General features: G+C 38.7%; 5 protein-coding genes across 16 annotated transcripts in view; all 5 read right to left on the reverse strand.

Moving 5' to 3' along the window:
* ATP1B3 (ATPase Na+/K+ transporting subunit beta 3) overlaps positions 1–7,185 on the reverse strand; it is a 23,079-nt gene extending 15,894 nt beyond the window's left edge. Inside the window, exon 1 of one of the 2 annotated variants that reach the window (XM_041414295.1) lies at positions 6,884–7,185. In XM_041414295.1, the coding sequence (XP_041270229.1) occupies positions 6,884–6,992 (109 nt within the window). In that variant the 5' untranslated portion in view covers positions 6,993–7,185. The remainder of the gene's footprint in view (positions 1–6,883) is intronic. The other variant, XM_041414296.1, reaches the window with a different exon arrangement.
* A 16,878-nt stretch (positions 7,186–24,063) lies between these two features.
* GRK7 (G protein-coupled receptor kinase 7) lies at positions 24,064–47,446 on the reverse strand. Its single transcript, XM_041414328.1, has 4 exons — positions 44,176–47,446; positions 42,990–43,427; positions 30,805–31,076; positions 24,064–26,608 (listed from the first exon to the last, which is right to left on the reverse strand). Exons 1-4 carry the CDS (start codon positions 44,776–44,778, stop codon positions 26,266–26,268), a joined length of 1,656 nt encoding a protein of 551 aa, XP_041270262.1. The 5' UTR covers positions 44,779–47,446; the 3' UTR covers positions 24,064–26,265.
* A 147-nt stretch (positions 47,447–47,593) lies between these two features.
* Positions 47,594–54,077, reverse strand: RNF7 (ring finger protein 7). Of its 2 annotated transcripts, none has more exons than XM_041414329.1 (3): positions 53,854–54,067; positions 50,771–50,818; positions 47,594–49,355 (listed from the first exon to the last, which is right to left on the reverse strand). In XM_041414329.1, exons 1-3 carry the CDS (start codon positions 54,029–54,031, stop codon positions 49,237–49,239), a joined length of 345 nt encoding a protein of 114 aa, XP_041270263.1. In that variant the 5' UTR covers positions 54,032–54,067; the 3' UTR covers positions 47,594–49,236. The 2 variants fall into 2 exon arrangements, with proteins under 2 accessions (XP_041270263.1, XP_041270264.1); XM_041414330.1 differs by having other exon boundaries at positions 49,299–49,355; positions 53,861–54,077.
* Positions 54,078–60,295: 6,218 nt separating this feature from the next.
* On the reverse strand, positions 60,296–105,789 carry RASA2 (RAS p21 protein activator 2). Of its 5 annotated transcripts, none has more exons than XM_041414432.1 (24): positions 105,693–105,789; positions 99,457–99,562; positions 94,094–94,197; positions 92,985–93,079; positions 88,384–88,460; positions 81,712–81,795; positions 79,838–79,910; positions 78,527–78,603; positions 77,051–77,149; positions 74,883–75,039; positions 73,563–73,711; positions 72,208–72,322; positions 71,689–71,763; positions 70,791–70,914; positions 69,295–69,401; positions 67,994–68,080; positions 67,823–67,900; positions 67,288–67,361; positions 66,510–66,616; positions 66,145–66,227; positions 65,105–65,313; positions 64,294–64,397; positions 63,525–63,714; positions 60,296–62,672 (listed from the first exon to the last, which is right to left on the reverse strand). In XM_041414432.1, exons 1-24 carry the CDS (start codon positions 105,751–105,753, stop codon positions 62,642–62,644), a joined length of 2,466 nt encoding a protein of 821 aa, XP_041270366.1. In that variant the 5' UTR covers positions 105,754–105,789; the 3' UTR covers positions 60,296–62,641. The 5 variants fall into 5 exon arrangements, 4 of the variants coding, with proteins under 4 accessions (XP_041270366.1, XP_041270367.1, XP_041270369.1 ...); XM_041414433.1 differs by having other exon boundaries at positions 105,727–105,751; XM_041414435.1 differs by lacking the exon at positions 105,693–105,789 and adding an exon at positions 105,089–105,210.
* Positions 105,790–108,955: 3,166 nt separating this feature from the next.
* On the reverse strand, positions 108,956–134,622 carry ZBTB38 (zinc finger and BTB domain containing 38). 6 transcript variants are annotated; one of them, XM_041414292.1, is made up of 5 exons: positions 134,588–134,622; positions 133,689–133,754; positions 132,794–132,955; positions 128,534–128,643; positions 108,956–114,777 (listed from the first exon to the last, which is right to left on the reverse strand). In XM_041414292.1, the coding sequence occupies exon 5, from the start codon at positions 114,775–114,777 to the stop codon at positions 111,199–111,201; it is 3,579 nt and encodes a 1,192-aa protein (XP_041270226.1). In that variant the 5' UTR covers positions 128,534–128,643; positions 132,794–132,955; positions 133,689–133,754; positions 134,588–134,622; the 3' UTR covers positions 108,956–111,198. The 6 variants fall into 6 exon arrangements, with proteins under 6 accessions (XP_041270226.1, XP_041270225.1, XP_041270224.1 ...); XM_041414291.1 differs by having other exon boundaries at positions 132,794–133,022; positions 134,588–134,602; XM_041414290.1 differs by lacking the exon at positions 134,588–134,622 and having other exon boundaries at positions 132,794–133,022; positions 133,689–134,223.
* Positions 134,623–144,179: the final 9,557 nt, after the last annotated feature.

A 144,179-nucleotide genomic window follows, 5' to 3' on the forward strand; every position in this document is an offset into this window, starting at 1 on the left:
TGAAAATGCTTTCTGCCATATGTTTTTGAAAACAAACCAAACCTTCTCTCCAGATTTATCCAGCCTAACACACACACCTGCTTTACCAATCTACCCTGGGGATCCAGCAACCCCACCAAATTCACCAAATACAGATATTACCAGCTTCAACTGGTTTCATTAACTGAGCACTCAATACCAACGAAAAAATATGTGGGACCTAAATAAATGTTTTTAGACTGAGACTTAAGGACACATGCAGAGACTTTGTCAAAAAGAATGGAAGCTATTAAAAGTACTGAGGGGACTGGATGCTTGGACTGAGAGCCATCTTCAAAACCATTCTAATTCAAAAACATAACCAAATGTTGAAACAAATTCAATTTTTATTGGACATTCTAGCTATAAGGGCACTATCAGAAACCAGAGATGTAGCTCGGGTATGAAGAAATGCACTTCAAAAGCATTATGCAACATCCTACCACTTGATGGAATCAAGTGCAGAACCTTCTACCCTTTCACAGAAAAGGCAAGAGCAAAAGTAAACACAACTGTACTCCAGTGCTATGTCCTGTCCACTGGAAGACGACAGAAGGAAGCCTAAGCCCTGGCTCCTGTCCCAGAAACTGCTTGCATTTTGCACTGAAATAGTCTCTAGTGTAGTATGGTACCCAGAAACCCATGACTGCTAAAATCCAAGTACCCGTTTTACTTCTCCCAAAAGAATTCTGTGTACATCTATTAAAATAATGACATGGTTTCCAAATTCTTTACTCTAAGTAAAGTTCTCAACAGCAAACAGCTGAATGTCAGTGGATTCTCCATTTGGTTTTCGTTTTCAATCTCACACATCGATGAAGTTACCTACCAATCTGCAATAAACTGAAAATGATCAGCTATTTAAAATACAGCAATTAGAAGTAGTAAAGTATGCAAACACAAAAACAAGATTACTCTATAATGAACAAGACAGCTGGACATCTATTGTGAATGATCGCTAACGTTATTTAGAAGCTATTTAACTGCTACAATGAGAGCATAAAAACAAATAGTAGACATTCTAGTCAACAAAAGCCATCTAGTTAACAAAAGCCATTAAAAGTTGCATCGGTATTTGGTACAGCAGCAATGTGTTTTACCCACAAGCTTGTAATTGCTTTAACTGGATTTAAAGCAGAACAACAACCTTCTGATTAATATCCACTGTGTTCTGGGTATTATAAAACCAACCAAACAAAAAAGCTCCCTTACAAAACCTCTGGTCAGCTCTCATTTTGATCCATACAAGTTAATCAACTACTGGATACTTTCATCGCTCTGTAGAAAGTACACTTTCCATCAAGTGACCACCACATTCATCAAACAGTCCCAATGGAACAGAAGAATTTGACATGTAAGACAAGACAAGCAGCTGCAGTGGCAAGTAGAGTAAAAGCAAGAAAATCAGGGAAGTTATTTCAGAATACGCTCGCATTCAATTTCTAAAACATGCCAAACTTCACTGGAAAAAGAATAAAACTGATGAGCATAACATGGGCAATCAGAGCACCATGGAGCGCAGTTCTAAGCGGAGATGGCCCTAAGAAGAGTCCTGCTTAGGGCCAGCACTGCCACATCCCCGCATTCCTGGCCCCGGGGCTGACCTGAGGGCAGGCGCCACAGGCGCCCCACCCACCGGCACAGCCCCTCACTCCAGCGGGGCTGGCAGCGCTGGGACCCCTTCCCCACCAAGGGCAGCTGCAGGGCAGAGCTGGGGACCCCTCACAGCCTGCAGGGAGCAGCCGAACAGGGCTAACAGTGGTCCCCACTCCGTGTGGAGACTGCAGTGACAACAGCACCTTGCCCAGACCGGCTCCTCCCAGCAGCACCCAAACACCGGGGATGTGCAGCACAACACGGCTGGAAAGGCTGCTTCTCTTCACGGCCCTGAAGTTCCACTAGCCTCCCCCAGCCCAACAAAGTTTAATATTTATTTTAACACAGCTTGTAAATGCACTGCAGAACACTGACCACTAAACGGACCCATTTACATGACTCTGCCACATTAAAAAGAGGGAAAAAACAAACAACAAAAATCCCCTCTGCAACTTCCAACAGCTCCAAACTGAGTAAGCTGCTCTTTGTGAGCCTATTAGTACTAATTATCCTTAGCTAATCACAGTGAGCAAGCCATAACCTGTCAAGAAATTCTGCCAAAATAACTTCACATAACACTGGATTTCTTGTCAGGAAACAAGATGTACCCAAGTAACAGTGAAAAGCTATCTTCCATATTTCCTCCAAACAAAGTACGGCTTCCACATCTAACACGCAACCCAATTCAATTGTTGTAGAACATCTTGCACACCAAAACGATAACACAAGAAAAACTCAAAACCAAAATTCTGCATTACAATTTACCTAGTTGTTTTGGTTTGCTTTTCTTTTTGCAGGGCATCACAGTATGAAAACCACTACTTCATATCCTAACCACATCGACAAGCAAGATGGAAGATTTCGATTTCGATTTCTGAACAAACAAGTCAATACTGTCATTAGCTGGAATTCATTTGCATGAATCAAAACACCTCCCCACTGTGAAAATTAGAATTTCTAACTGGTGAAGATAACGCCAGTTAGAAATTCTAACTTCACCAGTTCGCATACTGGCCATCATTTCCATGGAATACAAGCTTTCCAAACTTTCATGGCAAAAGCAATGAAAAGCATGTTACTCTGGCATAAACCATACTGACAAATCCACCTGTACATAATGCTTCGTTAGATATATACAGGTATCAATATCAATATATATCAATATAGATATATACAGGTATCAATTAATTAGATATATACAGGTATCAATATAATCCCACAAACAGGGTAACAACTATTCAACATTACCTGCAACAACAAAAATTAAATTCTGTTTTTATGGTTTGTTGGATTCCACGCTGCACTGATCCTATCACCTGCATGACTGTCCTTCAGAATATTTAACAAGTGGGATTTAAACATGCAAGTGACATTCCTACTAACTGCTACCAGTACCAGGAACATCAAGGAGTTTTACTCCACCTGCAGATGATTTCCTTACTTTAACCTAACTATACACGTGAAATAATCACTAAACATGTTTCAATCTTATTTCTTGGACACTCAAGAATTACTGTTTTTCGGATTTGGGTGACAGCAGAGGGAGAAAGAAAAAGACTAGGAAGAAATACAACCTCAGTCCCACGTTATATTTTATGTCACCATAAGCCAGGGCTCCACACAGAACATGGCTACAGCTCAGAAGACAATAAAACCTGTTAAGTGCAACACTTGCAAGAATCACAAAAGCCAGGGTCTAATGCCATGATTAAGCACTTAGAATACCCCACCACCACCACAAAATACACTTACTGTACTACTAGAGCATACTGATCTCTGTTACAAGACAAAGCAAGATGCCTTTTTTCAGAGTGCTCTGAGCCAAGGAAAATAAAATACTGCAATGGCAGTGATGCCAGAATGTTTAATATTACACTACTCATGAAGAAAGCTAAGTGACAGTAAATCCCTGCTCAAAACACCAATAAAGAAGACAGACTAACCATGTCAGAAAAGCAGTTAAAAGTCTGACAACACATTTTTTGTCTTCACTGAATTCCAACCAGGACTCTTGGATCTTTTGTCATGGTGACCAACAAGAGCGTATTTCCACTGACATGGTGGAAGGCTTTCCCAGAAATAAGGTGTCGGGTTTTGTTGGTGGGGTCTTTGTTTGTAATTACAAACACATATCTGTGCACCAAAGAATACAACTAAGCATGCAAAAGAAAATTCAGTAGGTCTGAATTTCTATGTACTTCAAGGCAATGGCACCTCTCCCTGACACAACTAGCTTTACAGAAAGACTTGAATATACTTGACATGATATCTAGCGTGACCAGAGATGAAGTATTGCTACAGTCTATATTGCCCTTCTTTTTTGGCACAAATTATTTTTTTTAATTAAACTTATGCAAATAGAATTAACTATAAGACAATGCACACATCTGAGTATGCAGTGAGCATCTCATTACAAGATGCTTATGATGATCTCACTGCATCCTTGCTAACTCCAGGCAGACACAGCACCTTGCCATTACAGGCAGAAAGTGATGCTGATCTTCCTTCTTCTTGCAGGAAGGCCCCACCCAGCAGCCTGCTGAATCCTCCTTTCTCTGCTCTACCTGATTAAATCCTGGGTGCAGACCCACCCTCGTTCCCATCACCTCTTCAAGGACTATCAGCATCCCTCACACCTCACTGCTGAGAACAGCACAGCCTCAAATCAGCAGTTTTCCCCCAGTACTTTCTGTCTCTTTTAATACAACAAATGATTATGCCAAGTAATTAAAAATAGAAGAGTTTGGGGGGGAGTGTGTGTAGGTTTGGATATCAACTTGTGAAAGATTCAAACTGAAGTACCCCTCAAGTCTGAAAAAAATAAGGCGAAAATCTCCAATTTTTTTTCCACAGGAGGAGACATATTATACAGTTTTCACCAAGCTGTAAAAAGCAACTCTTTACCAAACTCTAAAACGCAACCTCTGTTACATGACAAATGAGTACAGAAGCACTTGTGTTTGATCTTTTCACAAATCCTGAACTGGAAACGGCAGATAGAGGAGTACTCCAATGCCACAGCATTGGCATTCACAGAGAATCACTGCCTTGCAGTTACCATTTACATAAGCCCCCCAGACTATGTCAGACTAGGGCAAAACATGCACATACTGTGAATAATTACTTAACGGCTTCTCTACTGCTCCCGTCTCATTTCTGTGAGGAAGCTGTCTTGAGACAAGAGAAATACGCACAGAAGAACCAGAGCCAGCTGAATTCTCATCGTGCTGTCCCTGGAGACAGGACAACCCAGCAGACTGGCAACCAGAGCTCCCCTCCCCTACGTCCTCGCCTTTCAGCCCAGAGACCAGCAACAGAAAAGGAACTGTAGTCGGTGAGAGAGCTCTAAACTCACATCTCGACTGCAAGAGCAGGAGACCTAACCCTGCATATTCTCCTGTGCCAACAGAGCTACCCACTTAGTGTCCTGCCATTAAAAAGTAAAACCAAACAGAAGCCACACACCTTGCCCCAAAATAGTCAGATTATAATTAAATAAGCACAGTATATTAATCATGGAATGCCAAAACAAACAAAACACTGAAAATATGGTGTTACTAAACATTCACTTCCTAAGGTCCAGGCTGAGGAAATGGTATACAGTAGTAAACACATGCCAATCACCTAAACTACTAAATAAAGTAGTTATTGTAACTATTATTAGTTATAATTTTACTTCTTAATGAAGCAAAATTATTCCAACTATCTATAGATACTTTCTTAAGTAACTGTGGAAATTCAGTTACCGACTAAGTCATCTCAACTTCAGATGTTATCTATTGGCTTTGGGCTAACATGGACTAGTAACATCCTAAGCGACTTATCCTACTAGATAGGTTTAAACAGAAAAGATGGTTTCATCTTCCTCTTAAAAAAAAAAAACCAAACACAAAAACTTGCAAGCTATTTCTAACATATCTACAGTCTGTGCTGCTCAGACTCATGACACAGCCAGACTTCTGCAATCCACACACCCAGCCCACGCACTTGAGGAAACCTGCCTGTACAGAAAGATCACTAGACAACAGCATAGTGGAAATTTCCTATCCTTTGCTATTCAACTGGCAGAGTAGCTGCAAGCTCTTATTTCCATCTGAATGGAGGGGAACTCCTGTCAGCTCGGGCCCTCTCCTGACAGACAGGAGACACTGGCACGGCAGAGAAAGCACACCCCATGCACCGTCCGCCTAAAGCTCCTCCTCGCTATTTCAACATCAGCATTCATTGAGATCGTGTCAAGGCCAAGGATGTATTGGCCTGTTCCTTAACACCACGCTGAGAGTCTTGTTGGTTTTGTAAGCACAACTATTAAGTATCCCAACTACATCCAAGTTTTGGGAGGAGACGCAGCATTTTCTGAAGTCAGTAAACATGTCCCATGAGGACTGAAGAAACATCCTAATATTAAGCATTTGTACAACTGCTTAATATGAGAAAACACACTCGGAAAATCAAAATATTTTTATTGGAAGCAACCAGATTACGATAACATGCTTTCCAGCTCAGAAGAAAGCAATAGGATGACTACCTGAAAATAGGAAAATAAACACTGCCTTCACAGCTTTATCTCGGAGAGCCTTCACTTAAAGCTTCCTTTAAGAAAATAAAAGGCCCAGAAGCCCTACGCTGGAACAAATTTAGCACGATGACGCACAACCACACACAACGATCACTTTCTGGAACTGGGGCTCATGAACTTTTGGGGAGGGGGATCGGGGATTGTCCTCGCTTCCCCGAACTGCAGCTCCAAGCACACAGGCAATTCGCGCTCATTCATTCTGGATTCCGTGCGCCGCTGGAGGCGGGGGGGCACCGGGCACGGCTGGAGCGGGGGAGCTGCCCGGCACGCGCAGGCTGCGGGCGATGCCGCGGGCGGGGCCGCCCCGCACCTCGCGGCGGAAACCCGTCACGGCCGCACCGCGGCGGCCCCCGGGCTGTCACGGATGGAGCTATTTTTAGACCAGCGGTTGTAACGGGCACGGGGGCGCGTGCGCCGCCGCCACCGCGCGGGCCGCCTCACCTGGTGCGCGCCGCCCCGCATCCCCGCGGGGACCCTGCCGCATCCCGTCCCCTCATCCGGCGGGGGGCCCTCCAGCCCGTCCCCGCATTCCCGCGGGGGGCCCTCCGCATCTCGTCCCCGCATCCCCGCGGGGGGCGCTCCCGCATCCCGCCCCCGCACCCCCCACCTCCCGCGCTCGGCCCCGCTCCCCGCCGCCCCTGGGCTTCGCCGGCGCCTCACCCCGCCCTTGTTCCCCGCGGCAGCCCTTACCCCAGCTCTTCGCCGTGCGCCCCAGGAACTCGCCGCTGTTGGGGTTGTAGATGAACTGCCGCCACTCGGCCATGCTCTGGCGGAAGGGCTTCTTCGTTTCCTTAGACATGGCGAGGCGAGGAGCGGCTGCGTCGCGCAGTCCAGCGGCAGACCCTCCCCGGCAAAGAAAGCCACAGCCAGCGCCCGCTCCCAACCGCTAAGTAACTGCGGCCGCGGCGCCCGGCGGGAGAGCGGGCGGGGGCCGGGCACGCCGGGACCTTCCCCAATCCCGCCCTCCTTCCCTCTTCGCGCCCGCCTCCCGGGCCGGCTCCGGGCGCCCGTGACCCCGCCATGTGCCCCGCCGGTGCGGCGCCGGGGATGCTGCGCTGCGGGGCGGGTCCTGATGCACAACCATCTTAGAGAAGTGCCAGGGGACGGAAAGGCTCGCAAGTGTAAGCCGCATCTCGGCGCTCCCCGTGATCCTGCAGCGCCCTGAAACACGGGGTGACGGAACACGGATGTGTCAAGGTGCTACAGGAGGGCTGTTGGAAGGGTGACTCCTGGAACAAAATGGCTCAAAAGCCGCCTTGAAGGTCCGTGTAACACAGCGCGCAGCCCCCTTTCCCATCCCCCGGCTGGCAGCACTGCAGCAGCCTCCATTTACTCTCTGGCACGGATCAAGAGCTGGAATTCTCTTTCCCCAGCAGGAGCGGAGCAGCGGCAGCCCCGCGCACCCCCAGCCCTGGGGTCAGCTCCAGTGTGCTCCCCCCGCAGAGGTCTCAGCCAGTGGCAATAATGGCATTAACTGGGGATTTGGCAAAACTCACGTGTGACAGAGAGCTACATCAGAGCAGTTCTTAAAAATAGTAAGAGACAAAACCCGAGTGAAAAAGATACACCAGACTACATCTTAAAAATGTAAGAGACAGTTTAAGAGATGTCTTATGAGGAATTACATATTTATCAGCATGGTTAGTTTAAATCATTACAATGATTGCAATATTGCCAGAAAGCAGTAAATATAAAGTGTAAAATAGAATAAACCTATTTGCCTCTTGGACATCTGATTCCAGTAGTCTCTACTGTTACAGTACATCAACTAAATCATTCTATTTGCTGTAGAACAACAATAGAAAATAATGTATCACTAATTACTCCATGTCACACTGCTCAGCTAACAGTTTCCTTTCAGGCAGAAATAAGCCGTTTCCATTTTTATTATTCTTCCAAATGTCACCAAGCAAAAGACTGACTGTCATTCCATTTTAACATCTGCTTAGCCGAATTATTTTTCCCATTTTATTCAAATAGGTATCCTACACTATTAGGGAATAACATGTCAGCAAAATGTACCTGTATCAATCTTTTTGGACTGGGCACCATATGGATTCAATAACATTAAAGTTCACTAAATGCAAAGAACTGTGGAAATTAATATAGATTAAAAAAATCAGATTGTCTCTAAGGAACGAACAAGCCCTAGATTATGCAATGACATATCAACAGCTAAATATATTAATATTTTTTAAATTAAATTGTAAACTAAAGCATTAGAAGAGCTAGTATCATCCGACATCACCAAAACTCTTCGGTCTGCACAGCCTAAAATATTGGAATCTTTTTGTACTCTGCTCCAGTGAGTTTCAGAGGCTCAGTTTTACTCTACTAACTGTTATCCATTTTTAAAACCATCCATCTCCTGCAGCCCAGCCTGACTTGGATGAGACAGTGGATCCTCCCCCCCACTGAAAATCAAACTGTTTCGGAGATGGAGGAGGGTCAGTATTCTGACTCATGGACATATAAACCCATGAGATACACACTGATGCCAGCTAAAATAATGGAAGGGTCCCTCCAGCATCCAGTGAACACAAAGTGCTGAATGAGGACAGCCTGATCTGCCACATGGCTCCCGTGAGAGTCCAGGTCCGGACAGCAGCCCCAGAGTGGGGGCCGGGTGGGCAGGCACAGGGACCAGCACAGCCCTGGCAGTGCTACATCACAGCAACTGGAAAAGAGCTAATGCAATCTAATGGGCATAAAAACTTGTCTTCTAGAAAGTAGACATCTGTATACATCGGTGAAGAAATGGTACAAAACCACCTGCAGCCACTTCTGATATTTACAATAGCAGGGAAATATTAGTGATAGTTCAAAGAGTACTGAAAAATTATCCAGGGAGCAGAAAACAGGCTAACATAGAATATGAAGTGTCCACATTTCAGCTTATTTAGCTTCTGAAAGAAAAAAAAAACAAAACCTGACAAAAGACTGGATCACTTTGAAAAAGTACTTAAATATAGAAAAGAGATCTCGATAATATGACCTTTTCAACCTGGCTGACAAAGGCAATGCTATCCATTTCCTGGAAACTGAAGCAAGACAAACCTAATGTTGACATTTCTCAACTGTGAGAGCAATTAAACATTTAAATAGTTTATATCAGCAGAGATAGTGGGTATACATTTGCTTGGGTTTTAAACATGAGATTAGATATAGTTTTTAAAGATAGGTTTTAACTCAGGTTTGGAAGAAATCCAGTTGTGTGTGTCAGGTGGTTACTGAAACACTTGAGCTGGTTCCACAGAGAGAAATGAGGGACTGGTACTGGAGGTTCTGAATATGGGTGTCTGAACATTGTCAGGTGTAGGCTCATCTCACAGACCATTCAGCACTCAGAGTGCTCCTCAGTTTACAATTTCTCATTTCTCTGGAGAGGCAGCTTTATCTGATCTTTGTAATGGTGTTATCAGTAATACTTATTTCCCAGAGCACAACAGGAAGAAGACCACCTTGAAAATAAGGGATGATGATGATGATGATGACAAAACTGTAAATCACATAACGCGAAAAAATCCAAACTTTAAAAAATATTGCCTAAACATACCTGCTAAGTTCTTCCTAAAAATTGTCACGTAGAACTCTGGGGAAAAAATAAAGTATGATAGGAGGCAAGATTGTAATTGTTAACAATACAGAAACTCTGCAGAGGGCAGTTCTTCAGCACAAGAGGTTTTTTTTTTAATGTGTGTTGCCAAAGGGAATTTCACTTTGGCCCATTGGAGAATTCCTGAAAAGTAGAAAGCTATCCCCTTGTTTTCTAGTTTGGGTCTAGGGTGGACCACAGCCTGACACAACTTTGGCACGACCTGGATAGCTCCCTGGGGCTGCTGGAACTTCCAGAGGGGCCTGCCCAGTCTCGTTTCAAAGCAGCTTTTGAATTGCAGGAGACGTACGCATCAGGCTCAAATCTGCTTCTTTACCTTCAGCTAAGTTTAAACTGGAATTAGAAGATACACAATAAACTCAGGAAGGAACGACTTCAAAAATATTGGGACCGAAAAATATTTTCTACTTCACTGTACAAAATACCAAGACACACGTTTTCATGAGAAAAATACGTACAAAAGACTTCCCACTAAAAATGAAAAAGAAAATGTCTGTCATTGTGAGAGTAGAAAGACTACAGAAACAGTTCTTGTGTTTGGGAGTTTGCCAATGAATCAGAAAGGGCTGGTAAAAATGCATTCATTGTGCAGAGCCCCCTCACTCTGGAAAAAACTCCTTTATTCACAGAGACAGGATTCTGCTCTCTATATAGCATGATAACTCCTGTGAAGTCAATGGGAGTTGACTTGCATTACGCAGAGATTTTTGCCCAGATATTCAGCATTTGTTTACAGTAGGAACAAGAGACTCTAACTATTGTTGAAAACTATTTCACTGCTTATTTTTAATACAAAGGGTTCAAAGCGAGGAAAACTCAATTTGTAGGAATTTCATAACTATCAGGGGTTTTATCCATTTCATGTCAGAGTTCAGTTTCAGATTTTTTTTTCATGGACAAGTAAAAGAGCTTCTTAACGAAAGCTGGTTTGAGAAGAGTTTATAAAAATGAAGTATCTGTCTTAATTGCTGAAGCATTTTCTATCCTCTTGAGCTAATACTTTGTAAACAGCAACTGAGTGAGGGGCCACTGGCAAAGTTTGTCTACAAGACATCAGTGAAGTACAGGTCTGACACAGAAAAAAGGGAGCTGGGCAATGCAGCTGGCATTAATTCATGGATATGTCTGGGACTGGAGCAGAAAGGGCAGGGACAAATGGGAAGGAAGAGGGGCTAAAGGGGGAAAATTAAGCACAAGAGAGGCAGGGTGAGGAGTTTGGAGCCGGAAATTCAGTTTAATGATGAAACTCACATTAATTATCAAGTGCTGCTGAAAGAGGTGGTCCCTCCTCTCCCTATTCCACTGTCCCTTCCAACCCTGGCTGTGATTTTTAGCATTGGTGGTCATTTTACCCCATAATGACCTGATTCAGAGAGCTGAACTGAAAGAAAAGGAACTATACAAGTTTAGTTCCCTGACTCAGCTCACAAGGGAGACCAGGACAGACAGTAGGAGGAACGGGACGGACTACCCCTTTCAGTAGCAGCCCACAATTAGATTGGCAGAACCACATCCTGAGTTCAGCAGGGGACTCAGGCAGCAAGCCAAGGAGAAAGCCAGCACTGGCTAAGTCAGGAGACTGAGGCTGAAATGAAGAGTCTATGAAGACAAAACACTGTTGAAAAATTGATGTTGGAGGGAATGAAAGGCCTGGAGAAGTGAGGTCAGGTTTGGAAGGAGGAAGAGGATAGAAAGAAATTGCAGGAGTTTGTCCTTGCTGCAGCATTATGTTCTGCCCTTGAAAATACATTAGAAAATACTAAATTTCACTAGTCCTTTACCACCAAATTTTCTGATGCAAGTTATGAGCCAATGTGTACATGTCATTGCCTCCTGTTGTCATAGATAATGACAACTCCTTACTCTTATCAGTAACCAATGCATGCAGCAGGGAAGCCTTTTGCAGTCATCTAATCTTACTGATAAAAGCAGTGGTATCATACCAACATGACAGTACTGACATGTCTCTAGGTCATTAAAAAAAAACAAGAAAAAAAAGATTAAACAACAACAAAACAAAATAAGACAAAGGAACTTGGAACACCTGTAAGGCTACAAAATAGGGTTGACTCATACATGGCTAAAGACAAGCAAGAAATACTCATTTTTCCTCTAAAAGGGATACCTACAAATTAAAAAATCTTTGGCAGACAAAATTTGATTTAAACTTTTCAGATTTTAATCTGGTATGTCTGTTAAGATATCTGTCACATGAAAATGTTCATCTTTTTCATTCAGTTTTCCTTCTGTATCTGCATTTCCCTACTGATGTAAATTTAGTCTATACAATGCAGCAGTTTGTACAGATGACTCTGAAATACAATAGTTGCCCCTCTAATTTACTTAAATGGTACCGAGAAACTGTCCCACGATGGGAACTAGTATTTTCAGTTTTCCCAGTCCAGCTTTCTTACCCCAGTTGAGTCACTGAATCCCTTAGTGATCTTGAACAAATAGTTTGATTTAATTGCACCCGAATCAAGCCAGCGGGACAAGTAAAGTAAAAGGCAGCTTTGCCCTGCAAACCAAACCCTGTGCCTGAAGTGAGCCTTCCCCAGTAACCAGACACGAGTGAAAGTAACACATTTCCCCTTGGGACTATCGTGAGGGAGCCAAGCATTCCAAATGTGTTTCAAAACTGAGAAGATGGGTTCAAATTTGGTCTTGAAAGATATTCTTGCTAATCCAGTAATTAACATGATGGTTTTGCACAGAATAAAGAATCTTAAATATTTAGAAGCATATGATTATAGTGTTTTTAAAAGAGTCACTATTACTTAAAACATATTCATTTTCTTGTTCACTTCAAACAGACTAGATCTCAACTGTTACGTTTTTTAAACTCTGGTGGCTTATTTAATGAATGCTTGTGACTCATAAGGCCTATTATTAGTCATTCTGAGCATACATTAGCAAAAAAAAATTATAGCAAGCCAGCTTTTATGTACTGTTTAGCAGAATGTTCACAGTATTATACAGACCATTGCAATGCAGTTCCCCTTTCACTACTAAAATGTATTGTAATCTACTTGCTTTGGATATGTTCCATTTTACTTCCTAATCCAAATAGTGTGTGTTACAGATATACACCTTAGTGATGGTGGCATCAAACTGAAGTTATAAAAATATTGAACCAGCTGCTACACAGGAACAGCTCCTGACTGATATTTTTATCTGGGGTTATTTACTAAGCCTTTGTGAGTATGTCTGCCCCTCAGTGAGAGCTAGATTTGTTAAAAAGCCAACCACCTCTCTCATTAACCACAAATGATACTGCAGATGCTTAGCATTTTTTCCATGAAGTCCTACATCCATCTGTTCCTGATAAATTCACTTGTAGGGAGTATCCCTATAGTAAGTACAATTGTGGAACACCCACACAAAGTCACAAGGCTTACAAACTGAGATAATATCCCCTTTTCATGCTAGGAAGTTAATCTGTTTATTTATATGATTTTTTGAAAAGGAAAGTGAAAAAAAGAGAACTTTGAAAATGAAAAATAAAAGTCAGCATTTTCTTTCTAGTCTGAATTCCACCATTAGTCTATTTTTGGTCTGACATTTTTACAGCATTTTTGGTAAGACTGTACTATCCTTACAGGAAATTATTAAATCATCTTAGAATTATAAACTCTCAGCAATTGATTTTTGTTGATTTTTAAACTATCTGTGGTTGTGAAAAGGCAGTAGATACACCGTAGTCTATAGCATAATTTTATTAGAAAGTATTATAGGAATAATATAAAAGAATCAGAGTTACATAGCATCTGTGTGCCCATTTCTTTTAGGTTCTGCAGGCTCCTGCAAATTTCATTCCCAGTACATGCTAGCAGATTTTCCCAACAGGGCCACCAATAAAGGCTGTTAACTATTTTTAGATGTATTTTCCAAATTCTCTCACATTTGAACAAGCACATTCAACTGGCTTCCCTTTCCATTGCTTCCTAATCATAATACAATCTAAAAATGTTTCTTCTACCTCCAGTTGCGAGATGCAATCCTTTGAAAGGAAGGAAATTATTCTTAAACAGAACATTTAACTTATCTCTATCTACTCTAAGGGCAACAGTGGTTACTACAAGAGGATGGGAAAATAGAAATTTTTTAAAACATGGTAGCTTGGGCAAGTTTTTTTTCAGATTCATACTGCAGACAAAACCAACAAAAATCCACGCTTGAGTGCTCACATAATCACCAAAGCTGCTGTACCTCTCCCATGCTGGGAGAGATACTTGCCATACATGAATGGAAGTGTTTGGGCAGGAGGAGCAGGATCTAGTTCACTGAAAAATTAAAAGAAAACCCTGTCAAAATGTGGTCTGTTATAATCTCAGAGCTTATGAGGAAATAAAATCTTAAACTACAAACAAACCCTGAGTATTAAAAAAGACAGAAATGTTCTACATCCTTCTTATTGCAGTTCTCTGCTGCTGTAATTGTAATGGGCACTTTGTTCTAATACCATCAACCTTCATTTTTTATTTATTTGCTAAATTGTTTGCTAACATGAGAAAAAGAAGATAATTTATAATAAAAGCCCATCTGTATAGATTTGTGCAAATATAATTGCACATTCTAATGCTCAGACAAGGACATATTGATTACACCTGAGATCTATTTGTTAACAAATCTGGGACTATAGAAATGTATTTTTTAAAAGTAATTCTACAACAGATAAAATAAAGTACTTACAGCCATCCTAAGGAGCAAACCTGGTTGTGATTTCTGGCAGAAATCATGGTGCAGCTTCCAGGTGTGGAAAATAATTTATGAAACAGATGAAGGAACTGTATTTCATAAGAGCTATGAAGAGCAGAGCTGTGTTCTCAGCATTCAAACACAAACGAAGCACAGCTGGCCACTGCACTGAAGACACCTGTAGTGCTAAGGCTGCTGCACAGCTGCTGGCCTTGCACTTCATGTCAAGGGGGACTACTCAAATTTGGCACACAGAAAAGGTCATTAGCAATCTTATTAATGGTTATTAACCAATACTTGAGAGGCATTACCTCCATGTATAACAGAAAAATTCAGATTTAATCATATTGAAAACATTGAAGTGGCTGCAGAGAAAATAGTTATTTGTCTAGATCACAGGCAATGAATTCGTACTCAAAGCCATTATGTATTGCCCCAAACAATGTTCAAATAAATACTACACCAGGAAATACTAAACATCTACTTTAAATTTGACCATGAAATGCAATGATAGCTGTTTCCCTCTCCTTGGTAATTGTCAAGTGGTTGGGATGATCTCAGTAAGAGCAGATTTTTTGTTAGATCCTAAATCATTGTCAGGACCCACAGTGGAGTCCAGGTAGGGCAGCTGTAATACGTGTCTTGTCGGTATGTCTTCTGTCTTTTAAAATATTCTTAGAAGGAGACCCAATTTCAAAATTTGGTTTTAAATTAGGTCTCTTTATTTAATCATTAAGGATTCATACCACCAAGATAGAAACCCAGTTCATCTTATCTATGTATACATACCCTTAAGTAAACTGGGAGACGTGAGCCATAACTGGAAACTGTATTTAGATGGGAGGAGGAATTGTTTATACAGCATAAGGAATTGTCAGCAATTCTTGCTAAATAATGTTCATGAACACAGACCTAAGAAATTCTGGATTGGGGGAAGCCAGTGAGGATTCAGGTTTTGCCATTTGTGCCATTTCCATAGCAGAAAGACACAATCCCTCATTTTCAATCCTCAGCCATTGACTTTGAAAAAGCTTGGAACTCTAAGCAAAAATCATAATTTAATTTTAATTTCCTGTATTGCATTAAATTACAAAGGTGTAAGTATTTTACTTTTATCATTGTTGTCTTTCCATTTTAATTACATTTGGAACAGACTTCTTAACCTGGGATTGATGCACAGGTGAAAAATGACAAGTTAATGATGGGACAAAGACTGTGTTTCTTTTACTAACTTTTGCTTTGCTTCTGGCTTATGCAGAGATTCTGTGTGCATTTACAGAGATTTCCAGGGCAGGTTCTGAGCTTTTATCCTGTGAGATAGATACTCTGTTGTTTCCTAGATGTAAGATTTTTATTTCTTTTGGGTCAAATAATGCATAATAAATCACTTTGTAGAGAATGCTCTGATTAAGATTCCTATTAAATAAAAAATCCCTTCTTCCACAGTACCTGTCTAAGTTTGTGTTCAGCTTGAGTCAAGTAGTGCAGGGTTCAGTACACTACCTGTTTTGCTTTTCAACAACTAATTACAGAATGAATCCTTTTGGCACCTTGAAATCTGAACTTGAATCATGAGTTCTTTTATTAGAACTCATGTTTGTTGCTCAAGTCAGAAAAGAAGGGCAATGTTTTTTCATAAGGGTGTGTCCTACCATATAGTTAAAAATATGGGGTTTTTTTCCTCTAAGACTTTTCCCTGTTCTAAAAAGAGTTAATATAAAGCATAAAGTAAATAAAAATGCTGCTGTCTGAACTTGAAGCAGCAGAATAGCCCAAAAAATCCTTAGGGTGTCATTAGATAAGCATTTGTGACCACAGAGACTCTTATAAAAAACAAGTATTTTTAATTGAGTTCTTCTGGGCACATATACTGTGCTCTCAAGCTGTTTCCTTGGCTCTCCTTGTGTCTCCCTCCCCATTGCTTTGCTTCTCCAGTGAAATAAAAGCCCTTTACATTGACAAAACCATTTGTGTTGTCACTAGAAACAGAAAACTATACAAATGACCGTGCAGTAATCTGTAATTGTTGCTCAATTGAGAAATTGGTAGGTAAACCATCCCTCTAGAGATGGCTACACAAAAGTTCATTGCAATTGGTTTAGTATGTACAATTACTTTAGATGCCCTGCTCTGTGCCTGCTGGTTGTAGGCTTCAGGAGAGTTTGCACTTACTGTTAGAAAATAAATACACTTCTTCTAAACAGTCCAAGTATTTTCATCTAGGTGACCCAGAGCTGTGTGTCGAAGTCTGAAACATTTCTTCCTTCTCCTATTTATCAGTTCTGCTGGTAGAAGCATTAATTGCAGTCTGCCAGCTATATAAAGGAGAAAACAAATTCATATAGAGGGTTGTTCACTTCATTTACTATAAATTAGAAAGTATTTCCAAGGGGAAAAGAAAGATTCAGGCAGCATTTGCTCTCTTGCTATTGTAAAAAAAAAAAAAAAAAATTTTTTTTTTTTAAAAAAAAAATTCCTTTTTTTTTTTTTTTTTTTCTTTTTTTTTTTCTTTTTTTTTTTTTTTTTTTAAAAAAAAAAAAAAAAAAAGGCATTGTTCATTTAAAATAATAGCTTTTACAGAATGAGTCTATTTTTCTCCTTACCGGAAGATTGCAGGAACAGAACACAATTAATGCATTTACTGCCACTCCTGATTAAAGTGAAGATTTAAGCTCCTGCATATCCTGTCTTCAACTGATTTCAAATGTCTATTTTTCAGATAATACCAATATGATGGTCATTTCAGAACAATACTTTATAGTCTGGAACACTGACCATTCCATGGATCTCAGAATAACAAACTGTCCCTGTGTCCATCCAGACAGAAACTGGAATATGTTTGTTAATATAGCTCGCAATTAATTACAACTTTCTCCCCTCAAAATTAGTAATTTTCATTACTGTTTTAATTTACAGTTCTCCAATTAAAAACTTTTCGTCTGTTTTACTCTCAACTAAACAGATGCCTGTAGATGATTAAGTCCTCAATTAATTAGCCCTGCAGAAATATGACTGGGACAACACGCTGAAGGGTGTGCAAGATTTGTACTCTATTACTACACAAAAGATAATTTCATCACACATATCTGGTCTTAGCATAATAAAACTAAAAACCTTGTAATGGAAAGCCTTTGACCTCAGACTTTACCAAACATCTTCATCATCTTGTTCTTCTCACTGAAAAAGGAATAGTGAAATATCTAAGAACTTGTGCTGCATATCTGCTTAGAGAGTGCTCTGAAATCACAAGTACAAGCACTGAGGATATGGCGTAACTACAATAACTAACTCAACAGTTTTAAGGGAGATTAAGTTTCAGAATTGATGCTTTCACTTCAAAGGAGTTCAGTTTCTTAAATTCAGTACATCTCAACTTTTTTTTAAATACAGACGATATGGAATCCTGAAAACCAATAGCAAAAGCAATAAAGTAATTCCTGTGCAATAAGAGATCAACATCCACAAAGCCAGTAACTTTGATGCACTTATAGAAAAAAGTAAAATTTGCTTACAAATCATCTGAGGTGACTCATTGCTTAGAATTGTGTTTTCAGGTACATATCAAAATTGGAAAGTGAATCTGTCCCTACATAAACTAGGGCAGATTCTTAGTGTTGCCATTCTGCAGAGCCAGTTTCTTTCACAGCCGTTAGCTCTGCAGATGAAAAGGAGCTGTTTAAGGTGAGGAAACTGTTGGCAGCAAAATAAACTAGGTTGGCAAAAGATCAGGAGGTTTCAATCTCTTGGCAAGAAATCAAAGTTTCCTTCCTTTCTTTGTTTAAAACACTTGATCTGCCATTCTCTGAACAAAGCATATGGAAAATTCTGAAGAGATTGTCCATTTCTTTATTCCTTTCCCTGCCTGGAACTGAAGTAACCTAAGGGCCTTTAGAAAGACCAAATATAAGAATACACTCAATTTTGGTTCTCATGGGTAGTAGATTCTGGATTAGAGTTATGAATTCATGAATTAGAGGACTTTTCATCCAGGATCTCTTACCACATTTTCATTCACATCAAAAAGAATGTAACATCTTGATGTAGTATTGACACAGAAAGATTGGGAGAGGAGCAAAAATGTGAACTGCAGAAATGAGAAAAATCACCTGGGGTGGTGGAATTTAGGAATTCCACCAGGATTCCAGGAATTCCACCAGGCTTTAGGAAAGCCAGTATTTGAACATTTATCCATTTCTTGATTTAACAGAGTAGAACTCTCATTATAGGATGTCTTAAACTAAAATGCAAGCATGAAAAATCTTAGGTGTAAGAAAATTCTTATATCAGACAATATATCATTATCAGCTTATTTTAAGCAGCCTACAATGTATCCTTACAATTTAGTAAGAGCACATTTTCTGATTTCTTCCTCTGTACTTGATAAAAAGATGCACTTGAGCATTACAACTACAGAACACAGCTTCCCACATTTCTTCAAAAAGTACTGAGAATGTTGCTGCTTTCACTATTTATTAAATAAAACCAGATCTGAGTATCAATAGATGCATAACTGTAGAATAATTACACCTTTTCACAACTTTTCAGAGAGTTCATCCTCTTTAATGCAACACCTTAAACTTGAAATTTTTAGCTGTCCTAATCAAATATGCAGAATTAAGTCTTTGCCTTCACTCTATGCAGCAAGATATTTAAATTGGTCTCTTCAAACCTTACTTAATGTTAGAATGAATATTTCTATGTGGATGCTGGTTAAAATAGCCTGCAACAGTGATACAGTTATTGTTTACAGGCATGGACAATAGCTGTACCAAGGATGTGTATCTCCTTTTTGCTTAAGAAAATAGTCCTTAAACTACAGCCTAATTTTCAATATATATTAATTTCCTATTTCTCATCTTTTTGGACACCAGATAATTACTGATGTATCATTATCTTCTCGAGATAATGTTTTTACCAACTTTGTCACAGTTTTGGGGTCAAAAATGGTCTCTCTCATCTGTTTGTAAAATTGCATTAATGTATCATGTCCTAGTAGGGACTAGGACAGAAGTTAGCCTGGAGGAAGGGATGAAACCTTATAAAGAACAGAAAGAAAAAAATTCTCTATTCTTCAGAAAAAAACTTTGCCTAATGATTGTTCTCAAACCAGATTAATAGTTCTTGCATAATTAGGATAGAATACAACAGATTTACAAGCCAGATGCCATATTTGAGATTACTATTCTGTCAACTCGTCCTGTACAAGTTCACCAGCCAGTTTCCTCCTCTTGTTCATGACATCCTGTTGTCATGAACAAGACATTGTTCATGGTGTTCCTTGTTAAGGTATTATGTTTTGGAAACAGAAGCAGAATTCATTTGCCTTGTTTGTACATCAGGCCTCTTTCAAGTTGCTGCAGAGTAAAAGGCTAAATTGGTAATTGGTGCTAGCAATTCTTCTTTATGATCCTGGTCTTATTATTACTAGTAATTATAATAATTATCCATACTTCTTACTATGAATTTAATTCCTTCCTACAAGGAAATGCAAAACCAGGAATGCTTTATAGCCTTCAAACAGGAATGCTTTATAGCCTTCCTGTTTGGTCCTGTGCAGACATTCTCTCATTGGTTCCACTGTAATCATCCATTTTTATCAAAAAAATCATTCTACTGTCAATCTAGAGAAGCCATTCCTAACAGTGAGACTGAACTGACTCCATGCATTATGGAACCTGACTTCCTTCTGCCCACTTTCATACTCCCAAAGGCACTCTTGCCTTCCATGCTGGTGATGCCAGCAGCAGGCTCAAGCCCTCATACCACTACAGTGCTGTGCTCTGCTCTGTGTCCTCTGAGAAGTCCCAAGAGATGGGAACCGTTTCCCTCTTTGTAGTTCCATCGATGTATTTACACAGACTGAGCACTAAGCACTGCAGAGCAGCACTGGAGTTAAAAGAAAGCTTCCAACGCTGTCCAAAAGGTGTGCAGTGGGAACAGAATGTATTGCTGTAGGAATGTTTGCAGGGAGGAGTGATTAACAAATCTGCTCTTACTTGCAGTAGCCCTTTTACCCCAGCGACACAAAAGTCACGAGACATGTCTAGCACATCCCATGTCATGCTTGCTTGAAGTCTTGCAAAGCAAACATAACTGAACACTCCTGTACAATAGCTGTTTTTTTAAACAGTTACTTCACTATTGTTAACTGAACTACAAGTTATGACAAGTGATATATCCATAGTCATCCCTCTGGCATTCTTTATAAAAACATGAATCACGGAAACATTCATCATGAGGAACTCCCATCATAAGGACATGTACACAGTGTGTCGTTCAGCCTGGCTGTATCTTTCCACTCTGTAAAATGTAACTGTCAGAACAACTTCAATGAATTGTACAGGCCAACATGTAAGTTTGGTAAAGTGCAAATGATAAAACACATGTCAGAATTCATTAGTTATGTTTAACTTCAAGTAATGCTTGTGTACAGAAGAAAAATGAAAATTTTCTTTCTTTGTAAGTCATTCTACCAAAGACTGTAATAGCACCATATCGGTGTACATTAACCAGAAAACAAAACACTTGGAAGAACTGGCCAACTAACAAAGCTCAGACATTGGAAAGCATGGATAAGAAGCATAAACAGGATAAAAGAACTACTAGTTCTTTGGGCTTGAGCTTGGTCAACAGGAAAGGGAGGAATTAACTACTGCAGCTGCCCCAAAATTGTCAAAAGGAATAGACTTAATATATCCAGAAGCCCTTTCAAAAATACTCACGGGGGTTTTTTTCCCATGTTTTTCCCCACAAAAGCCTTTCACCACTTTGGGTCAATGCTAAATGGTGCTGACAGCTGTTGTTTGTGGTACCTTTAGCCTGTCCCAGATACAGAAGTAAGTTTCCCTGAAAACTGAAATGGCTTCATTCAGAGTTGTGCCAGTTTTCTGGATGTGACAGGAGAGGATACACAATGGGGTAAATATAAGGACCATCTTTTATGTCATATGTCTGTAGGTGCTACCTACAGACATCACCAGGCATGTTTTCCCATGGAAAAGGTTCCTTGCATTCTAAGAAATACAGTGACACCTTCTGTGTTCTTCTCTTCTGCTTTTCCAGGCAAGAGATGCCAAAAAGATTTCCACTCCCTAAGAAAGAGTGATAACTGGTAAAAATTTTATACTAGCTCTGCTCAGGTTCACACAGTTATGTAAGTGAGACTCAAGAGAAATACCAAGCAATGATTTTCTAAGAAACATTATTCTTTTGGTCTATTTTTAAAAAATGAATACTAGATTGAGTCTTACTTGCTCTAATGAGGCAGTGCTGAATCATAAAATGTCCTGTGCTGAACTGAGCTGGTTTGCAGTTTCTGTCCATGCACTCCTCACTGTGCCCATGCAGCTCCCCAAGGCTGCTGTGACACAAAGTTCCAAAGGCACTCCCTGAGCTGCCCTGACCACAGGGGACCTTTACCCAAACACTGCACATCAGGTCTCATACTGCAAAGCACCAGTACCTTCTTCCACCTGTAGATTTCAAAATGGATTTGTTTAACACTTGGGGAAAATGTACGCTTTGCTTTTAGCAGAAGTCCCAGAACTGGAAGGATTTTCAGTGCTTCTGCAATGCTATGAGCCATAGTTGCTAAGATCTTAATTAAAATCCTATTATGGACAAAAAACCACTGTATATTAAAAAAATACTTCTTTTACAATTCATTACAGCATAAAGAGATTAAATGTTTTTGTGTTAAAAAACTAATGATAAAAAGATAAAATTATTGTCATAACATTAAATAAGCAATTTATACTTTTTAAGGTAAATAACATCAGCATACTTACTTATCCTCATCATGGATGTAGATATTCAGATCAGAAAAATGTTACAGATATATCATTAAAAGCTGTAATTGACAATATTTTAAACACAGTATTATAAGCCTTTTGTTTCTTAAAAAACGCTGATATTAAAAGAATATAAAACCATGCATCACTTTACAACTGTAAATTTCAGGCATCTGCTCTAAGTACAGATCTCATCTTACTTCTGTATTGGCATTAGTTTATAGTTGAAGAAATAACTATCTCGAGTATTATATTTGTTATGATGCTCTTAGCTTAATGTAAAGCTGCCTTCCCTAATAAAGATGCCACTTTGAAGATGTGCCAGGAATTTGCACACAGGTTCCTATTACTAAATCTATTTCATACTGGAATATAAAAGTGAACTACTTGCTGCAACACAAGGTATTTATTGACTAAATGAGCCTTTGCAATGAAACAGCTGAAGGTACTTACTCAGTGCCATTGAGAAATCATCTCTGTGAACAATGATTTCATTAGGTTAATATCAGTAACAAGCATCATTTTGTCTCTGTGCTCAGTGAAATGAGGGGAGTAATGGTAAGGCAAATAGAGGTAGTACCAAAGAAAATCTGCACTTGAGATACAAGGGTAATGTCTTTCTCTTATACCTTTCAGAGCCAGCAGGAGTGTTGTTGAACTTTAAATGATGTACTTATTAGAACATATCAAGCCACTACAAATCTCACATTTTAGCTTGCTACAGCCAGAATTACCAAACAGTTCCAGCAGCTGGGCTGAGTAAAACACAGCAGCAAAGACAGCACTGTTTGTACAATGCCTGCAGAGCGGCCAGGGCACCCTGTAACCTGTCACAAATGGAATTTAATGCAATGGAGTTCACAATTTAGTTTTTTAGATTATATTAGCACTCAAATGCATCTTATCTGCTGGAAAATGAGGCAGCCAAGTGAGACACCACAACATTGGCAAAGCAGGAAGAAGGGAGACAGCTAGAAGAAAAAAATTGCAGTTTCAAATTACACAATTTCCTTTTGCCACAACAACTCAAGTAATCCACAACCACATGGCTATTTTCCTCCCCCAGTCATCCCTCATTTTCTATCATAAACATCCAGTGACCTGGTCACTACTTTTGACTTGGGCCCCACTCTTGCAACACTTGCATATCCATTTAAGTTTACTCACATGAGTAGCATCTTTGGTTGCAGTAGGACAATTCATTGAACATGTAAATCTTTTGGGATTGTTGGCTTTTTGTTAAGGTAAGCAGGTTGTTAAAAGAATTGTGCTCCTGAAAGTTTAACAAGGAACTTCACAGTGGCAGGAAGAAGAAAAAAACAAAGTATTTCAAAGATTCTTTAAAAAAATGTGAAAATAATGTTTAGAAGACTCACTGAAAGTGCCAACAGGAATACAGAATTAATCTTTGTCCTGCCTCCTCTCCATGGTGCAAATAGAAGTTGTCCATGTTGTGAAAAGTGAATTTAGAAAATTAAAATGAATATTTCAAGCTAACACATTCTTCTCTGTCATACGCTGTGCCAAACTGTGCATTATCAGACTCCTGATGTGTTACTCTGAATGATTCATGAAACACTTAGCATTATGGATCTCACTGATGCACATCCTACTGGGATTAGTGACACCACAACATTTCTAAAACTAAATAACTCAATGTTATGCACACATGGTGTCCCGAATTCACAGATCTCAGTATTGCAACACATTTTGAAAAATGCAGCCTTGCAGCACCCAATATCACTGGGGATATGTGATTCTAACAAGACATTAAATGCTGGTTCTGTCTACACATAACCTCTTTCCAAATGGCAACTTCAAACTCAGTTATGCACTGGAAAACCTACGGCCATTTCAGAGTACTGTTTATGGTTCTGGAGGATCCGTGAAACAGCATTTCTATGGATTTGAGGTATATCAGTTCAGGACAAAGGTTTGATGCCACTAGCACTAACATGTCTCTCCTAGCTGTAATCAGGTGATGCTTGCGGTTTTTTTGTCACTTTGTGTTTAGTGGGTTTTTTAAAATGCATACAATAACAAAGTTTTCTGTCTTGGCTTCTTAAATACACTAGTCTAGTATAGTTACTACCACTGTAAGAGCTTTCTACACGTGGAGCAATGAGAAATAAAATCAGTGGATGTCAGTAGTGGACGCACTCTTGTAAATCCATGCCAGGACGACATCACTCTTCTCTCAACTTCCTCTGCTTTTCACCATCTTTCAGGATCATCCTTCTCAATTAAAAGACCAAATCAGAATTCAGCTCATATTGTTTTAAATTATTTGCCAGAAAGTCTCCATTCAAAAGGCAGACAATTTTATGCTCATAATTCATGAACAGAATTACCCACTAATCCTAAGTAAAACTGTTCTTGATTTTTCACTTCAGTATTAAATACATAAAGCACCGGAAAAGCAAATTTAAAAGGAAAAAAAGAGCAATTATTTTTCTACTCAGAACAACACAAAGTATTACCAATGCATTACTTAGCTGTGACTAAAACACTTACAGTATTTAAAACTTAAAAGTTTGGGATGTGCTATTAGGTTACAAATAAATACCAATGCTCTGTGCTCCACATGACAGACCTGAGTACAGCATACACAGGTTTTCCTCCTCTAAAACAGACATGTGAGTTAATACCAGTGTCTAGCCAAAAGAAGTCCTTGAGTTCAGTGGGAAGTTTGCTGTATGAAAAACAGAAAATGGGGCATTTGGAGGCTTCAGGACTCCAAGGAATGAAGCAGCTTCCACTTCCACTTTAGTCAATGGAAATTATGGCTGGATAGAAGACAGTGACCAGCATGTGCAGGGTCAGTTTTAAGAGTTGTGCAAAGAACAACTGCCTATTTTCTTATCACAGAAAATCAGCAGGAGGCATCTTATGAGTAGCACTTCACCAGCAGCACTTCACCAGTAGCAAATATTCATAGCAAATATTCCCAAGTAATTCAATTTAGGTTGTCATAAAATTGAAAAATAAAAACACTTCAAAATTTGCATGAGAATCAATAAACATTAGAAGATAGTTTCAACTTGCATACATAACCTTTTCACCGTTACAGCACTTAACAGTATAATGCATTTTGCAACTTGAATTAAAATCTACATTACACTGAAATAAAAGTCTTGTAAAAAGTCAATTACAAATTGCTTTGGTCTATCTGTAGCCTAATTTATCACCAAAATACAGAAAAATTATCAGGAAATCTGATAAAAGTTTAAAATGGCCAAAAAGAATGGGCATTTACTTGTAAATATATTTTCTTTGTATATAGTATTATCACTTATAAGAATACACTTAATAATAATAATAAATAAATGCTTTATTCCATTAAATTGGTGCAATCTTATCTTCACTCCATTAAAATCACTTTTGCAAACAGTTTGATCCTGTTGTTCTTATTTCCAAGTGTTATGTAGAGCTTTCTTTATATCTTATGACGATTTTAACATATTACAATAAACCACCAAAAAACTAACAGAATTTAACAGACAGACTGGCTAGCCAGTAAGATTCCAAGTTTGACAGGGTATATGAGCTCCACTGTCCGAGATTACTTGAAAATTAAAAAATCCTTCCTGAAAACTGTGGAGTAAAGAGGAAATGTTAGTAGGAATAACAAGAAAAAAGAAAGAAAACCAATGAAAACAGTCATTTTCAAAAGCTTTTGCCTCTTCACTCTATCATAGCTTTTTGTATTTCAGAATTTCTATTCTAAGCTTCTTGGAGAAATATGGTTCTTCATTTGATTCATCTCCAATAACACAAAAATATCTCCTTTCTTAGAGCAAAGGAAAACAATACAGTCTATTCAGCCGGTGGTCCTACACAGCCTGTCCATGTCACATTACACTGGCTGGCTCTTCTCAAACAGGTGTACTGAGTTTGTGAAACACAGTCAGAATATGGAAAGTTCTGAGGTGGTTTCTACTCTTTTTGATAATATATTTACAATATAATTACAACAACAAACAAACTCCTGACTTAGCTTCCCCTCCATTTGCATAGCCTCCAGAAACGACTCTGTTGGGATCGTTGAGTTCGTCAAACAGTCCCGTTTCAATGATTTCTTCCTGCCAGGGTATAGGGACAGCACCTGTCGCAAACTTTTTGAAGAACTTCTTGTCTTTGTCATCAAACTCAATTCCTCGTATTTCAGAGAAGTCAGCAATGTCTGCAACATCTTTGGCATAGACAACTGATGGATCTGGCACAAATGGAGGGTCAATAAGGTTTGCCTCTAACCTGTGGAAATTTATCGTTTTGAAGAAGCTGTGTTTTCTTGGGTCATCGTCTTCATTCCTGCAATAAAACAAAAGTTTGTTCATCACTGTGTTTTGCTCTCAGAGAGATACAGGGGTGTCTGTGTTTTCTACACGACAGTACTTTAAATATATTTATGTCATGCAACACAATTCCTTTTTTCCTAACCAAGGAATGCTGCATTGTACAACAGAGGCCAAGCAGCTGAAAACATTCTGGTCCCATTACTGCACCTCTCAGGGTAAATCAGCCCAGGCAAGGTGCCAGGTAGGAGCTGCAGTGCTGCATTTGGGATACCCCACCCAAAGCTACACTTCCACCAGAACTGAACCTACAGCAGGGTGGGGAGGGGGAGTGTTGGATCTGCTGTCCCACAACAGAAGTTCAATGACTGGCTCTGTATCTATAGGATAAGAGTATCTGTACTAGGGGGTAAGAATATGTGTTAAACTCTACAATGGGGTATACTGGGTTAACTCATCTATAGACTGACTCTGAGCAGCAACAGTCTGAATAGGAAGCTGGTGACAAATGACAATTCTCATTTTATCTTAATTCAAAGCATCTACACATTTATATCCTAAAACTCAGTTATGTCACTCAAATAAATGCGTCTACTTATAGTGACAGTTCATTCAAAGTAACTACTCTTATCAATTAACAAAGATTTTTTTTAGGCAAGAGATTCACAGATAATGACATTAACAAAAGTATGTGTGCCACTGACACAAACATAATCCTTTATTAATATAGTTAAAACCCAATAATAAAAACAAGAAAATGACAAAATCATTGTAAATGCTTAAGTTAAATAAATCTTACAAAAAACAACTGCAGACCTCAGGGGAAACAGTCAGCTGTAAAAGAACTAGTGAATTGTTTCACTGTAGACCTGTAGAGAGACTTGTAGGATATTTTCTGGTGATAAAAATCACCTGAGCCTCAAATGTGTGCGTGTTGAAGCATGACCAAAGACCACAGCTTTTGAACTGTGCCTCTAGTGTCAAGACATGCAAAGTCTGAATTTGGAATTCTAGAGAAAGGAGGAGCAGAGAGGAGCCCTGAATTTTCCACACCTTTGCATTCTTTTTTAAACATATTTATGGGTGCACTGCTCTTGAAAACAGTAATATAGGAAAATCAAATTTGTCTGCATTTTGGCCTCAGAAAATGGTAGTTCCTAAAACACATTGCTTTTTTCTTTTCCAACCTCCTTACAAAATCAAACTTAGTAAAGTGCAAGCCCTCGTATTCTAGACAATGTTCTATGAATAAAATGTAATGCAAACCTTTGGGAAGTGTTTTTATCTTTACAAACGTGCAGAAGCACCATACAGAAGCAGTAGATTTGTGCGATTATGGAAAAATCTTTATTTTTAAAAATCTTAATTTCCATGCATGCAGAACAGCTCATCCACCTTGGCACTACTGCCTGTTCCTCATGCTGGCCTGCTGTGCTTCTTGCCTGCCTTGGTGCTCCCTTGGCACAGCAGAGATGAAACCACCAGCTGCTCTTTTCAGCCCCTTGCTAGAAAATTGTCACTTTGCACCTCTGCTGCCCAGTTCCTCTGAGCAAGCCACCACCAGCCACTACCCACTGTACACCAGCATGAATAACCAGGATGCCACAACCTGAAGAATGGTAGATGCTGCCATCCAGGCATGCTGGGCAATGAAAAATATTATGTTTTCAACCCCAAAGCAGCATATGAACAAAATTATGAATGTACAGATTAAGGATCTTGACTTCTGCATATCCATAGGCTTGCAAAATAATCTCCTACCTTACCTAGCCAGTGATAACCAAGTACTTGAGAAGCCTGAAATAATTTATTTACATTCACTGTTAGCCTGAAATGCATTTCAGCTGCTGTTCAAATTAACTGATGTCCTGGGACACTGGTAAGCCTGAAATGCAAATTAACTGATGTCCTGGGACACTGGTAAGCCAGGAATGCTGACTGGGCAGAGGCACTCACAAAAATCTCCCTTTATTTTGCTTTTCCCTTCTGTAACATAAACCAAAAAGCACTAGAAGCTGGTGGAGGCTGCAAAATGGATTGCTGCAGTGTTCCTCATCCTGAAACCATAAAAAGTTAAAAAATGTAAAGCTACATGAATGCCATCTACTGGAACTGACACATCTTCCAGCTAGCTGGAGATGAACTTGAGCTCATCCTCTGTGAACTGCATTTTTACATAACTTTAATAGGAAGAGCATATGAACTCACATGAAGTTGGTCAATTTTGTATTCCTCCATTTAAAAAATTTAACATCACTTTACAGGTTCAGGATTTGAGATATTAATCTCAATAAGCTTGAGTGGAGAGTGAGCTACATCTTTCCTGAGTTAGCTAGTGAAATCACATCTTCAGTAGAAGAGTGGAGTGTTTTAAAAGGTCAGGTGTACAAAATAAAGCTGTCTTTGAGCAGCTTTAACTTATGCAACAGGCACTGCTGTGGATAACCCAAGCTCTTGTTGTCCTTAGGAGAATTACAGTGCTAATCTTTACATAACACATGGCTGTCCTCAATAGTATCACCCTGTTTAAGAGGTACATGCATGCTTTTATTCTGTATCATGCTCAGGGTATACATCCTATTTATTGTTCACCTTCTCCAAGTAGAGTACATCAGAGGGAGGATATCTTAAACAGCAGAAAATTAAAAATACTATGTGCAGTAATCTTTCTGTGTGCATTTCTCATTTTGCTGAGAAGTTATGGAACAAAAAGGAGACAAAGATTGTAAATTATTCCCCTGGAAAAGGCAATGTGGTTACAGTTAGTGAACCATCTGTTGCTGGTTTTGTTTCAGACTTGCTGAATGAACTCAACCAAATCACTCACAATTTCTAAATTTCATTTTCCCTAGTCTGAAATTTGCTTCACAAAGTGCTGTAAGTCCAAATGTCTGCAAAGTATGCTGACTTTAAGTTAGAGTGCTCTGAATGTTTTGTGTTAAATTTACTTTTAAAGTAAGCTTTTAAAACATACCAAAATAACGTAATTTTGTGTTAAACATACTCCATGTGCAGCTGAAAATAACTTCTTTCTGCTGCCTTGCACAGTTGCTGGGAAAATTCATCAGGCACAAGAGTAGCTGTCTTCATTTAGCAACAGAATATTAAGAGTATGTGTATTAATGATCTATTACCTTTCATTAGATTTAATTCTTTTAGACAAATGCTTGCCTAACATTTTGAAAAACTGTTCCATGTTGTTATGAAATATAAATTAGGAAGACTATCTCTGCATTTTCAATGAGATCTTTTGTCTATTCCACCTTTAGACTGGAAAAGCACCTGATACATTTCTATTCACAGATTACTCACATCACGGTGTATTCTAAAGATAGGTATTATTGGTTTCCTATTAATTTTTTACATTTTTTATTATATTTGTCTATATTGCAAATGTAGATCTGCAATCTGTCTAATTAGAAATGCACTAAATTATTTATACACACACATGCACACATCAGAGGAATCAGAGCTATTACAAGTTAAACATTACAAGGTTTAGCTTTGCAATTCTCTTCTTACTGACCAGTTCCTTGAAACTGCTAAGTCATGGACATATCTACCAGTCTTCACCAACCCAAAGCCACCTCTTAAGTGCCCAGAAATGTTTTGTTTTATAGGAATTTGTGCCAAATATTCTTTTTCTCCCTGGGATGAGTCAGGATGACCAGAACTTCTACAGCATTTTTTAAAAGCACTTGAGCAAAGCAGAGGGGTTAAGGTCTCTTCAGTAAGAAGCCAATGATGCAGCCTTGCAAATTAGACATCTGCAGGGAAGAGAATCCACACTGCAGATCTGGATTTCTGCCCACACCATTCCAGTAAGCACTACAGCCTAATATTACGCATTCAGTCTGCACTAGCAGGGATGCAGGTATCCACCTGAATATCCTTTATCTTTAGGAAAGAATGTGTAAGAAAAATCCTTTTCACCCTTTCTCCCAAAACTATATGGAGTCTAACACAGAAAATAACAAGAAGGCAACTCCTATGAGTTGTGGATAGCTGTGAGGATAGATGATCAAACTACTGCAACAATATTCCTTATTTCCATATTATCTTCAGTGCTTTCCACCTCTTTCTTCCCAGAAGTTAAACGGAAAAATCATTACTCTGCAGAAAGTGAAGTTCTAGCCCACTTTGTGCAATGAGTAAAATAACTATATTGTTTGCAGCTTTCATTTCTCTTGCACTGAGATTGAGAAGGCATACCTGCTTCCTAAACGGTCCTCTTTTTTCTTAGCCAAAAACAGCTTGCAAATATCTTTCGCTTCCTCTGTAAAGCTGGCATGTTCAAATTTCACCTCATCTTCCAGAGTTCTTCTTCTAACCTCATCCTTATTGACCTTTTCTTTGAAATCCTTGAACGGTGTTCGCCCAGCAACCATTTCATAAATAGTACAGCCCATAGCAAACCAGTCCACGGGATAGCTGTAGTCCTCTTCCTTCAGGATTTCCGGAGCCATGTAACCATTTGTCCCAGCCTATTGCAAACACACAGACAGATTTACTTTACAATGTCAGTAGTGAAATGCATACAGTTAAACAGACTAGGCTATAATTCTTCCAAAATATTAGTAATTCTACTGATATATTTTGTATCCAGAAACCCTGACCTTTTTTTTTAAATCTAGAATTGGTGAGGTATAACTTTTTTAGGACATGTACCATATATTTTTTAAACATCTTGGCACATAAGAAAACTCTCTTAAATACGCTTTTCAAAGTTGAAATGTCATGCAATTTCTGCCTAAAAGTGGTTTAGTTTTAAATTCATGGCTAGCTTGCTTTCTTCCTCCATTTTATTCTTTTTTTTTTCTTTTCGTTGAAGATATTCTTGGTTTTGTTCTGTAAACACAAGTAGCAATCAATTTGGAAAGATTTTAAAAAATACAAACACCAGGCAAAATAGTCACTGATTCCCACTCAGTGCAATGGTTACATAATTGGTTTAACACAGCGCTCTGCTGCCAGTGAGAAAATTCTCATCAAGCCAGCAGCTGAGCTGCAATGAGGAAGTCCTCAGCTTCCTCCCTCTTGGTTTCTGGATAAATGTTCTACCACCAAGGGCCAAGGAAAACTCTTAAAAACCACTGTAAGAAAGTAAACCTATGAAAATTATAATTCATAAATTACACACATTTGGGTGAACAAGTTTATACTTTCCAACTAAAAAAAGATGCCTGACCAAAGACTATTCACAGCACGAATGGCCCCTTCTTTGAGAGAAGAAATGGCCACTCTTTGAGAGGAACATCTGCCTGCTTTCTTCCAGCCCAGCCCTGCCCCTTTCCCTTGGGAAAAGCAGTGACTGAAATAGCTCTGCTGCCTCTGTCCCCAGGAGCTGATTCACCTGGAGGGAAGTGGAGGGATCAGCTCTCTCCATGCTCTCTGCTGCACTGTTACATGACTGAGGATGTGGGATTTCAATCGCAACAGCATTTCCACAGCTGAACCCATGTTTACTGCTGTGTCTCATGCTCTATATTATCTATTAACCAGATTAAACTAACAGTCATAACCATATCAGAAATTGCTTGAACCTCTCACATATTTTTAAAATACTGGGACTGATGTATTACCCGTATAACAATTTAAAATAAAAAACTGTGTCTGTGCAAAATCCCACTAAAGCTTACTCAAGATGGTCATTATTACTGCTACCAGAATACAATCAGTAACAGAGATTCACTCCAAAACAGTTAGAAAAAGTTAAAGCTAAGCTCATTTGGACAAAATGTACTTATAAAAAGTGCAGCTCAACAGATGAATTTTATTTTATGGGGTTGGATAACCCCTCTGATTTTTGCAAATTTAGGCACAGTACTTCCAAGTCAGGTCTCCCCATAAACTTCAGCTTGTGTCACTACACATTATGACACACAGTGTCTCTACTGTAAACAATGCGTGCAAGAGGGAACATTTCAGCATCAATTAAAGCATAAGCTTAACAGACAGAAAATTAAACAGAAAATTAAATCCACTTTGTTTTCTCTCTTTTTAGTTTTTTTGGGGTTTTTTTGTTTGGTTTCTTTTTTTTTTTTTTTTTTTTTTTTTTTTTTTTTTTTTTTTTTTTTTTTTGGGTTTTTTTTTTTTTTTTTTTTTTTTTTTTTTTTTTTTTTTTTTTTTTTTTTTTGTTTGTTTGCTTTTAAGGATATAGAGCAAAATCCTCCATGTGCTTGAAAAACAGAAATGGGATGAGAAGAACAAAAACATCAGTCAGGTTGAAAGTAAAAAGAAAGGCAACTGTTCACTTTTAACCTTTCTCACTAAAGCCACAGAAGTACAGAGGAGCAGCACAGGCACTGCAGCTGCTGACATCATCCACAGGCAATTTGTACTGCTTACAATGGAGTTTCTCTAACTAAATATATGGAGAGATACCCTGACAGTATTACATTTTTAGGTATGATTACTGCCCTGTTCAGGGAAGGGGACAAATGCTCAAACACAGACCACAGACCCCAGATCCATCTGGCCTCTAAAAACCTGGAAGAGAGAGGAGAGGTTTAAAGTAGTAGAGAAATTTTGATACAAAGAGCTCACTGTGGATTAATAAACACAGCTCTAAATAGGTTTCTGGAACTTTTTTTTCTTTGCTTTTTTTTTTTTTTTCTCCTTCTGGGAAGCAATAAACATTCTTATTTTTACTGAGATGAAGATGGGGCACTAATGTCTTCAAGAACTATTGAGTCACATTATCATCAAAATGTGCCCTGACAGCACAATATGGTCTTTCTGATAAGAGATTACTTTGCTGCAACTTAGCATCATCATACAGAAAGAACGTGGATACATCTGACATGGAAAAGTCAGCAATCTACTGTCACAGATGCATCTCAAGGCAGCTCCTTTCAGACTGTTTCTTTCCTTCCACTTGCATTTTCTCTTCCACAGCTGTTTTTTCAAAAGAAGCAACTGCCAAGTAACTTCAGTCTCTTCCATGGGCATTTTCAACATAGCCTCCAGCAGGACACACCATCTGGAAGAACACCATGCTTTGACATGGTGCTTGTGTTTCTCAAGAACAGAGAAAGCAAGGCCATCACCACAGACCAAAAAGACAGCACAACCACAACTTAATAGAAAACAGAATCGACCAACAACAGCCTCCCTTCAGGCTAAAGTGACAGGCTGTGGATGAGCTTAAATGTAAACAAGAACTAAACTTCCACACTCTAAATTAGTAGCTCTGAAATCTTGAGCTGTTACTGGGCTGATCCAGCTCCATCTGAGGAAGTCTAGAAACATATCATTTCTCTGATATGCCAAACCATTTCAATTCAGAATTTAATGAGAGCTGGTTTTCTCATAGAATTGCATCCAAACTTGAATCTGAAAACAAATCTCTCCCAACTCGGAAGCTTTCCTGGTATTCACAATGAAGCAACAGGCTAAGAAGCAGGAAATCTAAACCTGATCTCATAAGATTTGAGATTTTTAAAACCCACTAAAATGTGACAATTTTACAGCAGAAGCAAACACATTTCACAAGTGAATGGGGATTTTTAAGGGGAAGAAAAGCAATAAGGAGGGAGAAATACATAAATCTCTACTTTTATCAAAACAGGATTTTGAAGAAAGGAAGAAAAGAGCTTAAATTTTAGTCTTTTCCACCTATTTCTCTATATGTGTAGTTTTGGCAAAATTATTTGGGAAGAAAAATGTTAAAGCCTTTAGCATTTGCCTTATTAGAGAACACAAAAAAGGAATTATTCAGCACCTGGAAGAACACAGATCCTTCAAATGAAGATTTAATTCTATCTTTGGAGAGCAGGCAGCATTAGAGGGAAGGTAATACCTAACATCCCTACACCAATCATTATGGAGAACAAGATGTAAAAATCATATCATCTTTCCAGGAACAGAGATCCTAGGGCAACAGGAAAGGCAGCCTCAGTAACCTCAAGAGAGGGTTATCTAAGGAGGTAAAACAGAAGTTAGGTGAAGGGAGTTATTAAACTGCACAACTCTTACTAGTAGTGAAATCTGAGCAGCACAAAATAATGTATTAGGTGGTAAACTTATCCACTGATTCCCAAAGCAAACGTGAATGAAAGTAAATTACTCTTGGCAGGTGTGGAGTAAATAAGTTTACAGTAAACTATATTCTAGTGCAAAAATGAAAAAAAAAAAAGGACAGAAGGCAAAGAAATTAAAAGCTACCATGAAAGAGAACTGCATTGTTTTTTGAAGGGGTCTATTTCCCACCGGCTGGTATTGAATATTTAATTCAGTTAGAATTATCTGACCATGCCTCAGAATGGATATCTCCAAGTATGGGATACTGATATGTCTGTCATACAAAAAAAATCAGTAAGTTTATATGATTTTGCAGATGTTTTCATTCAGTACAATTTAAATTCAGAAGCTGTATATTAACAGAAATCCACTTTTTCTTACTAGATCTTACTTTACATGGATAAATTTCACTCTTTTAATGGAAACAGAGAAACTTAAAAAACCCATACCCAAAATTACTTCTTTTGTTGTCAACTCTACGCTATTAGGATGTTCACTGGGTTTTGACTGAGACCAAGCACATTATTCTCTTCTTTCCTGTATAATTCCTGGTAACACAAGGAACCATTTGAACATATGTGTTAACTAATCAAGTGATCTTACAGAGACACAAACACATGATATTACACCTTCACTGACCTGGAAAGACCTAATAAAAATATCACAAAGAAGACAAAGACTTATATTATATCCCAACTTTTTACTAGAGACAGAAATCTTATGCCATTGTAGAGGCACAGAACTTTTTAAAGCATAGTCAATACAACACTAGCTATTTTTTGCTTGCTCTCCCTCTAATACTGTCTTTTGTGATAAGCAGGACGGTTTACCTGCATATGCTGCTTGAATTATAAAAATAGTCTAGATTTCAGTCAATTAAATTTTAATTTATCTGCTTTTGAAAAGGGTTCACAGATCTACTTTCCATTTATTTCACTGCCTTGAGAACAACCCAAAAGACAATTTTTCAGTAATCCTCTAAAATGTAATGAGCAAATGCTGCCCTTGGCTACATTAGCAAAGAAGTTCCGTTGAGTGGAATTATTGCTTTGAGTGTGATTTGACAGGGCATAGTAGAAATGACTCATCTGAAATATACAAATGTTTCTTTTGTGAAATGCAATCCTGCATAAATTTTTCAAAGGTCACATAATTATAATCTTTCAGTAATTCAAGAGGTGATCCTGAGAAGCACTAAGTGCACTCAGGTCCCAGCGCAGTCAAGGGGCACTTGGCACAGCAGAGCTCGGAGCAGAAGCAGGCCCGCAGTGCAACAGCTCTCACACGGCTCTGACTGCTGTCCTGACGGGGACAGCCCCTTCCACACCGCCCCTGTGCCAGCTTCCAGCAGGTGCAGCCAGGGAACAGAGCTTTCAGCAGCACAGAAACAGGCAAATGGGGAGAAATGGGATCTAGATCTTGCTACCTTTTCCCACAGATCTCTGCAAAACAAACTCAATTGATATAACAAACCAAACAGTAAAGCAAATCAGAATGTCTATCTTTTGTTTGCCATGGCACAAGAACTGTTGAACAGAGGAAAAAAAACAAGCTGAGTTTAGCTCTATCAGCTGTTTCCTGGGGCTCGGTCCTTCCTTCCTCCAAGGGGTGCCACTGCCTGCTTTGTTCTCTTGTCCAGCTGTTCCTCCACTCCTTCAGCAATGGCCTTAATAGACCCTGCAGGAATGCAGGAACAGACCACAGAAATCTCTTCCCTGCACACAAGCTAACAGGCCCTGGATGTGGAGAAAAACACTGATCTGTCTCTGCCACTCACTTCACCATGCTAATCCTTCTCCCAAGTCACTGTGAGGAGGAACAGAGCGTAATTTAAATGAGTTACATAGAATTGCAGTTCATCCAGTTTCTCACCACATGTCCATACAAAAACAAGAAACTAGCTGACCCAATTAATAGGCAGCTTTTTTTTTTTTTTTTTTAAGAAGATAAAATTAAATCTAAATAGGGCAAAATAAACTTGGGAAAGTCACACAGAAGAAAGATTCTTATGCATATTGTTAATGCTTAGCAGAAGGAAGGACCCTCTGATGGGGTGGCCCATCATGAACTGTTTGGCTACTGATTCAGGAGAACACAAGGAGGACTCTTCAGAGTAGCAGGAGAAGATAATGAGAAAGACAATATTGGAGCTTAGGAGCTCCAACACCAAGTTTGGTCTTGAATCTTACATGAGCATATGAATCCCACATGCTTATGTAAGATTCAAGATCAAACTTTTTTTCATTTTCACATAAGAAGATAGTTTTCCTAGGGAAAGTTGTGTGCATTAAAAAAGCCCCCACACGCAAAAGCACAAAAGGGACAAAACAGATTTTTTGCTATATTAGAAAAAAAGAAAAATTGGTCCTGGGTTCAAAGTCACTAACTGGAATAATAAAAAAATACAGCATTGGTTTTTAATCTTTTAAGTTTGGGCATCAGTAATCACTGAAATGAAGGAAGCTGCACAAGAAAAGAGAAAGCCACTGAGTGCAGTAGGGACTGCTCCCTGTGTGCTCCTCCTTGGGAAGAGAAATAGACACAAGTACGACATGGTTTCAGTTTAATTAATGTATGGAAGTCAAAGGGATAAAGGGCTTGGAGAAAGGACAATCCAGTAACTGGGCACCAGTTTTAACTATGGATTCTAGAGCAGCTCCCCACTTTCTTCTTGCATGATCACACATAAAACTTTGCCTCAGATCCCGACTGGAGAGAGAACCTGCTAACACTCCTACCTCAGTGACGTGTCATCAGAAGACATGAGAAGGCATTCACAGACAGGGAAGCAATCAGACATTATAGGATGGAGCATTTAGGAAAAACAAAACACTTGTTCAATCCCCACTTTGTTACAACCTCCTGTCAGGGAGGTGTAAAAAACGCTGAGGTCCCCCTGAGCCTCCTCTCTCCAGTTCCCTCAGCTGCTCCTCACCAGATTTGTGCTGCAGACAAATCTTCCAGACAAATCCAGACAAATCTCCCCAGCTCCATTGCCTCTCTGGACACACTCCAGCACCTCAATGTCTTTCTGGTAGTGAGAAACCCAAAACTGAATACAGGATTCAAGGTGCAGCCTCACCAGTGCTGAGCACAGGGCAATGGTCACTGCCTACAGGCCAGGATGCCACTGACCTTCTTGCCCACCTGGGCCTACACTGGCTCATGTTTAGCCAGCTGTTGACAACAACCCTCTCTTCCCACTGGGCAGCTTTCCAGACACTCTTCCCCAAGCCTGTAGTCTGCAGGGAGTTGTTGTGACCCAGGTGCAGGACCTGCTGCTTTGCCTCACTGAACCTTGTAGAACTGCCATCAGTCCATCAATCCAGATCCCTGTGCAGAGCCTTCCTGCCCCTCCAGGAGATCCACATTCCCACCCAACTTGGTGCTGTCTGCAAACTCACTGAGAGTGCACTTGCTCCCCTTGTCCAGATCATCAGCGAAGACATAAAACAGGGCTGGCCCCAGTACTGAGCTCTGGGAGCCCCACCAGTGACCAGGTGCCAGCTGGATGTAATTCCATTCCCCACCACTCTCTGGGCCCGGCCATCCAGCCCATTTTCACCCAGAAAAGAGAGCACCTGTGCAAGCCATGAGCAGCCACGCTCCCGAGGAGATGCTGTAGCTAACAGTGACACAGGTTTTACTGCAGTCCAGACAGACACATCCACAGCCACCTCCTCATCCACAAAGCAGTCACCCTGTCATGGAGGAGATGAGGCTGGTCAAGCAGGAACCTGCCTTTCCTAAACCCACGCTGGCTGGGCATGATCCCCTGGTTGTCCTGTATGTGCTGCATGACCACGCAGGATGATCTACTCTATGATCTTCTCAGGTACCAAGGTCAAGCTGACAGGCTGGGAGTTTCCTGGACCCTCCTTTCCAGCCCTTTGTGGGGATGGGCATCACATTTGCTAACATCCAGCCAGCTGGGACCTCCTTGGTTTTCCAGGACTGCTGGAAAAGTCATGATGGGAAGGGACTTGGTGAGCACTTCTGCCTGCTCCCTCAGGACCCTTGCATGGACCCCAACTGACCCCACAGACTTTTCTGGGTAAGGCTGCATTCTGTAAAGTACATTTCAGAGATTAAAAAAATTCAACACCTGGCATGACAACGCACCCCATAAAAACTTTGATTATCAATATTTTTAAGAGCACAGTTCTGCTAGTAAAAACATCATCAATTTTACACGTCATACTTCAAAATTTATAAGAAAAACAGCCACAAGTTCCTCTAATTCTGAGCAAATGAAGAGCTGTCATTTGTCAAAGACCAAAGGAAGAAGAAATTTTTACAGAATCTTATCCAATAAGAATGCCATGTGTTAATGAACAAAGGTCAACTGTAGAATAGCTTGCTGAGTTATTTTTTATTTCACAAGTCTAAACCCTCCTCCTGCTTTTCAGCTGCCTGGAAATTAAACTGCTAGTTTCAGGAACATCTAAATAGATTCCCTTGTGTTTTCCTAAGAAACAGAATCTTATAATAAACAAACATACAGGAGGGCAAAAGGACATTTTGAGTAAGATTTTAACCAAAACATGTTTTTCCTATAAAAATATTATGATGTCCTTCAAATATATAAAACATAGCACAGGAAAACTGTGAAGAAGCCCGAAACCTCTGAAGATATGAATGCACTTTTATAAATACTACAAAAATATGTTTATGTTATTTTTCACAGTTATTATGTCAATATTTAAGCTCTCTGGCTCACACATGCATCTGCACAAAAGTTCTTCTTCACAATTTACGTGCAACAGTTGCTTTTCACAAAAGCCATACCCAGTAAGGGCAGAAAATTCTTCCCTAAATAAACAGCAAATACACACTAACTTCTGGAAAAATGGAATTGGGATGGAAGCTCCTCATTTCATATGCAAAAACCCCTAGTGCTAGAATCAACCTAGTACATAATAGACAAAACAGTTTGCCTGTGTAAAAGCCATCTTTGCAGGCTCTCAGTTTCTCCTTGTTGTCTATTTCAATTATGTAAGACACAGAAAATAACTATTTAAAAAGCCATAATTTTAAGAAACAAACTAGTTCCTGCAGGGTCTGATGAACACATCAGATCAGATGCAACAGGCACATTTATAGGAAGTCATAATGACATTTAAAGTCCTGAATAGTTTTATTACCACTGGAGTTGGTTTCTGTTTCCAGAGATGTCAGACTGCCTGACTAAATGTGCACAGACACATTTCTTGGTAGATTGCACAGGCGCATGTAGCTATCAGGAGAAGATCCCAAATAATCCATTTATGTTTAATGAAAGGAAATTACATTGTAAGCAGCTTTCAACTGTTTTCTACTTTTATTTTCAAGATTGTTATTATTCAAACTTGTGTATTTTAATTTTTTTTTCTTTCTAGGGCCAGCTGGCACTTCACAAAGGCACACTTAGTGAAATTAAAAGTTTTCTAAATTTTGTAATTATTACTGTATCAATTACTTACAACTACAGTATAAGTTCAAAGTACATTTACACAGAAAGCTGGATGTTTCTCCTTGCTGCTTCAGCAATTGAAAAGAGAGGGAGAAAACTAAGGCTAGGTATCCAACTCTTTCAAGGTCTTTGTAAGGAGCACTGTTTCTGAAAGCAAGGTATCTTTATTTTTAATAGTTACAAGCAATTGGTATGGAGCAGACAAGTGCTTTCACAAGGACTGTATGTAACAGCAGTACTTAAAGGATACCAAGGCTACTTCTTCAATTACATAAGTATTGAATCATCAGTTGCACAGTGCTTTTTCTGAAGCATAAACACACTATTTTTTATTAAGACAACGTTGAAGTTATGCATCTAAAATTCAAAAACCCTTTCTACCCGCAAAGAACACTTTTTTGGCTGATGAACAGTACATAAACATTTTAATTTTGTAGAAACCCTCAATGAAAACTTGGAAAATGTCTAAAACAGGAACTCATTAACAAGCTTATTACTTGTGCCATGTGATAACCTAATCACCTAATAAGATTTACAAAAGGGATTTATGGATCCTCCAGCTGATGTATGGGTGATGTGCATTTATTCATACATGAGGGGACAGGAACTTCTTTCTGCTTTGAAAGCAGAATAAATTTAATCTTTAATGGCTTATACAGCTATCAGTGCAGAAAACTTTCAGAATCCATCAAAACAGTGCATTTTTTCCAATCTTTAATGAAATTAATGCACAGATAAATCCATATATTATATACTACAGATAAGTAGCAATATCCCTTAATTAGCAACTGAAAATTGTAAGCCTTAAATTGTCAGTTCAAACCATCATCCAAAATGTGGAAACAGCTTTATGATATTATGCACTTAGATATCAGTACAATACAGATTTGGCCTGGAAGGAATACATATTCTGCTTCAGCTTATAAAAATGTGTCCACAAAAGGGTGCAACTGATTAAATTTCATTTGATAAACCTGTCTTGGAGCCATACATTTCTTTGGGTGAAAAAAGAAAATATGGTATGTACAGGTTTGGTGAAGTGATAACAATTTGACAGTCATACTAAAAAAGCATGTTATGATGTAAATTTTCAGATAATTTTAAGTCAGAATGTAACTGCAATTAGTAGACAAAAATTTAACAGCACCATTTTGTTTTTATTACAGGAGTACATGGTGAAGGTTCTTTGGTCTTCCTGTGTATGACATCAGTATAAATAATAATAATATTCAGCTCTCATATAACATTTTTTAGAAGCTTTCAAATATGACTATTTTACAAAAAATGAAAAAAAAAAAAAGGGGAATTATTAATTTAACTCGTTTATAGTTGTGATACACCCAAAAAAAATCTTTTTCTTCCCTCTCCTATTTTAATGTAATGCATGAATAAAACTGCCTTTAACTGAAATTTCTTACAACACATTACAATCATGTAGGACATTATTCATTTCAGTTTTTGCTCTAATAAAAGCAACCATATAATGGTGACTAGAACTTCTAAAAACAACAAAGGAAAAGGCACTAACAATTTGATGGCTTCATAGAAGGTGAGGAGGAACAACCATTTTGTCCACCTTGTCCAATATTGCCAACAGAAGTGGTTACACATGGCTAAATACACTCTATAACTTTGAGGGTTTTTCCTTCTGCCAAACCCCACATATCTACAAGGATGAAAAATTGTTCTTTGACAAAACTACTTGTTCTGATCATAGTAACTGCATGCCTCTTTAAGTTGCAAAGCCCAATAAGGTTTATACCTTTGGGTTCACTGATGCAAATGCCATCTTTACAAACAAAACAACATTCTCATTTCCCATAAGCTCTGCTGAAAGACCTGCCTTAGCTTCCACAGAAGCTGTATGTTTGTATCTAAAACACCATGCAGTTTAATTTGAAAATTATTTACTATCTATACATACAGCAATTTCTACATTTTCTTTCAGCGAGAACTAAATCCACTCATAATACAAACTTCTTCAATTGCCAAGGAAAGAAAAGAGCCTTCAAAATTACTGAACTTAATCACATCAAAAGATGTGTACTCAAACATGATGTAGAAGGCCATTAGTGGGTCCTCTCTTCTACTGAATTTCCAATGTGAACTTCAGGAGTTTAACACAGACCAATTTATAATGTTGCTTCCATTGCTTCATTTTCCTTGTGTATTTCAAACACATTGTCTCAGTATGCACATTTTTAAGCTCCAGATACTTTGAGAGAAATATGTCTTTTTCACAGCTAAGCTACCTGATACATATTTCTTGTGTAAATCTCCTGACATTATTACATATCCAGGTTAGTTTGGGATGACCAGTGGCACAGCTGAAGTGCTGCACAATCTAATTCACACAAAATCCAGTTGGTCACCCATCATTTTCTTCCTACACATGTAGACAGGCATGGACATTTACAAACCGCCAAATCTGCTAACTGCATCAGGAATTAATTTGTGGCAGGAAGGAGGGTAGGAAATAATTTATTATGCAGCACTATGCAATACAGTCAGTAGCATCACTTAAGAGTAAGGTGTAAAAAACTATATTCTCCTAGGAGCAAAAGTGGAATAGAGGGGAGCCATATCTTTGACTGCTGCTCATTAAACAATTGGTTAAATCCCTGACTACGCAGTATTCCATAAGGCACAAAGCATCTGCCTCTCTGAAGTCATTGGTTCAAGAACTTAAGAGAAAATGGTCAAGTAGATTCTACTGTTTCTGCGCAAAAGAAGTTATTTTACCACATGCAGCAGCTAAAGAGTTAATAAACCAAATCTTCTTACGACCTGTCTCAGAATGAAATGGCTACTTTAGGTCTTTAGCATAGAATCAGTTCCGGGGAATTAAGTCTTGGACTCAAAAGGCATTAGAAATAGAACGGCTTCACTTCGCACTGCCCACGTTCAAAGAATCTGTACTCACCCTCTGGGTGATGCTTTTTCCCTCTTTGACTTGCACTGCCAATCCAAGGTCAGACAGTCTGCAATTCCCATTATCATCCAGGAGGACATTCTCTGGTTTCATATCCCGGTACACAATTTTGATGGAATGGAGATGCAGAATCCCACAGGTGATCTGAGCTGAGTAAAAGATGATCCTTTTCATTTCCAAACCCCTTTCTCCCACATTGTAGATGTGATACTTCAGATCCCCTCCATTCATGAGGCTCATAACAAGACACAAATGGGTTTTGGTCTCATAGGCGTAAGCTAGCGTGACTATGAAAGGGCTGTTGACCTTCTCCAGGATCTCTTTCTCCAGCAGTGCCATCTTCTCTCCACTTTTCTTTTTCAACCTTTTCTTATCCAGTTTCTTGCAGGCATACATCTTGCCAGTATTTTTGACCTGGATGGCACAAACCTAGAGAAGAGGCACATGGAAAGGTAATGAAGGAATTTTACACAGAGAGTGGAATATGAAGGGTAGTAACAGGCAGGAACTGGGGAATCACTGATGCCTATTAGTAGCTGCTGATGCTAACTTCTATGAAGAGTACATTAGCACAGAAAACAAGAAAAAACAAGCACACAATCAGTTCTGTTCTGGACCAGTAGTTTATCGTGGCCCTGATGCAAAGTTGTTGAGGACACCACTAGTAGGCATGTATTAGCATATAAAAAGAACAAGGACAAGAACAAAAATCAGTAACCATGAGAGTAAGCAGCATATACAGATTGCATCTGTACAGTTAAACTCTCTTGACTCTCAAAAAACCTCCATACTGTAGTTTGGGAACAGATCCTGATGTGTGTTTTTCCCTAAAATGCAGCTAGGAATTATCTGGGAGTATGTGAGATAGCACAGGGTAAGATGATGTCAAGGAGCAGACTTAGTTAACTACATGAACATTCATGCAAGTTTTTGTAAAGACGCCTGCTTTTTTAACTAGCATAGATACAGAACACAAAAATGTTAAAGTAGCTTTTTACTAACAAGAGTCTCTATCACAATATAAATAACCCAGCCTGATTTCTGGAAAATGGGCAGTCTGAAGGGGCACATTCTACAAATCTTCATACAGTGGCTTAATCCACTGCTCTTTGCAAACCCACCTGGTAGTCTTGAAAGGGGAGAGAAGACTCACATCCTTAAAAGTACAAGCTCTTACCTCTCCAAAGCCACCTTTGCCCAGCACTCGGAACTCAGAGAAGTACTTATCAGTTACCGGTTGCTTCTCAAACACTTTCCATTGGATGAATTTGTCATAGAAGGGGCTGTTCTGGAAGTCCTGGAAGGGCTTGTCTTTAAAGAAGACTTTGGTTTCCTCCTTGGCTAGCTGCATGATGTTCTCATAGTCTTTTGCAGTAGCTGCTTTGCATTTGCTGACCAAGTCAGAGCTCATGAAAGACAGGTAGTTTTTGGCGCCTTCCTTAAGAAAATTGGTGACAATATTCTCCAGGCTACTGCTCTTGAGATTGTCCTCTGCCAACTCCCAGTTCGACACCTCATCCAGGAAGTCCCTAGCTACCAAATATTCTGGCACTGTCTCTAAGAAGTCTCTGAAGAATTTCTTGCCAATGGGCTGCTGTTCACAGATGCTGTCATAATCACCAGCAACGGACTCTCTATGCTCTTTGCAGTCCTCAATCTTGGGCAGCGAGAGGCTCTTACGCCTCTTTTGCATTTCCTTGGTGTCTCCTTCTCCACTCTTCCTTGCCTGGAGGTAGGCAGTGTTGGCAATCAAGTTGTCGAGCCCCCCCATGTCACACATCTTGGCAAGCCCTTGGGGTGGCAGAGCCTGGTTCAGACAAAATGAGTAACTGGCCCAGGAGCTGTGCTGTAGCTGCACTGCACTTCTCCCTGTTGTGGTGTGTGAGGGTTTTTGAAAAACACCAGGGAAACTAACTGCTTTTGCATTAAATACCTCTCAAGGATTTTCACTAAGTACCTTTAGGTATAGGCACCATTTGTGGAAAGTGACTGGTAAGAGGTTTCTCTGTAAGAAGCTTTGAGTTTGCTATGTATAGCTGAGGGATGACACCCTAGGCAAACCTTCCCACTGGCAGTACCAAACGCACGTGGTTCAGCTGGTGTTTTTCAGAATGGGCCCTGATAACCTTTAAATGTGCCAAGATTCCCTCTGCATGCACTGTCCCTGGCTGCTGGGAACATGCAGAGATTCATGGCTGCAATACATGCAGTCTCTCCAACTCAGGGGCACTTTGGCCACAGTCAGCAGGACAGGCCTGGATCTCCCCCGGTTGACATGGAACACAGCAGACTAACAACTGGTTTTATGAAAAGCTGTTATCACAAATCTGCCATGTCTAAAAGACCTTGACACAGATGAACCACAAAATTCAGTGCTTTGAGCATTCACACCTCCGAAGCTCAAGTTATATTCAACACCAGTGACTGAGCCCCACAGACAGTTCATGCAAACCCTGCTGCCTCGCGTGGCTCTGTCTGAGCAGATTACATGCAGAGGCTAAGAACTGCCACTGGTCTAAAAATAATGATCCTTATATATGAAACAACACAGCTCTGACTTCATCTCCTACCCACAGAAAAAAGAAAACCACTTCAAATGAACAGCCAAATCTTGCCAAGACACTTCCATATGTTGTTTTGGCCTCAGTTTATTTTCCCTGCTGAGCTTTATGACAGAAAGTGGTTGGATAAGAAGGTGGCAACAGCATATAGCTGAGGTGACATCAACAAAGGGACAAAGCTGATTATAATCAAGTGAAGGCAAATTCCACCTGCACTTGCTGGCTGCATACCAGGAGGCATTTTTTTCCCTTCAAAAGAATAAAAATTATGTGTGGCACTCACTAGGCTAAGCCCCCTTCTGCTGTAGAGTCAGGTGGTTTGGCTGTTAAAACTTTCCTTAAATATAAGGAAGGTATTATGAGAACAAGAAAAGAAGTAACACTGGGGTCAAGCTGTACTCTTGAGGTCAAGGTCAAGTTTCTTTTTTCTTTTTTTACAATCTTAGAGCAAGCTGAAGAGCTGAATCACAAAAACTAAACATCAAAAGTAGTAACAGGCACCTTTCAGACTCCCTATAATAAGTGGTAAGCCCTTCTTGGCTGCTTTTTGCCACTCTACAACCACGCAGTGTTTTGTTTTTACATGCTTAATCCTGTCTGCACTGAATCCATTTGACATAAAATTCATACTTGCACTCTACAAAATTCCCTTGGAGGTGTGTTTTTCTAGGAGTGATGGAGAGGGCCATCCACTGCAAACTGCTGTGTGTGCACGAGCACGGGGGAATTGTAAGGCAGACACTTGAAAGCCTGGCCAGTTCTGCCAGGTGAGAGCAAGCCCAGGGTGGGAGGTTATGTAAAGGGCTCAACAGAGCAGCCAACAGCGTGGGCAACACTGCAAAGAGCCAGCGGAGAAATGGGGAATTCTGCTGGGGGCTGTCCTGAAAATGGGGCCTACAGCAACACATTCCTATAATACCCTGGGTAGAGAAAGGCATGAAAGGAGGTAACAAAGCTTTAATTGAAGCTTTTTTTTTAAATAAGGCTTTTCATTTCCTAAAATTCAGTAGGGTCTTTTTTTATGTTTGGCCAGAATATCCACCACAGCTCAAAGAGCAGCAGGACAAATGGCTGGTAGCTGGGGCCCTAAGGCTGAACTCAAGCTTATTCCAGCTATTGGTATATTCATGCCTAAGCAAATCAAGAAAATTCCTAATGTTTATGGCACCTGCATAAGACAGACACATTTACAGCTCCAAAGATCATTCTATTCAATTAATTAGAATCTTTCTGTTTCTATGGAACATAAATTTTCTCTGAAATAACATAACTTCATTAAAAGCAAAATCAAATATGATCATTCAACATATGCTCATTACTCCAGTCACTTTTGAGATTTGCTGGCTGACTTATCCAAATCTGCTCAGTGTTTATTAAACACTGGAGAAAAGCAGATCAGCATTAATCTATCACTTGATAATGGCTATTTAAGGTAGTGTTACCTGCTCATGAAACAGTACATTTGGGTGAGAAGCAAAAATTATTTATTTTTCATGTACAGGAGGTGAAAAATAACAGAACTGAAAAGGGGGATGTACTGGCATGTACTAACAACCATGCTAATCAGGCATATCAGGGTGTGATTTGGAGAAGTTCTCTGGTGTAGACTCACAGAAAGACTGGGACTTACGCTAATCACTAAATCACACAGAAAATATGCAGGACTTAAAATTCATTACCTTATGTTCTAGATGAACCCAATTACTGGTCAACAAGATACTTATAATATGCAAATAGAGACACAAAAATATCAGCTGCTTTGATTTCAACATTAACTTTCCTAATACCTCATTTGTGTCAACACCCCTTTGAGCTGACACTTCGGAAAAACTCTTCCACAACTGTAATTCTCACCTACTTTTGCCACGCACGTGACATGAGCTAAAAGCAGGGTTTGGTACTTTCCATATTCACCTGCAAACCAAAGAAAAATTAAAAAAGTGCTCTGATGGGACTAGATGGCATTACCAGAGGTCACAGGATGGAGCCTCTGTCCAAATGTGACAGAGAAAACAGGTGATAGGTAAGATACAGTTTGACTGTGACAGCTAAAATTTATTTTCATGTCCACTCAGATTTCTTTTTTTTCCCAAGAATTTTGGGAATACTTTTACACAAACAGAAATACTCCACAACAATGTAAATGCTAGAGGCACTTTGTTACTACTGTTAACATATTTTACATTTGTTCTGAGTTTTAAGACAGACATGATCTGGCATAATAACAACTGATGTGATACACTGTAACAGTGACTCAGAATTTTTTTTATCTCAGTGTGTAATTAAACAAAAGCTACATTTAAAAAAAACAAAACATCTTAAAACCAAGATTACAATATTAAACAAAAGCACAGTAAACTCTGCAATATGCTTGATGACACAAAGATTGGAAATACTTTATACAGTGAAGATAAACCTCTTTAAATGCACTCAGAATTAGACAGAAATACATCTACTGAGAAACACATAAAACATTAAAGATGATAATTTTGAAGTAAACAATGTATAATATATTGCTCCAATTTCACCCATATTAATTGACCATTTTATTAAGCCTGAATTCGTTACAGATTGAAAGCAATAATTCTACCTCTCTGTTACATATATATTTAAAAATCCCACAGAATATGTTCAGGTTCATAATCATCTGGATATTTAGGGAAAAGACAAAGTTAGAGGCAAGCACTTAAACAGCTGTAAGAAAAAGATCAAAGAAGATTATATATTCAGGATTTCCACAAAAAATGCTTCCAAAACACTATGACCAATAAAAATACAGAAATTTCTATTAACTGAATTTTCATGAAATCACAATTTACCATTTTCCCCTAGATTTAATTAGTGTCTCCTTTTCTTGGGTTATTTAAATTATCACTTTTGTTTGCTTCCTATATTAATCAGCTAACCAGCATGACTGTCTACACCTCTAGTTAACTGATTATCAAATACATGTCTTTCTACAAAAAATCTTTGGATTAAAAATACATGTCTCCATGATCACTGACAGAAATACAAATAAAAAAATAATTAACATAGTTAAATTTTAATGTTATGGTTGTAGAAACCATATATAGAATATAACAGAGCAACAGATTTAGAGACACAAGAAAACAAAAGTCATGAAGAAAACCTAAATTAGAAATGTTTAATACAGTGTGATGGAAAAAGCACATAGCAAATATTTTACACACTGTTAATTTTAGATTAAAACTCAGAATAGTTTCTTAAAAAACACACTTGACTGTGTTTTTTGCATACAATAGTACTTAGGAAACATTTTCTTTATCCTGGCAGTAAACTATGCAGTGTATCAGACCAGGTAAGGTGACCCTTTCAATTGAATTCATTTATCAATGGAAAAAGATTAAATGCTCTGGGTTTAGGGTATAATCTGCACCACTAAGTTTCTATGCTCTGATCCAAACAACACTCTGATCATAGCAGATACATTTGCTGAAGTAGCATCTTCTGTTTGAGTTGTGGAACCCCTGCAGTGAGCCTGACCATGGACTGACTGCACCTTGAGCAGCCAGAGGCCTGCACCAAACCCACTCTGGTCTTGGAGCAGGTAAACCAAGTGAGTCATGTCCTGATGGACACGTTCTGTTCTGCATGAGCATAGGGCATAACACACACACCATTCCAATAAGTGCAACAGAAAGAAATCCTTCCAGTTTTTATTTGCCTATTCTCTGGACTACCCAGTCCTGCTGGCAGAGGGGACAGCGATTATTCTGTTTCACCCACAAGGACATGCAGCAATTGTGGAAGGAATGATTGCACTCTCCCCAAACCACTGAAAGAGAAGAAAGAACATGTTCCAGTCACACTCAGCTGTTCAATCAACTCCTACAGCAAGGTTCAAACTATCACTCTCAAATATTTATAACCACTGCAAACTTCAGACAAAACAGGTCATGACTGATTTATCCACTGAGATTGAATTATTATGATCGTCCTGATGATAGTGAGTTCCACCATCAAGCTTTTTACTTCCTTCCAAATACTAAAAAAAGAAATGCATATATTCTTATTTTCTTGTATAAAGTGATTGTATAAACACATTTAGGGATGTGTTCAGCCCAGGAAATAAGTGCAACTATTAAACTTTTTCCCTTTATCTTTCCCAGTACCAAAATAAAGCCAATGCAGTACTGATTCACTATCACTCCAGAGGCACTGTTTGAACTGAAATGTATGATAGCAAGGAGGCACACCTGACACAGTACATAGTCTCAAAATGGGACTTTACAACAGGAGTTATTTGCAGGCTAGTTGTTCTAACACTACAAAAATTGTTATCTGTTATCCATTTACTCCTGAATAGTATTTCAAAACTTTGCTTTTTTTCCTTATTAGCTCACATTCTCCTCACAAGACCACAAGGGTACCAGTCAAAGGAGTGCTGTAAATTATACTTTTTCCTGTCTATCTTAAATACTTAGCAAGCCAATTAAGGTATCTTGAACAGGAAAACCCTCTTCCCATTAAAGCAATCATCAAAAACCCCAGCGGTTTTTTTGAGACAATACGCTTCAAAACACAAAGCTCAACAGCATGCAAAGGTTTACCACTGCTTTAAAAGTTGTCATAAAGGCTTAAAGCAAATTCTTTGAGTTAATTTTCACTATTTCCAATTTCAACACTCAGAATTAAGACCTTCTTTTCCATACACTGGCACTGAAAGAATGATTATGTTTAAACTGGAAGTGATTCCACCTTTGAAAATGAAAAGTGAACAACCAACCCATTGCCTCCATTATCTCTGAATTAAGAGTGGGAAAAATACCACTTTCTAACTCAGACACACATTTATTTCAGAACAGAGGATTTTTTACTTGTACTACCATTGTGCTTTCTGGCATGCACCTCTGAAGAAAAAAACAGCTTTTTCCTACCCACTTCAAAAAGGTACATTATGACCTCAAATATGTTCACAATGAAAGCGACCTAAACCTCTTAGTTGTGTACGTGTTGACAGGAAATTGGAAGCTGTTTTGTTTTACAGCACAGCTGACATGAAAACTGATTTTTTTTATTGCTCAAAAATAAAGCATAAAGTATTACTAATGTAGAAAGATGATACTACGTAGAACAAAACGCCAGTTTACTTCTGAGCATTAATAAAATCAGTATTCCCTTCAAACTTTAAAATGCACCATACTGAGAGAAGCTTCAATTGAAAAACAAGCGAATGAAGTCACTACATACCAACACAATCTTCTTGTTTGTTTTCAGCTTGACATCTAAGACAGGCATCTAAAAGTAAACAAGAACAAACTCAATTTGATTCTCAGGATTCCATCTTAAGAATAGGTTTGTCAGAGGAAAATATAAACTCTAATACAAATTTACAGAGGTAAAAATCTCAAGTTTTGATCTAGTTCAGCCCTTTAACATTAAATAGCCCCCTTAAACTCTAAAACTGTGCAAATTACAATGAAACATATATCAGAAAGAGATCAGAAGGACTCTGAACTCTCCAGCATGTTTTGTTTATTTTCCATTGCTTTGGTATTTTCATAACTTTTGCTGAAAAAAAGCCTTCTCCATTTTGTAGATATAAAAGCCCGCAGATTTGTGCCAAGGCACTCAGGCATATTAAGACCAGAGCAAGCACAAAGCCAAACCCTAATTACAGGACTTTGTTTTTCAGATGTCAGCATTTCCTTTTAAGGAAGTCATTCACAATTTTGATTTTTTAGGCTGTGCATCTTTCACCACAACTCCCACCACCTATTCCTTTTCATAGTGGCTTCCCTTAACAAGTACTTGCATCTTATTTTCATAGGAGTCACACACATACAAATATAGTGGTACATTTGATAATAAATGTTAATAAATACAGAATATATAATTACAAATATTTATCATCTTCATGCACTCCAGTCTGCGGCTTTAGGATTGGATGGCAGCTCCAGGACTCAATAAGATACAAGAGTGACAACTTCCAGGCTTCCCACTGTGCCACACAATACAGTGGAAAACACCTTTGCTTCTCCTTTACCCCAACATGGGGGCTGCCACAGACACTCATGCACATCTTGCACAACAGAAAGTGTTCAACTGTTATGTGAGCAAACACATCTTCATCTCCTCCAAAGAAAATGAACTAGTTTAAACAAGTGTCCTGCAGGTCGAATCTGGCTTACATGTCACTGGTTGGACCAAATTCTCCCAGAAGACAAAACTATAATGTGCTACAGGAATTTAGATTTGACTACTTCTGCAGTCTCTGCCAGATAGGGCCAGTATTTCTGTTTTAGATTGATCTTCCCAGACATTTCTGCTTTTCTCAGGTAATAGAGAACAAAGAGGAGAGAACTCTAAAACAGCTGCCCTTTCTTCACTGAGATAAAAGCAAAACTTTCCTGTTGTCTGTCCCTGTAATTTATATTTCAACATCAGTTAAGGGCCAAGGGGCTGGGAAGATTCAGCCGAAGTGCTTCTACTTGTATCATGGTGTGTGGGAGCCCACTGATCTGGGGTCGCAGCAGAAAGTCACAATAAATCAGCCCCCCTAACGAGCCCTAGAGCTGCAGTTTCAGACAGAAGCAGCACAGAGAGCCAAGGACAGAAACCACTGCCACCACACCAAAGTAACCTGTCTCCACTCCTGCATCCTAACCCCAAGGGGGTCAGACTGAAAGGCTAAGGACAGCAAAGCCAGTCCAGCTGCATCCTGCGCTTCCCAGCTAACACCTGCATTTCTGTCTCCTTCCCTTGTGCATCTAAGACCACACTGGTTGAAGGAGTTAAACCAGCAGAAAATGGAGCCAGCTAACACCTCCTTCCCTGCAGAAGTCAAACTAACCTTCAACAAGTGCCAGTCTGAGTCAGGCACTGCCTCCCACCTAAGGTTACTGCAGACGCAGTGGCTCTACAGGAGCCAGACCCGCTCCGGCAGGGTCAACGCCAAATTGCTAAACTGAAGTCAGTAACGATCAAGTTTCACATTCTAACAATGTGGTTTGTTCCCAACAAACGGTTACTAGATTTTTTCAGATTTTTTTTTTCCTAGTTTCAGATTAAAAGTATTCCCTTGTTCTAGCTATGAAAAAATGTGACTTTCTTTTTAAGTTTTATAATAGCTCTGGGTAAGATTTTGTTAATTTAAGACTTTTTTTTTAGAGTCATGTAACAGCCTAGCTTATAACGGGGATAAATACATTTTCAAAATTATCGTTTATATGGCAAATGAAGCCAATTTCATATTTCCAGAAAGGTCTCTGTTCACCATAAAAAAGCAAATAATCTTCAAAACATGCTTATGTAAAAGAAAGATCAATTTCCCATCACTTCAGCCTGTGCTTCACCTTTCTTCCTCTTGTACACCCTTTTGCAAAAACATTTATGAGGCGTGACAGAATTGTATGTTTCCTCATTTCTGTTAAACCAAATCCTAACTCCATTTTCAGTATCATGGCCCTACAAAAGCGAGGTGCTGTGGAGGGGATCTTGGGTCCCTTGTCCTGCCGAAGCGTTGCACACCCAACTGAGAGGACAGCTACACCTAGGATGACTCAGCCCAATGGTAAAAATTGGGTATGAACACACAGTAAAGGAAGAACTTAAACAGGTTTAGAAGAACCAAGATAAATACCACATTTAACTAAGATGTCAGAAAGAGTAATATGAGTCAACAATGAAGGAGCTTTCAAACAGCCTCTGGATTTCAAAACCAAGTAAATTAATCCCTTACTCAATAGATTTCTCACTATGTTTGCGTGTGTTTAACTGCACCAGTAATCACGCGTGTAAAGTAGTGTAAGACACCCTGGTTTAACAGATTTGAAAAATGAATTTTTGTGTACATCCGTAACTGCTCCGTAAAAAAAAACCCGAACAAAAACCCCTTAACAAAACCCACCCCATAAACAGCAACCCCACGCATGCAGCACTCGGATGAGCTCGGTAAATTAGTGTTTGCGGGATCTGCCCGCAGACGAGCCCCAGCCCTCACGACGAAGGCGGCACTACAAGGGACGGGGACCCGAGTGGCGCGGCGGGGCCCAGGCCCGCGGGAGGCGCGGCCGGGCAGGGGGCACTCGATGCCCGATGGGGCCGCGTGTGGCCCCTGGAGCGACGGCCCGGCCCCCGCGGGGCCCTCCTCCTTCTCCTCCTCCTCCTCCGGGAAGGCGCGGAGGAGGAAGCGGAGGCGGGAGGGATCAGCCCCCCCGTCTGCCGGAAACCGCGTCTCTGCCCTGCGCCCGCCGTGCCCAGGGCGGCGGGCACGGCCCCAGGCCCGGCCCAGGCCCCCCGCCCCGCGGCCATAGCGCCCGGCCGCCGCTTACCCATGACCTGCACCCGGCAAATGGCGCAGGTGTCGCACTCCACGTCCCAGCTCCACATGGCCACCGCATTCCACTTCTTCAGCGAGAACATCTTGTCGGGGGCGCCCGCCTTGGAGCCCGCGGAGCCCGGCAGCGAGTGGGGGGCACCGGGCTCGTCCCCGTCCTCCACATCGGCCATGGCGGAGGGGCGGGGACGCGGCGGCCGCGCGGGCGGCAGCGCCACCCTCCGGCGGCGGCGCGGGGAGGGCCCGCGGGGCGAGGAGCCCCTGCCGGGACACCGGGACACCCGCCGCGCTCAGAGCCTTCAAGCGCCTCTCAGGCTTCAGCAGGACACCCTGCAGGTGCCAAGTTGGCATCGCTCGTGAAGGGTGTTCTCGTCCGCAGCGTGCACGTGAATCTATCACAACTTCACCAGTGGTCTGGGCTGCCTTGAGTACGGGGGGACAACCCAATCTTCCAACTCAACACATTTCCTAAGACTGCTAACAGAATAAGCGAAACACTTCGGCAGTGGTGTGCATCTTGGCCATCTTGGTAATAAAGTGAAAAATAAAATGATATTAAAGATGCTATGCACATTACTCAACTATCAATTCAGACGCACCCTGAACACTATTAAAGAGCATGTGAATAAGGTCTTTGAGCTTGGCTGATTCACACTTCTCTCAATCCACACTGTTCAATTCCCTTTGCCAGCTCCACCCCTTTAACTCCTCATTCTTTTCTGTCCATTTTAAAAACCATCATGGCACTTCTGAAGTTTAATTACTGGGACTAGTTGTAATCCAGAAATCTTAAAATATTTTAAAAAAAATTAAGTACATTTAATTTCTGCTACGTAAAATGTCAACTACCTCTAAATAGAGATTTAAAAAAAAAAAAAAGAAGCCAATCCTGTTGGAGTTTTGGGGTTTTTAGATTGATACAATTTGCCTTGTGTCCCTAACTGATGCAATTCTTTAGTTCTAAGAGCAAACTATGACAGAGATTATAATAGTGTTTGAGTGCTGTCAAACCATCACACATGTGCTGTACGCGATGCAAAGTCAAATATAAACCTGAGATTAGTGAAAGTAGAGCAAATATGACACAGGCACCTTTGACTATCCATATTGCCTTAGAGAAATAGTGATAGCTTCCCACCAAAAAATTATTTTCTTGCTATTTTATCAGCTAAAGAGCTGTGTAAGAAAAATTCCAAGCCATTTTGAGAAGTAGTTCTGGCAGTCTGTAATTAATCTCTCCCCTGCAGCCACACCTGACATTAAGGAGGTGACACATGGGAGAGTGGCACACACCACAACAGCTCTTTCAGAGGGTTTTCCCTAGGTACACTGTCACTGATTTTAATTGTAAATAAAAGCCACATTTTTTCAGACTGGGCATTTGCTCATCTCATTCACTGAAAACATTCCAAACTGAGTATCTGAAAATGAGAACTCAAACCAAGTTCCTTTCAGCCCATCAAGGGATTGTTCAGCTAGAATTAAAGCCAATTGTGTGCTACAGAATGGGGAAAAAAAATAACGTTTGTAATATTAAGGAATTACAAAATATTGCTTTATATTACATAATCTATAATCAATTAAATTTCTGTCATAATTTCAAAGTAATGTTGCAGTGTAATTCATCAATTCTGATTGTCTCCATGTAAAAAATAGTCATTCAAAGCTCCAAGTGTTTGACACCCAACTTTGTACCTGCCCTAAGTGTTCTGTTCATAATCTTACTCCAATTTCAAATGGCCAGTTCTGGCCCCTCAGTTTGGGAAGGACCTTGAGACATTGGAGAACGTCCAGAGGAGGCAAAGAGGCTGGAGAGGGGCTGGGAACACAAATCCTGTGAGGAACAACTGAGGGAGCTGGGGGTGTTTAGCCTGGAGAAAAGGAGACTCGGGTGACCTTATCACTCTACAGCTCCCTGAAAGGTGGCTGTGCTCAGCTGGGGGTTGTTCTCTGTCTCCAGGCAGCAACTGACAGAATGAGAAGACACCAGTCTCAAGCTGCACCAAGGGAAATAGATGTTGGATATTAGGAAAAAGTTTTTACAGAAAGGGGGAAAAAGTTCTAGAATTGTCTGCCCAGGGAGGTGGTGGAGTCACCATCCCTGGATGTGTTTAAAAAATGACTGGATGTGGCACTGGGTGCCATGGTTTAGTTGAGGTGTTAGGGCATGGGTGGGACTCGAGGACCTTGAGGGTCTCTTCCAACCTAGTGATTCTGTGAAAATTATTTTTATTAAAAACAAAGCCTTGACAAAAATGTCAGTTTTATGATAATGCAAAGAACAGTTATGTAAGTATGTGTTTATCTTGGCTAACTGGTGCATGTACTGGACTGCATTATCCCACTTAACTGTTTGTTCTGTCAATAGATTAACATATATCAAAACACTTGGGGACCATCTCAATTTATCTGCTAAAGAAAACAATTTAAGCACACTGTCTCTGTCAAAACTATTTCTTAAACTCTGGTTATCTGTGTCTCTCTGTGCCTCTTTCCCAATAGGAATATGCTACATGGGTCTATTAAAGGCCAGTAGGGCTGAGACTTGGCTACAGTGGGGCTGCCAGAGAAGACGGCACAGGGAACAGCGCTGCATGAGCACACCACCACCTGTGACAAACCACCTGCAGCAGTCCTAAGGGTTTACTGAAGCTGCCAGGTGCAATTGCCAGAATGGAAAACAGACTCCAATGCTGATAGGTACTGTGAAACTGAAGCACGTAGAAGGCATGCAGAAATATAAAGGAAATCACAACAGGAATTAGGGAAACAATGTATTAGTGGAATAAACTGCTTCCATTTTGCACTGGGAGGATCTCACAGGATGGGAAGAAAACACACAAATATATTGCTGCACAGCATAGCAAAGGGATCCCAATACTCCTAAGAATCTATGTGATTGGGCATGAATTTCAGAAAAGTCCAGGAATGAGCTCAAACACTGAGAAGTAGCAATAATTCCAATTCTTAAATGCATTGTGCTTTACTCTTCAAGTGAAACAAAAGAACATTAATGACTCATAATACACAGAAGGGAAATCCTTACAGAAGTTATTAAAAAATAAAAAAACCTTAATGACTTCTGCAAAGGAACCTCTCTGCTTTAATAGAAAACCCTGTGTCACAAGAGACTAAAGAGATCCTGATCTTACTGAGCTGCTTTAATCAAATCTAAACCCTTGGAACTTCTCCGTTCTTCACAAAACACCCTGGGTCATCCATCTCTCCTTCTGCAGCAGAGATTAAAAACCAGAGACACAAAGACCTCTGACTGCTTTATGAAATTCTATACTGTGTTTTTGCTCACTAACTGTTTTACTCTGGAGTAAAACTCAGCTATTACTATTACTTCTGAACAGTGCTGATTTTCAGGTTAGATGTCTATCTCGTATCCATTCTTTAATTTAGAAAACCTGTGAAGATAAAATTTTGCCTATTTTAACTGTAGTTAGCTGTTTGAGAATGGAGCTGCATTCTGACCTGAAAACTGGAAACCAAATTATGTTGTTCTGTTGTTGTTCAGGGGCACAGCCCCCACCTATTTTAAAATATGGACACTTCAGGTAAATTTGTGAGGTAGCACAGTCTGTCTTGTTATTTTTAACATCTCTCTGATATTTGGATCCTGCCCAGTATCAGGATATATTAATAACAATAAAATAACAAACCCTTATAAGTGTCACACCGTGACAGAATGGAAGAACTCAACTGGAATATAAATGAACGACTCAGGAGGAAGCTAGATGAATTATTTTAGTTGTCACAGAAATCAGTGTTTGTTTTGTGTTTCAAAAAGTTCTATCTTTCCTCTTGGACTTTTCAAATTTGCATTGCTGTACAAAGCATAGCGCCTTCTGTTACCCAGTATGGAGGGAAGAGACTGAATTGTAGGTACTTCCCCTTCTTTCATTAAGTACTTTAAAGGTCTGTGGATGAAAGATGCAGCTAATTTTCAGGTCTGTACTACTGCATTACTACAGATCACTTGATTCTTAAAGGGGAGTCTCCCTCTTACTCATTTTGTCTCTGCTCCCTGCCTTTCCCAGGCTTGTTTGCGCGTCCCGGCGCGCAGAGCGCGAGGGCCGAGCTAAGCCCAGAGCTCCAGCTGAGCTCCCAGCAGCTGTGCGGTCAGTGACCTCCGGAGCACTGCCCGGCTGCTGCCCTTGGAGCCTCTGCCCACCTCGCACACATCAGCCGCCCTCCCTCCCTGCTGCCGGACACGCTGCAGCGTGCCCCCACACAGCACGGGCCATCCTGGATCTTCGGAGAAATCAGAGGCAGCGGGTAAGAGATTTTTACCTGTAAGCCTTCAGTTCAAGTCACACAGTAGGTTTACTTTGGCTGTTCTATGATCCATCCTCTCGGCTTTTTTTGCCTGTGTACGAGGAATGACCAAAAATAAAAGATGAAAGTGGGGAACAAATTCACAACCCCTTAAAGCAAACTAATTGTTTGGTCCAATTGTTTGGATTTAAAGTTTCTAAAATCTGTATAATGATTTACATGCTCTTTTTTGGTGAAATTGTTAACTAGACTTCATACAACTGCCATGGCGTTTGCAATAGTAATTATGCTAAAATAATGATGGGCTCAAACACTTAAAAAGCTTGATCATACAAGATTTTCTATGGAACATTGTATTAAGCAAGATGGCTGAATTTTGTTATTTACCATAAACATTTATTAATATAAAGAATATTTTTAAAGCATTTCAGCAAGGTCATGTATTTGCTTTTATTTAAAAAAAATTCACCCTAAATATTCTTACCAAGAATACCTAATTAAAATTCTTAATTTCTGTACCTAATTAAATGCTTAAAAAGCACAGCCCTTCCTGAACACTGTTGCCACTGGATCTTTTTAAAATCTTATTCTCATTGTAAAGCAACCAATTATCAACATTTTTGTCCCTGATTTAGGTACATAAAGTGCCTAAGTAATTTAGCTGAATTATAGGCTATATTCCCAATTCTTACAACTCAGCTCTTCAACTCTGAAATTAATTTTCTTTTTATCATTGTTTATTATGATGAATCCCAGGAATATACAAAATATTTCAACAGCAGTCTCATCACAGCTGGACACAGTATCACTGATACACTCTCCTTACTGCTATTAAAGAATTTCTGGTTTATTTAGTATGCATAAATCACATCAACCTTAGTTAAATATGCTTCTGTAAGTATTTCTAAGAACCTCAAGTAAACTGCATGCATTTCTCCATTTTACTAGAAGTTGCTTGTTACTGGGATCTTACTGGCCTGATTTAAATTTCTTGTGTATGCTCCTTTAAACACAACACAGGATCTGTCCTTATCAAGTGAGTAAACATTGCAAACTTTGTCATACAGATGACCAGGAATTAAGACAATGCATTGTAAAACATTTAGCATACATTTATTAATAGAATAATTTATATTATTAAAGACCTCCAGCTCAACTGTTAACCCAACACTGCCAAGTGTATCACTAAACCATGTCCCTGAGTGGCACACGTACAGATCTGAAATGGGAATGCCCTTTTGGTGCCACAGGTTAGAGAAAACTCAGGTTAGTGGAATGGTTACAGAAGGCAGCATATTAGCAGAAAAAAGAAGGATCAATCTGCTGTAATCATTACAGAACACATGCAATTCTCTTTTTTTTAATGTTCACAGAAAAAAATTTCCTCCTGTATTTCCAACTTCATACTTATTTTCCTCTGCTTTCTAATCTCTGCAAATGAATGTAGTGACCATTCATACTGGGCCTTAATACATCCTACCTCAGATTAATCAAAATGAATTTCAAAATTGCTGGAAGGTTTGCACTGTAACTCCTGACAAAAGCTTCCATGCCAGCAACAAAGGACAACAGGTCAGTTCTCTGCACAAGGAAACAAAACACCTCAGGGCATTAAAAAGTACATGTACAAAACTTCCTTATAAAAAATGTTCAGAAGAGTGGGTGGCAAAAAATTGCCCAGATTACATAAAAAAAACAGATTGAGAAAAGTAAACATCATTTTTTCCATATGCAATGTATTTTAAAGAGTTCTGACAAATTCCACAGCCTGTACTGGCACACAGCACAGGTAATGGAATACAAATCAGTACAATAAGAAAAAAGAGATTCACCTAACCCTAACAACACAGTACCAGCTATCTTTCAACTCAGCAGACTAATCATTACAAACTTCTTAAACACTGTCAAATTCCCAAGGCTTCTCTGCCTGCTCTTACACTAAATGATGAACCAGCATTTATCTCCCCATCCACCAATTTGGAATGCAACAATGCTGCAGATGCCACATCCCCCAGGTCAGTTTTGGTGGGTTCTGCCCCCACCATCAATCAGGTTTCTCTCTTTATACCCAAGTCCTGTATGTAACCTCCATTCACTCAGTTAAATGCTAACATTTTAAACAGCCAGGCCTCACAGGAAACACACAGCTTATCTCAGGTTTGTTGTCATTTATTTCTGAGTTATTCTCAAGCAACGTTACAAAACATTTTAATGTCTTGATAAGAAAATAAAATTTAAATAAAAATACATTCAACAATACATCATCATAAGAACATGAAAACTTTTACAATCCTAACAGAACTAATTACTGAATAACATCACTTTTCTAGACTAATCAAAATGAATGCAACTTTTATTATTAATCATCCTACTTGTACCTAATTAAATTCTAGAACATCTACTGTAGTTTAAAACATTATAAAATGAGAAATCAAATCTTAATGGTCACAAATATTCAATGGCCTTCTGGTTTTTTTTCTCAATATTCCAGTACCAAAGCAAAAAAAAAAAAGTGCATATTATAAAACCCCAACATTGTAAGAGTATACTACTCAATTTTTCATAAATTTTACTTTGAAAACAACAGAAAATGGCTCCAAGGAAGAGGGTTTGCCAGAGAGTTAATTCATATACAACAAAAACCTAATTCTGACACTCAACCACATTCAACTTTGTTTAATGGCAGTTTTTGATTAATGGCAATTAATCTTTACCTTGGCAAAACACATTTATTTGCATTGCTGTATTCTCCCTCAGTTTTAATTGTTGGCAAATAAAAGTCCTGTTGAACACATCAAATGTGTAAAAAAGGAAAAGGCAAAACCAGCTGAGGTGATTAAATGATTGTGATGTTGCAGATCCTAGCACTGAACCCCAGATATTCTAAAATATCTTGGTATTAAACTGAAGTAATTTTAACAAGTTACATTCATTCCAAAGAAATTTCAATCCTGTCTTGCCACATTGCTTCCATTATAGAAAGCCTTCTTACAACAGTATAATAAACGTGTGGTAATTTCAACACCATATTGTTTCAAGCATTGTGGATTTCTAGTAAGTTACATTCCTAATTAATTTGGCCAAATCGTGATGGAAAAAACAAAACAAAACCAAAACTAAAAAAACACCCCACAAAACAACAAAAGGCCCCACAGAAAATGCTTTAAAAATAAAAGTACCACATACAACTCTTATTAAAAATAATATTCCAAGGAGTACCATTGTATTTAATACTGATGAAGCAAAGTTGCCACAGTAATACCTTTGCTTCTTCCTGGTTATATACATATACTGTTTTTTCAGCAGAAAACTAACTTCTCAGACAAAGTGAGCAAAAATTAATCTTACTGAAGTCAGGAATGCCAGTTTAAAATTGTGTTAAGTGGCAAATACGAATCCATGTAACTAAAGATACAAAAATATTCACTGAAGCATTGCTTAAAGACAAAACAGTGTTGATCATTCAACTGATCATAACAAGCAGATACTACAAAGTATCTAAAAATAATCTGGGATAGTCCAGATATCTAAAGTGCTTTGAGTGATTATAATAGAGATTATTTATTAGATTTGTAGTCAAAAGTTGAGCTGGACGTAGTTATTACTTTTTATAAAAAGAAGTTAAATCATACATGGGATGACGTTAATTGATCAGTACTTAACCACAATCTGTTCACACTTAAATTTTTCTATCTGTAGGCAAACCTATTTTAACAAGAATGTTACTACCCTGCATTTCTTTTTAGATTAAGTAAAAACATGTACCTTAAAAAAAGCTAAAGAAAATAGATAGTGGTCTAATGTCACTCCATATATTACTCACTCCAAATGTAAACAAGAGGTACAACGTAAGTTCCCTGATTTCTTCTTTAGTACTTAATAACACAACTAACACTGGTATTTGCTGTCCAGATTATGTGCAGCATACTGCATGGTTCTGTAGAACTTCAACTGTAGATAAATCAAGTCCTGACAACACCTAACACAAGGAAAAAATAAGTCAAATGTATCGAGTGTGAAGCTTCAGATCTTTTCCACATCACAAGACCTTGGGATTTCTATTTAGAGATCCGATTCAGCAGGGCAGGCACTCATGGTAGACTCATGCAAGTGTGCAGTGTATGTACTGAGATGTAATCCAACCAACAAATGCAGTGTGGATTTTCTTCCGTGAAAAAGCTTATTTGTTTAGAAAGTTCTTTCCAATAAGACAACAATGGCAAAACAACGTTTAGATTTATTCACATCTGTCATTTCAAGAACCTGAAACTTCAAGTTCTTCAGCAAAATGAGAATAAACCTTAAAGACCGGATTTCCAAGAAGGTATTTTTCTCTTAAATATTAAATAGATTGTCAACACAACTAGCATTTATGTTCATTCTTAAATATTTTGCAAAAATGCATATAATGAATAAAAAAATGAAAACAACCAAAAAACCAAAACACTCTAGAACATTTCCAGTTTCTTTTTTCATCCAAGTGGGCCAGTTTGTTTTGGTTAGGAAACCTTTCCAACAATCGGATTTTCTCTGCAAAAAACCAAAGTATTACATGTAAATACTTTTAGAGATTAACACTTGCTTTCTAGTTCTCCTCATGCAATTTTAATTTATCAAGCAAAAAACCCCATTTCTACCATTAATTGTGAAATTTAGTGATTTGCAAAAACTTCATTTATTTCACATGGGACTTGTAAATCACAGTCAATTTTTCTGAACAACTTGGATCAAACACTAACCTGAGCAAACCAAATCAGGGTTTGAGCTTTTCTTTTTTTCCTGGTAAATCAATCATTATCGATGCAAAGAAGAAAACTAAAAATTTGCTAGTGGTGTTCCAGAGGCATTAGCCAGGATTGAAGATAATTAAAGAATGTGCTCTGGAACAACAATGTACTCCAAAGAACAGGTTTTTTATCTTCACAAGAAATAGTATTTATCATTGAGTATGGCAAGTGAAATACAAACAGTAAATATGCTACCTGAAAGATATGCTTCTGCAGTAAAACTTTGACAGTTTCATATAACTTGATACTTCAATTATTTAACCAAAGTTTTGAAAAAAAATATTAGAAGGCAGGCATGCTGTTATGGATAAATTTTGTGTGCACTTCAAATGCTAAGTTGCAAGGAAACAAAAGAGTCACTGCACTCACTCACAGGAATCTCAACAGGAACAGATGAATCCACACCAGAAGAACTTGGATCTTCAACAACTGGTAAAAAGCTGCACTACTACAAATAATGTACCTTATTCTCTCCATGTCTGTGTTGTCTAACTCTACTTTCATTATCTCTACCCCAACAAGTCTGGCCTCACCCCCTGATTAGTTTTCTCCAAAATACACATTTATCAATGTCAAAGTTACTTAAGGTACTTACTCACTACCATATTTGGCACTAGATGATCTCTTCTTCTGGTATTTTTCATGTGATTCATTCAGCTTTTCTACTATGTCTATTATCTGCTGAAGTGTATGAAAAGTGGCTACAGAATCTTCTATGGTGAAATTAGAATAATCATCTGGTTCTTTCCGAGGACCTTGATAGACTGCTATACTTCCACAAGCCTCTGCAAAAAACCACAATCATCCCATTGAGAATTTCAACAATTAAAAAACAAATCTAACTCCCATGCAAATGGTAACTCGAACATTCTGAAATGTAAAGTTACTCTGGCTTACACATAAAATGGATTAAGATAAAAGCAGGAGGCAGTATTAATTAAATGTATTTACAATTCTATAGCTTATTTTCTGCTAGCTGTGTTCAGCACCTTGAGCATCCAGGTCTCTCCTCTTCACATTAAGAGAAGTTCAGTGCTTTCTTACAGCAAAACCATGTCTAATATAATTCATCACATGGTAAGGAAAGGAACAACAAAGGCAGAAAAGCACCACCCACAGCTGCAGTTTAAACTATTAAAAATATTACACATATGGAAATTAGAACAATGCCTGATATCTATTGTAAAGAAATGCCAGGAGAACATCAGACACCAGGGCATTTAGAAGATAAAAATTCAATCTCTTTCTCTGCTTTCTATTATTTTCAGGTGAATCGTTAAATTCAGTTAATTGTTCAAATTATATTCTTGGCCTAGAGAATTAGAACTGGGTATCAGTGTAATTTTTAATTATCTTTTCAGTACCTTCCAACTTCTGTAGTTTAGACCTGTTGACAGTGAAAAGTGAGTAAATTCTTTCTGTCTCTCTGTCACCATCAATCTCAATTTGAGTATCAGCAGGAACATCTCTAAAAGGTGAACAAAGACAGGTAATCAATATCAGTAATTCTTGAAAGCAAGTAAAACCAGATTCTTTTTCATTATACATAGCCTTTTAGTATATTTATCACTCATAGAGAGTTTCACAAAACTTAGTATGCAGTTTATATAACCTACCCAGTTAAGGATAAATTTATTTTTATACGAATCACAGCATTTCTTTGTTTTCAGAAATCAGCACCTTCTAAAAAGACATTAAAGCATTTTAGGATGTTATTAATTTTTCTGACATATCTACAAAACCCAAATGATTTGTCAGAATCTACATCCAAGATTATTTAGCTGACTTTCTTAGGGTACTCCTTTAAAACATGTAAAGTTCAAATCAAAAAGTGGTTGTATAAAACAAGACAAACTCATTAAGGAGAGAAGACTTCCAGGCTGAACTTTCTGCAGCAAGCATTTTAATAATTTCACACAGATGATCTAGATGTGTCATTCTGCACTCAACCTGGCATCTGAATTAAACCTATTATTCCGCATGAAGAGACCTAAGAAACAGGACATTTGTGCTTTTCATGCTGAGCAGGTTACCTCCACAGGGTGGCACACAAAGTAACAGAGAAATCCAGCACTTTGTGCCTGACCACTGTGGCTGAATTGGCAGGGAGAGCCTTGCTCCCCCGTGCAAGCCGCAGTGGCTCCCGCAGTCGCGGCCGTGCCCGCGGGCGCTTACGCGGTGCAGCGAGCGCAGCCCTCGGTGCTCTCGGCCGTGGCCTTGCAGCACAGCCAGCTCCCGTTCAGGAAGGCACAGGGGTGGTAAAAGCTCAGCCTCTTCTGGTTGCACCTCGTTACGCGGCACAGAGCCTCTATCCACTCACTGGCTTCTACACAGTTATTTGCTTGGATGTAGAGTGGCTTTTCTCCATGAAGTACTTGAAACATCTGCAGAAGAAACATATTACTCTGCTGAGTACAAAAATCCAGTTACTGAGCAACTTCAAATATGTAAAAATAGATTTCAGTGCTCAGGCAACTCCACAAACTCTAAGACAGAAAGTGAGACTTTTTACCTCTTTCGACTATAGAGAGGAGAAAAGCCCCACCAGAACAGCTCCCTGTGTTCTCATCTAAGAAAGAACCCTTATAAATCAGAACAGGATGCAGCTTCTTTCCTCTTCATCCACATATCTTTAAGTGTGACCCCAGATTTCACAAAGCACGACCTTCATCCTTCAGCAACAGAAGATTCCCAGAAGTGTCTCCTTTAGCCATCACTGGCCTTAGTGACAGCTGTTCTGTTATCACTGCCTCAGGTGTTTGGACTGATGGAAGAACAGAAATAACTGATGTGTTCCAGGGCCAGAATGAGGCCGTGAGCACAGACAGCTGTTTCAGATGATGAAGGGATTGTAGGAAGTTCTCACCAAAAGGAACAAATACAAGTTTGACAACAATAGATTTCTAGTAGTACATAATATACTTTCAAGTGCTTTGCAATAATGTTGTAGTTTTAACCTTCATTCCAGAAATTTGGCATAGGGAGCAAAATCAAAATCAGTCAGAAAACTTGGTGCAGGTAGCCACATTTCCAGGTTAATCTCCATGTTCAGAAAACTTGGAGATACTGCATACAGCTTGTTATTCCTGATCCATGAAAGACTTTTTGCTAAAGTGTTTAGTAATGGGGTTTCATTACCTCTGTAAGCTAATTACAATTTTTTTTTTATTTAAAGAACATATCAAGAATTACATATAAACTATCTTTTGACCCACATTTTTCTTGTTGAAGGAGCTCTCATCAAGTTTCTCCACTGCAAGGATGTTTTTGATTGGAATAGTGAAAATTGGTTCTTTATCTGTAAAAAATTGTAAACAGAGGAGTGAAGCAATCTTTAAGAACTGTTTTATAATCTCAGGGCACTGACAGTGCAGTTCATGCTCTAAAACTATGCATTTTTATTATTGGAAAAATAGGCATGAATCTGACAGAAGCCTCTATTAATCAAGGCAAAAGTAACTAAGATAAATGACAGGTATTTTAGGAAAACAAATTATGCAATTTTAAAAACACAAAAAAAGCTACAACAACTTAGACAATATTGAAAAATAAAAATAATTGTAAAATAAATATTATTTACCTTGCTGTTTGTGGTATGTGAATTCTCTACTTGTTAGACAGAACCATCGCTTCTTGAAATTCTTTTTACCGATCCGTGTCCTTCCCTGAGCTCTTTTGTACATTTCTCTGTAAAGACAGAATCAAATGAAATCCAACCATTAGTCTTCAAAACCATTTATTGACATAAGACATTATTGTTCATCATGTAAAAATCTACTTCATTGTACATTAAAAAGAACCTACTACTTGTTCACAACAGATCCTCAATATTACCTCCCAATATGGTGATTATCGATCATCATCAAGCAAAAGGCAGTTCATTTTTTAGGAAGAGTGACCTTCACTTCCATCTACATAACAGCATTCTGTCACTAAATGTTAAATATTTCAATAACAGGGTAGTTTTCTATCTACCTTTAAAGGCAGAACATTTAGCTGGCCAGGCTTATACAGGAGGTAGAATAATTCTAAGTTAATAATGTTGTTTGAAAATACACTTTCACAATCCTCAAAAACCATCACAGAGCACACACTGAACTGTGACAGTAATGCATACAGTCTTCAATAGGTTTTCAGCTGCTTTTAATTACTTTTTAAAGTATTCAGAAGATGAGTTATGAAAATTTGCAGCTGTTCTTTTAAACTAATTCTACTTACTAAGAATTGTCTAAATTACAAATACAGTAACTTCTACAGCATATCAGACATTTTAGTAAGCATTAATCTGAAACTGGCATTAATGAAAAGCGACTGAAGTCAATTCTGTGACAGACAATATAAATTCAAGATTTATTCACCCTTCTTTCAGATGTACTGGCTCGCTCACACCACTGGGCTCCTTACTCTCCGTAGAGGAAACATCATCCAGAAACTTAAGGAAAAAAACCACAGGGAGTATAAATATACAATATTCAGAAACACAAAACCCCCAAAAGCTATTTTTGAAAATAAAAATGTACAGTTTCTCCTTGAACAGAACAGTTATTTTATGCAAGTGATGAAAACATATGGCAGGGCCTTGGAACACTGTAACAAGGGACGCCCAGAGGTCACACAAGCTTTCTTTAATGAGTTCCTAAGCAGCAGAGCCAATAAAAAGCTCTTTCAAAGAATGTATGCTTCACTTTTTAAACTAAATTAGCTTAGTTCACTATGTGTAACTCTTGTGCATGGTTTTGCTATGTTGTTTTTTGTTTGGGGTTGTTTTTATGTCTGAAACATACCACAACTTTTCCTTTTCTCTCTAGTAGATAACTGAACACCAACACAACCTTTTAATAATGAAGATTGATCAGCTACACCAACAATAAAAAATATACAGTTGAAAGGTACCTTTTTAACAGATTCAGTAAATTTTTCTTCTTGAAATGTTTTGAAAAACTCACACATAAATGTCTCCTTGAAACTTGACTGAAAGGAAAAGTATATTGACATAAATAAACTTTCATATGAACTTTCAATAAACAGAATGTTTGAAATGAGAAAGAATTTTAATAGTCTTACAAGTTTGCTCTTGGTCAAACTTCCCCAGCTCCCCAAAGTCTGGATGGCTTTTGATATAAGAGTTAATGTTCTAGAAGTCTGTGCATCCTAAAACAATAAAACAAAATTCAAAAGTCATATGTTTTCACAGTTCTGGGTAGAACTGATTAAAAAATTTACATGTCAAGAAAGATATTATTTAAACATAATGTAGTAAATCTGGTACATCTTTGTTCCTTTTCTTTGCCCCAAAAGAACAAAAAATGCATATGAAATGTTATTTAGTTTATTAGCTCATGCATGGTGTTTAATATTCTAGTCACTACCATTAGAATTTAATATTAGTACTGGGGAAATATTTTTACCTATAAAACATTGGAAACTCTCAAATTCTGTAATCATTACTAAACATCTAACAAACCTCTGAATAATAAACATAATGAACTACTGCAGGACAAACGGCCTAAGTTTTCATAATAAAAAGTGAAATTTAAAACTTTGTCTTTAATGCTTTTACTTGATTTGTTTGCTACCTCACCGATTCCATGTTAATGCAGAATCATAAACAGAGCCTCCCGAAGTGGCCTTGCTGTTCCCTTTTAGATGTTTAACCCTCAAGTGTTAAGACCCTGTAATTTTTTTTTTTTTTTTACTCAAAAAACTGGATAATGTCAAAGCAATGAATTTGAGTAAATGTACCTTTTTCTTTTGAAGGCACAACACACCTAAGTAAATAAAATAAGGTAATAATGATAACCTCTGGAGAAGCAGATCTCATACATTTTCTGTATTTAATGTGAAAAATAATACAGTTTTTAAAATCTTGGTATTTATGTCTTTGAAATTGTTTTATACTGTGTATCTACTTCGCAAACAAAACCAGAAAATTGTCAACCCATTGCAACTAGTGGAGTCCAGGACAAATACACCAACCAATTACTGGATGATGCTACATCCTCTGCTTAAGACCCACATGGCAATAAATGTCTGGATGTTTCATTTCCTTGGTGCAAAGAACCAAGGCAGTTTAGGCCTATACATTAAAGGACCCTCAGTCATGTTGTTATTTCACCCCAGAAGCACAATCCCAAAAAAAGCACAGTGTCTTTAATATTGAAAGCTCTTCCACATCATTTGAGAACACCCCATAAAGACAGAAATATCTAATGCTTAAAGAATTGCAAATATTGTATTTCCTTTGGGAACTGAACCTAGAGACATTTAGTAATCTGATTTCCCAGTTACTGATAGGACCTTATGCCTTCCCAAACCAACAGCTCTGACAGTACGAATAAAACAGAACAAAGCTTCACAAGACTTACTGGATGGTGAGGTCGTAAATGAAAAGTATGAGGTGAGACTACGGCTACAGCAAAGAAACGGAGAAACACAAAGCTGCTCACTGCAGAATACTGTACATGAGGGTCATCTGCAGAGAAAAACCATGAAATGTAACATGCACTGAACTTAACAGGAAATCATGAAGACAGTTAACATAAAAGTCCTTAAGAAGGTAACATCAGAGGAGACATTCATATTTTAAAATAGAAAAATCAATGAAGCGCATGAAATGAGAAAGGTGGTCATGGTAAGAAATGTTCTCCTTATAGTGGAGTGTTTACTGCTAATTTATCTGAAAAGAAGTTCTATTCCCATACAACTGGCTCATCAGCTCCACTGGGAGAAATAATGAGATGATTGCAAGCATTTACATACACAGTTGATTAGGTCTGGCTGGATGCTGCACCCAGAGACAAAACACTGCAGCAACTACCTCTGAACTCTGGGGCTATTGCATTTATTCACCTGGAAAGCTACTCACTGATAATTCAAATACATTAATGCTGCATGCCAAAGACAGTCATCACATAGGAGCAAATACAATGGTAATTCTGAGTTGCATCATAAACCCATGCTGTTGTATAGTTTTGATGATGTAAATGAGAATTTTCTCATTAAATATTTTGCAAAAAAAAGTAAATATACTTTTATACTGGGAAATATAGTGAGGTCACATTCTTACTCTAATGACCACTTCAATCTGATCTGGTAAGTCACCTTTTCTGAAAGGACTGTCTAAACTAGAACAATTTATGACTCAGTTTCAGTGACAAACATGAATCAGTGAAATGTTCCACATTATGAGGAGCATACTCTTCACCTGTAGCTTATTACAGGACATTTCAGATTTTAATTGACTGAAGTGTGAGTACTTCAGACACACTACATTACTCCTATATTAAATGCATTCTGAAAGAATAAAGCTATTCTAATACTGGTCATATTTACAAACCCAATAAATAATTTTGATTATCCACCCCCCTCCAAACTACCTATAACTAGTTTAGCTATAGCAGTACTAAAGCTAACTACACAGAAGTTATGAATGTGTTGGCCATTGTTAACAGAGTGACGGTTCATGTAAAGATGCAAATGCTAAATTGATTTTCAAGTTCACATCTTGCTCCTTTAGAAGCAACAAACAGAACAGCTCTTAAAAATTTTAAGTATTTTTCAAATAAATCACTTCCTGTACTGCTTTTGCTTTTCTTCTATTATCTTGTACTCCTCTGATGACTTCTCATTTGCTGCTGTCTTGCAGTTTCTGACTTGCTATATTTTTGTATCAGAAAACAAAAAATGTCTTTTGACTGAGCACAAAGTTTCACTATAACTTACAGCCTCACAGAAAAAGAAATGCCTGTCAAAGTTCAGGGCACAGCTTTGGACAAGACAAGAATTTTAACAATCCCTATAAGGTAACTGCAGAAGTTTTCAGTCCGAACACCACTTCCAGAAGTTCTTAGAGAACACTTACTTGGAAATCTTTTGGCAGCCAGATGCCTCAAAGAATAAAAAACATCACACATTAGTGTAGGACAACTTATACTCGACCGCACTATTTCACGGAACACTTTGTCCACATAGTATCGGAGATTTTCCTGCAATTATGAAAAAAGATATTTTTAAAGACATGAACACTCATATTTCTTCTTTTCAGACATGAACATTCATATTTCTCCTTTTCTTTTCCCTGGGCACAAACATAACACTGTCTGATTATTCAATACTGAACCTTTTCAGACATGAACATCCATATTTCTCCTTTTCCCTGGGCACAAACATAACACTGTCTGATTATTCAATACTGAATTCTAGTACAGCGCATATTTTAAAAGCCTCATAATGTTTATATGGCATTACTACTATTAAAAGGTAGTTTAATGATATTTACCTAAAGTATATAAGCAGTTTCTAGCAATATAAACTACCTATCAATACCTGGTTTTGTCATTTGACAACAAGGAAGGAACATTTCCCATGTATATCAAGTGAACGTTAATTTTATTGCAGCAACTGTTGCCTTAAACAACAGCATAGTCTGGTAAGAGGGAAGCAGCCAGCAAAACTTCAATGAAAAATGCTAGAGCAGTTCACATTAGGTACATCAATCTAGATGCTAAGTATAGAACAGGAATCAAAACACCCAAAAAACTGATAAGAATGACTGCCATCTTTAGCTCCTCCTCTCTGTCCCATTTTCCACTGGACTTTTCCATTGCTGTCTTCATAAAGAGGAGTAAGAAAATACAGCTTTTTCTTTGTTTACTCTGAAAACAGAGTTATACTGCTACTATGAGTTACTCATTTCCCATTACAAAGAGCTGCTTTTAAAAATGCTTCTTTCAGATTTTGAGACCAGTTGGGAAACTCACCATATTAATTTCCACATTATCCCCTTCTCTTAATTTGATGGGATCTATTTCACAGGGTTTAGGAGACTCACATATCTGCAAGAAACAAACAAAACTATAGGACAATTTTTCAGACAAAGTATTGAAATGCACCCATTAAAAAACAGATCCTTATATTTACAAATAAAATTCTAAATAAATCCTAACCATCTTTAACAACATGCAATGATCATCCTCACTTTTGTTTGTGCCTTTCCAAATGGATTGATTACATAAAGCATCACATGGGCAAATTCTGCAATGTGCTGGAGGCTGCAACAACTTTCATTGACAGTTTATTTCGAAGCATCTGGAACATAAATAACAAAACACAGCTCCTCCCACTAAACTTAAGCAATTGCTGCTCAATTAATTTTTCCTCTAGGATTCCCCTACCTGAGTGATTCCTACCACAGAGCTGAAACAATAATGTCTATCCAACAGAGAAGAACACCACAGGGGGCTGAGCTTCCCCGAAGAAGTTTCAGCAGGATAGCATACCTCATCAATAACAGGTTTCAAAGTAACCTTTAGGTAGTGCTTCCCCACTATTTTCATCATTTCATCAACACACCGAGTTGCTAATGAGTTGCCTCTGAAGATTGTGTTTGCTTCTCTGCAAGAAAAGAAATTATTTTATTTGAACAGGGAAACAGCAAGTTCAGTTACAAAATTCAATTTATACTCTATCTTGCTATTAAATATTGAAAAAAATATTTGTAATACATTTTAATCAGGAATTCCAATGGCACTCAGTAACAAAAAGAGTATAAACAAGAATATTATTACAGCAATTACCAAACCCAGGAACATAAATCAAACCATAAGAAAAAGCCTAAGACATTTTATACAATTAAAGTTATAGTGCAGTGTGGAACTTGAGAAAGAACAACTGGAGAAAATTCCAAAATAATGAAAATTGTACCTCAGCAATATACAATTCCTCCTGCAGCAGTCATGGTGAAAAAATCTGGAGCTATAGCACACTGCTACACTACACCAATAAACCCAGACACTTAAACCAAAAGATAATTTAATCCAAGGTTATATTTTTATTCATTATAGCTGTTGAAGAAAACTGACAGCCAGCTGTGCAAAGTGTATCTTTCTAATCTGAGAGATTTAGTTTAAGCTGCCTTTGTTACAGTTCAATTACAATGGAATGTGTGCACTAAAATGCAGTTTAGAAAATTATTCTCTATGAGTCACCTCTTTCTACACAGTTAAGCTGACTCACATTGTTTAAATCAAGACTAAGTGCTTTGAAATGAACTGTCCTGTGGTGACAAAATCCCTCCCACACCTCCACTGGACATGACCTGGCAGTGCAGTGGTTGCTACTCACATCTGCCTTATTTCTCTCCTAACCACAGAGCTGCAAATTCACAGACCATATGCTGCTACTTGGAAAAACTCCTGTGCTTCCTACCTGAAAGGCATGCAGGCCACATTCTTAATTACATGGCATCTTTGCAGAAAAAGAGTAGCCTTCATTTAAGGCACATGTTGAAGGAAACAGGGTAAGATTTTCAGCAATTTAAAGATGTTCCATCTAAGTTTATAAGTTTCAATACAATAAACAGTAATATTTGAAGAGTGGCCAAATAAAGACATTTAAAATAAAAACTATGCACTCTAAGACAAAGTTTTACCAATCTGCCCCGCACCCTTGACTCTGACTAGCAGCTTCAAAATTATTTTAATGAATGTTTTTTAAAATTAGCATTAAAAGATGAACATACTTAGTCAGTTTTACGTGAGAGAAAGAAACCAAAGGGCTTACTTATCAGTGTTGTATCGTGAAGCTCTAAGATTAATTTTAGAAAGCATGACATCAATAAACATGAAATACATACTGGGTGTCCCTCAGATCTAGTTCTGCCACTGCTGCAACAAAGGGAACCAGCTTCTGGTGGTGCAGCAGCAGCCGTACCAGAGGCAGCACAGCATCGTACTTGTCTCGACACACTTCACTCAGAATGTAGGCAGCAGATGCAGAAATAGGCTGTGAGAAAGCAGAATACAAAATCTGAGTAAAGGAGTTAAATATTCTTTGTGTATTTGAAAAAGTACAGATCAAATCTAATGACATAGTTTGTTAACAGAAAGTTTCAATATTTGCTGTGTAACATGGCAATTAAAAGCTTTCATTCCAGAGATACTTGTTTGAAAATTAATATTATCTACTCTATAAATACATTTAAGAATGCAATTCAGTAGCTACTCATCCTACTCATTCTCCCTAAAGGTTACACTATGGCTTTGTCACAAACCCAAGTTAGAGACAAAAAGCAGTTGTTTTACTACAATGTCATGTATCTTTATAGGACTTTTAAAACCACAATCAGGGGACAATAAAATAAAGTTCTCACCCACCCTTCTAAAGTGTTTGCTGCCACTGTATGGTTGGGAATTTCAACACAAAAACTAAATTATTTCAGTAGAAAAGACCACTGCTGACTGCTGCTACCTATATAGTCAGTCAGCTATTCCTAAATTCCAGTGAAGCAGTATTTGAATATGGGCCAGCAAAAACTTTAGCCACATCTGCTTCCTCTATCTTTCTTCTCCTCTGTCAGTACTTCACTAACACTGAATTGATGAAAAGCTGTAAAAGACCTAAGAATATAAAGTCTGGCTACTATGATTAGATTCCTGTCCCAGTCTTATGCAAACATTCTACCACACTTCCCTCTTTGTCACCATGTCCTGGAGAGAAATCCAGTCATGCTGATTAACATCCTGGGGAAGGCAGAAGCAATTCAGAAGCAGAATTTGAAATAAATTCTGAAGTAAATCCTTTTTGTAAATTATCTGCCCTTCAGTGCCCATAATGAATCAATTTTCCTGGAAAACCTCTAAATCCAAGAAGCCAATAGAGGCCAATGGAAAAATACAATGTTGAAAAGAGCAACCAGTAAGAAAAAAGTATTTTATCTCCTCCAGGCACATAGCACAGATTATTTTCCTGTCTCCACTAGTTCTTCTAAAATAAGAAGAAAATCCTGGTACTTTGGAGTAGAAGTAAGAGCTGTAGAAGCTGTTCATCTGGGTGTGACAGAAGTAATTTATACAAAGAAACAAAACCAATTATCTAGATATAAGTAATTCATATTGTCTCTCAACTGCATAATCCATTTTAATTTTCACTTCAATGAAATTTTCAACAAAAGCACCTGAACATCTGAAGATTTTAGCAGCAAGTTCCTTAGAGAAGTGTAGTACTCAGATGGAAGTACACAGTCTTCAGTGTAACAGATATTTAATCTAAGTGACCCCAAATCATCAGTTTTAGAAGACTTGTTCCCATTTTCTCTTGGCTGAAGTAAGTACCTGTAAGCAACAGGGTATTATAAAATATTAGATACCTATTTAATTCATTTTACTAATTCTATAATAAGAGCAAAGTATCACATTTAACTACTTCAGTATACATGCACCGTATCTGAAAACTGTCAAAAAAATTCACAAAAACCCCCCCTTGAGGTAAAAAAGTAAAAACATGAGCAGCATTTAATTAATCTTTAACATATAATGGAACTTGTATTTATTTCTCACATCTTTGTAAACAGTAAAACAGGGTATACTTTTTGTAGGTTTACAGGGAATAGGAGGAATAGTTTGAGATTACACTGGGCCATCTCATTTTACACCTAGGTTATATTTAGGGTGTTGGACACTGCAGGTGAAACAGGTAATGTGAAGAGTTTAAATGGTCTTGTCTGAGACCAGAAAAAGCACATAATATTAACAGGCTCCACTCTTGAGAAACATGATATAGGGAAAAGGCAGATTTTTTTTCTACTCTGAATACAAAATACATTGAACAATTCACTGGCTGCAGTTTCACTGCATTCCAAAAATGTTAACAGCTTTTAAGTGGTGTCCCAGTAGTTTTAACACCCACCCCAACAAATTGAAACCCCATCTCCAAATATTCTTTTACAGTCATGTATATTTGGACTTCTACAACCAGATCAGACTTTTTTTTCATAATCAGATGCAGTGCCCATGAAGGTATGCTAACATAAAATAAAACTAATTTACCAGGGAAACCTCTCCTTAACAGCATGACTCTTAAGCTTATTTTCCAAATATTCAGCAGTATAGATAATTTCTCTGCTGTACTTCAGCTGCATTCGAAACCATATCACACAAATTAGCAATAGTATAAAAGATTTATTTTTAATCACAGAACTGTTTTTGATAAGCAGATCATACTTGGATATGAGGATGTTCAATGCAAGGTGTGAATACAATGTATATTAGCAGACACACTCCAGAGAACTAGACATGAGTTGGTCAATTCAAAAAGCTACACAAACACAGCTCACTGGCAATGAGCCCATGCTGATACAATCTTTCTCAGCAGGTTGTTAACAGAGGCCTGTTTTTATGCTAATAGGGTCACACAGCTGTTGGTGAGACACTGGCAGAACAAGCCCTTGACACCGTGCAAAAACACCAGAAACACAAACACCTACAGGATCACATTCAAGCACCAAGAGTCTGAGTTCGACATCCAAGACACTTGGAGCCTGAGGTGGGTGCATGGAGCAGAGCCATCCTGGCCAAGACCTGTGTCACATTTAGCTCCTATTTACACATGTCCTTCCCATGTGCTTTCTGTGTGGATATGAAAGCGCTTCCTCCATGCTTTTTCCTGTACTGAAAAGTTGACTAAAAGCAGAACATTTCACACATTTGGAGGTACTCAAACCCCTCACACTCATCCCTTCCTGCTGCTAAGCATTTGGGACAGCAAAGGAGCTAGAGAAGGGCTCCTGCTTCCAACAACATCAGAAAGGAGGGTGCTGAGATGTCCCACACAGGAGTGTCTCTTTCCTGAACCCTCTAGCTCTGTGCCTGCTCCCCTGATATGATGTTGGGTTTGTTCTAGAAGATACTCCTGGAGTCTCCCCAAGAAAGGAAAAAAAACCATACTTAATGATCAAATAAACTCTCTATCAGTGATTCTGGAAGTCTGACGTAGGAATTTAATAAGTGATGCATTCTGAGAAGCTGCAGGTTTGCTGGGTAGGCTGAAGAGCACACAGAGATCACTGAAACCCAGCAACCTGACCAAAAGACAGTCACAGTCCATCTTCCCTTCAAACACACCAACTATTCTGTGACTACGTGCAGACATGGGGAAGAGCAGAGCTAAATGTACCTGCTGACAAGGTTAATTTATTGAGCAGGGAAACTCTAGCAATATGTTTCACCTAGATTAGAACAGGAAGACACAGTTTAATGAATAGGTAGAATAAAACATATCCTTTGCAAAAAAAAAAAAAAAAAAGTGCAAGACAAGCAAATTCACTTCCGAATCACCATTTCTCACCATGCTTGAAAGGAATCATTTCTTAACACCTTCACAGGAACTTTAATTTCTCCTAGAAAGATGTCTTGTACCAGATTCCCATTATTCCATAGGTCAACCCTGAAAACAAGAACACTGCTTAATTTTCTTTTCTCTCAGAGAGAAATAGGCAAGTTTACAATAACTGCCTTACAGCACTAATCCACATGCATGCAGGCAGCAAATGTTAGAAATCTCACTCCATTCTAAATAAATCAAGAAGACTCAAACAAGTGGCTTATTAATCCATGAAGAACAGATAAAGAAACAAACAGTGAAAAGTTAAGACTTGCAGACCTTGCATCAGTAAATAAAAGTGATACTGGCACAATGTACGGGTTCTGCGCAGTCTCCACCCACAAAACTGTGCACATTTCTTCTCAGGTAATTCAAGTGAACTTTTTAACCAATACATTTAAATATCTACCTAACTGCTAGAACCTGGGACACTGCAATGCCACACCAACACATGCGCTTGCTTCTCCAAGCAGCAGCTCGAACGCTTACAACCTCCAACGGAATCGGGCTCCACACATGCACCCTGCGTTTGCTCTACGACTTCTTACCTCTCTGACATTTCTGACAGACAGCAGTTGTTAAGAACAGAAAAAAAAAAAAAAAAAAAAAAAAAAGACAACTAGATTTGTTGGGGCATGACTATTTTTCTAAATATATTTTCATCTACAATTAAATGTATAGTTCTAATTAATGAAGCTAGTAGTTAAAAACACACATACAAAGTTAGTTCTATAATGGCGATTGGGATTAACTGCTAAATTTTTCTTTCGATGCCTGTTAGGAAACATATGCTGGCCTTGAAGACTTTCTGTCATTCAGCAAATTTGGTGCATGTATGTGCAGGAGCACAATAAAGAAAAGAAACTGAGTACAGGGCTCTCTGCAGTTCTAACTACATTGCATAAATACAGAAAGACCTGCTCTGAGGGTAAAGCAGCAGAAGAGGGGAACACACTTTGAGTATTTTGTTTGCAAGGAAAAGATGAAAGACAACTGCTCCTCTAAAAAGCGAAGTGAAATTTTAAGAATCTCATAAAAGAGGGTTTCTCCTTTTTTTTTTTTAATTAAACCAGCCAACTATATTTAAAAATATAGACTAGGATCAAGTATGCTTGTATCTTTCAGTACAAATTTTATTACCAATATTCTGCCCAAATAAATACAATTTGATAGAAGGGACTCATACCTCTTTACTCACAGGCCCAGGAAATTTGTTTAGGCTGCTAGATACACTTAACCACTATTTACTTCAAAACAAAAAAACTCATCTTCAGTAAGAAATACAAGTAAAAAAAAGAAATTTTCTATGTCATCTTTTCTACAAGTCAAATGAGTAATTCTATGGAGCTACACTAAGATAAAACAGGTATTTATTGTCTTGATGATAAAATATTATGATTAATGATTCTATGAAATCACTTTCTAATCCACATAACTTACCTGACTTCTAGTTTCTCAATATCTTCTTCTTCCACCTGAAACTGGGACTTTTTGGTGTAACTGCTGGACCTGGTTACCTGCAAGTAAATTCCTCCTATTACACTTTTTTTTTGTATTATGGATATCAAAAATCAAAGAAAATCCTCCCTGCCTCTAGCATAGGTAAATAGCTACTGTTCCTTACACAAAGGAAAAAGGTCAGTTGACCAAACAAAGTGCCTTTTTCCAGAAAGCAGGAGAAAAATGGGTCAAGAAGGGTTCATGGTGGAACCTACTGAAGGCTGATAAATGAGGGAATTACAGTATAGATCTATTAGAAAAAACAAGTAGTATGACATGAAACTGGCAAATTTTCTTTTGTTTTAGCATGAGCCTTATGAAAGCATTGAAGTCAGTTCTGAAATGTTTAAATAAACTACAAATAGGAAGCCCACTCTTCTTGCCCTAGTTACAACACAATTGTAACCTCTCATCTACACTTTCCTCATTTCTTGACTGACTGAATTCTCAATTTAACTCCAATAAATCATAAGTCAAAAAGTCACCAGAGTGGCTTGGATCACACTTTATCCTAATATCTAACTTCTTAAGAAATCACACTCAGTATTCTTGAGCAAGTCAACTGAGACACACACATGCACTGGAACTGTGCATAGGTATGAAACTATTTCCCACTCAAGCCCCACAGCAGCATTTACAAAAACAGTAAATTACAATGCATTTGAGGCACATGCAATAGCTGTACTCCTTCCAACTCTCAGTACTGCACACTTTAAATGCAAATCTGATTTTTATTACTGACACAAATCGGATGAAAATTTAAACTCATAGTTTCTTTGTCAGATAACACATGTAGAATTGAAATCAACTCCTAAATAACAAAGTTAACTTTTTAAAATAAAATAAACTTTTTTTGGGTATAAGCACTATATTACTTTATTAAATAAATAAGCTGTTTGAGTTTTTTAGGTCATGTTTGAAAATATTTAAATAGAAGTCCATGGGATAGGTTAAAGTTACCTCAGAGCTCCAGATGGCAACAGATGATATATAAAATGATTCAAGATAGGGAATTACCTTCATATATGTGCTTGTGAGAAAGTAATTTCTCACACAGTAACTGAAGGGGAATGCTTTTGTCACACAGAAATTTAAGTATGTCATCCACTTACATTTGATAGGCCAGTTAAAGCTCTTCAATTTGCCTCAAGAGAGCTTTCTGTATTAGGTATTGCTATGCAGCTTGCTTAAAAATACCTAAAGGGTTGCATAAAATAGATAAACAGGAAGAACAGCAACACAAAAAGTTACCTCAAAATAAAATGTTTCATTAAACTGCGGATTGCTTGTTTTCTTCTTAACTTTGGTCTTCTTTTGGTCATTCCTGTTCCAATGTGGTAAAATTTTTACCATAGACAACTTAAACACACAATTATAAAGACATTCTATTGTCAAGAAGGACACATGCATTTAAGTTAAAACATTTTTTGTTATTTTACAATTCACTTTGGTCAATGAGGAAAATCTTAAAATTAGTTGATCTTCACAATACAGTTAAAAGAGCTAATATTTTAAATGCTGTATGTAGCTAACCATGCATCTATCCAACTCAAAGGTTGTATTTAATTTCACAAACAGGTAAAACTTACACATTAATTAAAATACATGAACAATTTCAAATGCATTTAAAATTTAAATTTCTTTACCACTGCCTGAAGGTAATGAGCACACTTTTCCTTGTCTTGTTCAACTGCAGTTTCTGTTTTTCCCACCCTCTTTTGCTGCTGAAATACCCACTACTTCTTTACAGACAGGGGCTTATACCCAAGACACTGAAGGTTTTCTTTGAAAACAACTGCTGCTCATGCTAGATATGAAGCAACACAGGGTCAAACAAAACAACTGCCCCCACTTCCCTGTGGGTTGGTTTTGGTTTTTTGGGGTTTTTTTAAATTTTACAATTTTTATAAAGGAATACAGTTTTATTTACTTATTTATTTAGCAAATGGCTGTGGTAGTATAAAATGGCTTTCCAAAAGAAAGAAAAATAAAATACGTGAGAAAAACAGACAAGGGAGAAGAAAAACTGCCCTAAGTATCTACTACCTATTTTCAGGCACTGGACACATAAATATTCCAGTACATGAGTCACACATGCATAAGACTGGAAAATCTCAACCAGGAATTCCTGTCAGATTTGCACATATATTCCCATATTAACAGGGTAAATATTTTGTGGGACCAACATTCTCACACTTCCATCCACATCACAGGACACAAACAGAAATGTATGTCTATTTACCTTCTTTGCCATCTGGCCCCATGATTCCTAAGTATAATGGGTGAGCCTCCCTAGTCCTTTTAGAAAAAAACCCAAACAAACAGAAAACCCCCCCAAGCCAAACCTAAAAAATATGATATTTTATTACCAAGGAGGAAAAAAAAATGCTCCATGCAGAGCTTATTCAGGGCCAATCCTTCCACAGTCTTTAAGCCAAGCAGGTCTGGTACAACACATCCTGGCACTATGCTCACAAAGGCAATTCCTCAGCACAGGAGAAAGGAAAGGGTTTGATGTGGCAAAAAAGAAGCAACTGAAACTTATCCTCCTTATTGGGCAGGGACTTGCACATAGTGAATGTGTGGGATGGGGGATTTTTTTTAAATGAAAAAACCCAGCAGTTACTGAGGATTACTGATCCCAAACAAGGAGATGTTTGAACTGCGTGGACTTTGAACACAGCATCCTGAAGGTGTTCCAGAACCTCTCCTCTCTCGTCTCCTCCCAATTACTACACATTTGCTGCAAAGAAACCCACACATGAAGAAAAACAGAGAAGATATAACAGGAAGGTGAGTGAGCAACTGCCTGTATCACGACATACAGGAATTTCACATAGATTAGCAGGAAGTTCAGTGCAGAAATGCAATACAAAACATAAGAAAGAACTGAGTTTTAAGTGGCTCTTGACTAGTGCAGACAATGCAGACAGACCAAACACCATCCCAGTCTGGAGCATATGGCAGGGAAGGAAGAGAACAGTATCCATGGAGATGTGATGTATGCATGAGAGCACTGGAAGATTTTTCTGTCGTTTAAAGATTTTGCTTAAAACCTATGACTTTCTTTTCCAATTCAACATCACAGCATTTTAAGATTTATTCATTTTAGTATAAAATGTTACCTGGAAGGCCCCACAAGAGAGACTGTTGCATAAGGATCACAATTCTGTCCATTTATAAGAGGCAACCCATGGCATTCCTTTATGCTACAAGGAAAAGGCAAACAATAGATCAGTGAAGCAATTATTTGGCTTAAAAAATAAAATCCAAACAATGCTTTCTTTTTGAAAACTTTTTATGTCCTGCTGTATTACACAGATATAGCTACACACTGATCCAACATACTGCATGTACTTGAAGAAGACTCTAGACGGTAACACAAAATAATACTCAAGTATACAGTCAGACTTGGAGGGCTCTGTGAGAACAAAACTGTTGGAATTGCTTTGGTAAAGACACTCCAGTATCACACATGAATGACAAAATCCTAAGTAAAATGAACTGATATATTTTAGGAAAAATTGCAGATTTCACTAATTTAAATTTGATTTCTCAAGGCCCACAAAAAGCTGTCTGGCCTCCACCAATGGCAGCAACTATATCTGGAAGGCATTGAAATGGATGAAAATATTTAATTTTGGATAAATTACATTCTGAGTTATGCTAAGAAATGCAAAGTCAAATCCTGAAATGATATTTAAAATTAAACATCCAAAACTATTACAGTATATGGTTCTAGCTCTTTCTTTGAAATAGTGCCTAAGGTTTATTTTCAATCTTTCTTCACAATAGTCCACGTTCAGGGTTAAATGGCCCTCTTAAAAATACTGTTTTCTTCCATAATTCATAGAGTAAGTGGTAAACTGGTGTTCAACAGGTACACAGACACACTGTTCACCAGTCCTGATGCAAAAGGGACAGGAGGCTAATGCATCATGGAGACAGAGAAACCTTTTCTGGACCTCTTCTACAATCTTGCAATCTTTGAATCACCACAGCAGCAACACAGAGCTGGGTCAGCAAGCTGCCTAACCTTCAGATGCTGCCCACACATAAGCATTAACTAAAAAAAGCTGGAACAGCAAAAGTGAAGCAGAAGAATTTGTAAATTCATAGCAGAAATCAGACTTTCTAGCAAAATGATGCTCTAATGTAACCATACACACTGTCATTTAAGTCCAGAAACATTCCACAGATTGCAAAATTTCACAAGATCTGAATGTTGTATTCCTGTTCTCTATAAAATAATGTATTTTTTAAGTGTATTGCAGGAATTTAACTAAATTAATGCAAGAAAGTTTCAATTGTCATAATTTGCTAGTTTGAAAAAAATCCAAAACCCAGGCAACTTAAGGAGAAAATAACTTCTCTAAATTTCTGTGAACAATTACGTAAATGTTCTAATATCATAATGTGGAATAATAAGTTGTGTAGATCAAGAAGAAATTATGTAGCTGCACACATTTTAAAATAAATGCTTTAGGTACTGTAGAAAAATGGTGTTAAAAGAATAATAGGAGCTGCAAATTCAAACACAAGAGTGGAAACAACAGACACTAACACTCCTGTGCTGCTTCAAAACTCCACCCTCTTTGGAGTATGCACAGTTATAAACCAGATGGTATTTCCCCCCCCCCAAAAGTCCCTTTGTCTTAGCCAGCTCAGGGAACATTTAGTGCTGAGCCACTGCACAATCATTTGTTATTTTTCTTCCAGTTATCAAGCACGTGGCCTTCAGCATTTCAATAATTTTTGAATCACAATGAACGCTACAGTGATTTCAAACCCACCATTTAAATGGGTTCTTGAAACATCCAGTTGTTTCATAAGCATTAATTGATTCCTCCTCCAACATATAAGTGGCACAGAAGAGTGGCAACAAAAGTAAACTGTCTGGACTTTTCAGTCATTGGGGTTCTGACCTGAGGCAGGACTCGACTCTTTCAAACTGAGTGGCATCCTGTAGCATAAAACACCCCCTGCAGCTCCTCAGGCTTTGCAGTTTCAGGTACCTATAAACCAGCTGCAATCTGAACCTCATAGGAAATTCATAGCAGATGGATCAGTCAACCTTACCTGAAGGGCATTCAGCTGTTTTAACAAGAACACTACGATTTCTCTTCTAACAGTCTTTGACATGATCACCAAGCTCCTGAATTTCTCTAGCAAACAGGTACAGGTCTGTGGGACTTTCAGTTACACAGCTTGTTCTGTTCTCTTGACCACAACATAGACAAACTAAAGAAAGGCTTGTTTGCGATTTCCTGCAAGTTGAAAAACATTTTACTGACAACTTCACAGCCTTGCAGCAGAACTAGAATCTCTGGATTCATCATATGGATCTGTCACTTCAAGCTCCAGCTGGTCTCCCTGTGGAGGCAGCTCTAGCATTCCATTTTCGCCTCCTGCCCAAGCTCCAGCTCTGCTGCCAGCAGGTACAGTCTGCCTAGCTTATCAGACAGCCTGTCCTGGTCCAACACCTCCCCTGACCATCAGCTCCTCATGTCCCCAAATCTCTCCCTTCCACACCTATCAGGCACAAAAATTTCTTCCAAATTTACTTCACCTCCTCCCCTTCCATCTCTCACTCCAAGGTAGCCAGTCAGATCCATCCCTTCAGCCTGCAGGTATGTAATTTAATGACTGCCTGAATCTGCTTTAAACACATATGTGACAGCACAGCCAAGTCAGCTGAACTGCTGCTTCTGTTTACTACCCTGACAGGAAGGTTTTAACCTAAAAGCCAGTTGTCAGTTTGGCAAACTGAATCACCCTGCTCATGCAAGAGCCCTCCCAAGCTCCAAAGGCAAGCAGCCTTTAGGGATAGGAAGCCATTATATCAACTCAGCACTACTGAGCTGGATTGTTCCTCCTCAGGGACTGAGCACACTGCACTGAATCATTACTGAGACTTTTAAGCTACTAAACAAACAGCCTCCTTAAACATGTTTAAAAATCCTGAAGATGTTTGAAGTGGCTAGAGTAGAGTAGACTTAACAGAAATGGAAAAGTTGGAATGAAAATGAATGGAACGAGAAAAACCTCACTCAGTTTGCTAGTCAGCAAATTTCATACGAATATTGTCTTTCCTCAAAGAATCAGGCAAAGCGCTGCAACTGCAATCTCCTTTAAAAGGAAAAGAACAACCAAGAAATCGCAGCAAAACCACCACCAGCAAAATGTCAGATATTTTGACCAATCAAAACCAAAAATAACATTAAATATACACTCCTATTCCAACAACAACAAAAATACATTTCTAACACACAATAAAAATATTTCAGCTTTGACAAATCATTTCATCTACCTAGCTTGGCAGGTGTCAATCAAAAGGCATAAATGCATAGAGTTTGAAGAAGCAGACAGGAACTTAGAAGCATTTTATTATATATTTTAGACTTCTACGTCCTTATGTGCCGCCTAAGTAACAGGTAACAGAACTTTGGTTCTCTTCTCCAACTGCTGCCCTGTTCCAGTACTTCCAGGTGTAAGACATGATTCAGTTTTCATTAATTCTCATCTCAGTAGCTTGTTGTGCAAGAGGAGTTTCATACAGGAAATGAGAGCCTTTCAGATATAACTGGCATATATTCAGCTTAGAAGATGAAAATAAGCCCTTAAAAAGACCCAGCCCACAAGAAACCCCCTCAATGACTGACTCTACCTCCATCATTCAAATAAACTGAAGTTCTCCATGGGCAGACACTCCCTAACTGCAGGCATTAATATCTGTAAGTACACTTCATAAAAATTGCAGTGTTTGCTAGAACAGCTTCATGTGAGCAGAAAAAGAATAAGCAGGACAGTAACAAACTGACAGGTCAATCAGAGAGCATGGTGTACAATTCATTTAGAAAGCTATGTGCAATGAAGTCAAAATCTGGCTGTAATAAACCATTTCTGGGCTTTGAAGTATTCACACTGTAAATACACAAAACCTTCTTTCAGAGCTGAAGGGCTGTTGATCCCAGAGAAGGCAGGTGCCACCACTCAACTGCCTAATTTGCCAAGAAACTTGTCAAGCATCATCTATTTCAGCAGCAGCAAATATGCAAACAATGGGCATGCAAACTTGTTCTTAGGGACTCCCAGCAAGAGCTGCAAGCATGTATCTGTGAAATGTGCTACTATACACACCACTGTGGTTTCAAAAAAAAACCAACCCGCACTGCGTCAGCAGGTAATCTCTTGCACTTTTCCCCCTCCTCATTCACGCATTAGAAAAGGAAGCAATTCATATCAGAGACAAAACAAAGCTTTAATTCACAGTCTGTGAGTGTATCTGCATGAAACTTAGCAGCAAGTTTGCAATTAATACAAAAATCATGAGTAAAATCAGGGCTTAGCCTGCTCTACATGAGCTCTAAGACAGTCCTTCACCAAAGAAAGATTAACTATGCTTTATGACAAACTGGAATTGAGTTTTTAAATCAATCCTAATCATAAAACTCATCTAGAAGACCAGCAGAAAAAGCTTCTACAGCCATATTTACAGACCCAAATCAACAGGAATCCATTGCCTAGCCAGTCAACGGTTTTGGTTCAGCCACAAGGTGACAGGGGACTCCAGGTAATGCTCAGAATCACAGCCTTTTAATTACCTGCTATTGTGTGTGCCCTTAACACCACGTTTCATCTTGTGTAATGAAAGTTGGAGGTACTATTTTTCACCTTTGTACAATTTCTGACCTCTCAGGGAATAACAGGGGAAATCCATTACCAACTTAACTATGCACAGAAGCCAGCACACGTATCTAGAATTCTCCTATCCTAGAAAAAAAATTAACTGGTGAAAGTTTAAAAGCATCTAATTCTCACTGCATTGAGACACCATTAATTTGAACAAGAAGTAAAATATTGCTCCTGAAAGGCAAGTATCATAGCCTGCATGTCAAGAATTATTTTTTCTGTGATTTTTTTTCCCTTTGGACATTATTTTACAGTTTAGAACAGATAAAGAAGAGTCAGAAACAGACACATAAATAGATTTGTGCCCACTCCTTGTCTCTCTTTTACCCTATCATGGCTCTGCTCCTTTCTATCTTTCAGCTTTGTTAAAGGACTTACTAAGTCAGTATCTTCTCAGGGCCTGGTGACCAGCGAAAAACACAGCAGGAAGTGCATCACTTACTAATTATCATGGGAAATTTACAGAACAAATGGGGTTTTAAAACGTTTAATTTTCTCTTTAATACTCCCACATCTATTTTCTGTAAGTTCCTCACACTTTAAGGTCCAATGCATCTCAAAAATGCCCTCACATCCATTTCTATAATACCACATTCAGTGAGAGATTTCTTATTTCACATACTCTGACATGTACATGCAAAATACATTAACGTACCATGTATCAGTAATGCAGTAAATTACTTCAAGGGCAGCAGCACGTGTGGTAAAATTCTACTAAACATTTCGGTTTTAGGAACTCCAGTGCATTTCATAACCTCAGACAACTGCACTGATGTAACACAGCCGCGTTTAACGCACAGTCCTCTCCCACATGGCAGTGAGTGGGTGAGTGCAGCAACCAAAAGAGAACCCTGGCTTCCTTTTGATCAATTATCTCCGTCATGAAGAGATCCTAAGAGAGGGCACAGTGAGTAAACCACTTCCTACTCAAAACTGCAATTTGCAACAGTAACTTTCTAATGCAACTTCTTCATCATATGAAAAATCCAGGCAAGTTTTTAAAATAAAAAACCCACAATGCTAACATGAAGTGCATGAAGACATAAAAATATAAAATTTTCTGAAAATTAAGAAAGTTGGGAATAAAAAACAAAGTCATAAAGTTCCAGCCAGCTTTTAGTGGTGAACAGTCCATGTGGAAAAGCTGTTCTAATTCTGCTTTGTGCTGCAAGTGGGATACAAAAATAAGAGCAGTAGGACTTCCAATGAACCATGCTGCTACCCCATTATAAAAGACACATTTCAAATTATCTTTAAGTAATAAAGATATCTTGATGCCCAGCAAGTTCCATCTTACCTGAATTATGAGCCTAAGCCATTAAACCATCACCAGTTTCACTAGCTTAGTTCCACCACAGAATAGCTCCCCCATCATAACAAGCTAAACAACAGCAAACAGAGCACCTTGCTGAGTCCTGCTCCAACTCAACTACCCACCTAGGTCTAGAGAGTTGACTAAACAAGAACATCTTAATTTCATCACGAAAATTACATTAGCAAATATACCAAAAATTCACTGTTTCTATGATGCCCTTTGATATGCTGTAGCATTTTTACACTTCAGAGCCAAAATGAAGTTCGGTAGTGAAAGCTCCTCAAGTTGCTGCTAAGAAGTTTTACTGAAACGTGGCAAACATGCTGTTCCAGAACCACAACTCCTGTATACCTTGTTTTTCTGTAAGAATTTCTCATCATGGTTAACTGGAAGAAAATAATTATGAAGCAAAACTAGCAATAAATTTTACCATACCGACCCACAAAAAATACCAGCAGCAGCAGCAATTCAATCAGTAACAGCCGTACTGCAAGTTCTGGCTGTCAGCTGCACTGCACTCTCCTAGACCAAATTCAACTGGGATGACAAGGCACTAATCCTAGTAGTCCAAATAAAAGTGAGGGCCTTGGCAGCAGAGGTCAGCAGCTGTGAAAAACTTCTGCTGGAGCTCCCTAGACTCATCTCACCATAAGGCAGATTCCAAGGGAAGTCACATAAAAAGAAAAATGCTATTGGTACTAAGACATGCAGACATCCAGAATCAGGAAAGACAAATCCCATAACATTCTAACAAACAACCAGATATTAAAGGATTGATGTATTTCCTTACTGTACTACTAGTTGCTGGCACACAGATCCATTGTCTGTTATCAGTTCATTCAGCTTTAATTCAAGGTGAACTTTTCCCTGAAAAAGAACACAAGTAGTTTTAAAAGCATTATTTTAAAAGTAGGAATTAGAACAATAATATAGATTACAGTTATTTAAGGTAATTCCAATATTATGACTTGAAGAAAATACCTCATCTAAAGCACATATCCTGCAAGTAGAGCATGATGGATGCACGTGAACTTTAAGACAATGCTACAGAGAAGCATTATCTCATCTGCAGACAGCACAAGAATCAGTCAAGCCTCGACAGATTTAACACACACAGGTAGTTCTTCCACCTTGAGCCATTGCCAAGAGTAAGAGTCTCAGCTATTTTGGCCCAAGCATGGGATGAACCCTTGCACAGACATGAATTTCTGAACACTTCAGGAGAAAGTTCTAAAATGACCTTGGACTCTGCAGGCAGGTAGGCATAGCTAGAAAAGTAGAACAGCATGCAATAGCCATAATCAGCAACACTTAATATCCACAGTGAAATCCTGTCCATCCCACCAGACTGAAGATCATTTAGAAATGCACTGTGCATCCTAGGGCAGTTTTCAACTATTTCGTGAAGACTGCCGATGTACTCAAGGAACAGTAAACACAACCAAAAGAGAGGAAAAGGTGGCAATAATTGCTAAACCCAGCTTGCTCCTTTTCTGATATGGCAGGATGCATTTAAGAAAAAGAATCCATGACTTATGGCACAGCATGGATTAACTTCAGAAACCAGCAAGGGCCAACCTACTGTACCCTCTCAATCAAAGGCTCCATAACTTTAAACCATGATATGCAACTTTTTTGGGATGACCAAAATTTATTACTTAAATCTTGCTCCAGACAGCTACTGCCTGAACAATACTGCTACTCTTTTCAGTGCCTGGCTGTTTGTGCTGGCTTTTACATCTAAGATGGGCACACACTGCCAGAGTCTTTCCTCTTACAATGTTCTCCTTGGTGGTCTCAACTTTGTCTATTTACCAAATGGAATATCAGATGATACTGGTCTGTTCACAATCAAAAGTCTCAGGGAAGGGTTCTGGAAGGTGATTTGCAGGAGTGGCAAAGGAAGCAAGTCATAATCTGAACTACAGCTTTGCCTTTCTGCTAAAATGGAAGTAAAACCCTTAGCTGACCTTGCACACATTTCTATAGCAGTTATGTTTTGACATAGAACTGCAATGTTTTTATTGTAAATCCCCTGGGGCAAAGGCTGCATTTCCCTCTCTGTTCGTCACATGGGAGGAGAAATGAAGCTTCTTTTACAAGGCAGCTCCCAACCTAACTGCTTTGGGATGCCTGCCAGGTGTTTTGCAAACTGTTACTACAGGGACAGGAACACAGGTACATTAAGAAAGCATTTGTCAAGCAGAGAAACTCCATTACAAAAACAGATTTACAGGATAAAAACAGGATACTGAGAAGCATGCCAACAGCCTTACAAGGCAAAGTTTTTGAATGACAAATGAAAAGACAAACATTATTAATATTTATTTACATAACTGACTTCACTTGTTTTAGAAAACAAATGCTGTGAATGGCCTAAACATCTTCCTTTTGCTTTTAAAACCTAAGCCCACAACTGTGTTTTACACAGAACAGTAGGAGTAAAACAGCACATTGCTGCTCCTGAGAACTACCTGTGCAAGCAGGCTGCTCCCAGCCCAGTGCCATGATGACTACAGTAACATGGCTCTAAGAAAATATTTCCCCAATATGCATGGAGAATTTCAGAAGATTTTTGTCATTTTGTTTGCTGAGAGCAGTGTGATGGTTTCCTAAAGTTGCTGATCTGCAGATCTATATCACAACTTCAGACATAATATGCAACTGGGTTTTAAATGTGGCTGTACAGAAGGCTTTTACTTGAAAATAGAGAAATCAGCCATTCTCATACAATATATAATAAACAAACAGTGACTTCATGTGAATGCACTCTGCATCTGTAGATCTCAGGGCTGTTCAAAGGCAGGTAGGTACAATTTTAACTTTACAAATGGATTAATAATAAATTTTCAGGTACTTATTAAAGGAAGATTGAGTATAATTGATACAGATCCTATCAATTTTAATAAAAGGAACAGTGAATGTTCAAAAACCTTAACAGTGTGTGAAAGATTCTGATCTTACCAATGTGTTTTTCAAGCACAGATCTCTATAAAAACTCCAACTATGAATAAATACAGGTATAAAACTATATATAAATCTCTAAATGGCTATGAATAATATCAATAGATCAAATGTGTGTTTCATCAAATGAGCCAATTTCAAACAAGATTAATGAAGATTTTATAAATAAAAAGGGATCAAGCAACCCTAAGAATTTTAGTACCATGCTGACACTATCTGCATTTTAGAAAACAATAAATATTTTTAAAAGCTAATAAATGTAAACAAGTCTGTGCCAGCAGCAGTTAAAAGTGGCCTGTTTCACCCAGCTTCTCAAATTCTGGCTTATTTATTTAGTATTCTCCTATTTGTATTTCTTTTTCAGGAACTAGTGGAGAAAGGAAAAAGTTTCAAGAAAACAAGATTAATATGAACTCATAATGCTGTGAAGAGCAGCAAAACAAAAACCAGCTAATATCAAAACACAGAGCAGAGCAGCTGCTTTCTATAAGTCTCCTCCACTGATATTCCTGGTGTACAGGCTGCTAATTATACCAAAGTTAACCTGTAAAGAATAGCTGTATATAAAAAGTACACTTTTCTTGAAAAAAAATGCAGATATATGGAAAACCCCAAAAATAATCCCAACCAAGCAACTGCAAAGTATCCTGTGCATATTCATGGAACATGAAATACTTCTCTGCCATCCTATTGCCTTGCACACATCATGAATTTTGGGAAATACTCACATGGAGGGAACCAGAGGAACAAAAACTCAACTACATGTATGGTACCATGAGGAAAAGAAAACAACTTTTTTTTTCCTCCAAACTGATCTACCTTTATAAATATTTCATGCACTTTTCCTGCACATGTACAATATAACAGTCTGCTACTTTCAGCCATGTCCAGCCAACAATCTTGGACATCTCATAATGTATTTCAGTACTGTATAGTACATCCAAATCAACAAGATTTCAGCCAAATGTGACAGATGGGAACTGGTCTCAGCTATGCTCTAAAGATTTTTATGGAAAAATAAACCAGGTCAGGAGAAACCTACCCAAATGCTCAAGACTCAAGAAAACATAAATATGAGAAGCATACACCCAAGCAGAAAAGGTAATTTCTTAATGGAAGTGTCATGTAGGACTGTGCTTTGCACAGCACGGTCACAGAAAAGTAAGTTTATATTCTGCTGCGAGTCATAAAGCCATGGAAAACTATAAACTTTTTATTTCCAATATGTAAGAAATCACTAAATTCTATTAATGCAATATTCTAACTGAATTTTCAGACACTCATATAGTATTACGACAAAAAATAATAATTTTCTCAATACATTTTTACGACAAAAAAAAAAACATAGCAAGCATGGCAATCTTTAAGTCAAAGTGGAAACAATCTTTCAGTTTGTATCTGGAAAGTGCTTTCTAGAATTTTCAGAGTGATTACATGAAAGAATTCAAAGAAGACAATGTGTAGCTGGACTAGATGATCTCCAGGTCCCTACCAAATGAACCACTCTATTCCATTTGATCATAACTGAAAGAGGACTGATTTTCAACGGAGAAGAGGAAGTGGTATTCAGATGTTTTGAAAATCTGACTTCATGCAAAGCAACCACATGCCCTCCTATACCCGAGAGCTGCAGGCTAAACTTATGACACATAAATGAATCATCTGTGGAAATAATAGGAGAATTCTGTGTACATTCAGATCTTGTAAAAGTAGCCAGGATTCTCCCTACCCAAAGGGAATTTCAGGTTACTAAAAAAAAATACAAACACTGTCAAGTCCAAGACTTTTGCCCTCAGGCAAATCTGGAAAAAAACCCTGTTAAAATCTACTAGTTTATCACAGCAAGAAGGATAAGAGTTTTGTTCTTGAAACCAGAAAGAGAATTGCTACAACTTCTAGAGCCATCTCACTTTTACCTATTCCTAGAACAATCCTGTTTGAAGAACCGGAACCACAGGCTGAAATAAAACTGTGAAGTGCAATTCGATACTGAATGCAGAAAGTGTTTCAAGATAAGATACATGAACACAGCACAAGTACCTCCAAGTTTTGAAGACTAACCATTTCAATGTCACAGAATATGCCATTATTTCAGTTAACACCAAAAATCACCCAAAAAAAAAGTTATTCAAGAGTTTTATGATCCATTCATGTGCCTCAAGTACATGACCCCTCTTACAAGCATTTCAGACATCAAAATACTGTTAAGACATTTCTCAAACAGTTGCTTCATGTCTTCTGCCAGTTTTAAGTACCATAAGGAATAATACCAGCTTAGGCTTAGAGAGCATTATTCTCTAACCAAACTGAAGACACAACTGCCTCACAAGAAATACAGATGCTGAACCTTATCTCCAACAGCTCAATGTAATCTTCTACCATCATGTCCTGAACTTTCAAAATGTAAATGTGCAATTTAATAGTTACCTGAACCTCTGAATTAGAATCAACAGGTTGAAGCATAAACCAGTTCTCTTTTCCTGTGTAGTTGCATAAATCTTCTTTTTTGATTGATACCTTTCCTGAGGGAGGGTGGCAGGGGGAGAGAAGCATAAATATTACCTTCATCTGAATAGAACAAATATTTAATTATGTTTGAAATTTGATTTTCTTCTAAACTCTTTTAAGTTTTTCTTTAAATTTATGATGTTACATGAAGAACATAAGGAATATTAAGGGTAAGTAAAGCAGAAAATAGTTTGTATAAAGCCTGATGGCATTAATTATTATTTGTTATCCTGGATATCCTCAATACAAAGGTAAAATAAAGAACACACTTGAGGCTGGAAATAACATAATAGATTTGGGAGAACAAAAACGGTGTTCAAGAATGCTTAAACAGGAAACTGAAGTAGATGCCTTTTACTCTTCTGATTGCTATTTGGAAAGCTGTTATTATATCTAATTATCTGACATCCTGGTGCAAATTATTTCCTTCCTCAATTCAAGTAAAGCAAAGGCTTTTTCCACAGACTATTAGAGTTTTATAGCAACTGTATCCAAAAAGCACCTGCAATAAAGTCATTATGCAGTAGAGAAAGAAATAGAAAACTACCTCCCATGATTTTTCACTTAAGCTACACAAGTTGCTGCCAAATGCTTTTTAAGTCACTAAGTTACAGATTGTATTGACAGGGAAAAAATTATCTATAAACAATTTCAAGAATTATTCCACAATTGTAATTATTGTGGAAAGATTCCACAATTTATTCTTTAAAGATCTACAAGTAGTGACAATTATTCAAATATTCCAATGAAGCAAAAGTGGAAAACAAGTAATTTTTTAAAATGTATTCAGATCATAGTAAGACTATAAAATGCCCTACTATCTGAAAAACAAAACACATTTTAGTATAATACAATGAAGCCAGGAAACAAAATCCTTCTTTTCAGACTTTAAAGGAGCACTTAAGCGCACTATACACAGTTCTGAAAGATACTTCACCCATAATTGTACCCTTAATCCTACAGAGATAATGCTACTGGAAATAACCCAGTGTTCTGCAAGAGGCAGACAGCACCTCATAGACACTTACCTATACGCAGGTCCTTCTGTAAAACACTTTTATCATAAATGTAGAAGGACAACCACTGGAATGTTCTTGGAATCTCAAAGTAAAACTCCTCTCCAAAATAAGGACTGAAAGAAAGATTTGAAGTTAAAACAGAGAAACACTTTATGCAATTTATACAGAACATGAACATCAAAAAGCTGCATTTTACTGCTGTCCCAGCCCGTGGCCCTCAGCACTACACTGAGCTGTCATCAAAGGTGCCCAAAACCATTTCAATACAAGAGCACAAAAAGATGGCAATGCCTTCTGTTTGTTTAATCAAAGGTAAGAATCAGAGCACACAGAGTGGTGTCTCCTCTGCAATTTCAATTCTGTTTTTCTGTCTTGAAATTATTCTAGCTCGTTCTCTAGACTTCCTGAGACATGCACAAGTTTTGTTTTATTTTGTTATTCAGTACATGATTAAACTACATCTAATCTTAATTTAAACTTCTTGATTACTTAACTAACTGACATTTGTTTAGCTCTAACTTCCATGTCAAAACGGCTGCTCTAAGATACAGACCCATAAGAAGTTATCACTAGAAACTGTAAGATAGAACAGTGAAAAAGAGAAGCATTAATCTCAAATACACACGATCTCCCTCACACCAAAACGGTCACCACATTTCTCCAGCAAAAGAAATCCAATATCATGTTTACAGTTCTCCCTATTTAACTGCCATGTGCACAGCCCTCCACAGAAAAAGACTCTGGGTTCCTCTATGTTACACATATTTCATACAATGTGTTGGTATCTTCACTCCCAGAACTGATACTCTCATTTAAGGAGTACTTATCGATGTAATCAGAGCCAGCAGTCAGAAAATTGTATTTCAAGACTGAACAAAACCACAATGTTGTTTGTGTTGCTGCAAGTCATGAATTCCACAAGTCGAGCGGATCCACAGAAAAACCCTGCCACTCTAGAACTGGTTCTTAAAATAGTTTCAGTTACAACGTATTAATATCACTGGGGAAAGATGGTCATGTTCATGAAACTACTTTTATGCAGAAAAGTACTGTGATATCTGTTATACCAAACCCTGAAACAAATGTTGGGGGCTTTTTGTTTCCCAGCAAAGTATCATTCTGACCCTATTGCTGCAGTACTTTCTTAAACTAATAAAAATATGATAAATTGCTTATGTTTGGAACAAGCAGTTCATGTTATTACCTACCCAAAGGATACCATGAAGAACAGGTCACCATCCCTACTCTCTTCCCTCCAAAATAACCATGGAAAAAGACCACCTCATGCTTAAGGACAATGGCTCATCAGATAAATTAAAAAGAGCTGATAACTAACTTGAAAAGTGGGTAAGAACACAGATAAAAGAATCTAGTATTTCAAATGTCTAGAACAGATTTTTAGAAACAAAAACTTTAAGGGCAGAAATTCATTATAAGGAATTCCAAAAGCAAAAATGTACTTTTTGTTAAAACACAGACCTTTTACCACAGGCTTCAAAGCAGACAAATCAGTATTAGCCTTTGCACTACTCTGAGAATTAATTTAAGAATTCTCAGTTGAAAAATTCAGCCGTGGTTTTTCAGCTCCCCTCTTTTTTTTTTTTTTTATAATTTCAAAGCCAACAAACTCTGCTTTGATTTCAAGGGCCGAGTTCTTCTTGTCAGCACCATGACTGAAGGCTTAAACTCAAGAGCATTACCTTTAGCAGCAGTGCAGCCCTAAACAGCCTCAACTTCCTTATTACCATCAGTGCTCATTTTAATTGTATTGACACAATAAGTCAGACCAAAACCCAGGATCAAACACAGGCTTATTTTAAACTAAGGTCAAGCCCAGGATCTGCTTCCCCTCGCAGCTACACAAATAAAGTTGCGGCAGCACAAACAAAGCGACTGCAGCAGAAAGAGTGAACAGTGGGAGAATGAGCTGGCACTGGTGTCAGGGGTGAAACTGCTCCAGCTCAGCTCCACACAGATATCCTAAGGGAACAGCAGACTCCAGTGCACACAGCAAGTGCCAAGGGTTTAAGTACCTACTCTGGAAGGACCTATGGCACTCCATGCATCCAATTATAATTAGGTTGGGATGTAGACTATAAGCAGAGACTTCCAAAAATCTATTCAGCACTTTTATCTTGCACCTAAGAGGGCAAACTTTGCAGCTACACATATCCCCCAGCCCCTAAAGGATGAACAGCCATTACCTCTACTATTATTACTACTATTTTGACCTCAACACTACATTAAGTCTCAGATTTGGCAAGAAAGAACAATAATACGAACTCAAATAGAAGGCAATACATTCTTTTACTCATGTTGATACATTTTTCTTTATCTAAATTAACAGAGGTTATCAGTTGTTGATTCATAACAAAGTATGAGGCAGAGAAAGAAAACTTAAGGTAAAGAACACAATGTATTAGTAAAGAAATTCTTAGGTAGATCCAGAATAGGCTGGCAGGGTACAATGAGAAATAATTAAAATGGGGAACTCACTCATCCTGTTCCTCAGGGATTCAGTCAGTTTAGTAATTTCATTTGTGACTTTGATGCAAGAACTTTAAAGACTGTGATGGATACAAAATTAGAAGATAGCTCTAATTCAAAGGACAACCAGACTGCCACACAGGAAGAACTGGATTACAATAGTACAGAATATTAAATTTCACTGAGTAACACACTCCTCTGCTCTTCCCTTCCTTGCTACAGTAACCTGGCAGCTCTGTGAGGACACTGATCAATGTCCCAGCCTGTCACCTAATAAAAGCAATGGTTACATCAACGAGAAAATTAATTTCTGCTATAACCTTGCACTACCACAAAGTTCCTTTAGGAAAAAAAAAATTGAACTTAGTTTAAATTAAAAAAAAAAAAAAAGAGAGAGAGAGAGGACACACATGTACCACAATACCCTTTTCTCCTCCCCATTCCTCATATTTGGCCACAGACACCTGATGAGGCTCACAGATATTCTTTCAACTTTCAAAGGGGAAAAAAAAAAAAAAAAAAAAAATCTTTCTTTAGGACTCACAGAAATCCCACACCATGTCAGGAAATATTTCTTGAGTCATTAGCCAAAATAACCCTCTCTCACTTCAGTATTATTTCATATTTTTTTAACTTTGGAAAGTCATTTCTTTTACATCTGCATTCCAACAACTCTCCCAGTGCTGCTGGAAGGCCAAACCTATTTGCACATTTAAAAAATACACTTCTTAATAATTTTCAATCGCGGTAGTCAAAATTAATTATAGTGATAATTACTTCCACAGACATTTAATTAGCTGATATTCATAGGACTAAAATTTAGATCAAAAACTGTATAAATTTGCAACCCATAATACAGTGACAAAAACAGACTGTGAATTATGTGTGTAAGAAAAAGCAAGCAAATAATATGAAAGAAAACAATGAAATTCAAAGTTGCACCTATGACTAAAATTATACTGTACTAGACATCACTGAAAAGCAATTTATAAAGTTTTCAGGTTAATAAGAGATTGGAGCTTTCATCTCCTGTCCCAGTACCTCTAGGTTAATACGATTTCTAGTTCAACACAGCAATAAGAAACAAGATGCTGTAATTAAGTCTCTGGAATGAGAATCAACCTTCATAACTGCATACACAGTAGCAATCAAGTATAAGCACCCAACTCTGGTTGCTGGTAATAGAGGATGAGTTTTTTTATTACATTTCACTGGTTTGTATGGAACCCTCCCCTAATTCAGAGGATGAAGGAGTCACCTATGAAGTCAGTGGAGACAGAAAGGAAAAGAGCAATTCTAGACACCAGGTTCTAACTTCTAATACAATGCTGTCATCATCTGAAAAGTTCTCTATTTGAGGCATGTTATTTGAGACTCCTTTCTCCCCAACTGTTTTGTTATAGTGAGATTTTTTACTTCATTTCCTCTGTAAAGTATCAATGACATTGCAATTACATTTCAGTTAAAACTTCAATACTATTAAAATATTTTTGATGGATCTAAGGCATTTTACTTCATCAAATATTTTGATATGCAATTAATAATTATTTCATTAGGTGATGAAAGTACATAAATGTAATAGTTTTTAAACAGAACATAATAAAAATGTCTGAGGATACATCAAATGTAACAGATCTTGTTTCTAAGCATAGTAGTAACTTCTAGGGTTTCCATTATTAACATCAAAATCAGAGAGCAAAGTCTTTCAGAGATGGGTTGGGCTGGGGTCTTTTGCTCATTAAACTATTATCTATTTGTAGGGGAAATGTTAAGTTTCTGCTTTGTCAATACAGTCTCTTCAACATTTTTCTCTGAAGGATTACTCAATTGATTTTGCTTTGGTAATCAACTGCAGCCTGCTCAATTCTGAAAATTTTACGGATCTAACTCCAACAGCTACAGATTACGAATATAAGCGAAATATCTGTTCCTGACTGGCATATATAGAATTTGCTTTTCACACAGCAGCATAAGGAGGCCCTGAAATGATGTCCTGAAAAAATTAAATTCCCTATTTAAGTTCGTCATCTGAGCTCTTCCTCACCTGTAAACATCTGGAGAAAGATCTCAAAGAATGAACAGTAACAACAAAGCCACTGGAAAAAGGAATTAAGAAAACTTTCCAGCATTTGAACAGACTGTCTGGGTTTTAAAAGGAAGGCTTAATGTCACCTCCACATAACTGAAACTGTCACTCAGATATTCTGAACAATGAAGCTGCAGTGATGTTTTCTTGGGTCCTCTGTGAACTTCAGAGTTTTGAGACATGAAAGCCCTTGCACGACTGCAGCTGCGTCATCCTGACTTTTTGTTTGATTCTTTTTAAGGCTCTAAATCAGTAGCAGAATCTACAGCAAATGGTGCCCAGGGAAGTAAAGCAAGGTATTCTGTGTGGATCCTGTTACAGTTCCCAGAACAAGAATTACAGGAGAGAACAAGGCCTGTTCAGGGGACACCCCAGAGCACAGAAAACTCATACATGGCAAAGTTCCGGTTCCTTCGTTCTAGAAACAGGTTTTACCAGATACACAGTAAGAGCAGAATTCCACCAATACACTTCAACTGCTTCCCAGAAGAAGGAAACAACATGGGGAGCATGTACCAAGTAGATTTTTTCCCTATAAAACAACCTAGCAAGAAAAAGAACGTTACACTGCCCACTGGAACAGAACAGAGTAATTGTGAAATATATTCTAGCATATTTCATTTAAAAACTCACAAGACTCAATTTTGACTTCTTGCAACACTCACATGATTTACACATTGCTGTAACATCTGAGTAGCTGCCACAAGTCAGTTCTCATTTTAAAGCAGTACAAGCAAAAGCCATACACACTGGTATTGGGCAGTCTTGCTTATCATATCCATTTAAAAACTGAGCTTACCTTAAGGATTTTTCAACTACCTGTGTACGAAAAACTTCTTCTTGGTCCAAGTTTATGGTACAGAAAAAGTCTCTCATTTTGTTGGGTACTAAGTGTTTGGCGTCATCTGTAAATAAAAAAATTACCGTAAAAATTGCAGGGGAAAAACAAAATATTAGCTACAAGAATGTCACAGTTTTAGTGTGTTCAAAAAATTTACTTGTCCATTCAGCATGCATTTTGATATTAATTTTCAATTCATAAGCTTCAAGAGGGCAGAGAAGTTGCTACATCCAGCTTCCATGGAATGAGAGTCACAGGAAGAGACACACTCTGACTCATGAGCACCACTTCTTGCAGCACAGCACCTGCACTTTCCCTTGAAAGGTCTCATCTCTGGCTTGACCCTGCACAACTTGCTAAATCCGAGACACTCACAGCCTGAGGTCATATGGCATTAGGTCATAACACCAAGACATGATTTGCCTGAGCTATTGTTCACTTGGTATTTTCTCCACAAATACTTTGGCTAAAGGAAGCTGATTAATAAGAACTTGCCCATCAAATCTTTATTTCATTTTCCACAATGAACAGCAAATTGTGAGTTGGCTGAGCCTTTGAAAATATATCCCTCATGAGTACTGTTCATTTTTTCCTAACTAGTAGAAGGGGGAAATAATCACCTCCTAATTCAATGTAACATGGAAAAGAATAAAAGGAAGTTTCTAATAAGAAGGAAAGATTGGCAGCACAAGAATACAAAGATTTGCTGGGTATTGAATCTAGGTCACTGCAATTACATGCTGGACATAAGGCAGATCTGTTAGGAAATGGTTCCCTCTGAACAATCACAGCTAAAACCAGTTGAAGTTGCTCTTCCAAAATCCAAATGCTACAGACATCTATGTTAATTTATAGCAACACCATTCTCTAAATTAAACAGAGACTTTCTGCCCAGATGTCTCCTTCCCCTTTGAATGTCTGAAGACAACAAACAGACCCTTTCCACCTTTTATTTTGCTAAAAGAAATTACAAGCTCTTCTGGTACTCCCTCCCATGAGAGGCTCCTAAACAGAAGAGGTGATCTGTCCCTTTTCCACTTGGCTGTCCAAACCACAGGCAACCAGAATTGCATTAGGTCTTTCTTAGCCAGGACCTCTCACATCCTTGCCTGCTGCTGGAAATACCTCTCCTGATGACAAGTGGAATCAACTTTATACAAACATTATCTATTTATACAAGATATTAAAAATAGGATGAAAAGTATATCTAAGTATTGAGTTTTAATTACTTTTATGTCTGAACAGCATAAGACCTTTCAGAAAGTACAGCGTGAAACTAGATTTGAAATGTCACACATGTTTATTTTTTAAAATGCAGACATGAAGCACAGTGAGTAAGCTTTATTCTCTATGCTGGTAAGATGTAAAATCAAAGTTCTGTTTTCTCTCTCCTCCACACTCTTTTTGTGTTAGATGGTTAATTCAGGTTAACCTATTACAGTCTTGGAAGATAAGTAATGCCCAGCACTGGAAGGGCTGCCCTGACCATCTCTGAGCAGAGAACGTGACAGTTTAACAGGAACACAGACTAAACTTCAATCATGACATTTTCCAGGTCAGGGATATGTACACTGATGGAAAGCATGAACAGACACTTAAGGAACTTCCACAGTCGAAACCTGTGCTCTCAGAAGCATCAACAAGCTTTTCATCAGCTTGGGTGCGGGAGAGGAGGAAGCATACACATATTTTTAAACACCACACTTCATGCTGACAGATTGAGAGACGTGAACAAAACCTGGTTTTAATGGCTTTAGACTCCAAAAAAGGACTAAACTCCAAGTCACCCTTCAGTGAGATATTGCAGGAGAACCAAGGAAAGCATCAGATTACCACTGCCTTAACTTTTTTAAAGGAAGAGCTAATTTAATAAAACATATGACATATAAAAATCAATTCATCAATCTGGATGTAATCCCCAGAGAGCTTTTGATACCAAAAGTTTGTAATTAATAAGCATGAACTGGATGTGTCAGCTGTTCCTGAGAACAGCTCCATTTTTTAGTTAATACTTGGCACAGTCCTATTTTCCCATAAAATATTTAAAATACAACATTATTTAATCATCACTGTAAAGGCACAATACAGTGGACTTTGAAATGAAATTACAGTTATTATAGTTTCATATTTTCTTAAATGGAGTAGAAATTAAGTATTTCTGAATAATTCACTATTTGTCTGTACACTATAGTGCAGTTTTTCAGTTTTAAAAGAAACTTTCCACCCAGAGGAACACACAAAATACAAGTTTTGATTCCAGTTGGTTAGAGCATGGTGCTAACAACACTAAGGCTGTGGGTTCAATCACCATATGAGCCATTCACTTAACAGCTGAAATTGATGATCTTTGCAGGGTATCTTTCAACTCTGAATATTCTGTGATCTGATTTTCTAATCAGTTAAAAACCTTTATTTTGTAGCCCAAGTGTCTGGCTTTAGAGAACAGACAAATTTTGGGAGGAAGAGGATCCTCAGTCCTGAGTAAAAAATAACCTCAGAGCACTTGTCAGGTGAAATACAGAGCATGAGATTTCACACAGTTTCTAACACCTCTTATTATCTGTGACTGTGGGAGACGTTTCACCTACATAGTGACCCAACTCTTGCAGGAAGCTTATTTCCTTTAAAACAAAAAAAAGGCTCAAGTCTTCGATTACACTGCATCTTCCTTTTTCTGAGAAACCTAAGGCTATAATGGTTGCATAAAAATCAAGTATTAACAACATCAGATATCTGCTTGAATGTTTACATTTTCTGTACATATATATAATATCCTCTGTTGAGTAAAAGTGTGCAATTAGTGTCCATGTTCTAAATTTCTTTGTTCTGGGTCCCTACCAGAGGACATTTATGCACACAAACTCTGAAGTATTTGCTTCACAGGACTAAACATATTATATAGCAACAATAAATTCCACTCCAGGAGTGCAGCATAATCCAAGACAACCATACACTGTTAAAAACACAGTGCAAGTTTGAAAAAGAATGCATTCTGAATCCTCAAATGAGCTCTAGGAGACAACAGGGACACTTTTCCAACTGCTTTACTAATGCAGGTTTCAGTAAACACCCCAAAAAATCAAGGCAACTAAAATGACATACTGTACTTCCGTATGGCACAAAATGAAAACAGAAGCCCCAGCCTGAAACACCACACTACAAGGTATGCCTAAAGCTACCTGACACCACATACCTTTGCAAAGCATTCTTGTCATTACTATGGCACATAAAATAGAGCCATCAATACAAAAGCATTGCCAAAAAGGAAATACAGTCTTTTATTGGATTTTTGGTGAAAACCTGCTTAAGAGTAATACTACACTTTCCAAAAATATTACAGGGTCTTAAACAGGCAAGACCAGTTCACCTCAATTGAGAAGTGGTTGCAAACACTGACAGCCCAACACAAAAACAGGGTGCTGAAAACTGGAGGCAGAAGACTGGTTGCAAACACTGACAGCCCAACACAAAAACAGGGTGCCAGGGACTGCAAACCTGTCCTTACTCAGATTCTTCACTGCTAGGTATGCAATGGCTGCTTAAAGCACCTTTAAGAACCTCTCAATTCTAAATCTGGTGTAATGATTTGTATAACATTGCTAAATTTAGATTTTGCCACCAATTTGTGCATTGGAAAACAAGGTATAAATAACAGCTTTCTGCAGATGGTGTTTTCAATACATGCAGAATTACACAGAACTGACATTACCTCATTAAAACTACCATGCTCTCTCACAAAAAGTGAGCAAGTGTCAAATTTTAATTGCCAGCAATTAAAGCTTGGGCACTGAAATGTATTCTCCTAGTAAGAAACATGCTATAAGGAATTCCTTCAGACTATAAACATCAGCTTTCCAAAGTGAGGCCTGCTATTAATCCCTCCAGATCAAGGAGGATTACATTATTACATTTGTTTATTATTCTTCATTCAGAGGGTTTTCCCCTACAAAACACAGTATTAAAACTACTAGCAAGAAGTGAAAATAACCCAGTATTTGTGGTGTGAAGAAGCCAAAAGAGCATCTAGGCATCAGAGGGTTCCCAAGTTTCCACAGCATATTTAACTCAATGAGTTTTTAAACAGTTTTTGTTTTCTTAGAAGAAATAAGTAGGTTTATAAAGTGATTTTCACACTGTTTCAAGACATGTCTTTTATTGCAGCTGTTTCTTCCACTCATTTTTCAAATGGGTTCTTACAGGTCCATCTTGAACTTTTCATATATTCCCCAGGAAGAAGTTCACAGTCCTGTTTACTGACACTTTTGTCAGTTAACTGAACATTCAAAGCTAGGATACAACCACAGGCTCAATCCATAATGCATAAATAAAACTGGTTTCAACATAAGTCTCAAGACATTTTGCCTTGTTTTTTAATGCATATTAAAAACTTTCATCAAGTTCAATATCCCAAAAATGTAAAACTCACTGAATGTTGTGTAGTCCAGTGTTGACAAAACCTTACGTTAAAAGATAGGAAGCAGAATAGTATCAAAAAATAAGCCGCTTTCAATAATTTTTAGCAACTAACTTCTTATGTACTCCTAGGAAGCAGGTCATAGTCCTTCTTCCTAGGAAGTACTATGACCTGCTTCCTAGGGAATACATAAAACCTTGGTTGCTAGAGATTACTGAAGACAGATTAAGAAAGGTGGGGCTGCTCAGCTGGAGAAGGTTGTGTGAAGACCTCACAGCAACCTTCCAATATCTCCTGGGGGAAGCCAGAGAGGGACTCTTCATCAGGAACTGCAGTGACAGAATGAGGAGCTCCTATTGTTCCCATTGGAACAAACTGAAAAAGCTGAAAAGTAGGTTAAATATATGGAAGACATTCTTTACTCTGACGGTGTTAAGGCAGTAGCATAGGATGCCCAGAGAAGCTGTGGATGCCTCATCCCTGGAAGTGGCCAAGGCCAGGCTGGAAGGAGCTCTGAGACAGTGTAGCAGAATGTGTCCCTGCCCATGGCAGCAGCACTGGAATGAGACCATATGTAAGGTCCTTTCCAAACGAAAACATTCCATAACCCTATGATTCTATGAATTCATGCTTTAACCCCAAAACTAACAGTATGCTTTTTAAAAGGCTAGCTGGCCTGTATTATTTCTGTGCTAATTGCTAACAGCAGCAGATCTCAGTGTGTGTTCAGCCTTGCCTACCTAACCACATCCTACTGCTCACACCTCGGACTGAGAGCACCTCCAGCTCCGCTCCATCTCCTGCTTTCATGACCCAGTCTTCTATTTACTGAAGACACAGTAAATACATCTAGGCTGCATGACGATATTTAAGTAAACACGACTCCACTCCTCCACCAAACCTAATCCTTCAACACGTTTTCACAACCGGTTCTCAGCCCCAGCGCCATGCCCGAGTCAACTTGTTTCGCTTCATTCTCAAAAAAGTCGATCGGCCGCGTGAGAAAGGAAACAACCAGGCTGCGTCCGAGCGCTATGAATGTGCTCGATACCCCTCAGGAAGCCGCCGCACATCCTGTTTCTCCCACTCGCTTTGAAGTGCTCCCCAGCCGCACCGCACTATCTGTGCGCCTCCCCGAGCCCTCCTCCCAGCCCATCCGCCGGCTTCCCACGTTACCGAGGCTATCGGTATTGGCAGTCAGCACTTCCCAGCCACCAAAATAAGGCCACCGGCCTCTCTCTCCGCCTCCTCCCGCTCGCACACACGCTGCACGGAGGCACGGGAGTGCTGGTGACCGCTTCCAGAACAACCCTTCACCACCAACTTCCTGCACATCGCTAATTTCGCAATTTCAGCCTGACAAACAGACTGTGATGCCCGAGGTCCGGGCGGGAGGGGGCATTTCTGTTCGCCCGCTTACTCCAGGGATCCCTCGGAGCCACGGATGCTTCCCTGGCACTCCGGGCCGGCCCCGCCGCGTCCATGTATCCATCCATCCACACAACAGCTCACCCACCCATCCCGCCCCGGGGCGCGCAGACCCCGGCCCAGCCCGCACGTGCCGCCGCTGCCGCCACAAAGCTCCTCTGCGGGGCCGCCGCGGCGCGGCCCGACCCGGACCCGGACCCGGACCCGCACCCGGCCCGCGGCCCCGCCGCCTCCAGGGCCGCCGCGCCAGTGCCCGCCCGTCTCGCCGCGGGGAGGGAGCGGGGCCAGGTCGCGAGCGACACCTGAGCGCAGCGGCCCCGGGCGCTGGGCCCCACCGCAGCGCCGCACTTACAAATCTTCCCCCGCAGGTTCTGCAGCACCCGCACCTCGTCGCCGCCGTCTCCCGCCGCCATCGCGCCAGCGCCGCCGCCGCCGCCTGCGCAGTGCAGCGCCGCGGGGGAAGCGAGGGAGGGAGGGAGGGAAGGAAGGAGCGGCCCGGCCCCGCCGCCCGCCCCGCCCCCGCTGCCCGCGGGCACCACCGGCCGGGGCGGGTGGGGGGCGCGGCGCCTGCGCTAGGGCGACTTTTCCCGCTGCGCTGTGAGGCGGCTCCGCACGGAGTTCGCCGCCCCGCGCTCCCGCCGGCCTGGGGCTGCGCTGCGCCGGGGGCTCGGCCGGTTCCGGAGCTTGCCCTGACCGCACCTTCCCCTGCTGCATAGTCGGGAAGACTGGACATAGCCTTAAGCTGCACCAGAGGAAGTTTATGTTAGACATTAGGATGAAGTTCTTCACAGAAAGGGTGATTAGACAGTGGAATGGGCTGCCAAGGGAGGTGGTGCAGTCACCGTCCCTGGAGGTATTTTAAAAAGACTGGACATGGCACTCAGGGCCAGGGTCTGGTTGACGAGGTGGTGTTGGGTCATAGGTTGGATTTGATGATCTCAGAGGTCTTTTCCAACCTAATCGGTTCTGTGGTTCTGTGCCTCCCACCGGGGCAGAGGGCTCGGAGCCCAGCACATTGAACGCTGTGTTCTCTATGCCGAGACTGGTCACATTAAATGGAACGAGTGGCAGGTCCGGCCATTTTGGCCTGTGGTGTGCCAAGCGCCTGTCCCTGTGCAAAGCATGGAACGGGCTCCATTGGATCTCCTCTGCTGTCACTAGTTCACGTTCAGCAGTTCAGTGTGAGAAATGCCATGAAACGAGTAGGAAATGGCTCGGCTGCCAGCACTGCCCCAGGAGCAGATGTCGACAGCTGCCTGCAGAATGCCACAGGCGAGGCTTCCCTCAGGAATCATGCAGCGCCCAGAGGTGTTTGCAGGCTGCAGCAGCTCACCTTCATCAAGAACTAAAGGGCCTTTGTATCATGTTTTCTACCATAAATTCTTGAAGACACCAATCCTAATGTGAAACTTTGGGATCTGGGTTACACCCAGACTTCACCCTGGTCCTGCATTGGTTCTGGACATCTACCTTGGGCCTGCCCAATCCACCCAGCCATCGGCGGCAGGTGACTTGTCCGCTTCAGTGTCACTCTCAGTCAAACTGAGGGTACATCTGTTCCCAGACCCTGCAGACAGAGTGTGCTGAAAGCCTTTTGTGACTGACATGTCCTAAAACACGGGTAGTTCAGCTGGCTAAAGCTGGTTCAGGAAGCAGTACAGGACATGGGTTCTTCACTCCACACATAAAGGCTTCCTCAGTCTGTCCTGCTGTTAAAGGGAAGTTTGGAAAGTTGCAGGCCAGCATCTGTCATTGTCTCTAACTGAAGTCCCCTACTGTGGTGCTCTGGCCATTTTTTATTTTTCCTGCACAAATCTTGCCGTTATCACTATGATACGGTATGGAGCCATATAGTCTGTCGTTACTTCTTGATGGCTTTTTCTGCATCCAGCTTCTCCCCCACTGCTTCTTCAGCAGTGGTGACATTCCTTCCTCATCCCCACACTCTGCTTTGTGGCTGGGGAAAGAAAGAGGTGTGTTTCAAGGCAAGCAGGGTGGTGGTGGGGAATAAACTGCTGCATCACACCAGTAACAGGTGGATTTGTGTGAATGCAAAACCTAAACCTGACAAAGACATGAGTTTGCATAAGCTGAATTTTAACCTGTTGGAAACGAGAGGTTCCTCTACAGTACAAATTGAGGATTTGATTATCTACAGTTGGCTGTCTAGGCTGGCTGCCCTGTCTGGCTGGTGGCTGGTGAATTGAGGCTCACCTGGGCAGAGTCAGAGCTTTGATCTGGAAAAGCAGCAGGGCAGCACCCTGTGAATGGAGACGTGTGCTTGAACTGTGCATTGCCACACTTTGGGAGCGGAGTGACTCTACTGCCTCCATATTCTCCCAAATGTTATGAGCATGGTGGGAGTTTACTGTTTTAGCATCAGCTTTCTTTACAGCACTGACCTGCATTATCAATTCAAGTTTTGCCACTGTCTGATTCCTGACACAGTTTTATTTTAAAAAAAAGTTTTGCTTTAGTATAACATAATGATATTCAGAATACTGTTTCAACTGCATAGCATTCATTCTTGGCCTCCTTTAAAGTTACATTTTAAGAGCATCTGTATGACAGGTAGGTCTGCATAGCTAAGGGCATGGTTAAAACTAACACTGGTGTGCTGAGTTGCAAATTTCTGGGAAAGATTTCTTCATTTAACAATGGAGATGTACCATGGGGGATCTTTGCTTCTTGTGAGAGAACCTCACAGCCAAGGTGCTGAACCTGTCAGTGATAGCTGCAGTGTTAAGAAAGTTTAGAATGAATAATAGTAATGAAACTACACAGTGGCTTACATCAAATGCTTCTGCCTGTCGTTTAGCTGTCATGCAATCTCATTGCACAGAAGACACCAATATAATTTACTACATTTGTTCTAACTTTGGGTGTATCATAAATGAGGTCTAACATTTTGTTTAGATGCACCAACTTCATGATGATCCACTTGTCTTTTTAATTAGCACTTCAAATAGAAGAAAAAAAAAGAACTTATTACAATTAGCAAACTTCCAACTTTTTTTAGTTATATATCTCTCCTGCCAACCATCCCAAAATGACCTGCATAATTTAGCTTAAGTTTGCTTTTTAATGCAGGTTACAGTCGAGTGACACCTAGCTGAAGGGGGAAGTACTTTGAATATGCATGGCTTCTATTTTGTATGTATCTTCATATTTTCATATGCAATTAGGTATTTGCATTTTGAACTATATTTCTTGACAGAAGCTCAAAAAAGTAGAGTGTGTAAAATACACAATCTATACTACAAGGTTACTAGCAGAATTGAAAAGAATTTTTCAAGTTTCAGGTCCTCATGAACACGTTTAAGATGTTGCAAGGTATTAAACACAGTTCACCTGTGTTTCCAGCCCTCTGAAGCACTGAGCAGGGAGATTCTGTTCTGAATTGCATTCATCCTATATGATGCCAGGAGATACCATCACTTCCCTTGAGCTCTGGCATGTTCTCAGTTCAGTGTTCTGACCTTAATGAAGGGACTACTTGATAACCGTGTTGCTTAATCTTCCACTGAAATAACTATTAGAAGATATGTATCTGTGGATCATATAGATTATGTAAGTATTAAAACAATATAAAAAATTGAGAGACTTACAGAAAAATAGGAATATGTTATTTTAATTAAGCAAAAACAGAGTTATAATCACTCTTTCTAAAAATAAAATTAGACTCTTTATCAATCCTTAACATCTGCATTTAATATTTTCTTCTAAACAAAAATACAGATGTGATTATGTAGCAAATTACAGTCTTTGACAACGTATAGTATTTACGTTCTCTTACACTTACTTTAATTCTAATTTGGTCATTAATACTTGATTCATTACTGCAACATGTTACTTGTAGTAAAAGTGCCACAATTGAACTATAAACATGACATTGCCATCTTAAAACTGCTTTGCTATAAACTGTAGAGAATATACAGAGTTACAAAGTTGTTGTGTTTTTATCAAAATATACAAACCCCCCCAAACCTAACACAAGCTAACAATATTTTTCTTATGAACTATACAGTTATATAAAATATTTGTAAAATTATCTTTGTATTTATAAATATTCTACCTTATTTGCTTTGGTCTATATTTATCACCATACAAGTCCACTTAGAAGATATCTTTGTGTACTTTCTTTGAAACATCTTTACACTTTCCTGTGTTTATTATTCTGTTATCCTTATTTAAATGGAACCAAAGCTGCCATGAAACCAGGATTTCTCAAAGGGTTCATAGCATTCACCAGTGACAGAATAAGCAAGTGGACTGTATTATTACTTTAATCAATACTGTATTATCATTTCCATTGCAGTTTTATTGTACCCAAGCTATAGTTTCTTTTAAAATATTCAAGAAGACAAAGTTAAATAACAAATTGTGAACCATCACAGAGAATGAAGTCAAGAATCACTAACCCTTGTCATGACCTAATTTTTTAACACTTCACAGGGATGAACATGACTACCAGAAATGCAGATACAGTACAACAGAACCCTATCATATAAAATGCAACTTGCAGACATACACCTGCTTGGACTTTTTTAAGCATCTCAGTTAAAATGAATCACACTTCCACAAAACAGTATTAACTGGAACATTTTGGTGCTGTGTTTCAGAAGCCCATTCTCGCAGCTCTGGCTCACCACACCCTTCCGTGTGGCAGGGTCAGGGAGGCAGAAGGCTGACACTCCTTCCTCCAGCAGCCCCTGGCCCCCCTCTGCTGTGGCCACGGACACTGCTGGGATGGTCGTGGGGTCACTGAGAAGGGACATCTGAAGGTTAAATGGTGCATTTAAGGCATGGAGATCACAGGGAACCTCTCTACAAACTGGCCCTATACTTGTTTATACACACGGATAGCCTCAGGGATATATATGGAAGCAAGAGTCTTATTTACCTACTCCTCTCAAACTCAAAGTATTTATGGGGAGTTGCTCTATTGTTTGTGTCCAGGCATTATTCCAGGAAGAGGAGGGAAACTGTCTGTATGTCCTTCTGTTGGAAAAACTGTATTTCTAAAAGACAAGAGTTGCAGACCCACCAGGAGGTGGACATTTCTACACAGGACTTCTTTGTTTCATAAGAACAATTTTCTTTAGACCAATGCACCTGAAGAGTTCACCAGGCCACTGGCATGGGGATTTATGCAGTTTGGAAGACTGGCTATAGCAAGTTCCACTGAACTTTTATTAAATGTCACAGAGATATATAAATTGGGAATACTTCTCACACTTCCACTCAAGACTTAACAGTTATTATGGTAACTACAAAACTGAATATGGAAAGGAAAAGAGTAGTTTAGACTCCTGAATATGTTTCGTAAAGGCTGAGTTACAGAAAAACATGGCAGTACCCAAATGTACTTCGGCACACCCAAGCCCACGAAACACTTCCCATCTTCACTTCAGAATACACAAGATTACAATTATTTCCTTTATAAACATATTACTTTTGTAAAAAAAAAGAAAAAAAAAAAGCAATGTATGGTTTCTGCAGCAAAAAATTCTTCTACAGAATACACAATGAACCTACTTATTACTTTTGCTTCCAAGAATTCTGATTCAAAACCAGAACTGTAAAATAGTTCAGTGACTACTTGTAATGTTAAGTAGAAGGGTCTGAGTTGGCCATTTTGTTTTCTCTCTATGCTAGAGTCTGTTGTGGCAAAAGTATTTTGGGTGTTCCAAATTAAATTTGTATTATTGCAAATACTAGTTTTTCTGTGTTATTTTTTCTTTTGCATACATTGATGGAAGAAATTTGACCTTATTGATACGTTTCCCCATCCAATACATCTTTATCCTCTCCAATATATAGTTTTGGATTTTTCTTCTCTTTTGCACAATTGTCACTCACAGTATAACTTCTGGAGTTACATTTTGTTTATTTTTCACTTCGCTTCCTTCTGAGCCAAAGAAATGTGGATTTTCCAAAAGTTTAGTGCTTTCGCTGCAAAACTGTTCTTTTCTATCTTGTGTGCCTGGACTTTTGAATAGATGTTTCTTCTGGTGCATTCCCAGAGCAGCTGCAGTCTTGCAAATTTTGGGGCACTGAAAGCAAGCGTATCCTTTTCCATTATGTTCGCGTACGTGCCTTTGCTCATGGTTCCTTTTGGTAGAAAGATACAAGAAGCTCTGAAAGCAAAACTGACAGTGGTAGCGTTTTTCTCCAGTATGAATTCTTTCATGTATTTTAAGTGTTTCATTTAAAGTGAATGCCTTATTACAGTATTGGCAGACAAAATCTTTGACACCCAGGTGAATACGTTCGTGTTTCTGTAGATTACCAAGAACTGAGAAACATTTACCGCAGGTTTTGCAAGTGTAGGGCTTTTCCCCAGTGTGACACCTCATATGCATTTTTAAAGTGGATGGACTTTGAAACTGTTTTTGGCATAACTCACAAATGTAAGGCTTTGAAGCAGCTACATGCCAGTGTACGTGTTCTTGAGCTTCTGCTGTGGAAGACTCGTCTCTTTCGCAGAGCTCACAGTGAAGATTAGGCATCTCTGTGTTCTCCTCCTGGCTGAGCGCCTTTTCCTCGGGAGCATTCCTGAGTGCATACTCTCGACTGCTTGTGGTGTGGCTTTCCATACCAGTGTTCTTGCTTCCGTGCTTTTTCCTCCACTTGGTCTTTTTCATTTTTCTTAGCTGTTTGGATTTCTTTTTTGGTTTATAGTTATAATAAGGTCTCCAGGGTTTATCACTGGAGTCCTGGTCACTAACATCATCACACATTTCTGTCAGCTCTAGGCATTCTGAGCTGTAGAGTCTAGATGGGCTTTTTTCTTTTACCTCCATTTCTGGTTCTTCAATGAGATTGTCCTGTTTGGACTCGTGTTTGGATTTTCGACCCCTTTTACAGAACAGCTTAGATCCTAATATATGTCTTTTTACAATGGCTTCATTACCAATTTTTACTGTTATCTGACAAAGAGGCGCAACATTGCTGTCAGCAGATGTTCCAGGTAAGGCAGGCTTTGCAATGTATGTTTCAGTTTTACTGGACTCTTGGACAGTATTTGTAGTTTTGCTACACGAACCTTCAGATCCTGTCATGTGCTGCGTATCCTCAGTTGCTTCTGCTTTGCTGTACAGCAGTGTTTTCTTTCTCTCCTTAATAGTTTTTGATTTTGTAATGCACTTCCCATAATTATCCGACCCATACTTACAGTCATCACTTACTGACTGACTGGGTAGGTTATTTGAAGATTCTGTCTTACTGTTTTCTATGGAAGTGACTGTTTTACTGTGCATTATTACTGAAGAAACTCTGCTACTGTGCATTATAACAGAGGGTGCAGAGCTGCTGTAACTGATGACAGAGGTTGAATTTTCATTTACGTTAGCTAAAGACACAACTGAGGAATCACACTCTTGTGAACCTGAGTCATTTGCAGCAGTAGAAACTCTTTTTTCACCTGGGAAAAAGTCCCTCTGCAGGTCAGAATTTAAGATACCTACTCCTCCAGAGAAAGAATTCTGAGTATTTGTGGAAGATGCTGTATTATTACATGAAGATGTATCCAAGGCCAGAGTTCTGTTGTTTGATATTATACTATGTTGAAAATTAAGCGGTGGTAGCTCAGAGCTAAGAGAGCTCGGAATGAAACAGTTAGTAGAAGCAGTTTCATTAGCCTGGGTAGTTGTGGGAACATTTTCATAAGAAGAATTTCGATAGGATTTATAAGGCAGTCGCCTGCATTTCATAGGTAAGAGTCGATACAGTTTGTATGGGTACATATTTGGTTTTAAACCCCCATTGGCCGTCTTTTTATTTACTGACAGGCGATGGTCAATTGCATGGAAAGACTTCTGGTGATTTTTCAGTATATAGTAAGTCATGAAGGTCTCCAGACAGAAAATGCACTGGTAGCGCCTCTCTCCAGTGTGCCAGATCTCATGTCGGGTGCGGTACTCAGCTAACGCAAAGACTTTATTGCAGTAGTGACAGGGGTATGTTCTCCTCCAGGAATGCACATTGGCATGTCTTCGAAGGCTGGACAACGTGACATAACTACGCTTGCAAACAACGCAAGTGTATAAAATCTGCCCATCAACGACTTTAACCAAATGATCCGTTTCTGGTAAAGTGCAGTTTGCATTAGAACAATCAGTGATGCTGTTTTCAGACAACAGAGGCTCTGTGTTCGCACAGGAGCTTCCATTCCGTCCCTCTGTAGCAGTACAGTTATCTGCAAAATTTTGTTCATTTCCATTGTGAGCTGATAAGTTACTTGATCTCATGCAGACTTGTTCGTGACTTTCCAGTATATTTAGGTTTGCAAATTGTTTGCTGCAATATTTGCATATGAAAGTTTCCTGATGCTCTGAGTGGAGCTGAAGGTGAGCAGTGAGTAACAGCCGGTCACTGAATGATTTCGCACAATAGTTACAAGTGTGAACAGGTGGAGTGGCTGTCGCCCCAGATGCAGAGACATTAGCAGAAGTGTTTCCCTCTTCTCTGGATACATGTAAATCTCCTGTTTTATCTTGAGGTTTTGGAAAGGAAGTAGTTGTCTGATCACTAACTGCTTTGTGCTGGGCTTCTGCAGTGGTTACGGTGGAGGCTGGTACTTTTGCTACAGCCAAACCAGTACCATGGGGCTTAAAGGCTGACTTAGGAGTACTACCTGCTTGTTTTCCCTGCTGAATGACTGGGGTGGCTCGGTGATTTTCATAGTGGTCCTCACCCACCTGGTATGAAGGGCTTCTGTCCTGGTCAACAAAAGGTGCTCCTTGTGAAGTATCTCCCCCAGAGGAAACTGCATAGGAGTGTTCAGCCAAGGTACTGGCTGGCTCAGCATCTTTGCACACATCGCTTCTGTCGAGGCCAATGCTGGGAGCTTGTATTGTGTCAGATACCTTTTTAAAGCTGGCCCTCAAATCAAGGGGAGAAAACAAATTGTTTTCTGTTTCAAAAATTGAGAATGCATTTGTAATTCGTGGTCCATTTGTCACAGCAGAATCTTCGTGTCGCTTTTCATGTTTTTCCTCTTTGACAGCCCCTTTTTCATTAACACAGTATGAATACGGACAGGGAGAACTTGAAAAATTTACATCTGTAAGATCTTCTAGAAATGATATTCCCAGTTTTTTCCCCGCAGCTGCAAGGTCCGTTACAGTTTCCTGCCTCTTAACAACTACTGTGGAACTGTAGATGTAGTTCAGTATCTCTGTAAACACTTCAGCTTTGAGATCATCTAACTCCAGTACATGACCTGAAATACAGATAGTACGACTCCAAAAAATGTTTTTAAAGTAAAGGCTTGAAGCTGCCAGCACATTACTATGGGCTTTAAATTTAGTGTCCTCCACAATTATGGTGACATCGCATAAAATACCCCGAATGCGCTGTTCATTTAAAATGGAAAGTACAGTGTCACTGTGGAAGTCGTCCTTGAGGTCCTTTGAATGGGACATGACTGTCATCTACGAGAGAAAAAAAAACAAATTAGAAGGCATTTTTCATCCATTTCAGTTACACATTAAGTTTATAGTTCCATATTATTTTTATATATATTTTTAGTTTATTAACTTTCAAAGTTTAAGAACGAGTAAAATTTTGTCACAATATTTCAGGTTTAAGTCATCTTATATTCTCTGGTGCCAACACTACTGCAGGAAATGTCTGTCCAGATCAAGGAGGCAGGAGCACCACTAGCTCCTCAGCAGGAGGCAGAGGATCCCTCTCACTCCCTCCCGGCTTGAACCTGCTGTGCATCCCGAGCCTTTCGCTGAGAATGCAGCCCATGCCTTTTGCTCTGCCCAGGTGCAGCCGCTCAGGGTCACCCCAAAGGACTCCCTGAAGCCCGGACGGAATTCCCCAGCATGCCACGGAGGGAGCTGGCACAACTGAAGGGGCAGGCTGTGTACCCGAGGTTCTGTGCAGAGGAGGACTTTGCTTTCTGGGTTCTTTGTCAGACACCGGCTTCACAGCACGGCTGCATCTGACCTCCTTACTAAGCTCATGTTTAAATCACAGCAAGAGAGTCTCAGTTTCATGGTAAGGCTTTACAAGCAAATGAATGCACGAGGAACACAACTTGGTAGACAACAGTGAAGTACCTAGAACACTGTTTATGTGAAGAGATTTTTTTTTTTGAATAGTGATTAAATTCACTCAATAATTTACACTACTTTAAAATGACTGAAAAGTTCTGAGTAAAACAAGTAGAAAATAATGGAGTAACAAGCAGAAAATAAGAGTTTTTTTCTTCAGTTACAGTTCATACTTAGTGTTCACACTTTATAATTAGATAGTGTGTTCTTCATTTCTTTCAAATAGTAAGATTTAATTGCAATAATAAGTACCATTAATATATAATAATCAGGTTTAATGCTGACAAAACTTATTTAGATTAGCCAGGCTGTTACTATGTGAATATACTAGTTCATCCCATTGAGAAAAAAATATGCAAAATATGAATGAAAAATATTCTGGAAAAAATTGATTAATTTGCCAGTTGAATTTGAATTTTGACAATTTTTGTCAACTGAATTTTCTGTCTGGTGAAAATCTGTTTTCAAAAGATGTTTTTTCTCAAATTCAGATCTGTACCACATAATGAGGTTTATTCCTTTCTTTCCCATGTCTGGAGTAGGGTTTTGAACTACTACTGTCCATTTCTGCCTTCAAGTCATGAAGAAATAGCTGTGCTAGTGGAACTTATCACTACAGTAAAAAAAACCACACTCTTAAAGACCCTTTTTTTAAACTTGTGGAAGGAAAATGCACCTTAAAGAATATTACTGACAGAAATTTTGTAAGACAGGCTGAAATATTACAACACTCACAGTCAGGATTTACCTTCTAAATACTCCATCTGCTGCTCCAAACTTTAATGTTCAGCTTTAAAAATTTTATGACGACCTTTACCCTCAAATACTTTAAGTTAAGAATGCCAATATATAAGATGGGTTTGATCCAAATGGCAAAATAAAGGTTTAACCCTTATTCACTAAGCAAACAGCAACGACCATTTAGAACACATTGGCTCATTCACCCAAAACACTGGTGTTATAAATGAAGTTCTATATGTCTAATTTAATAATCAACAAAATTTAATTTAGCAGCAATTTTAATTGAACAGCAATTTAATATAAATTAATACAATCAAGTATGTTAAATATAATCACACATATAAAAAAATTGGCAGTGATTAATTAATTATTATTAAGGTTCATATAAAGCATAAGCCAAACCGACCAGGGTACAGGGAGGGTTCCTCACCCTGCCTCACGTACCAAACAAAGGAACCCAAACTACACTTATATACTGTAGGCTAATACATATTCATCAATATTTCCCAGAAATCTCCTCCTATTTTCAGTTCTTGCACTCTACATCACTATACTGCACAGCACATGCTCCACTGTTGCTAGGGGGTCTCCTGGCTTTTTGGTGGTCTTTTCAGAGGAAGGCTCGCTGTCTTCCTCTCTGCCCTCTGAAGAGCCTTACAGGTTGTACATGCCAACTGAGCTTTATGTTATGTAAGTAAGCATTATTTTCCAAATAAGCCTTATTATTTCATAGGTAAAACCACTACTTAGATTCCATACCTGGAATCATCCCAACTTTGCTCATCCCAAGGCTGATTCTGTTTTCTGGAATCGTCCCAACTTTGTTCATCCCAAGGCCAATTCTGTTTTGGGATCTTGCTTATCTCAATACTACATCCTGTATCCTGTTTTTCACGTGTACCATTTGCAAAGGGGCCCATCTGCTTTGTAACACTAATCACATATACTTTTCCTTTATTATTTTATAACAATTATTTTCTAAAATATTGATACAGTTACAATTTAGTTAGCACAAATCATATCCATTTATCACACTGGGAAGTAATCTGTTCTGGAAAATAGGGCCTTTATCACAAAGACAAGTAATACAAGTCCTACACTCTTGCTCTAACTCATCTAATTACACTTAGGACACTTTTTTCACAAATCCACAAACTATGTTCCTGGAAATCAAATTACACAAAAAGTAGCAACAACTTTACCATGAAGACAAACCAAACATACTATGAACAAGACTGTAATTTGGTACATTACAGATGAAGCTTGGAAGTAAAATTTTTACCTTGCAGCATGGCCACTGCTTCTATCAGGTAATACAAGTCATACACTCTTGCTCTAACTCATCTAATTACACTTAGGACACTTTTTTCACAAATCCACAAACTATGTTCCTGGAAATCAAATTACACAAAAAGTAGCAACAACTTTACCATGAAGACAAACCAAACATACTATGAACAAGACTGTAATTTGGTACATTACAGATGAAGCTTGGAAGTAAAATTTTTACCTTGCAGCATGGCCACTGCTTCTATCAGGAAAGGTGTTGTCTATGCAAATAGTCAAAATTTCTAACAGAATTTGACAGCTGAGAATTTTCAACACACAGAATTCAGAACAAAACTGTGATTCACAAAAAATACCTCTGATGTTTCCCATAATATGCCATGGATGTCAAGAAACTAATTCATCAATATAATGGTGATAGAAACATTCGTGAATATTATTTTGATTATTTGATCACTCTCAGCAGCTATAAATCTAGATTCAATGTTTTATGCCTTGAAATGTTAAAATCATAGTTTATGACGGGTTTATTTATGACACTAATTTGGCTTACAAGAAGTGATATTTACTCATTTGGAATGGCAACCTGAAATCCACAGTGTTTAGATAAGAGTTATCTGTTTTGGTTTGGTATCTGAAAACTCAGATGTAACTGTAGATAGTTTCTGGCGTATGGAGTCTACAGAAAGCATACTGACAATTCTTTTCTTCCAGCACAGCCACTATTCCATAATTGATTCCTTTTTCTCATTGACAATGTCTGAGATTACATCTGACTTGCTCATGTGATGTGGTATTAGAAACCAACTGTCACACATCAAAAACATTTCACAACAGGAGCTATTGATAGGGTTATTTCCTGAGTATAGGAAATAAATGATGTCAACTCTACCTCCCAGTGAACTGCCCCACAGGAACTTGCCTGTGTTTTTTCTGTTTCTTTATTGGAGACAGCTGGTTTTAGTTCAAAGACACATCATCTGACAGACTGTGTGCTAAGTGTATCAGGCTGCTAATGCCATGCTGTGAGGCATACAAACCCAAGTGGGTTTAGTACAAGTCTTATTATTCAACTAATTGTCTTAAAATTTATCTTCCTAAGGACAAAAGTGAGTATTTTAAATTTCTACTTGCCATGTATATAGATTGCCAGCTTTTGCAATCCTGGACAATTTGGTATGCTCAGTAAAATACTAAACTAGATTCCTTCTGTCAACATTGTAGAAATGACCATTTGCTATTTGGTAATTTAATTTTTTTTCTCTGTGTGCTAAACCATAAGCTAAATATCTCATTGCAAAGTTATACAGAAAAATTCCAGAGCAAGTCATTTTTCAGAGCCAACACTTTTTCCTTCTTCATCTCAACCTACACATACCTCAAATAGTCCACTTATTCATGTCCGCAATGATTCTCTACTACCTCCTATTTCACCTGTCTTGCTTCTTGCATTTGTAAAAACATGTCTGAAATGCTATAAAATCAAAATGGCCTACCTAGCACATACATATAAATGGAGTATTCCAGGAATTTTTTTACATTCCATTTGCAGTTCATACTGTAAAACGAAAACCTGCTCTTCCAAGGGAGCACCACCAAGAACTGAGATACATGGAGATCAAACTTTTCAGATGTGTTAGTATTAAATATTTTTCATTAAACACTGGAAAGTCCATTCAGAATGTAACTGCTCTTCTGTATGATTTTTATTATAGAATTACAGAAGAAAATTTAGTTTTATTTGTACATTTTTCCCAAAACATAAATAAATACCATTTGACCTATTAAAGAGCAACAAAACTCCTCAGCCAACTAATACCTCTTTTTTTCCCCCACAAATCTGTCTGTTCATTTCATACTCTTTACTCTCAATCCAGACATAAATAATTTCTTAGTAATCTGAACAGTACCTTTGTAGCATTACTAATAGTCTTTGGTACACCTATGAGTAACTTCAGGTTCAGAACAGCAGAATTTTTGATTGGGGGGGTTACAATACTGTTTGCAGATTTTCTGCAAATACAGTAATAGACTTAAACTGTCCTTAAAAGTTGTTGGAATCACTTGGAAAAGTAACATTTAAATATTCATCTGAAACTTAAGTGTAATGGTCAGTAGGTTTATTAAATTATAACACTATCTTTTCTGACATGAACAGAACACCATTCCAGGACAAGACTCACAAATGAAAATAAGTAATATTAAAAGTTAATGTCAAGATCAGAGATTGATGCATCCAAACACAAATCTGACTACTAATGCCTCACAGATGATGCTGCTAATTATAAATAGAGAAGCCAGCTCTAAGTGGACACAGCTGAGAGTAGAAGCTACTGTTAATTTTTATATTAACATTACTCTGAAGTCAACAAAGAGTTCAGAAGATGTTTTACTGGCCCATGAATACCAAACACAAATCTTTTACTACCACAGAGAACTATTACAATCTAGGAAAATTCTTTTAACTTCTGCTTATCTTTTGAAATCCACTGCCAGGCAAGTGTACCCCATTATGTATGAGATTATTCTATTCCACTTCAGTCAGCTGAAATTGAAAGACAAGCTAGTGGCATAACAAAAAAACTCCAAAGCATTAGTGGCAGTTGCTAGTACCCAAGCAAAATCAAAACCAGCAAGACGAAAGATGAACTGCAGTAAGAATTCTCCCTGTTTTCTTACTCCGTGAATTTCTACTGGGTTTTTAAAGTGCTAATACATTCTGGTACTAACCAACAGGACAGTACAGAAATATGTTCATTCCACATCTTCCTTATGCTCAGTTTCACCCCACTCTGTAAAGGTACTTCGACGTCTCTGTTTTGTTTCCAGCTGGCTGCCCCAGCTGAGGAGGAACATTCACCTGTATCTTAAGTCTCCTTAAGGATGCTGGTTTTATTCTAGAGCCAAAATGGAGTCAGGCATCACCAACAAATAAAAATCCCCAAAAAAGTACATCCCTCCCCCCTTATCGTCCCAGTTCTGATCCTTGCTTACCTGGAAACTTACTGTCCAACCATCACTGCTACGGCGACTGCCCAGTTTTTTATGGAATCATTCCACCAGTCCTATGCCGGCAGCCGGGCTGCCTGGATCATGGCACTGCAGCCTCCCTGCAACCTTGGGCATGCAGGGCCGTGTTCATGGTGCCTAATGATGTTAATGACGGCTAATGACTTTCAGTAGCTCGCAGGAGCGGGTAGCTTAGTGCTCACTCTACAGAGCTACACGTTACTTCAACTGCATCGAGAGACTTTCTCTTTGGACTCTCGCTGCTCACATCCTTCCTTCCCTGTTGCTATAGAAGAGCATTACTTTATATGTTTTTTTCAGCCTCGCGTTTTCCTCTCTTAATTCGACAGCTGGGGGGGGCTGGGGTGGGGTGATGGAATGCAGCCTAAAAGCATGTCAGTGTTAACACACCTCTGATGCCCCGCGACGAAGCATTCCTTCAGAGCTGGGGCTCTTCCCCACTATTAGCATCCCGACCTCAATTCTCTCACTCCCCGCTTTACGCTTCCCATGACCTCTCCCACCGCACGGAACAGCCCGTGCGGCCTCGGCAGCGCGTCTCTCGGACCCGCAGGACGAGCCGGTGTCCGGGCGCTCCGGGGCTGCTCCGTTCCCACCACCTTCCCGCCGCGGGTGGCCTCCCCCAGCCCCGGGGCCTCCCCTCCCGCCCCCGGCCCGGCCCGGCCGCCGCCGCCCACCCCGGTAAATACGGCGGAGCCGCGGCCACTCCCCGGGGGAAGGCCGGACGGCGCGGCCGCCATTTTGCTGTGCCGATCCCGGCAATGGGATTGCCCGAGGTCTGCCGGGCAGGGCCGGGCCCGCGCCCTCCGCGGCACCGCGCCTGTTCCCTGTCCTTACTCCGCAGCGGGCGCGCGGGCTCGGCCAGCGGGGACTGCGCCTCTCCGCCAAGCTCTTGGGAGGCAACCACTCTGAATTCACACCCGTGAGGAAACGCGGCGCTCCCAGAACCCGGCGCCTGCTCCACGGCCATCAATGCAGTGCTGTGCACGTCCCGGAGAATTCCTCTTGGACCTAACACAGAACTTCATTGCCTGTCCTTCCAGGCCCTTCGGCCAGGAAGAAAGAGAAAGTATCTCTGAGCATAGATAGCTCTGTGCTACCTTCTGCCGCTTCCCTTCACAAAGCAGAGATGAAACATATCCTTGAAAAAAATACATGAAATAAATTACATTTAAATCGTGAATTATAGTAACATTTACCCTTTTCACTATCTGATTATGTTATCTTTTTTTAAAGCATATATAGAAACTCAACATGAGGAGTTTTGTTTTAAGCAGTATTCTTAATCATAGTTTAGGTTTTCTTTATATTTTTACTGCCTCAGGCAACAAGCACAGTATTACCATTAGTGCTTCATAAGGAGTACCAAACGCCCCCTTAGACAAAGAAGGACAGAGCTTGATTTCATCTGTCCAGATGCTCCAACGCATTTGTACAGTTCTCCCAGATATTTTCTCTCTCAGCCTTTCACTGCAAATAGTCAGCAAAGTCTGTTTTCTCAGAACTTGGAGTCATGAAGCTTAGAGAAAAACTGGGCTTTGAGAGAGGTGAAAAACATTGTTAGGTAAATTAACAGTTGGTTTTTGTCTTAAAGCTTGCTTTTGTCCAAGGCTAACCTATGTTTATTTTTACAAGGTATTCTGTATAAAGCATCATGGGACAGAACCTTTATTTTCGAATCTTAAGCCTACGCAGTAAAAGCCCTGAATAACAGGAAATTATTAATTTTAGCCAAAAAAAAAATAAAAATCCAGAAGCATAAACTATTTCATCATTGTTACACTTGATGGGCCTGGAAGTTAGAATTTTAGTAGAGCCCCTTCGTGATAAATGATGCTTATCATTTCAGGAAACTGCTTAATATCAACATAATGTACAAAATCTGTTATAAAGAGAGAAGGTCTTTATTTTTTCCCCCAATTCTATCTTGGAATTAGTGCTTTCCCAGTTGGTTAAAAGTTATAGCAAAAAATTTTTTCCTGTCAGGAAATTGTAACAATTTCAGCGACTGATTTATACACACATTTTTCACTAACTTACACCGTCTACATTAAAAGTTAATCTTAGAAATACTTTTCTGTGAAGAGTTTATTCCTTTTGTAATTCTGGATCACTGGAATTCTTACCTATGAGTTCACCTACTGAAGCAATGAATATGTTTTTAGCTTAGGGCTCTCTGCCACCACAACATGATTTCTTTAATCTCATGGCAAATTGAGTGATGAATGACCAGTAGCTGTTCACCAGCCGCTGTGGGAATGGAAACAAATAACTGAAGAGCACAGGGGTTTTGATGGCAAAGGCAGAGTGTGTCCCAGCATTTTCCCAACATTCATTTTTATTCCAACCTACATAATGGATAAGCAAGGTTTCATACTTTCATATGGGTTACTTTTAATCTTGGACTTAGCCTATTGCTTATTTGCTGGCTTTTTTTCATTTATTACTGTTTTAGATGTGTATATATGTAATAGTATGTATTAATGAAGTTTTTTGACACAAGTGCCATAAAAAGTATTTGTGACAAATGTGTTGTCAGTAACAATACAATAAAATGGATTAAATTAAACCTGTTGTAATCCCTTAAAGGAAATAAATGCCTTACTGAACAAGCATCTTGAAACAAATTTAAGGAAGATTAGGTTATTAATTCCCCCTAAATCTTAATTAAAATTGATTATTTTAAATTATTTTGAAAATCAGATGCATAACCATCATTTGTATAGCTGATATGTCCAACTTAGAGACAATAATTTATTTGTACTTAAATATTGTATGCTCTGGCAGTCAATATCTATAGACAATATAATAGATACGGAGAACGAATAAAAGAATCAAGTTTTCTCTCTTTTTTTTTAAAAGGGTGTTTTCTTAAGGCCACTTTAGCTCATCCACTAAAAAAAGAATCACCTTTTCTGTGACTAGTAGTGTAACTGAAGGTACTAATTTCTGTGTGTATATATATATATATATATATATATATATATGTATGTATATCTATGTGTATGTATATAATTTGAGCTATTGGGAATTCACAGTCCCATCAGCTCATTGTGTGTTAAAAATATTCTTCAGAAAAAGTAATTCTTTCTAAGGCTGTCTTGGCCTCATCCAATATTTTACATAATCATTCTAACATTTCATGGAAAACCAACTGCAAGCAAAGAAAATGGAGGCACTGGTGCTGCAGCCAGACCTGTGCATGCACTGCAGTGATCTCTGGGAGAAGTGGGACAAGACCCATTTGCTCTGCAGCCCTGGTTCCAGGTGTAATGCCCGACACTAGTGATGTACTTTAGAAACAGGGAGCTTGCTAGAGTATATAGTACCAGTTACTATTAGACATAAATGATTGTTCATCACAGCACACAAATACTGTGTTCCTTGTAGAAGGAAGTCCAAGTAGTTTAGCATTGGATTATTTCTGATATGGTAAATCTGTAAGATCTAAAGAAAATTTTCAGCAAATCTCTTTAAAATGTATAAAACATTTCCAAGGTTACTGAATTGGTGGTGTTGGGAGGCTTTGCTGAAGTCTGGTAATCTTATTTTGCAAGTCGTGGCATATGGTATTCTTTCTGTAAGAGTATTTAATGAAAAAAATGTGCCAATATTCCTCTCTAGACAAGCAGTTTTAGTTCTTAAGCAACAGCAGGAAACAACATATAGAGCATTACTCAGTCTTGCAAATTCCTCCTAAGCAACAGGAGTTTGGCCAGGATTTGACTGGTTTCTGTCTCAGTGCCTAGACCAGTCTGTCCAAGAGAAGAACGCTAGGATAGACTGTCATCTTCACTGCTCTCCCTGCTGGGGTGAGAGCATCCAGGGCTGCTGCTGAGAAGGAAACAGCTCCTCTGTACCCTCAGGCAGGCCAACCCTTCGCTGAGGAGTGGGGCACAGCAAAGACCCGGCGGCCCAGAGTGACTTCAGCTCCCCTTTGTGGCCCATGAGCAAGGGAAAGAGTTCAGGTGCAACCCTCTTCCTCTCATTGAGCATCAAGTGGAGGGGGAAGGAGCCCAGTTACAGCACCTGCAGCAGCCCCCTGCCCTTCCACGTCTGGTGGAGAGGAGAGAAACCTGGGACAACTCGCTCAGCTCTCAAACTGTGAGCTGTGCACATGCACCAAACCAAGTCTTTGTCCAAGAAATCCTGCCTTCTTAAAATTTTGACGTGGCCTAAACAGAGTCCCATTAACACTAAACAGGACATATATAAGCAATTTTTAAAGGTGTAACTACATATTTTTCTTATTCACCAGTCTAAAAAAGAAAATGAAGCAATGACAATAACATAAATCCAAATGCTTCTCCTGCACAAAATACAAAAGCTTATGTTGTTCTGCTGCTAAGAATCAGCTGACTTTACATCTTGCTATCTCTGAACAATCTTATTATTATTTTCCATTTAAGTCTTTCTTTTTTTATGTGCTGCTGGCAAGCTGTTTTCTAGCTGCCTACACTTGTAGGACATATCAGTCCTTAGCTGACAGAGATCAGTTGCAAACATGAAGCTATGTTTACAGGCAGAGTGACAACAACAGACATTCTTCTGGTGATGACTGTTGTCAAATGTAGTGATTAATATATTTGAATAGCTTGAAACAGAAGAAGCAAACTAAACATTTAGGTTTTGTTCATTCAGAACAATTACTGTGTGGCATTCTGTTGCCTATTCTGTTATCAGAAAGGTAAAATAAAAGTAGTTGAGGTCAGCCTCTATTTTCCAATTTTCAGAGGAAGCATCATCTGAATATGGGAGCCAGCATCCACAGTGCAGGCTTGGGGCTGCTGTTCTTCTGGGTGAGGTATGTGGGGGCCAGGCCAATGCGCCAGTTCCTGCCCTTTACTAGTGCTGATGTAGCAAATCACGATGGACTGGAAAGAGTTCAGTCTGCAGCTGCAAACACCTCATTCAGTTGGTCTGCCAGGTGGCTGCACACAGCCATTTTGGAAACCAGGACTGGTCTTCAAGCTGTTAATTTGCCACCACTAGCCTCCAGTATTCCTTAAAATTTTGCAAAATATTTTTGGTTTTGCTGTTGTTTCAGTAAACCAAAACCAACATACAAGGTATAGCTATTGCTCTCAGTCATCACTTCAGCGTGGCAAATATTATGGCAACTTCGTGAACACTCAAGAACTTCATATGCACTTAAATATTCTTGTGCTCCATTTTGTGCTGACCAGAGGGGCCCAGCCCAAGCCCTACTCCTCCTTTTCCATCCTACTGCATGTTTCCAAACTAAAGGTTGAAGCAGGACCTCTGCTCATGCAGTGGAGAAGGGCTGTAGCAAAAGCAAATAGCACTGGCAGTACAAAGAGAACTGTGATGGCTCCAGCTCTGGTTTGTGCTGCTTGCTCTACCACCAATGTGAACTGCTCAGATCTGAGCTCAGCTCAGGTGGGGGACAACAGCAACAGCAACAACAACTACTACTTCTACTACTACTACTACTACTATTACTACTTCTACTACTGCTACTATTACTACTGCTACTACTAAAGCCCCAACAGTTGGCTTGCCTCTCCATAATAATTTCCCAAAGTCTTATTCACTCAGAAGCCCTAATAGTAGCATGTGATAGTACATATCCACATTGTTTATGGTTCAGGATCATGAAAAGATTCCTGTGGCAGTGTTTAAACTATCTAAAATGAATAGTAACTTCTGGTTCTCAACTTGGCTGTTGAGAGTAAGGGAAATGTTGAACATTGTCAGGATAATCTTAATTTCCTAAATATGATTGTTATATATTAAGTCTACTTTCTTACTAAGCACTCCAAAAAAAAAGGGAATATTTTCATTGATTTCAAGGCAAATTTAATGAGGCTACTTGTCAGCTAAGCAACTTCTCAGGTTACACCCGCTGAATTTAAACGCAAGATTTGCAGATTCCCATTTCCCCATCTTTTTAATAAATAGGATTTTAGACTTATTTCTTTAAAAGATATAATTTAGGGTAACCCAAAGTGTTGGATACACTGTTCATTTTATATATAAATGAATACTTTAAGAAGAAAGGCCAAAAATAACCTGTACATAAACTTGAAGTCAGCAGACAAATTTCTCAGAACTGATCTTATTTATCTAAGCTTCTTTTTAATCCGGGACTGAACACTTGCACAGAAAGTGTAAGTGCTGCCTAAATGCTACATCCAGATATTATTCCAAAAGTCCACGATCAACTTTCATTTTGACTTAACTGTTTCTCAATCCCTGCCTTCTCCTGTTGTCTGGCAGAAGACAATACTTGGGTCTTATCTCTTAGCCTGGCTATGTTAGATAGAACCAGAGTGCTACAAGCAACACCAGCTTCATTCTTATTTAGTGGCTTTAGTTTGTCACTGTGTAAAGCAATATGATCATGCTTGCTTCTGAATGCTGGTGCAAGATTCAAATTGAGAATGCCTGAGCATTGCTGAAAGACACCATTACCCATGATTTCCATCTGTACTTATAGCAGTGCTGTAAGTATTCAGAATCCTAGAGGAAGATTTCCATTTGCAGACCAAGCCTACTGTGCCAATTTTACTCAGCTATTGCAAGCCAGATTGAAAGTTCAATAATAAAAAGTCACAAGAGATATTTCCATTGAAAACATAAGGGGTTTTGGTTAAAATCTTCGAGTCTTAGGAAACCACACTGGGCCATGCCCAGAAATCTTTTTATATGGTGATTTTCAAGATGCATGCATTATTGTGAGCACATGGTATGTAAATGCATTGGGCTGCTTAATAAGCATTCACTGACACACATCTGCAGCTTTGCTAATGTACCTTTTATTCCTATGTGGTTGTCAAGGAAACAGGTTATGGCCCAGTATTCTGTCTAAAATGTACTGAGCAAGTGTTCTAAGATAATTTACTTAAAATAGGTAAAACTTGAGTTTTGTGGCTCATCGATTCTGTAAATGCAAGTAACCTGAATTTATCTAATTGTAATGTTTTACTGATTAGTTTAAACCACCAATGCCATTTTATTGCCTCTGAAAATCCTTTACATTTTCTGTGTCACACAACATTGCATATTAAAAGTACATTTAATTACAGAAAACATTTTGAGATTCTTTAGGAAAGAAGAGGGCTTTTTGACTTGTGGGATTGTGGGGTTTTTTGGGTTTTTTAAAAATTTGATTCCTTACTGTACATTCTGCCTGGTGACCTTAATTACTTATTTTAATTTACAGGTACCACAGTGAGAATGGCTCTGATGCAACAAAGCATTTCCTACCAAAATTTGTGCAAATATTGCCACTGTAATCAGTGAGATTTCTCCCTTTCTTGTACCCTTTGGTACCAAGGACCACATTAAAAATTAATGAATTAATCAGAATTTCACTGATTCTTTCATTCGATACAAGTGTCTCTTAAATCTGAAGCACAGATACCAGTCATACTTATACTAACCAAGATTATTATTGGGCATTCACAATAAGAAAAAACAAAACTGCTAATATTTGAAAAAGCCGTGCAAAATGTGAACTGTTATTTTGAAATATCCTTTGTGATTATTTATCACAATACTATACCTGAATCTACAAACTGCTCTTTCCAGCTCATGAATCAAGAGGCTTTTTGGTGTCCCTGATTAAAGTCATGTATAAAGGTAGAGATTCTATGAACTATACCCAGCTTAACCAACACAACAGTGTCAGAAACAGGCACTGGCACTGAGAGTTCCTCTGCCTCTCCTGTGTGGCACAGGTTTGTAATGAACACTCGTGACTGGGATCCAGAGCTAACATTCTGGCATGCTCAGGAGGTTTGTGTGCATACCAATATGTTTGGTTTGTGCAGATCACTGGAGGCTGTAACAACCTGTTTCAAAAACTATTCTGTCTGATTTTGTTTGTCCAATCTCTATAGCAATAGAAAGCCGGTAGGAACTGGAAAAATCTAACAATATTGACATGCAAATAGAGCAATGTGGTACCATAGTGAGAACTTAAATCTTAAATTATTGTAATAAACTAGAAATTAACAGAAAATATACCCAGGTAATGCAGTGGTGATGGTGTTAAATAATTTAGCTCTATTTCTATGTGAAATTACTCCATAAACTTACCCACCTAAAATCAGGTTGTTCTTCTGTTAGAGTCTTTTAAAAGTGGTATTGACAGGTATTTTCAGCAAAACCATCTCAGTAATTTTGTGAACTGTGTGGCTACAGTGTATCAGCCTGCAAAGGGAAAAATCCAAATTTAATGACTGAATTATTAGATGAGTACTAATTTCCACATACATTGTGTAATTCATCAAAATTTTCCCTGGGGTGCTGTACGGCTCCAAATCTACATCTGGGAATTTTAGAACACACCAGCAACAAACCAGTAGCATTAACCAAACTTTTGCTGCATTGTTTTATTATGGTTTAACCTGTGTTGTGCAGACTGGACATAATGATATGTTCTAGACAGGAATGTAAGGATGTTTTCAAGTTTAAAGTAATTATTTTGAAAGACGTTTTCTTTCTCCTCTTTCTCTTCCACCACTTTTCTTTTGATCTCTCTTGTCACAGATATCATCACAGTATCTGTGATAATGACATTTCTAGGCAGCTCTTGTTCTCTGGAATACACTTCCTGTATTTCTCTGCTTGAATGATTATTCATCACTGTCAAACATCCTGATTTTATTATTATGTATCAAAAATATTAAAAAGGTTTTCCTGTAACAGTATAAAAATTAAGTGAAACTGGGTTTTTTTCAAAGATACTGAAAAAAATGAAATTGTTCCATAGAGAAATTGCAAAATCATGCAGATAAGGCCTTATGACTCAGCTGATAGGCATTCACACAGCAGCAAGTATGGAGCAGCAATTAAGAATACACAGCTCCATCCTCCATTTGCAAATACACTGTATGCTCTTAGCAATAACATTGTACAGGAAATACAGGACCCATTACTTTGGCTTGAAAAGGTAAGAAGGTGAGTTAATTTTTTGTTGTTGGTTTAGCCTTTTACATTTTTTGTATATGTTAATTTGAATAAGAAATCTGTAACTCACATCTCCCCTTAACAAAGGCCAGAATGAAAAAAAATGCAGTAAGTCATTATTATTACCTCAAATTCCAATAATGGCATATTCATAAATGACCAAAATATGATAAAGGGGAAGCTTAAACATTATGTTTGGAGGAATCAAACAGTTAAAGATCTTACCAAAGCTAAAGATTTCCCAAATTTGATAATACTGCAATTCAAATACAATATTATAAGTAAAGCCCTTTTAATACTTAGTGAAGCAATTTATGTGAAAAAGCGCAACAGACACTACCTCAAAAGGGTTAATTGGTACTTATTCATTACTACCAGAATCTGTTTAATAGTTTGACAAATATCTGAACACAGGTAGTTTCCCACTGAGAGACCTGCAGTTTCAAATCAAAATGAAGTTTAGAGGCAGAAGTAACCTTAATTAGAAAGACCATTGAAAAACGAGTAGGACAGTGTCCAAGTGTATAATTTTTTTGTTTGACTTAATTTTTACTCATGCTTTGTTTAGATTTTCTGTTAGACAGAAATGGAATTTGCATGGATAGAGGAACAATTTCCAATTATAAAAAGGGTGGTTCAGTATCAACAATCAGACTTCTATGATAAAACTAAACACCCCCTCCCCCCAACCCCCAACAAAATAAACCCAAAAAACCCTAACAGGCCCCCCTGACAATAGCATTTGCAGGCTGTGCTGGAGGTGGGAAAAACTGCACCTGCTCCTCTATGCCCTGGTTAGCCCTCTTAGCAAAAGAATAAAATGGATGAAGTTTACAGAAGATTTTTTTATAGCACCTCTGTCTGCAACACTCTGACACTCTGCCTTAGCTGGATGTAAGTGCCGCTGAAAGACATAGAGCAACCCACGTAAAACAGTCAAAACTGGAAACAGCTTGCTAATTACTGGACTCTCCTAAATGAAGAAATCCGTTTCTTTCGCTAGAAGAAATTACCGTTCATGGCTGCCAATGAGTTTTTCTGGACTCATGAAAGCACTTGAGTTCCGTCATATTCATTACAAGAGGACTTGCACCCCTTAACAAAGAGCAAATCTGCAAATGGATTTAAAACAACCATAGGGAAATGTGCTCATGTAATGGAGCTACTTTTTAAAAATGCCTTGAGTGGGTATGTTTAAACACAAAGATATAATAAAAACAGTTTATTGCTAAGTGCCCCAGCTTTTCTAAAGATAAGCATCAGAGGCAATAAATAGATTAGGCATATCATTTGCTCAGCATTTCCTTTAAAAATAACCACACAAGAAATAAACAAAGAAATTTACTTTCTTACTACATTTAATGGTGCCCTCCGTATTAACATTTTAGACAGGAAAATAATCAGCAGAAGCAAGCTACTGGAGATAAATCAAATTACAAAAATACAGGCTTTAATACGTCACTTGAGAGATGCTGTGTGTTACGTTTTCAGTTCTGCATCTTTAGGTGGAACAGAGGAATACTGGAGTGCTTTAAATTATTCCTATAATTATGAATCTAATGGTTTTATTGTCATCATTAAGGATTTGCCTATTGTGACATATGACAAGTCATATTCCTGAACAGTTATACTCTGCTCATTTGGAATGCACTGAACTGGTATATTTAGAAGTAAATGAGAATTAGTTTAATATTACTCATACTGTCAGGGCTACTATTGATAATTGGCTGTGCTTCTAAATACCTCCTCTGCATTCACTTTCAGTGCTGAGTCTTCTTCCACACAAAATATACTCAGTCATTTTAAAGTCAAGGACATGAAAGGAAAATGGCTTCCCTGCTGCAAAAGTCTCATTGCAGTAGTGAGAATTTCTCAAGTCACGCACAAAGGGCATCGACGAGGAGATACACTACATTATAAGCTCAGTGGAGACATTCAGTAACATCTCATCTGTGTAGGCAGTTACCTGTAGTATACATAATATTTAACTTTACTGGCATGGTAAAAAATGTTAGCTAAAAATAGAAATAAAGAATTATAATACTTAAATTTTGCAAAATCTACAAGGTCTGGAAATTACCGCAGACCACAAGTGAGCTTATTCTCTAAAGGCTTGTTTAAGGTCTGACTGGAGCTCTTTTGCAGTGTGCTTAAACACAGTTCTTTACCTGAACTTCAGACTGGGTCCACTATTTAAAGAAAGGTTTATTAGCATTACTGTGGCTGAATTCAGCAAAGTTGAAAGAAGGCTTAAGCCTTCTGATTCTCTACATTTGTCAGCTGCTAAATGTTTTAGTCATATTTTTATACATGTGATGATAATAAACTATTACTTTATATATACACAGTACAAACCTTGACCTACATGCAAGACTGGGCTAAATTAAAAAAGAAACCAGGGTGCGTTTCTGGGAACAACCAATGCAAACCAGAAATAAAACAGGTTTTGTGTGTACAGCTTTATAAACATGGCATCATTTAAGAACTGATAGCCGCATGGAAACACAAAGTGAGATCAGTTCTCAGTTCGAACTAAGAGGAAACAACTGCGACATTTCCATTTGCATTGTGATATTGCTACTAAAGAGAATAACATCTTTCTACATCTCTACCATTGAACCTTTTTAAAGGATTTGGTTGCCAAGGAAACTGGTTCTGGCCCAGTATTAATCTGAAAGAAATATATTATATGAGTTGGTGTAAGTAATACAGTACGCATAATTATTGTTATTCTTTATGCTCAAATTCAAGGTTTTGCTTAAGGGTATTAAGTTTTTATTTAATAATTTTTTTGTGTGTGTGTGAAGTAAAACACATTTCAGTGAACTGATACTCAGTTTAAGCTGACAGGGCCATCTATATCAATCTCTCTCTTTAAAGTTCTCCTTCCTTTAAATAACAAGAAATACTGCAGTTTTATGTTTGTAGCCAGTACTGAAAATATAAGCATTAAAGCATATTATTCTTTAATTAATATTTCGCACAAAACACAAAACCGCTTATGACAGAATTTAAATATTTTTCTTTTTTCTAATCTTCCTCAATTTTTATTTCTGCCTTTTAGCTGCAAGTTTAGTAATGCTTATAGTCAGCTTTAAAATGTAATGGAATCAATAAGGTTTTCAAAAATTCTTTTGTTGCATAAGCGTTGCCACGCCCTTAGTACATATGATTATTTTAACAGACATGATTGCTCCACTTTCACAATAGGTTTAAAAAAAAACTAGATAAGAGTAATTGCCATGCCAACATGTGAAGACAACAATTTAATATAGGTTGTTTTCATTAACAGTTTAGTCCATTTTAAAACTGAAAGCTACATTCCAAAGCCCATTTCATGTTCTTGCAACACTGACCAAGAAAACAGTAAAACATGCAAATCTCAACCTACCTGCATGTACCACTTAGAGGAGTGTTAACATGGCAGTGCACCCAGCCATTTTTATGTAAAGCGATGGAGATAAGTTCTGTTCGTGGTCTTCTTGATAATTTTTTAGAAGCAGTTGTCAAAATTCAGATGGGAAGCAGCTTGAATAGACCGTGAGCAGGAGAACTGAGTTTATCAACAGGGAAAGCAGGAGTGGGGAAAAAAAAAAGTCCTCATCCAAGGTTTTCCGAAACTGCAAAACAAGGTTGGCTTTTTTTTTTTCTCCTCCTCAGAGTGTTCAAAGCTTGAAGCTGACCACTGCAAAGGCCACTTGTCACATTTACTGAAAATCAACCTATTGATATCACAGCTGAAAATATAAACTCGACAACCAAAGCCCATTGCACAACGTGGACTGCGTAAGAGTTAAAAATAGATTTGACGTGCCTCCTACCTGCATAATAAATATGTAAGTTTCAAGTGCTTTAATTCGATATTCACATTAATTAACAATACAATATACATTATTTAAACTACAGTAAATGCAAGAAGAAAAAGGGTGACACCATCTGGAAGCACAGTTTGCTTTTTTTTTTCCTTTCCAAGGGCTAATAATGTAGTTTGAATGTGATGACAAGCTAACAGCTCACCACATTGCAAATGAAAAAAGAATTCTTAAGGTGATGCTCAAATATCTAAGCCTGTAATGAAGCACAAACCAGTCTTCACTACTGCATGACATGGCACACAGACCATTTACATACTCACATTTGAGATACTAGGCACAGTATAATGAATTCAATACACAGCATGCACACAGCACAAGCAACGTTAATCCTGCCTGCCATTTTAGGCTTGCAGGAGTAAGATACATACTGCAGCACAGCTCTGGTAAGGGAGGAGGCAGGGGACAGCTCACCTTAAATGCAGTATCTGATTAATGTTGTAAGTGACATTGCGTATCAGCAACAGAGTCTTGGTTCAACTGGGTGGGAGGGAACAAAGAAAATTGTCATCAACTGGTGATGCAAGATGAGCTCCAGTCACTAACACTGTTAGCAAACTCCAAATTCTACAACGGTACAGTAGTAGGCATTTCAAACTCTTATCAAAATCTGCTTGTGCAATGGCTGAGTCGCCTGCCGAGGAAAACAAAACAGTCTTCTTGCTTATTGGAGAAACGCTGCATCCACTACAGCAACATCCTCTCGATGCAGAAAGATTTCACGTCGCACACATTAAATCCTGAATGCATTTGCTGTGTTTTCTTAATTTTTAAGTTCCAGTATTAAAAAAAAAATTAAAAGCCAATGATAGCAAAAATAATATAGCTAAAGGTCTAATGTTCAGACAAATAAAAGATTTCTTTTTCTCTCCTTTCTGTTTTCTCTCTTTTACAGTCCATCAAAATCCTGAGCAGTATTGACAAACCACACGAGCACCGGGTCTGACTGCATGATCAGCTGTCTGTGTCTACGCTACACCCTGTTAACCACAAGCAGTGTTAGAGCTAAATATATCTGCAATGCAGAAACAGTAGGTGCTATGTGGTATACAATTCTGATTCAAGATATTTTTCTATCCTCAGATATAACAAATAAAACAAAATTTGCTGCTGATCACTGCCAAGCATGATATCTGTCAGACTCACAGAACATAAAAGCTATCCTAAGTACACTGACCTAGATAACACTAAGAAGACTTAAGCAGCGTGCAAGCATACTCACTGTCAAAGCAAGGAAAACGAAACAATGATTGTCTAATCAAACTGAAAGCAACAACTCACTAGCACAGTATAAATTCCAAAATGCTACGTACTGTATATGCACATCTCATGTTATTGGAAGACGCAAAGCTCCTTTGTTTTTTTTTTTTCTCGGCAGCTTTTCTTAGCTACGGTTGCACAATGACATTCTGACATCATGGAGGTCAATGCAGATACTAAAGTGCTGTCGTCTTGAAGAAAAAAAAATTGAAATATAAAACCATAGCTGCAAAGATAATAATAATAATAATAATGATAATTAAAAAATTCACATCACCTACGTAATGTCTTTCTATTACCCTCTGAGATTAATAGCATGTACGTTGTTCAGCCGCATACGTTAAATTGGTATCACCCTCTGCAGAGACTGCAAGAGTAATTGTGGGAATTAGGTTTTTGTACATGTCAAAAAAGGGTTATCACCTGGAAAACTTAAAAATACAGCAAAATATTCGGCATGTATAATGAAAAATATGCAAAGAGAAAAGCATCAAAAATTGCCAATCTGATTTTTTTTTTTAATGGCTAATAAGCAAAACTGGTGCTATTTTCATTATCACTGTCTCCAGAAGGAGAGTGAGAGAACCATGCTACAGTTTTCTGTAACCTGAGTTACCTTCCCAGAAGGCTAAACCACCAGGTGAGGTAAAACAAACCATAAGGTATACCTGTTTAGAGAGCAAAATCCCCCCCCCACCACTATGTCGGTGACTTCTCTCAGCTCTTTATCTCTCTTCCTGCAAATACCACAAGATGATATCCAGCACAAGAACAGAATGGTGAAGATTAATGTGTTAGCTCTAAAAATATTCCACTGAAAGATTCTTCAGGTAACCATTGTTTACCATATGTATAAGTAAATCTAGATGGTTTCTGACCAATTGCAGGAATAAACAGCTCCTTGTGAGACCAGATTTGTCCAGAGAAGCGCTAGCTTTCATTTGACCTGCCAGTACGCCTGAGGAAGAAAGCAGCCAAATTTTCAAACACATATTCTTTCCCTGGGAACCTGTGTACCTGATTTTTTTTTTTCTCCAAAGAGGACCTGTTTTTAAAAGGGAAGATTAATATCAAGGATTGCATTAAATCAGAAAATGTTGCACAGCAGAAACTAGGCTGCTGTACGTATGTATTCACTTATTATCAAAAAACAGACAATCTTATTTTGCTTTTTTCTCCCTTCTTTTTGTTTTGTGTTTTTTGTTTTTTGGGGTTTTTTTTTTGGTTTTTTTTTTTTTTTTTTTTTTTTTTTTTTTTTTTTTTTTTTTAATGATTAAATAGGTATCTGTTTAATTTGGAGGTTTTTCTTTGGGAAATTATTTGGCATTTTACTCTCTTTCATTTTAAAGTCTGGGAATGAGATGTTCCTAACAGTCAGTGCTTTAAAATATTCAGAATCCCCTTCCATAAATAGCACATCTGTCACAGAAAGGGAATCCAGCCAACAGAAAGGCAGATCAGACCAGCAAAAACAACTGCTATTCCAATGCATGATTACGAAATAAGTTTGGCTTTTAGCAAGCCTTTATTTAGATTTTTTGTTTGTTTTGAGGTTTTTAAAGTATGAGCTGTCTGATTATATAGATGCCACCATATATCAAATTTAAGAATGTTAAATATGGATTAAGTTTGAGGATTTTTTATGTTCATCTCTTAGTCAAATGTATATTGTCATGTTAGTTTAAAACCATGGCAAAGTTCCTATAGATTTCAAGAACAGAAGATTTGGGCTATATGGAGCAGTTTGTTAAAGTATGATATTATTATTTCAGAAGCAAGTGGTAGTTTTATTTAAAGCCAATGATTTCCAGGAAAAGACTGATTTCAGTGGAGTCTCACAATAAATATATCTGTTTCTGCATTCTTGAAGTCAGCATTCTCATTCACCCAGATAAGTAGTGCTCTGGGACAGACACAAGGTGATTTGGGTTGTGTGATTTAGGAAACATTAAAAACCTGCTGGAAGTGAACACAGCAGAGGAATAAACAACACACAGTGAACAGGGAAGTGAGCTTGTCCAAATCTTTATGCGTATCTCTTGCTTTAATGGGCCATTTTCAGTGCTTAGTAATAGTTTTGCAGGCTTAGATTTGCAATGATTTTACTTCAGACTCAACATCATTTCAGCTCAGAAATCAGTCTCTGAGTCCTTCTACAATTGCACAGTACATGCCATAGTAAATAAATAAATAGTAAAAATTTCACCTGTATGACAGAAAGTAAGCCAAATTTTTCAAGGTTGACATATATTAATACTAAATGTTACTTCTCAGTCAGCAACTTGGATTTAAGTCTAACATGATTTGTGCCAAAATCATTACAGTCCCAAGGCACTGTCTCACTTGATTCCTTACTTCAAAACTCCCTGTGTCTGCAGCACTACCTCTATCCAGGCTATAAGCTTGTGTTGGTTCTGTATTCAATCAGCTTAAACTGAGCCTATTTCAAGTATCCACACTGGATCTCACAGGCTATTTGTGTTGCAGCCTTTCCCACTTTCAAGCATCCTACTTGTAAACATGCTTCCTTTTCCTTTATTTATCACTACTAGAGTGCAACAACATCTTATCTCTCCTCACATACTATAGCTTATCAAAACTGTTGAGGAATGAAGAGTTCCAGCATCACTTTATATTGAGCATCCTCCTCATGATATATGTTTTTTTAGAGGAAATGTCCTAGTCCTCCACATCAATCATTTGGTAAAAGGAGGTAGAGTGTGGAAAGAAAGACTCACTTGAAATCCTTAAAACTGTACTGATTTTTGTCTCAAAGTACTGCCACACCTTGTTTTCCTAAGAAGGAAATTCTGAGGGCAACCTGATAGTCTGGGAACTCTGCCAAGCACTAACCTTATAGCAGTAAATATCTGGAGGAAGACTAGGAGACTTTGAGAAAGAAGTGACAAACACTTTTAATTTGATATGGATCAACTCACTTCTGTCTTTGACAGTGGCCCGAGCAGGACCAAGGGATTAAACTGTGCCTCCAGCTATATAAAAGACATGCTGCAGGTGGGACTACTGCTTAATAGTGGTGAACATGTTTAATAAGTGAATGAAGAAGCATACCTACACTTGGGTTCATTCCCACCTCAGTACTGATAGTTTTGTTTCTTTTGTTTATAAAATTGTTTGTCAAATAAATGAGCAGCATACAGCAATCAAGGGACAGAATCAAACTCTCAAGAAACTGTAATCAACTGTTCGGTGACATCATCCCTGCAAAGCAATGACAAGGGGACATGAGGCACAGCTGGGAATCCAGGGTGGGTGTTTCTAAAAGTGCATTCCAGAACTGCCTACAGCCTATCAGCAAACCTGCTCTTGGAACGACTCCTTCATCCTCTGAATTTAGCTGCATTAATTATGTTTGTCTCTTCGTTCCACTAGTGCCATTGCATAAAACACATTATTGATGAGCCTCGGTTTGAAATTCAGAGTTATTTTGGAGAACAAAAACCCCACACCCTTTATCATGAACTAAAATTCTCTGGCCTAACACACTCAGGAAAGCATCCATATACCCAGATACTGGGCCTAGTAATTAACCTGCTGCTCAAATACTGCCTTCTTCAGTACTGAAACCTCCACTAGTTGTTGTTGGGATGTAGAAAACAAGACTGGGGGAGGAAAAAAAAAGGACTGATGATAAAACCACCAGAGTTTGCCTTGCCAGAGCCAAAGTAAAGCACATTTATGCCTGATCGGGCCAACATGCCCTGGATTTCCTTTTGTGTACACATCTAGCTTAAATTGCCCCAAGGATACAGACTAACTCAGTTGAGTGCTGACAGTTTTCCCAGATTTTCCCACAATTCCTTCTGTGTCTCTGTACGGCTAGGAAGTCTTCCATTATTTGCTGGGACAGAAAACAGTTGGTTTTTGTTATTCCTATGAATGATTTACAGAACTTCATTTTTAATTGTCACACTTATATAAACAGGCCATCAAAAATAATATCTAAGTGATCTAAGATGCAAGTTTAGACTCCTGCTGTTCCTGTTAGATGGGGACTTTCCCAGCTGAATTAAAAGCAGCATTTAAAGGCAATTCCTTGTACAAAAGGCAAGTACTGAGAATCTAGGAAAATAGCAAGTATCTGAATATTATCTGAAATGTATTCAGATACTCCATTGTATCAATGTGTTATGAACATGCATTAGGAAAAAGCTTAGGCTTTCCTACACTGAAGGATCCTAGACAAGTCATGTATTAAGATACACTGAGATGCTGGATGCTTTTTTGTGAAACGCTGCTAACAGCCACTTACAGACTAGTACTCTATAAACTATGACATCTTTAAGGATAGAACACCTGAGATTCACCGTAAACAAACTGCAAAGAGAATGTCTTAAAACACTGTAGAACCATCCAAGGAATCTCAAGAAAAGTATAACCTTTATAGATATTTGCACTCACCTTTATAGGTTGTATTTCTGTATAATGTGACGCTCAAAGTAATTAGCAATAAAAAGTGGCTTTGTCTTGGTTTTTCTCTGAATAGTCCTATAATTACTGATGAGCATGGTCTCCCCATCTGATTCTACCTGCTAAGGCTCTACTTGCTTTCTAAACTGTTGCCAGACACTATGACAAAGGTTTCAGATTTCTGTCTCTGATCACTCCTGGCCAATTCACATGATTAGTGAATATAAGTATTGCATTTTTATCAAATTTATTAAGTCCTTACCACTTTTATTTTTCTCTGTACAAAACAGCACAACTTGCTTGTGTTGATCAGCTCATCCATGTTCACATCACCTATTTCTTCCAGTTTCAAGGAGAAAACTTTTCTTTTAGAGAGTGACAGACTCAAAGATTTGATATGGAATAAGGCTTCACTGAGTCACGCAAAATCCTGCAGAGAGATTACAGTCATTTTATCTGAATCATCCTTGGTTATACTAGACAGTAGACAAGAAGGGCAATAAAAATTAGGTTGGAAAAAAAGGAAGTTTCTCAAAGTAGCCAATTTAAATTCTATTCAGCCATTTTACATTTTCAAATCATCAAAAACTTTCTTTTAGAAACACATGATTAAGGATACTTCTGGAACATAAGACATTCAGAAGAACCAGTCTATGAATATGATCTCAATTATTGTTGGTTTTCTTTTTCCATAAAGCTTTAGTAGGGACTGTCCACCTATTTTCAAGAGCAAACAAGATGAGAATTACACATATTTCTCATTATTAAAAATAGTAAGAAATCACTTGTGAATAATGCAGGTACTGGAACAAGCAGGGATAAGAAGCTGACGTGTCACCAGAAGAGAAAATATTTGAAGTCCCACAAAAGCTGTTTAGCATTTGATAAAATAAAATGTCACATAACAGGACAGAGTAATCTAACTGCTTAAAACCCATGTGTAGAGATGACTGCCTCACAACTCCAAATAATCTTACAAATGTAGAACCAATGTAACCAACAAATCCATTTCAGGCTCACATGCTCAAGCTTAGCTGTCCAATATGCTGCTACATGTGGGCTGCTCTTTGAGGCCAGCAGATCTCAAACCACTTCTCCTAATTAGTTCAGTTGGGAAGCTTGTTCCTTCATTTCTTCCTCTGCTCCTGATAAATGGGAGGGGAGTTCTAAGCCTTTGTCTTCCAACTTTGAACCTGGTATGTGTAACCAAGACCCAAGAGCATTAACGATGAACCCCAGATCATTTCCTCCAACAGCAGAGTGAGATTTGTCTACTCCCACTCTCTTCCACTGCCATCATTTCCAAAGCTATGACTATTTATTGTCCTGACCAGACAGGTACCTCATTTTAAAAAAAGTTATTCTACAAATCACAGCTCTCTGCAGTCTGAACTAGTTCAGCCAGAACTGAGGTCAGTGTAAATGAGGGCCTGTTTAGAAAGCTTTCAGTCCCAGATCACTTAGAAAATAAATTACATAATTTCTCTCTGCACAAATTCCATAGCTCTTCCATTTGCAGAACTGAAACTGTTCTGATGGTTTGAATAAGTCAGGAAGATAAATGGACACACTAACAGAAAGCTGTATCCCATTAAGTCCTTCAGAGTTTCAATGAAATTTTAGGAGCTGGTGAGCAATGGTAGTGCTTTGTTAGAGTGCCGAAGTACAAAAGGCTCTATTAACAATAATAATACACTTTTACAGCATGTTTTATCCAACAATCTCAGAGATCATTACAAACATTAATTGAGCCTAACTATAGCCTGTGATGAATTAGCATTATTATGCTAATTTTATGGATGGAAAGAGAAAAAGACAGAGAGGTTAAGTGATTCACTCAGGAATAGAACCCAGCACCACGTGCATAAGGGGGTTATCCCAACCAAGAATTGTTGACAGACTAATCCAAGTGGGATGTCAGATACAAACATTATAAAGCACTCCCAAAACCATGATGTAATTGCATTGCTCTGAGGAAGTGCTCACCAGCAAGGAAGTAGTGTTGCTGTGGTTGTACAGCAGGTAAATTTCTTCCACTTGTTCATTTACTTTGAAACTCTCACTGGACCTTTGCAAGACCATTCATAAGCACCAATAATTTCTTACTAGTTATATTGGTTTACTCAGATACATATCTAAAAGTAGGAAAATATTTTAAATAATGGTCATGAGGCCTGAAGCAGTCATCTGTGTTATTCACATCAATTATGACTTCAAAGAAGAGGACAGCATGACTGTATCCACATTCTTTAAAACATCACGCTGGATATAGAAAGGAGGACAAAACAGTTAAAATAATAAAATATCTCTCCAAGTACCATTCCAGTTTCCTCCAATATTTTCAGCTCTTGGGAAAAAAAACCCAAAAAAACCCCAAAAAAATCCAAAAAACCCACAAAAACAACAAGAACCAAACATTTAAAAGCTGTTTTGGCTTCCTCTTCTTATTGAATGTCCTGGAAAACACTTTATCTGTCATTTGTTAATCTTAGTCTGATGTAATGTATCTCACAATAAGAGCTACAACAAAGTTGCATCTTTGCCAAGCATGAGAGACTCAATTTCAGACAAAAATAATCCTTTGCCTTTCTTCCACCCTTTGTACCATTCATCATTTGCTACTTATTTAACACTGCTACTTTGTTTCATATTCCTGCTTGGTTTACTACATTTAGACTGCCTTTTCAATGATCCTAATTTCCATGATATTTGATACATTTTGAAACATCATCAGTTTCTAGAATATCACAACCTTTATGCACATGTGGCTTGTTAGTCCCCCAAAATTTATTTTAATTAAGTCCTTAACAGACATGTCATTTTTAACAGCAGAAGAAAGCAAATGTTCTCTTATGCATATCCAATTAATGAAAAGTATCTTCCTCTACAACACACTGAATAAATGATTGGTGATTACCATTTTCTCTTTTCATTAATCTTCTTAAAGGTTTCTAACCTGCTTATGCTGAATATGCCTTTTATTTGCTGGGCAGTTCTGGCTCTATCAGTTTATATGAAAGGTTTCCCTTCTTCCTCATTGCATAAAAATTAAATTAGTGTAACATAGGAGCTGAACACTACAGACATAAGCAAATCAACTGCAGCATCAGCTTAGTCTCCATTTCCAACTAACCACAAGCTTCCCTGCCAGCAGTATGGCCAATGGTGGGAGCTTCATCCAGGAGATTTCACTTAGTGCCTTGAGGATTCCATAAATTAACATCTTCTGAACACTGCTGGTTCAGATATACCAGTCATGACATTACTTCCATGCTGATTCTGACAGAAGTTGACATTTGGAAAGAACAGTCAAAATGCTGAGCAGTAGAAGAGCCCAAAACAGCCAATCAGGACAAAAGGGGCTCAACCTCACAAAATTGAACAGGCAGAGTCAGGCACAGAACACTTCTGTTTTGACCCTCTCCTGGTTCAGCAGGAACTGAAAGTAAACCCTGAGCCCAGGACCTTTGGGTCTAGAGGAATATTTTTGTTGCTTTGTTTACTTATATAAGAAAGGTCTAAACAACCACAGATCCATCTACATTGTCAGTTTCAGGATGTAATTGCAACAGCACCTTAATACCTGAGCTAGTCTGGGTAGTGACAGAAAGGAAGATACACAATTGCTCGCTTCAGCCTAGGCCAATCACACCAATTAAAGGGATCCCAGACCTGGTGGAATCACAGTAAAATCCCTAATCTTGGTGATCTTCCAGGTTTCCACAAACACTTGAGGCTGAATCTGTGTCACTCTTCTCAACATGAGGTGTTTGTTCTTGATGCAGGTAAAGGGTTAAATCCATTCCTTCAGGAACTAACTGCATCACTTTTGTTTGTCCTGGTTCACTGCCTTGCTGTGCAAACACTTGTGCTGGCCCAGGGAAAAAGGGTAGGAACAAATACCTGTGCCTGGGGAAGTGGCGTGACAGCCTCTTTTGGAAGCAGCTCCTGGAAGAGCCGGCACCACCTTCTGTGCCTGCCACCTCTTAACACAGCCTTGTAATTTGTTTAAACTGCTAGGAGGCAGGCAGAGACCACACTGCTCCCAGTGCCTGGTCCTTATCAAGGCTGGCTGCTCCCTAGGGACAGGGAGATAGATGGCAGCAAGCAGAGCAGGTGGCTCACCAGACACCCTCCTCCTGTCCTGAAGTAAGGGAGCAGAACAGGCTAGGGGTGGTAGCCAGGGTGAAAACAGGTCATCAAGCAAGTTCATGACATTGAGGCAGGTCCAAGGTCAGGTTGAAAAGCCAGTCTCCAAGTGAGGGTCAGACACAGCCCTGTGACTGACAGGCAGGTCTGTGATGCCAGAGCAGAGCTGAGGTCAAGCCAGGAGTGGTCCAGCCTTGTGTTCCCCAGTCAGGAAAACAGTGAGAGGAAAGAGTCAAGGTCAGGCTGGGAAGTCAGTCCATAGGTCTGAGGCCAGAACAGTCCACAATGCCCAGATCAATAGGCACAGATACAGGCACAGGTATGTCTGTGGTAGAAATAGGTATTGAATGTAAACAGAGCCTCTGGGCCCATGGGTAGGGCTGTGGGGGAAGCCAATAAAGGCTTATCAGTGTCCTCAGGGTCCTGACAGTTCTACTCATTCCTCTTCCTTGTGTTCTGTTTCCTCCCACCCTCCTCATTTTAGCTTAGTGCTTGTGAGGCTGCATGTGGAGTCAGACCAGGTCAGGAGAAAACCAATCCCCTTGGTAAGGTTATTTCCTCACACTGCTGTGTGAACACCAGAACTGGTGCTGTGGAATTGGCTGGAAAATGTGGCTCAGGGCAGAGAATCAATAGACAGTGGTAGATGTGGCAGTGTGGTCTAAGTGGGGTCTCTGCCACTTGTGAAACTCAGAGAATGTGGATATACTTATATTTGCCTACAAGTACTAGAAGACAGTCAGTGTCTCTAAGAGCATAGTCTGGGCTAGAAACATTAAAATAAAGGAGAACCAATTACAACAAAGAAGAAAGGGAAAAGGAAACAATGTCCTTTTTTTTTTTTTTAAATCAGAGCTTGTTTTTTCTTTCCACACTCTGTGTAATAACCCAGCAATGGAATGCAAATTAACATTCATGGTTTTTTTAAACAATAGCCTTTGTGTTCTGAACCACACGGACAAAACAGAACAATACAAAAAAACCCCCCATGATCACAAAATCTTTTTCCAGCAATGTGCAAACCAGTTTTGTTGGAAACGTCTAACTGCAAGGGAATCTGTTTTG

The sequence above is a fragment of the Onychostruthus taczanowskii genome, unplaced genomic scaffold, assembly GCF_017590055.1.
Source record: "Onychostruthus taczanowskii isolate IOZ18803 unplaced genomic scaffold, ASM1759005v1 scaffold45, whole genome shotgun sequence".
In the NCBI taxonomy this organism is placed as follows: domain Eukaryota; kingdom Metazoa; phylum Chordata; class Aves; order Passeriformes; family Passeridae; genus Onychostruthus; species Onychostruthus taczanowskii.

Coding starts and splice junctions, on each gene's coding strand:
- RASA2 (XM_041414432.1), bottom strand. CDS start 105,753: ATGGCGGCGGGAGACGGCGGCGACGAGGTGCGGGTGCTGCAGAACCTG. Junction 77,150..78,526: donor ATTGAGAAACTAGAAGTCAG/GTAAGTTATGTG, acceptor TCTTGTTTTCAG/GGTTGACCTATGGAATAATG. Junction 75,040..77,050: donor AATGATTCCTTTCAAGCATG/GTGAGAAATGGT, acceptor TGTTGCTTACAG/GTACTTACTTCAGCCAAGAG.
- RNF7 (XM_041414329.1), bottom strand. CDS start 54,031: ATGGCCGATGTGGAGGACGGGGACGAGCCCGGTGCCCCCCACTCGCTG. Junction 50,819..53,853: donor TTGCCGGGTGCAGGTCATGG/GTAAGCGGCGGC, acceptor GTTTACTTTTAG/ATGCCTGTCTTAGATGTCAA. Junction 49,356..50,770: donor CAAACAAGAAGATTGTGTTG/GTATGTAGTGAC, acceptor CTTCTCTTTCAG/TGGTTTGGGGAGAGTGCAAT.
- GRK7 (XM_041414328.1), bottom strand. CDS start 44,778: ATGTGTGACATGGGGGGGCTCGACAACTTGATTGCCAACACTGCCTAC. Junction 43,428..44,175: donor GCAAAGGTGGCTTTGGAGAG/GTAAGAGCTTGT, acceptor CCTCTTCTCTAG/GTTTGTGCCATCCAGGTCAA. Junction 31,077..42,989: donor GAAAAAGCATCACCCAGAGG/GTGAGTACAGAT, acceptor TGTTTGCAATAG/GCTGGGACAAATGGTTACAT.
- ZBTB38 (XM_041414292.1), bottom strand. CDS start 114,777: ATGACAGTCATGTCCCATTCAAAGGACCTCAAGGACGACTTCCACAGT.